This window comes from Mytilus galloprovincialis, chromosome 13, assembly GCF_965363235.1.
Source record: "Mytilus galloprovincialis chromosome 13, xbMytGall1.hap1.1, whole genome shotgun sequence".
NCBI lineage: Eukaryota > Metazoa > Mollusca > Bivalvia > Mytilida > Mytilidae > Mytilus > Mytilus galloprovincialis.
In genome coordinates, this window is record NC_134850.1 from 17096422 (window position 1) to 17240600 (window position 144179).

A 144179-nucleotide genomic window follows, 5' to 3' on the forward strand; every position below is an offset into this window, starting at 1 on the left:
TGTTGGTTATCTTTGCTTCTTGGTTGTTAATCGCTCTTTTGGTATTAACGCGTATTTCGAGATCAAGTCATAATGAAGCTCAGCACGAAAACACTCTAATAGCATTATATCAGGTAAACCTATCAAAATGGAGTAAAACGAATAGTTGGTATTACTCGTAGTATCATTATTTTAACCAACCATAGCCATTATGAAGCTTCGTAAAAAAAGGACCCATTTAAGGTTCAAAAGAACAATTAGAACCATGCTTGCTTTACATCAGAGAATTAGATCTTTTTTTAGTGCTATAAGAAAAATTTCGGTGTAAGGAACTATCTTGTAAAATACATAAAATGATATTTGTAATTCAACAGACCATACCAGAAACAGACTACTCCAAGTAGGGAGACCAACAAATAACAATTCTCAACACATTGCCAAAATAACCTGTATTGTGGTTTTATACTTGTTGTACGTGCTCATTCGCCCTCCCAGCATATATATATATAACTGTCTTATATACAATTAAGACTTAAGTTAAGACTTTAGTATAATTATCTGTTTTCCATTTTTACATGTTTTACGGCCAAATAAAAACATAGAAAAAAATAATTCCAGATCATGAATTACGTACATTTCTCATATGTTCTGGATAGATGGGCTTATATGTACCAATTATCATTTTGTTTAATCTTGTCATTAACTTTTTTAATTTTATTAGAATGTTACGAAACATCGAAGTACTTCTTTATGATTATGAAATAACCTGAACCCTTAATGACATTTTGTTTACTTACCACTTTACACGACATTAGAAGGGCAGAATCTGATAACCCTTTCAGAGGATTTGAGATCATCTGCAATATTTATAAATAAGAAGATGTGTCGTGAGTGTCCAGTCAGAATGTATAAAAGTTAACAATTATAGGTAAAAGCACGAACTTCAGCATGTAGTCTTGGCTCACACCTAACAGCAAGCTATGAAGAGACCCAAAATGACTAGTGTAAAACAATTCTACAGGAAGAACAACAGCTATATCTTTATAATTATAGAAAAGAAGATGTGGTATGATTGCCAATGAGACAACTATCCACAAAAGACCAACATGACACAGACATTAACAACTATAGGTCACCGTACGGCCTTCAACAATAAGCAAAGCCCATACCGCATAGTCAGCAATAAAAGGCCCCGATAAGACAAGGTAAAACAATTCAAACGAGAAAACTAACGGCCTTATTTATGTAAAAAAATTAACGAAAAACAAATATGTAACACATAAACAAACGACAACCACTAAATATACAGGCTCCTGAATTAGTTATCAAAGGTACCAAGGTTAAAATTTAATACGCCAGACGCGCGTTTCGTCTACATAAGACTCATAAGTGCCGCTCAGATCAAAATAATAAAAAAGCCAAACAAGTAAAAAGTTCAAGAGCATTATAGATGATAGTTCAGGCAACGATATTAAAATAACTGTTCAGCCATTACATTTAATATACAAGTACGTATTTCCGCCCAAGGCGAAGTCACTGACAATACGACGTCGACAATAGACATGTACAATAGTTGGAACGTTATGTTCCCGCGATAATCCCAACAAGCATTGAGGACCCAAAATTCCAAAAAGTTGTGCCAAATACAGCTAAGGTAATCTATTCCTTGGATAAGAAAATCATTAGTTTTTCGAAAAATTCAAAGTTTTGTAACAGTTTTATAAAAAAAAAACGAGAAACGAAAAGCACATATCACCTATGAACCACAGCACACTAAGACAGGTACAAAACAATAAATCGGGTTTAAAGGTTTTGAAACGCGCCACAGTTCAACACATATCTTTAGACTTTAGACTTTAGTTATGTATGACATTACAGCCTAAAAAAACTCCAGTTTATCTAAATGGATCACGCCTGTTCGAACATGCTTTCATGTACTGTACTAATGTTAGAAACCCGTGATTCCTAATGTTTTATCCAGTCTTCACCCCATTTCTCTCTTTTGGTACGAGGATAAAAAAGGACATAGGAAATTTCCAATCTATACATGTTAAACTTGATACTTGAAAATCATTAAAATTCTCATTTAGATGATTTTCAAAACAGCATAGTCGAATAGATTTTTATTTAAAATTCGTGTTTCTAGAGTACAAGAGGGTTTTTAGAAATAAAGTGATGAGGTATTGCTTCAAACAATTGTGTCAAAAAGATCTGAATTCTACAAATGCTTAAGATTTTCATCAAAATCTTCAGCTGCAGAAAATATCCATGTCAGTACTTTTAATTTTTCGACATTCTACGCTTATATTTAACAGGTTCTATTTAATACAGCTTCGACTAATTAAACAATGCTTTTTCTACAAAAACTGGAAAGCGTAATTCAAAATACTCAGAAATAAGACTTCATGTTCGTATCTTGTATTATATATATATCTTTATTCTCACATGATCACGTTAATCATTTAAATTTAATTTGTGTAATTTTATTTCCCAAAGGTCTGGGGGCATGAAACCCTCCTGTTTTTTTGTTTTTTTCTTTTATTGGGTGTTCAATTTTTCAAGAAAATTAAAGCTTTAATAATTCAAAATAATTTGTATACCATTTTTTAATGTTTCTTACTCTTATAAATACAATATAAAATTTTAAGTAATCTATATATATATGTTACCAATCTATTAATTTTTCAATTAAAATACCGGGGCAGAATATATGAATTACTTTTAATTTGTGTCTTATCAGAAGTCGCGATGTTTCCTGTATCAAGGTTGATGTTGTTAGATATGACGAATGTAATTAGCAAACCAGATTATTTAATAAGTCATAAAAAAAACTTTGAATTAAAAAAACCAAAAATGAGCAAATGTCATACTGCTTTTAATATTCAAGCACCTGTCAAAGTTACGAAAGATACATGTTTAGGTGTGAAAGGACAATCAATCGCAATAGAGTCGAACCTTTTTAAAACCGATTTCCGTGAAAGTTTTATACATTGATTTTGTGACTTAACTTATATGTTCCTTGTAATATTTGATCCGTAAATCGTTGTATCAAAATTGCCCTTTTTAGGTTTTGTCTAGATATTTGTGTTACACGAAAATATGCGATTGTCTACATATAGCTTGTAGGTTTGCCAATTAGAAACGAAACATTTTTTGAGTGATCGTGTCTGTGTGTTTTGCTGACACACTGTTGTCAATTTTGTGGATTTCAATATGACTGTCATACAATTCAGAGGTTAATCTAGCTATAAAATCAGGTTTCAGCCACCATTTTCTAGATCAGGAAGTGTCTTTACAAAGTTGCCATTAGATAAAGAATTTTCCGTCTTGAATTCCTGCGGAATTTTTTTAATTCAACTTTTCACTCCGTTGCCTTGATGATCACATTTTATTATCGGATTTATTCTTTAAAGTACTATGTGTACACTTATTTGCCTAATATCATCGGACTCTCGGTCTTCATGATATAAATATCCGACAAGGTCGTAATAAAAAACGCCAAATATAAGAAAAACGGACGCAACACTTTCTGCGTAATATTTTGAAAAATACCAAAAGAATGTAACGCAATAACATTTGTAAAGTATTCTTACTATTTGCGATATAATAATCGACTGACAACAATTAGTATAAGTTTGTGTATTTTTCCTAAAAAAAAAATGTAGACGAATAAATTTACTGTTTCACAACATTATCTGAAAAATACTATTTAGCGGTTAATAATTTCAACTTTTGTCCAGATTTTAAAACCCAATTCTCTCCATACAACCGAGAAAGAAAAAAGACTTGAATAATTTTGAAATTTTCAAAAATTGAAAACGAAATTCGATCAACTCATATTTATGTTTATTAACATTATGACACGCTCATGGTAGTTCTAAATACGCGTGAGCCATATGTATGGCAAGCCATTTTGCTATTTATTCTTACTTCAAGATATCTCATGAACTTTATAAGATATCTTATATAGTTTATAAAATATCTCATATAATCTATCAGATATCTTATATAAGTGTCTTTATAAGATATCTCATAAATTATATAAGATATCTTATAAACTATATGAGATATCTTATAAACTATATAAGATATCTTATAAACTATTTTAGACATCTTATGAATTATATAAGATAAAAATTGTTTATAAGATATCTCATATACTTTATAAGATATCTTATAAAGTATATAAGATATCTCATAAATTTTAGGAGATATCGTTTATAACATTAAAGATATCTTATATAATATATAAGATATCTCATATAATATATATGATATCTCATAAAAATGAAATTATAGGAGATATCTTATATATTATAGGAGATATCTTATATATTATAAGAGATATCTTATATATTATAGGAGATATTTTATATATTATAGGAGATATCTTATTTAGTTATAAGATATCTCATTAAGTTTATAAGATATCTCTTAAAGTTTATAAGATATCTTATATAGTTAATAAGATATCTTGTATAGTTTATAAGATATCTTATATAGTTTATCAGATATCTTATATCATTGTCTGTATAAGATATATCATAAACTATAAAATATATCTTATAAACTATATAAGATATAATAAACTTTATAAGATGTCTTATAAATTATATAAGATATCTTATATGAAAATTGTTTATAAGATATCTCATATACTTTATAAGAGATCTTATAAACTTTAGAAGATATCTTATAAAGTATATGAGATATCATATAAACTTTATGAGATATCTTATATAACATTAAAGATATCTCGTACAACATTAAAGATATCTTATATCTTATATACTATATGAGATATCTAATATAATATATGAGATATCTTATATAATATATGAGATATATTATATAATATATGAGATATCTTATATAATATATGAGATATCTTATATAATATATGAGATATCTTATAAAAATGAAATTATATAAGATATCTTATAAAAATGAAATTATATAAGATATCTTATGTATTAAAGGAGATATCTTATATATTATAAGAGATATCTTATATATTATAAGAGATATCTTATATATTATAAGAGATATCTTGAAATTCGAATAAATAGTAAAACGGCTTGCCAAACATAATCGTCAACTTTAACTTCACGTGTTTAAAACATTTATCATGTATTAAGTTTCTTGTCACTTGTGTATATAATGTACTTTTAGGAATTTTGGTCCTCAATGCTCTTCAACTTCATACTTTATTTAGCCTTTTTAACTTTTTTGGATTCGAGCGTCGCTGATGAGTCTTTGGTAGACGAAACGCGCGTTTGGCGTATATACAAAATTTAGTCCTGGTTTCTATGGTGCGTTTATGTACTATGTTTGCATTTTAACCCGCCAGGGTTTCATGTTTTGCAATAAAAATTATTATTATATGTATCATTTCATGCCTCTATCTTCATTACGGATATCAAGGAGTTCGATCAAGTTTACCAGATTCAGTAAGATATTTTCAATATGTAGACGACTTTCCGAAAATGTATAAGTGTGGAAAATCCCCGTTCTTCATATAAACAAATATTTCTACCACGTGATCTTATATTCACCGTGTATAATAGTGTATATGACGATTTAAATGTTTGTTTGAATTCATTGATATGATCTGATTACATCGAACCATGGCACAAGCGGCTTCAAAGACGTGTGAAATTTGTGTAAGTGCACCTGGTTCATGGTATTGTTTAGATTGCGAACAGCATTATTGCGAAAATTGTAAAAAATTACATTCAAGACAGAAACTATCCACGAATCACGAGTTTGAGAAAGCTTCGGACTTCATCCCGGAAGTAAAATCAAAATGCACTGATCACAACCAAGTCTTCTCTTTCGTTTGTGTAGATTGTGATGTTTCAGTGTGTGGGTGTTGTGTAACCGAAAAACACAACGGACATAAACTATCTCAATTCAAAGATATCATTTCGCAGCTTAAAACCAAAATCGAACAAGATATTTCACCAAAAATAAATGAAACGAGTGGAAACGTGTCCAAATTGGAAAAAAGTCTATCATCCTTTAGTGGTCAAGTCGAAACTGTTATAAGGTCAATAACAGAAGAAGGTAACAAAATAAAATCCATGGTTGACAAGTATACTGCTAACACAATTGCGTCAATACAGGAACAAGCACGAAAAGAAACCGAAAGATTAGCAGCGGTACTTTCCAACCATAAAACTGCTCTTGATAAAGCAAACGCTTTAGATGTTATGAGGAAAAATCTCGAGGAAAGTAGACATGACGGAACTTTGATACAAGCGTTGAAAAACCTGAATATTAATATCGATTCACTTGAGGTTTATCCCCTTCCGGAGTTCCCATCAGCTACTTACATTCCAATGCTATTCGATGAAAATAATATTTCACAACTTTTGGGTTCATATGTATTGTGTGAAAGCAAAACAAGAAGAGAGAGAAAATTCGAATTTAAGGCAAATGCGTTAGTAGATGGAAACATTTTGACATGTCAAAAATGCGGGAAACAAAAGATAAAGGACATTACAGTAAAGTACCCCAAAGGACATTTCAATTGTTGCAAAACATTAATGGACTAACAATGAAAATTATTGGAATGGTATGCACAATCGAAGAATTATTGATGTAGTCTTTTTTTCTTTTTGTTTTGTATTTCCCTTGAAATAAGTCGCTTGGAATGTATACAGTAAAGTACATGTTATAAACTAATTCTGTATTGTTGTAATATAATTATACATATTTTATTTTTATTAACATATATATATGATTTTTTTTAATTTGTGTCATTTTTTATGAATATATATTTTCAATATTATTATATTTTCTTTTAATGAACATATAAATGTTTTTGTGAAAATAAGAACGTTTGACACGTCATGCTTGATGATGATTTTTTAAAAACTTATCTACGAATTTTGATCTATTCAATCATGATTTGAAAAACGGTCATAATGTATAAAGGACATTTGCCTTCTATACCATTCTGTATTCTAATTTAACTTTAAGTGTGTACCTTGAAATAAAAAAAAAATAATATAATATTGGACCTATCGGTGGTTTCTTTTTAATGCCTATTCGCTTGACTATCTACCGGCACACATATATATATTTTTTTGAAATTTATTATAACTCTGTGCACAGAATGTTACGATTGATAAATGCATGCACAGATACCAGTCAGATTTTGTTTGCAATTAACTCAACATTCAGAAATACTTCATCTTTAATAATCTCTTTAGGGTTTTTCAAATTAAGTAACTCAAAAAAAACTTTAGTTATGTTCTTGTATGATGCATAATAAAGATATTATACATCCGAATGAAATTAGATTCTAATGACCACTGCATCAAGTGTGTTACGATATTTCTCCCCTCGGACAGTTCCGTTTTGATATCAAAATACAGCGCGAGTCAAGTAAATAGAACCTTATTTGGTGGGGTTTGTGTTGCTTAATTTTTAGTTTTCTATGTTGTATCTTGTGTACTTTTGTGTTTTCCTGTCTGTTTTTTTTTAGTCATAGCATTGTAAGTTTAATTTTGATCTATGAGTTTGACTGTTTCTCTGGTATCTTTCGCCCCCTCTTTTTAAAATTAAGGTGTGGAGAAATATCGTCGTACACGAGTTATAGCGACGGAAACCTTTTCCTAATGAATTTTGAACAATATCTTAACAAAAAAGTTTATCTTCCGTTTCAAATATACCAAAAGGTTGTGTTCTTTATGTTCGCCTTTTTGTATGTAGTCACAATATGGAACGCAGAAGAAAACAAGAAATTTTGCCGTCATAGCTTAATTTTGACCAATCATTTGCCGAGAACAAAGTTTTCTCTATAGTTCGAAAAATGTGAAAAAAGCCTGAAAATTTAAGAAAGGTTTTCTTATATGATAAATTCCATAAAAAAAGAGGAAACAAATACGGTTCAACAACTCAAAATAATCAGTTTTAACAGAAATCGAGGGAAGAAGCTTGTCAACAATGTAAATACAAGGTATTACCGGGAGTCGTTATTTCCCCGTAGCAAAATTTATTTATTGAATGAAATGATCAAACAGATTGTTTTGACGATTGAATCATTATAGGGAAAATAATTATCATGCACATATTAAAATTGCTAGTATGTATCTTGAAGCAAGACCTTTTTCCTTGTGAAAATAAAACTGTATAGATGATAATTATTTATGTACAATAAGTTCTTGGAATTGCATGATCCTAATTTCCTGTTTTAGTACAAGATCCTTTTTGCCTGTTTTAGTACAAGATCCTTATTTCCTGTTTTCGTATGTTGGGGTTTGTTTTTGTTGCAGTTCTGTGTTTCCCTTTTTCTGTTGTTTTCCTCTTATAGTTGATGTGTTTCTCACGGTTTCAGTTTGTAACCAGTAGTTATTTTCTCTCATTTTATTCTAGGCAGAAAGTCCTATAATATAAGACATCGGAGGTTCATATCATTTGCATTCAACGTTGGTTTTTGGATTTTTTTTCTTACAATCAATGTTGAATCTTGAATTCAACAGTGATAGTAAAAAAATATCCGTTAAAAAACGTTGAATGTAAATGATATGAACCTCCGAAGTCTTATATTATAGGACTATCTAGGCAGGACAAGTATTATAAAATCAGTTATAACTGTTACAACCATTGTTATTCACATTTCGTGTTACGTCTCAGTGGAAAATCTAGTGACAAAATATTACCTCCCCTGTTAACGCTGAAAATATATACTCAATGTGTATTCCATTTTAGCAAGGACGCTATGAATTGTGGATTTACGGGAAAATGTTATGGTAAATAGTAAAAATAGAAACAAGTTGAAATAAAATCAAAAGTTCCATTCAATGTCATCATTTCCCTCCTTCAATAGTATAAAGTAAAATCAAATAAGAATATGTCCAGTACATGGATGCCCCAAACGGGCTATCATTTTCTATGTTCAGTCGACGTGAAATTGGGGTCAAAACTCTAATTTGGCATTAGAAAGATCATATCATAATGAAAATTTGTACTAATTTTCAAGTTGATTGGACTTAAATTTCATCAAAAACTCCCTTGACCAAAAACTTTAACCTGAAGCGGGACGGACGAACGAACGCACAGACCAGAAAACATAATGCCCATACATGGGGCATAAAAAAATAAATAACTTAGAGAAAATTAAAGACGGCAAGTCCCTAATCTAAAAAGCAACACGAGCCCCACCAAAAACAAGGAGTGATGTCGGGTGCTCCGGAAGGATAAGCAGATCCTGCTCCGTATGTGGCACCCGTTGTGTTGCTCATATTATTACAAAGCCGGTAAACAGTCTAATTCGGTAGGTCACATTCGTGAAACAGGAACGGGATTGTAGTTACGACATAAGGAACATATACGATATCATCTGTGAAAAGGATATTCCATAAAGGTCAACCAACATCTGATGGCGTCCATAAAATTTACGAAGTGATGATTTCAACTTCACTATCTGGAACTCTAAGACTTGGTTTAAAAATGTAAAGGTCACAATAGGAAAGCTGAAATCATCTCTTTCGTCGTAAACTTTTGTTTTCAACCGACCCTCATAGTCCATTTCCTGATATAAGACTTAATCAAATGGAAAAATCAAAAGCTCAAATACATCAAACAAAAATATAGAAAATAGTGAATTGAACCCGGTTTTAAAGCTAGCTAAACATATCACTTGTATGACAGTCGCATCAAATTCATTACATTGACAACGATGCATGAACAAACAGACATAGAAGGTAAAAATATAAAACAAAATACAGCAGTCAACATTGTGTTTTAATCTTAATCTCTAAAAAAACAAAAAACAAATAGGTAACAAAGAAGCACAAAATGGCATATAGATCAAGCATATTAGCAAAAATTAAAGACAAAAATACACAAATGTACCATAGTACACAAACACAATGACGGGAAGTATAAGTACAGAGCCACGTCATATATATAACACAGAAACATAAAAAGGCATATAGATAAAGCACAAAGAAAAAATGAAAGATAAGCAACAAATAAGATCATTTACAACAGCACAATAACGGGATGTATAAGTACAGAGCCACGCCATATGTATAGAAGTAACACCAAAAGCATATAGACAAAGCACATTAGCAAAAATGAAAGATAAGAATAACGAGAATATCATAAACAATAATGACAGGATTTACAAGTATCACCAAGTATCTTAATCACAATAAAAACAAACAAATATTTATCAAAGAAGTACAAAAAGGCATCAATTTTAACAACCTCATTCATTGCTTTCTTATTAGGGAATTTTATTGCTGTTTGTTAAATCCACCCATAAGCGATTGAAAGATTTTAATTACCGAGACCGAATGTTTAGATTAACATTGACTCTAACGTAGAATCGCGCGGTTGACATCAGAAATTCAATGTAATCGTTACATATTTAGATTGATGAAATAATTTTGTCGTTCAAAATTAATTTAAAATGACAAATTATTATTTAGAAAAAAAAATCAGTCCCGTTACCGGCATAATTGTTTTATTGTTGACTCTCTCGACTCTATCACCATGACCAAAATAAAAGATTGTCTTACATTGTCGTTTACTGGATATCCTACTGATCTTGACTTTAAATGATAGTATTCCCTAAATGCATCAAGGCAAACAAGCTTTCATTAGTGAACAACCCTAACCCAATCCTAAATGCTTCATTTGTGAGATCTCATAATTTGCGACAAATACATATGGCACTTCTTGATTCTCATTAGAAGTTGTTATTTTTTTTTAAAGATGTGGATTCAAATTAGGTTAACTACAATTTAGCTTTATGTTAAATTGATTTCAGTTATATTAATTTAAAAGCTTTCATATGAAACTTCAAATTAAGAAAAATTAAAACATTTATAACTAAATGGCTAGTAGTTTTTATCATAAAACTTATTTACATATACTTTTTTCTCAAGAAAGTTCTATAATTTGTCAAAAAGTTTACTTTTTTAATTGCTAACTGCCATCAAACAATTCGCCGACATGTTTTCCGTATGCAGCGTGACCTTTCTCGTAAAATTCCGGTGATCGCAATACTCAAGTGCGAATGGAAAACAAACGTAAACATAACTCCGTCATCAAGATAAACTGTATCTTATTGTACATTTTGTACCTGTTATACCGTGACGTGCTTTCCTGAATATCTATGCTTCATTGTTGATTGTTCACGTGTACAAACGGGTAACAATCGTTAAACTTCAGCTTCAAAACACGACCATTAATTAGCTGTCATATTTTTACAAGACTGACCGTTCTAAATGGTTTTTTTACGATTATAAAATACGAAATTTATGCGCAGTAAATGATAAAATCGTGCACAGAAGAATACGTTTATGATATAAGCATGCATTGGTTCAAGAATCTTATTAACATTATTTTTCACCGGTCACTCGTTTCATATATCTATAATTGTGATCCAAATATATTAAAGTGTTACAGTATGTTAAATTTACATTTATGACCCCGATTTCCCGCCATACTTCTATATTAATTGTTTGCATCTCTATTGTGTCTCGCTTTAATACCACGTGTAAATATATATTTACCTTTCTCCTTTACTGTCGATATAGCACAAGCAGCTTCAAAGACGTGTGAAATTTGTGATTACATTCCAGACAAAAACTATCAAGAAATCACGAATTTAAGGAAGCTTTGGGTCTACTCCGGAAGTTAAATCAAAACATTTGCAAAATGTTCAGATCGAAATGAGTTCTGTTCTTTCGTTTACATAATCTGCGATGTTCTAGTTTGTGGAAGTTGTCATGGTTGTGTTCCCGAAAACATAATGGTCGTAAACTTTCCCAAATAAAAGATACAATTTCACAGCTGAAAACAAAAATCGAACTAGATTTTCTGTCAAAGTTTAATAAAACGAGCGGAAATGTGTCTAAGTTGAACAAAGCCTTTCAACATTTGGTGGTCAGGTTAGGGGCTGTTGTAAAGGCCATAACAGAAGAAGGTATCAAAATAAAATCTATGATTGACCAGTATATAGATAAAAGAATCGCGTTCATAGACGAACATGCACAAAAAGAGAAGGAAGAATTAACAAAAATACTTTTGAACAATAAAACTGCTCTTGCCAAAGCATATATACGCTCTTAATAACAGGAAAAGGGTTCTTGACCAAATCAGACATGATGGAACTTAAATACAGATGTTAAAAGAGCCTTAATGAAGATATCGACAAACTTAAGTGTCGCCCCTTTCCAGAGTTACCCTCAGTTGGTCACATCCTAAAGCTAATCCTTGAAAACGACATTTCACAATTGATGGGTACATATAAAATGAGTGAACCCGGAACAAGAGGAGAATGGAAGTTCGAAATAATGGCACCACAAATTCGTGAAGCAATTTTGAAATATAGGAAGTGTGGAAAACAAAAGCCAACCAACTACAACATGTACAAGGGATTGCATTTTGATCATAAAAATTATTTCATATGTTGCGAAATTTTGATGGACCGGCAATCATTCATTAGCGTTTAGTTTTGTGACTTGAACATCTGAATGATAAAGACATATGAATAGTGGTATGCTACTTTTTGTTGCTAATTGTGGGTAATACATATTATAGACATTCTAAAAAATGGTTTAACATTACTCACTTTTATATGTTTAGTCTATGTTAGAAATGTTAGAAGGCGTTCTGTGTGGTTTCTTTATCATTTTTGATATTGTTTATAACACATTTCAGTTATAAAATTATTTGTTTAACAAAGTTTTTCTAAGTAAAAATATTTTTTTTTACTTGTGTAAAACATTATTTGGTACTTATATAACACTAAGTCTACACCATGCTATACTGAAAAGAAAATTGTCTCAACATTGATTTAGTTACAAAACCAGTATAAGAGTAAAAAAAGATGTCGGAGATAACGTCAGCGATACAGTAATTATACAAATTAAATCAATGTTGATTTGAACAGAGGTCCACTCAAGCAGCCAGTCATCAACGGAAGACAACTTTTCAAGTAACGACCGTAACTGGATAAATGAAGGTTAAATAAAGGCAACAGTAGTATTATACTGCATTTCCAAAGTCCCAAATCGATGGAGAGATAACAAATCCGGGTTACAAACTAAAATTGAGGGAAACACATCAAATGTATATAAGAGGAAAACAACGAAACAACAGAAATACTACAGTGCAACACAAAAAAACGACAATTCAACACACACAGAAACGAACTATAAGATAACAATTGCCATTTTCATGACTTGGTACTGTCGCCCGTCCGAAAAACTTTGACAACGAAACTTTCTTCAACGTTTTTGTGTTTGCTTCTTTTGAAGGGAATGTTTTAGTTTAGCAGTTTAGTTCTGCAGCTTGCAAATATTGAGTTACAGTATCTGATCGTATCGAGTACGCAACGTTTACATACATCCACTACGCAGCCACTGCAGGATAGTTTGAAAATTAAAAACACCCAGTGTATGCATATGGCTCTTATATATTTGGTCTGTAGCTTGATATAGTGTTGGGTTGTAGCAAGTAAAGCAGTTTTAACATCCGCCGTTTATCGATCTTTATCCATTTTAGTCTGATTGTCGATAGAGGAAATTTTGAACACTCATCGTACAAGTAACTTTTCGTCAAAGTTTGCATGGCTTCTATAAAGGGGAACGGTTTAATATTTGTGTTGCAGATTGATAATTATGAGTTGTAGCGAGTACGCGATTTTTGTTGAGCCTTCGACTTTAGTCGAAAAAGCGAGACATAGCTATCCTACATTCCGTCGGCGTCGTAGTCGTCGTCGTCCACAAATATTCACTCTGTGTTAAAGGTTTTGAAATTTTAATAACATTCTGAAACTAACCTAGATTTCTACGAAACTTGGACAGAAGCTTGTTTATGTTCATCAGATATTATTCAGAAGTAAATTTTGTAAAAATATTTTTTTCTGTATTTTACTTATATATGGACTTAGTTTTTCTGCCAGGAAATAATACATTCACTCTGTGGTTAAAGTTTTTAAAACTTGTATAACCTTCTTAAAGGAGGGACGAAAGATACCAGAGGGAGAGTCAAACTCATAAATCGAAAATAAACTGACAACGCCATGGCTAAAATGAAAAAGACCAACAGACAAACAATAGTACATATGACACAACATAGAAATTGGAGAATAAGCAACACGAATTTTCTTAAACTATCCTGGATTTGTACCAAAATTGGACAGAAGCTTGTTCTGATCATAAGATAGTCTCAAGAAGTAAATTTTGTTAAAAAAAATTTTTTTTGTGTACTTTACTTATAAATGGACTTAGTTTTTCTTCTGGACAGTTAACATGGTTAACATAACATACAGTCTGCAGTTTTAAAAATATTTATAAGATTCATAAACTATCCTGGATTTTTACCAAACTTGGAAGCTTCTTACAATCAAAAGATAGTATCGAAAGGAAAATCTTAATGTTGTTTTTTCCCTCATTTTTGTGGAGTCTGCGACTAACAAACAGTAGGCGAGACCTGGGTTCTGCGGAACCCTTACGAATTTTTACTACTAACGTGCATCCACTTTCTTATTAGGGATAGACTCAGACGTTACGCACGGTATTGCGTCGCAAGACGTAACATGTATAATTGGCAATTTTGACGTTATGTACGTTGACGTTTTCTTATCAAAAGTGATTTGCGCATCAATTTTTCAGAAACTATTGCGGAGTACCTTCTCGACCGATTTTGACCAAATAAATACCATAAAAAGACGAACTGTTTCAAGTTTTATAATTTTTTGGGGTATTGCTTTCGCAAGTACCGTTCTTATTTTTTTAATGTGGTGAAACAAATGCAAATTTTTACAATCTTATTTTGGTTAAAATGCATATGGCAATCTTTCCAAATAAAAATCTTTGTGTTGATTTCATCTCAAAATGAAAACTTGCCTGAATAATATTTTTACCAAATAAACAAAAATACTTTAAACATTTTTACATCTTATGGTATTTATTTCATAAAAATTGCTCTGATAATAACTTAGACCGTTGCACCTCGGATTCTAATCTATAGCGGTGTTTTTATTTTTGTAACTTCTAGTCTTATCGAAACATCTGTCATCGAGTAACATCTTATATAAATATTATTATCTACTGGTAACAGAAAGAAAAGAAAAACATTTACATGTATTTTATTTTATTGCTCTGTGGAAATGGATTCAATGATGTCTAAATGTAGTTCTTCGGGGATGGATATCATATTGTAATGCCGACATTCCCCCCTTTTTATAGTAAACAAATGTTTGTATAGTTTCTTGAAATTATTGAGGATAAACGATAGATGTTAGTGGGAAGTTTAATGTTACAAGTAGTGTAAGACTTGTCATTGTTATTTTAGCTGTTGTTTTCATGATACGACAGATTTGTGTATGTTAGTTTGTTAAGAAGTTTTAGTTAACGTACTGATTCCGTATTTTCGCGGTAGTTACCTTATTATACTATAAACTCAAATAAAACTGTTCTAATGATCTACGAATAAATTTAAAGTCGAAACCCATCTTTATTGATGAAGATCAATCGTTGTTTACAAACAGTATCAACATTACGGGAGTTTCCCTAATATGATCCATGGTTGCCGATTGGTAAACAATATGTAACAAGCTCTGTCATTGGTCAGTCGAAAGTATAAATACAAAAACAACAACAGAAACGGGGGAGTGTTGGATTGACAAAGAATGGGTAGTGACAAACTTAAATGAAAGCTGGAATGTGTCTGAGAAATACAGACAAGCATTGAACGTTACCTTTGTTTTAATTTAATGTTGACGGTGCGGGTGCTAAGGGTGCCTGTGATGGTGCAAACTTTAGGTGCCAAATCGGGAGCAAATCCTTGGTGCAAATATTTATTGGTGCAAACTTTAGGTGCCAAATCGGGAGCAAATCCTTGGTGCAAATATTTATTGGTGCAAACTTTAGGTGCCAAATGGGAGCAAATCCTTGGTGCAAATATTGCTTGGTGCAATTGATGGTTTAGGTGTAATTCCGTGGTAATTCCTGGGTGTAAATATATTGCTTGGAGCAAATAATGTTTTAGGTGAAAATCCTTGGTGTAAATATTGCTTGGTGCAAATAAATATATAGTTTTGTGCAACTTGTTTTGTTAGGTGAAATTCCTAGGTGACAAACTTTAAGAAAGTCAAGTATTTAATATTTATTACGGAAGCTTTATGGTAGGAACGATTTTGTGATTACCTATAAAGAATTGTTGATTGTTGATTGTATTTATTATGTCTTAAGGAATTGAGACTTATTATAAACTGTGGGTTAGTGAATCTGGTTGATTTACTTTAATGTGATCGAGTTTAGCGCTACACATTGGTAGTTTAATAATATTTAGATAGTGACAGAGTAAAGTTTCTGTTTAGGTTAGTTATAAATAAGACCAACCATACTAGGAACCGGACTAGGCCAGGAACAGAGCTGTACCACTACCAGTCCAGCATTTTTATAAATAATAATAAAGCATCTAAACTGTTCTATTTCATGTATTTTATTTCACGAATATTTAGTAAATATACAGTAATAACAAAACAAATATAAAATCAATATCGGTAGAGTGTTTTGGTCGACGGTAAACCAACTAGACGTCGACCCTAATATTTTATCCTAATATACATACACACAATAAAAAGATCCCTTTACTTTATGTTCATTGTGTTCTCTGGTGTCCGACTCTAGCACCCGAGAGGCAGTGTTACAATATTACCCGCATCAACTTCACTGCATAAGTGTAGAACAGCAACAGTGTGACAAATTGCAATTTTCCTAGGCACTAACTTATATAAAAATGGCTTTGTCCGAACACGATCGTAATATAGTCCTTTGATAACAGTTGCCCCTGATTGAAAAGTGCATCCCCACGAATCTGTAGTTTCTTTTTCTATTTTAAATGGCTCAACTGTAACTTTCATCAAGTAGTACTCATAATTTGGATCATCTGCGAGCACCGCTATAACAGATTTTTTGGAAATGAGGTCAGCACTTAGTCTACATGTATCAGAGTCGGAACTGTTATCTTCCGTACCATCATCGTTAATTGGATTTGAACATATCATTGTCGTTTTTCGGAACTGTCCAATATAAGAAACATTTTCACAGTCTGTGACATCACCAATGATGCATTTTTCACATTCGTAACAAGACAGGTCTCTGGTTGTAAGTTCACCAACACCGTTCTCTGTTAATATTTGATGTATTTGTCTATTTTTTGCTATAGGTTTGAAGTTTTTAGCATTGTCCCTCGGAATAGATTCCACATACCGGAAAACACGACGTTTGTAACAACTTTTTTTACTTTTCGGCTGTTGAAGATTTTTTTCCGCAAATGTAAAAAAATCTTTTGCATTTTGTATATGTGTTTTTCCGCGCAGGACAGCATAATCCGCTTGATGCTTTAGGAATCCCCCGGCTGCATCCTGTGGACCTTTTGCATGAGATGTTTCAAAGAAATTCCTAATTAGTTTTGAATATCCTAATTCGGACTCCGCAACAAAGCTTACGTCCCCCATACAGTTTCTACTTTTGTACTGACTTGAACAGCCATCAGTAAATTCGTGCATGACTGTAATGTCGGCAGAAATTGATTTGAGGTAGTCTGAGATTAATTTTTGACAGTGAAATGTGAAATGTCTGTCGTGTTGATAGTCCGGACTAATGACAAAAAACTGCTCAGACACAATAACTGGAGAGTTAACTGTACTGTCGACACCATCTAGTTCTAAAATTGCATGTCGTGTCAAAATAGTTACATGTATCGATACCTCTGTTTTTTGGAAATATGCCGACTGAAGTTCTGTGCGATCGGAACACCTATAATTTTCAGAGTAATCGTGTAAACATACCGCGTGTCCAAGTGGAAGATTTTGATTTATATTTTTGTATTGGGAGTTTTGCCAATTAGCCCTCATTTGGTGCGCTGGAAAATTTTCCAAGAGTTTGATGAAATATTCAAAAAGTGAGCCGGGCTTTGTGACTTGTTTCACAAGTTGAATTTTACTTATTGTTTTCCCGCCTTTAACATTGCTTTTCAGGTACTCATATTTCTCCCAGTTTACATCTTTAGCATTGGAGGATTTTTCCAATTCTTCATTTAAAAACATTAACTTTGAAACACCACAGTTTGGACAATTACGAGTAAGACAATCATGCGTCACTGTATTGCACAGTGTTTTATTTGAAATCTCATAAATATTTTCAAAAACTGCAAATTTTTCTTTGTCGTACTCTGCATGAAGTTTGAGAACTGTTTTTCGAAGCTCCATACATTTTTTGAACACTATCTTAACCTCTACATGCAGGCGGCAACAGCAAGTATTTCTGTCTTTAGGGCGAACTGGAGATCTATACAAAAAATGGCTTGTAACTTTCGAAAAGTCTTTGACACATCGTAATTTCTGGGTATTTATTCTTAAATGCTAAATAAATCTCTGTTTGTGTTTTTTCTAAAATTTGTATAGAATGGGAAACATATTCTTTAGGAGCTATTTTCGTGCGTCTGATATCACTTTTGTTGCCAGTTGTCCTGGAATTCTCCGGTGAGGTCCAAAATTCATACGCCAACTTTTTTGTATTATCAGATGTAGCATCTGTTCTAGTGCGTCGTTTTGTAAGTTCAAAGCACGATTTTTCGGATTTTAAAACACTTGTACGAATTCTTTCACCTCCTGACAATCTACGAGCTTGCAAACCAAGCTTTCTTGCAGCTTTACTTTTCTTCTTGTTACTTGAAATATTTTCACCACTGACAGAGGCTGATAAAATATTCATAACTGTTAAAGATTCCGTACTTCTTTTATGCTTCTTTTCTTGTATAAAAGTTTTTATGTTACTCACAATTTGTTCTGACACGCAGCTATTTTTCCTCTTTAGAGAAGTGATGTTCTGGGCAGTCGGTGACTTAGAAGACATATAATGGTTTAATACGACTACTCGGTCATCAGGAGTTTTTGGCAGGGCATTTCTTAATTTATGTATTGCTCTTGACTTTTTCATTTTACACATTAGCACCGTACTTTCAGTTTGGCTATGCTCGTCTGAACCGGTATTCAGTAATCTGTTTCGGTACATTTCTTTGTATGTTCGCTGTTTTTCTCTTTTCTGCTTTAGGTTTGCCCTTTGTCTGCGTTTATAGACAGCTTGGATAGAAGAAGAGTTTTGGACTTTGGTATTGCGTTTGGCTGTCTTATTCTTATTATACTTTTCAGAATTCCTATGGTAGCATTTTAATTTGTGTGATTTTCTACGATATTTCTTTTGTTCTCTGTAAAATTTAGCCTTTTCTGGATTTGAAATTTTGCAAACTTTAACCATGACTGAAAAAATAATGAAAATAAATGAGTTACTGAATGTATAAAATTGTATGATGACCGATTCTTCAAGTTAAGGGAACTTTTTTTAAAGACCGGATATTTGACCTGATTTTTTTTTGGGGGGGGGGGGGTGTTATTTGGTATACAGGAAAGCATTTTGACCGCAGTTCATAAGAGGAAGAATATTTTTTTATTTGTATTTAATTATTTGGTGAGACTATAATAATCAGGTGCAAAAATCATTTGCTTTTAGATTTGCGTGAAATAGCTTTTGTCTACATTGAAAATATTCCTATCCGTGTCTGTAAAGAGAGCGTGTGTGTGTTGTTCGTTTGTTTGTTTGTATATTTTTTTTTGTAATTTGAGTGTTAAGTTGGTTATGAAGACCTAATTTTGAATGAATATTCCTTGGCATGATTTTGACTTCCTAGACGGAATAGTGTGTATTCGTATAAAAGACGCCACTGTGCAGAAACGTCGAAATGACGCCCTTGGACATAATGGCTAGACATAGGAAATGCTTTCTAAAAAAAGTTGCAAAGTCATGATGTTTGTGTAAATACCCGATTCATTTGACCATTGTTATGAACTTATAGTCTGTATCTTTTAAATATGATAACATTACATTTTAAGTGCACTTTTTTTAATTTATATCACATATTTCGAATAAGGAATTGAAGCAAATGACGTTTGGACATAGTGGCTAGACATGCGATATATTAAAATTCTGCTTCATAAAATAGGTTTTTTGACATTTGAAACTTTGAAAGTGCTTATTTACTTTCTGAACTTTCTATTGAGTATAGTTTTTATATGACTTTATTATATTATAGTGAAAATATTGGTATTCAAAATTTTGTTAACTTACCTTATAACATAAAAAGACAGGTTTCTCTGCTGAATATTTCGTTAAACGCTTGCTTCAAATTTCAGCCAACGCCAAAAAAAACGGGTATGACGTCAGAAAATAAATCTAGTAGGAGGTTGATGCACCAATTTTCGCGGATTTTATAGGCAAGTTTCAACGAAACATAGAAAAATGCATTTTATTCAATCTAAAAATGTTACGCCGGACAAGTGTTTTTTAACGTCAAAGTGCATTTTGAGTGATCGATATGATAAATTTATGGTACGAAAATTAAAAGAAATAAGTAAAAATAAGTAAAGCAAGACAAGGCCTTTCTGTAGATATATTCATGTTGGTGGATTTTGTTTGTATAGTGGAATGGTTGCTGTTTTAAAATCATAAAATAACGCAATTTCAATCCGAACGCACTATCGTGCGTAACGTCTCAATATATACAATAAATGAACAACTATGAACAATAACATGTACATGACCCATACATGATATAGAAAGCATTGCAATTTATATCGTTTAAACGAGTGCAGGAGATCGAAGGTTCAATTTATGGCTGGTTTCACACCACATATTTCAATATTAGTATTTACTGTGTAGCACGCGGAATTGAGGGATAAAAGACAAGACGGGTAGACTCGGAGTCAGAATACAGCACCCGGGTAGGGCGAAATGAATTTATCTTGTGAAAAAGGACGTTATAAAATTCCGACTCAGTATGTGAGTCTAGTACATGATGTATAAAACAACCATCCACCAATTTAAAGGTTTTCCTTTTCCAGTTCACAAGTATATGTCGTTCGATAGCTACTTACAGTTACTTCAGCTGCAGCGGTTGGGGCATTGTTCGTCTGTACGTACGTCCGTTCGAAATTTTTGAGAACAAAAAAATGAGTTTCTGTTCTCTAACTTTAGTTTGCCTTAGCCAAAGATTCTGAACTTATACACCCGTTTATAGTCACCAAAACACAAATCAAATTCGGTTGGCGTCACTTTCAATGTCCCTTTACTAATGGAAAACATGCTAGATTTACGATTTCCACACTCAAAAATTAATTTTGCCTCACCCATATGTTACAAAACTTATACAGAATGCATATAAGCACCAATTACAAATACATTTCTAATTCCTCTAGCTTCACTTTCATCGTTCTCCGGTAATGTCTCTTAATAGATGGCCAAGTAATTCATTTGCCGTATGTTTGCAAGCGGGGGCAACTGTGTCCCGTGGACATATTCTTGTTTTATGTTTTTATTAGATTGATATAGGAAGATGTGTCTTTTTTTTGTCATATCACGGTTGTTACCTGTCCTTTTATGATTTCTGTTAAAACTTTTGAAAAACCCCGTGGTAGCTGTAAACTAACTTACTTTTGTGATTACCTGATTTCTTAGCTAATTGTTATATAATTTATTAATCAAGTTCCGAACATATTTGTACCAAAATCGTCGTTTGAATTGACTTTGTTGGAAATTAATAGCTTTCATATTGTATCCTAGACAATAACAACATATTAGTTGTTATTTCATTTATTTTCTATGTTTGTTTTAAAACATCTTATGTATTTAAAATTATTTTTTTCCAAATAATCGATTATAGTTTTTTTTTAATAAAACAATAAACAATATCATGAAATTCATATATGACGTCACAAAGTATATATCGGTTTTTAGATAAAATTAACCGTGCAATATGCTTTTATCAGGGGCGGATCTAGCCATTTGAAAAAAAAGGGGGGGGGGGGGTTCCAACCACATGTCCCCATTCAAATGCATTGATCGTACAAAAAAAGGGGGGGGGTTCCAACCCCCGGAACCCGCCGCCCTGGATCCGCCACTGTTTTTGCTATGCAATATTCTTTTTGCTATCCGCCGTTTTCTGTCTACCTTCGAAAATATAGTTTAACATGTGACTATCCCTGAACGAATCAAATAAGTTAAAATATACAATACAATACAATACAATACAATACAATACAATACAATACAATACAATACAATACAATACAATACAATACAATACAATACAATACAATACAATACAATACAATACAATACAATACAATACAATACAATACAATGCAATGCAATGCAAAAAAATACAATACAATACAATGCTACATTACAATACAATACAATACAATATTTTTGGGGTTGGAACCCTGTTTTTACAATTATTGTTTTGAATAAGTAATATAAAAAAATACACAATGTTTTACAGTAACACAAGTTAGGGAGCTACCATTTGATTTTTATGGGGGGGGCTAGGATGAAAAATTTTGTCCTACTTTTTTTTTTAGTTGTAGTCTCTGTCCTGGCTTTTTATTTTTTACTCTATTCGGTCCTGTCTTTTTTTTTACTAGTTTATCCTGACTTTTTTTACACAAATTGTCATCCTGCTTTTTTTTTTTAACAAGTTTCTCATCCTGCCTTTTTTTTTTACTCAAAACTCCTGTCCTGCCTATTTTTTTCAAATTTCATCCTAGCCCCCCCCCCCCCCCATAAAAATCAAATGGTAGCTCCCTTAGTGTAAAATTGTGGAAAGTTTTAAGGCAGTTATATCGCACGACTAGTTACAATAGTGTCGCCGGCACACAGCACTTCCTGGATAAGTTTTACTCAGTATTTTTAGTTCATCTCCAGTATTCTACAGATACAGAACACATGCTTTGCATATCTATAAATCTTTTGATTATTGTACTTCGAAAATATGCCAAGTTTGCCTTAATGGTAGTTTTAAAATTCTTTGACAAAAGTAAATAACCGTTGCTGTTGTTTATCGTTCTAACTTTTAATGTGGTAGTTGGTTGTAGCAGTTTCCGTGTTTTCGCAAGTATCCGAAGTCGGTGAATTTGAAGACTGGAACTTTTGTTGTTCGGTCAAAATAAATTGTTAGTGGAGTTTTTTATGTTATGTTAAGCACACAAAACACTATTACTTACACCAGAGACATATACACACACTACAATTAACATTTTTCTCATTTTCTGATCATGCACTGCGGATGAAGTTCAGGCAGCAAAAGCTGCATAAATTTGTTTATGATGTTTTGGACACTGCATGACAAAAGCCCCCTTCTTTCTTAAGGGGCAGCCCCGATGGCCTGACACCTAATTAGTCCAACAGCCCATTGGTCCGACACCCTATTAATACAATGTCCCATTGTTCTAACACTCCAATACATTTGTAGTTCAACACCAAATAATTGAACAGAATTGAGAATATCTTTTTATATCTGAAAGCCTGATCATGTGTTTATTTAGTCCAAATAATATAGGACGTCTTGAAGGGCTGTTATAATTTTTTCTTTGAGGCCTTAAGTAGACGTCATAATTATTTGGACTAGTGTTTATTTAATATGAAAAGATCATGTGGTGACCAAACGTCTGAGTTATCAGGTAGGTTGGTAGATGTGTATTTGTTAAAATGTTTAAAAATATGCTATATTAATGTAGTGATTGGCATTGTTGGGTAGAAGTTTGTTGTAACTTTTACCCTGGTATTGTAGCTAAACAGATTCATTAAAAGTAAACAGAGTTAATAACTTCAGGGTCATAACTAAATGTTCTCCCAAATTCAGTAAGCAGCCTAATTTTTAACCACAAATATTTTTGTTAGTACAGCTAGTACATTCCGTCAAACTAAAGTATCTTTTGTGAAGTTTTGTCAAATTTATACTTGCAGCAGATTCTTAACTGTTGGTATGTCATACATATTTATAAGAAGCGAGAGAAGACGTTAGTTTAAAAAAATTATAGTACGATATGAAGCATATAAGTAATTTGTACATGTTGTAAGAACATTTTATTTTGGTATGCAAATAAATCATGAAATTTAGGACCGGAGTATCTTCTCACAAAAATAGATTGTAATGTCAAAGAAAAAGACTGTAGAATGGTAGATATATATATATATACATATTTTTTTTTTTTAAATATTATAAAAGAGGGACCAAAGATACCAGAGGAACAGTCAAACTCATAAATCGAAAACAAACTGACAACGCCATGGCTAAAAATGAAAAAAACAAACAGACAAACAATAGTACACATGACACAACATACATGACATAGAAAACTAAAGAATAAGCAACACGAACCCCATTTAAAACTCGGGGTGATCTCAGGTGCTCCAGAAGGGTTAGCAGATCCTGCTCCACATGTGGCACCCGTCGTTATGTTTATGCTTATGTGATAACAAAACAGGTAAATAGTCTAATTCGGTAGGTCAAATTCATAAAAGGGAAGAGGATTGTAGTTTCTACGTATGGAACATATCTGATACCATTTGTGAAACAGTTATTCCATAACGGTCAACCAACTCGTGATGGCGTCCGTAAAATTTACGAAGGGATGATTTCAACTTCACTATTTGGAACTCTTGGTTTAATAGCTTTCTTGTGTGCAGCATCCCTCTATCAAGAAAATCATGATAGGAAATTGAATGCAAGCATAGGAATATATAAAATATATATATAAGATATTCATCATGACAAATATTTGAAAATTCACTAGACATGCTCCTTTCATAACAGCCTGCAACACATGCACATATCAAAGACTTAACAGGACAATAATCTATGATATTATTTTCTTTAAAATTATTTTTAAATCTTGATGTCCATGATCATGATGATTGATGGTTACTGATCATCAGAAGGTGTCAACTTTTAACTTGTACATCATGTACATGTACATAAGCAAATTATGAATATGACAGGGCACCTTTATGGAGCTACATATATGCATTGCATATATTTGGTAAAAGTATGTAGACTTGTCGAACTAATGTTAATAAAATAGAGAATGGAAATGTGGATTGTTTCAAACAAACAACAACTTGACCAAATAGCAGAAAACAGCCACTTATTTTTCCTAGAGTTCATGTAGTTTGGGCCCCCCTTTTTAACATCCTTGATCTGCAGAAACAATTTTTTTCCAAATTCTTATTCTTGACCACGCCACATGCCACTAATTCTTTCTATTCTTTTACAGAATTGTACAGTCAGAAAATGAAGATAAGCTGATGAAGAATCAGGGACTTTTTATGCAGGTAAGACTTGTGTACCGGTACTGTACATTTTGTATAGTTATGTGTATTAACAATACCACAATACCATACATTTATCATGTTTATACCTGCCAGCTTCTAAAAAAATTCTTTGATTTTTAACAGGTAAATATGTCCTTAAATTTATTCAATTTTAGCTGAAAATGAACGCATGTTTTGATCTAGGTATTCAGATTTTCAAATGTCAGAACAATCTTAACCTACATGATCTAAAGCTTTACGACATTCATTCGTTATTGTGAAATATTAAACTTCAAGAGTTATCATTCTTTTCCTGAAAGTTTCCTTTGATTATCCGTCTAAGTTGTGATCAGCAGCTTGGCAAAACAGGTCAAGTGAGCTACTCCGATCATTTGATCATGTTGATGTCCCTTGTTGTTCCTTGTTTGTTGTCAGTTAACTTTTTCAATAATTTCTCTTCTGAAACAACTGGAGCAGTTGGAACAATTAATCTGGCAACATCATCATGATCATGTGGGTATCTAGGTGTAAAATTATGTACAGTAAAACAGGGATAAAATGCAAATTAAGTCTCTTATCTTGAAAACCTCTATAGATAGAGAAAATCTTGAATAGAAAAAGCAAACTACAAGGCAAGATCTACAAACAAGTTGGTATTGCATAAATTGTTTGTAAAGTCTTTTAGGAGTTATTAAATGACAATTTTTTATCATTTATTGCATTTTTCACTATGATAAATATCTTGAAAACAGATAAAAGTTATAAATTGATTAAGCATAAATGATTAGGAAGGCTTCATTTAAATCGACAAATACATGTAGGTCTACATGAATATGGCCCAATTCTTCAGTCAACTCCTTTATCGGACAATTTTAACATTTTTTTGGGTGTTTTTTTGTGTCTTTTATTTTATAAACCTAAATGCTAAATAGATATATACTTTGAACAGTTCATTGACAAAATTAATCAGCAGGACAAGATCCTAAAAATGTGTTAACATTGTCATTGTTTAAACGTAAGTCAACTCTTTTAAAAGAAGTTATTGCCCTAATGATGATTTAAAATTTTAAATGAGTTATTGTCCTTCAATGACTTTTTTTTTCCTTTTTTACAAAAATTACCGAAAACAGAAAAAAATCTGTTAAACGATGAAAAAACAATCAGCAGAACATGGTCAACAAAAAAGAGTCTAGCTGAGGACCACCTCCTGGTGCGGGATTATCTTGGTGCGTTGCAGACCCATTGGTGGCCTTCAGTTGTTGTCTGCTGTTTGGTCGGGTTGTTGTCTCTTTGACATATTCCCCATTTCCATTCTCAATTTTTATTTAGTCATGACTTATACATAGTCTTCAATGTTCGAGTGTTACCATTATTGTTGAAGATGCACATAGATCTAGGTGAGTGAAACAGGCTCTTTAGGGCCTCTGTTTTCTGATTCTTTGAAGTTAAGTTAACATGTTAATGTGTTAGCATGAAAAAGCATGCATTTTATTTTCTTTTATTTGCAGGATTCTTTTTTTGGATTTAATTGGTATAAGTAAACACCAAAAATAGATGTGTTTAACAAAATACAACAAAGATCTTTGTCTAAAGTTTAATTGTCATGATGTATCTTAAAAAAAAATGATTTTGTCTCAACTAACAACTATTTTTTATTGGAACCAACTAAAATAAAAAATCTTCTATTTTGTAATCAAAAGAAAAATAGTAATCCATAAAACCGAATTCATGTTTAATTTTGTTTACGTATATATATCCTCTTGATAAAAAGAATAGCTATAAAAATAATTCAACATAATACTACAATTTTCAACTTCATGCTGAGGATTTCTCAAATTGCCCAATTTCTCTTTAAATTTTGAATCGTGATGCAATTTTGTCTATTTGTCGCAGAAATTTGATCAAAAGCAATTTACAATAATGGTGAAATCAATGCTAAAAACATCTCTCCCACAAAATAGTTATCTTAAACCCAACCTGATATTATATTTCATTGTGATGATAGAAGAATGTCATCGTAAAATTGTCACTTTTAATTGATATGCTTTTCAATGGTAGTTAATCATGAAATGAATTACCAGGAATGCTACGTTTGAAATTGACAACTGGAATAATAAAATCTTGATGATGTGAATATTTAAATAGATGCTGTTAATTATTATTAAAAGGCATCTGTGAGTGACGGCTTTTATTTTCTGAATAAATAATTTGTTATCTTTATTTATTTTAATGGACTGATTGAGATTTTGTGAGCAAATGTTTTTAAGCTTTTGCATCAGAATATTAATAAAAATGTCAGTTGTAGATAGAATAATATCATTTGAAAGAAGAAAAATCAGATTCTGATTAGAGTATTGATAATATCTGTAAAAAAAGATTTTATTCCACGGTTCAGTCAAGATAATTAAAAAACAAAATTATTTATTCAAAATCTACCAGTGATGGATACATATTATCAAAGGACTTCTCAGTCTTCATACTTGGCCATTAAATGCCTGCTAGCCCAGACTTGTAATTTTTTTTGGCCTTATTACAGTAAGAATTGATTCAACAGACAAAATGACAGACCAATATAGTATAGAGAATGGATAGGGGGAATGTGTCAAAGAGACAAAATGACAGACCAATATAGTATAGAGAATGGATAGGGGGAATGTGTCAAAGAGACAAAATGACAGACCAATATAGTATAGAGAATGGATAGGGGGAATGTGTCAAAGAGACAATGTTCAATCAGATCAAAGATCAGAAAACAGGCAAAGTCTTAAGCATGTTAAAAGTCTATGCAAAATTTTCCAGAAAAAGCTTTGGGCTTCATTGTGAAGACTGAATTTTTATAAGGGTTTTTGCCCTTAAATGACAATTTGTTTACCAATTTTCTTGTTTTGTGCCTATAATTGAAAAAGTATATATATATATGATAAGTAGTCAGAAATTATAGGGAACACAATTATCAGTGATACAATATCTATATAAACTGCAAATATGACTGATACATTCAATATTGATATTGGAGTTATTTCCCTTAATTGAGAATTTTTGTTCATACATTTTTATATTTTTGCTGAAATTATAATCAATTAAGTAGGTGAAACATATAAACTCAACATCAATTTTGCAAATTGGAGAAATTTTGAAACATATCTTTGGCATTAAATTATCCCTTAAACTAAAAAGTTTCCTTTTTTAGTGTAAAAAAGTGACTATTAATATAACATTTTGCAAATCTAGGTTTTAGGTTGAATTTTATAACTTAAGGTAAAAAACAAAATTGACCACATCCTGTCTGTAACCAGGAAACAGTAGAACCAATTTTCAAATGAAACAGCTGTTAATTTTCTAAAATAATTGGAAAAATAATGTCTATGACAGTATAAACCCCCTACGTCTGTGTACTTTTCTTATTTAGTAGATAGGCATCCATTGTATGAAATGAGTGAATCTTATTAAACGTACACCGGGGAATAATTCTATTAGCAAGACCAATATTTCCTGTTATATAGTCTGTTTAGCAGCTTTCTATGGCACCTTTGTTAATTTACAAAAGAACACCTAACTTCTATGTAGTTAAAGATTGGCGATATCCCTAAGGGTTTTTGGGAAATAATGAGATTTTCCCATAGTTTGGGGAAAAGGAGGAATCCATAATTTGGTTGTATGTATGTAATTTCAAACAACATTGTTGATTTGAAGGTTTCTTAGCATGCGAAGAAATCGTTTTTGATTTATTAAGAATTCTAAGGAGTCATTTATGAATTAACAATGTAGTTTGAGACAAAATGTCTTCCTTAGACCTTTGAGTAATTGGATGCTAAGAAACTTTGACTTTTGAGTTTGTAAAAGAACAAGTTATCTTAAATTACAGTTTTCATGAAATTTGAGAATAAAAGACTGTTATAATTGAGTTCAAATGATAAAGAAAATGTCAAGTATCATGCAATGCTTGACATGGATTTTTACTATTTGTCAAGATTCAATTTTTGTTTCTCCATTTAGAATTTACACATAAATGGAAGTGACAGCTAGGATGCATTGCTTGTTGTGTTATTTTCATGCTATTTACCAAGGATTTGATAAATTTTTTTGAAAACTGAAAATTTAGAAATAGAATACTTTAAGCTTTCAAGTTTCGATGTGAAATATCATGGTTGCTGCACCATAGTTGAAAAGAATTGACTAATAAACAGAAAGTGACAGGATACGTTTGCTTGTTGTGTTATTTTCATGTTTATTTACCAAGGATTTGATAAATTTCTTTCAAAACTCAGATTTGAATTTTATTGACTGCTGCATCCTAGTCGAAAGTTTTAAAAGAGATAAATGAGAAAATCTTCTCGGTTTAACAAGAAAACAAAGATTTTAATGAAAAACGACAGGACCGAATTCTTTAAGCTTGTTGTGTTATTTTCATGCTTATTTAGTGAGGATTTGATAATTTTTTTTCAAAAGTCAAGATTTATAAAGAGCTAGACTGCTTAGTTTGAATGTGAAATATCACGGTTGCTGAAGCTTAGTCGAAAGTCTGAGAAAGAGATAAATGAGGAAATCTTCTGGCTGGAATAAGAAAACATAGATATTTATGAGATACGACAGGATCATTTGTTCTTGCATTGTTTTAGAGGCGAATTATCACTAAGGATTAGATATAAATTGGACATCTAAGTCTGTGTGGAATTGTCCTGTCATTCAAGCTTTACTTTCTATGGACTGGACATTCTCTGACTGTCGTATTTGGTAAATTGGTACCAAATTTAAGCTATTTAGTAATTGGATTGCACTGAAACTTTTTAGTTATACATTGAAAAAATTTTGTCAGAGTATTTTATATCTTATGGTAAAAAAGCAATATCACTATTTTATTATAACGATATTTGACCTGATTAGTGGATTTTACCTAATGCTGCAAAAACAAATGTTAAAAGTCATTATTAAGGTTTTCATGTAAAAATCCAGGTATAGTGAGGATGAAGGACAATGCTTGAAGGACTATAGAATTGTGAGAAAATAGTTGATATACATAGATATAGGAAGATGTGGTGTGAGTGCATCTAATTGCATTATAATCATGACTATTTGCAGCTTGAAAACAACTTTAGTTTTGTTAAGACAACTGACTTCATTATAATTAACTATAAATGTAACAATTTTGAGGACTCAATTTACAAATCTGAAATTGTGAAAAAGCATATTTTCAAGTAGAACAGAGCCGAACTTATAGTTAACTGGGAAGCTTATATCTTTTTTCGGAAAAAAGATTGATTGGTATAGAAAAAAAGAAATCATATTAATGAATGACTATATAGATTACTAGTTTGGTAAATGGTTTAAAGAGAATAATGACAGCAATTTCAATATTGTCTGAAAAAGTCATGGACAGTTTACTTGATAAGTAAGTATGTTTGATATCAAGTCTTACAGTTGTGAGTTACTGTGCAAAATAGCACCTAAATAAGAATCATTAAATGTTGTAGTGCATTAATTGTTGTAGTGCATTAAAAGTTCAAGTTCCAATTTGATACATGTACAAGGCACATTTCTTTTTTGAAAGTTATGCCCTTAAAAATTTGGGAATTGACACTTTTGTTTACCCTTAATAGTATCAATGAACATGATAATTTCTGTGTCATTTGGTCTCTTGTTGGGAGTTGTCTGTCTCATTGGCAATCATATCTGAACATATTCTTTTTTATATGATGAAGCACAAAGATTGAAGTTTCCATTATTTTGAGCTAAATGCTTCAACATGTTCAACTGTATTACATGATAGTTAGATTTCATGCTAGGAAACACTAAACATTATTATGGTTGACATCTAATTTGAAACTCTCTCTTTAAGATTAATTATATATATTTTAATTAAATGGTCTTGATTATTATTTTGTTTTAACTGATGACTATTTTTGTTCGTTGTCTGAGTAACAATATTTTAAAAATATATTTTATCTTTGGGCTTTTCCAGACTTTTAGTAATATTAAATAACAGCCAAAGATATTGATGTGAAATAAGTATCCCATTCATTATTGAAAAAGACCCTATAAGTAATATAATGAGTAACTAATAATATTGCCAAATTTGAGGTTTTTATAATTTGAAAGTAATATAACTATGACATGTATGAGATGTCATGATCATATGATAATGTTATATGTTGTGTATACATACCTGCCATTTTAAATGTTTCTGGTTTGTATTGTTAATTGGTTGCATCAAACTGCATTTTGAGACATACTGAGTTTATACTTTAACTTAAAAGAGAGTTGTTCATGTTGTCTCAAGTTTTTTTCCACCTGTTTAACTTAGACATATATGTTAGAGAATACCTAAACATTTGTAGGAAAACCAACAATCCTAGTCAAATTACACCAAGTCCAGTAGATAAACCCTTTATTATAAATATTTCAGTTTAATTATTCATTTTTATACGACCGCAAAATTTGAAAAAATTTTCGTCGTATATTGCTATCACGTTGGCGTCTTCGTCTGCGTCGATGTCTGCATCGTCGTCTGCATCGTCGTCGTCGTCCGAATACTTTTAGTTTTCGCAATCTAACTTTAGTAAAAGTGAATAGAAATCTATGAAATTTTGACACAAGGTTTATGACCACAAAAGAACGGTTGGGATTGATTTTGGGAGTTTTGGTTTCAACAGTTTAGGAATTAGGGGCCAAAAAAGGGCCCAAATAAGCATTATTCTTGGTTTTCGCACAATAACTTTAGTTTAAGTAAATAGAAATCAATGAAATTTAAACACAATGTTAATGACTACAAAAGAAAGGTTGGTATTGATTTTGGGAGTTTAGGTCCCAACAGTTTAGGAATAAGGGGCCAAAAAGGGACCCAAATAAGCATTTTTCTTGGTTTTCGCACCATAACGTTCGTATAAGTAAATAGTAATCTATGAAATTTAAACACAAGGTTTATGACCATAAAAGGAAGGTTGGTATTGATTTTGGGAGTTTTAGTCCCAACAGAATAAGGGGCCCAAAGGGTCCAAAATTAAACTTTGTTTGATTTCATCAAAATTGAATAATTGGGGTTCTTTGATATGCCGAATCTAACTGTCATGACTGTGTTTGTAGATTCTTAACTTTTGGTCCCGTTTTCAAATTGGTCTACATTAAGGTCCAAAGGGTCCAAAATTAAACTTAGTTTGATTTTGACAAAAAATGAATCAGTTAGGTTCTTTGATATGCTGAATCTAAAAATGTACTTAGATTCTTGATTATTGGCCCAGTTTTCAAGTTGGTCCAAATCGGGGTCCAAAATTAAACTTTGTTTGATTTCATCAAAAATTGAATATATGGGGTTCTTTGATATACCAAATCTAACTGTGATTCTTCATTTTTGGTCCTATTTTCAAATTGGTCTATACTAAAGTCCAAAGGGTCCAAAATTAAACTTTTAATAAAAATTGAAATCTTGGGGTTCTTAAATTTGATATGCTGAATCCAAAAATGTACTTAGATTTTTTATTATGGGCCCAGTTTTCAAGTTGGTCCAAATCAGGATCTAAAATTATTATATTAAGTATTGTGCAATAGCAAGTCTTTTCAATTGCACAGTATTGCGCAATGGCAAGAAATATCTAATTGCACAATATTGTGAAATAGCAATTTTTTTTTTAATTAGAGTTATCTTTCTTTGTCCAGAATAGTAAGCAAGAAATATCTAATTGCAAAATATTGTGCAATAGCAAGATTTTTTTTAATTGGAGTTATCTTTCTTTGTCCAGAATCAACTTAAATCTTTGTTATATACAATATACAATGTATATTCACTCACTTTTTACTACCAACTGATAAATTAAAATAATCTTTACCATTCAGTGATAACAAGCAGTTTTTTTACATCTTATTTCCTTATCTTATCTAAAATGTTTTTAGATAATGTATGTTGGACATTTGCCAGACATGACTATGATGTCATTTTCTATTTTTATTTGCCAATAACTTTATGTAAATAACTTCATTGGAAATTTGCCAATATAAAATGTTGCTGATGAAGTTTTTTTTATTGTTTTATACAATAAACAATGTATATTCACTTTTACTACCAACCAATCTTTACCATTCAGTGATAACAAGCACTTTATTTTACATTTTAATATTTTATGATGTATTTAAAAGAGTAGTTATTGTTGCAAACTCCATTAGAAATTTGAATTGATATCAGTTTTGGAAAAAGGGAAACGGGGATGTGAAAAAAAAGGGGGGGGGTTAAATTTTTCTCATTTCAGATTTCATAAATAAAAAGAAAATTTCTTCAAACATTTTTTTGAGAGGATTAATATTCAACAGCATAGTGAATTGCTAAAAGGCAAAAACAAACTTTTAAGTTCATTAGACCACATTCATTCTGTGTCAGAAACCTATGCTGTGTCAACTATTTAATTTTAGATTTAAAAAGTTTGAAGAAGAAATCTTTAATTGTAAAATTTGTAAAATCTTGACATTTGTTTTGTGTAAAAAAAAACCATGTAATGTCAAAAATTTGATCACAATCCAAATTCAGAGCTGTATCACGCTAGAATGTTTTGTCCATACTTGCCCCAACTGTTCAGGGTTCGACCTCTGCGGTCGTATAAAGCTGCGCCCTGCGGAGCACCTGGTTAATACATGCTATAATCTAGATGAATTTTGCCATTTTCCTGAATGGGAATATAGCACTTTGGGGCAACTTAAAGTTGTCCATCCTTCTCAACCTGTAAAGTGGACCATGAAGCTGTTGGCTCTTGTTTGATCATGAGACTTATAAATATTATACATTTACACAATCAAAGAGCCAATTTTTTTTCAAAATTGATATGTGAAAAAGGGATAAAAATTGGAGCGAACAGTTTTGTTGGTTCCTTCTAAATTAGGCAGGTTGACACTAAGGGTTTTACGTGTGGAGCATGATATGCTTACCTTTCTGCAGCACAAAAGATTATCCCCATTTTTTGTGGGGTTCTTCTTTTTCAGTCTTTAGTTTTGTTTGTTGTGTTTTGTCTACTCTGTTGTTTGTTGTGTTTTGTCTACTCTTTTGTTTGTTGTGTTTTGTCTACTCTTTTGTTTGTTGTGTTTTGTCTACTCTGTTGTTTGTTGTGTTTTGTCTACTCTTTTGTTTGTTGTGTTTTGTCTACTCTGAGTGTTTGTTGTGTTTTAATTGTCTACTCTGTTGTTTGTTGTGTTTTGTCTACTCTGTTATTTGTTGTGTTTTGTCTACTCTGTTGTTTGTTGTGTTTTGTCTACTCTGTTGTTTGTTGTGTTTTGTCTACTCTGAGTGTTTGTTGTGTTTTAATTGTCTACTCTGTTGTTTGTTGTGTTTTGTCTACTCTGTTATTTGTTGTGTTTTGTCTACTCTGTTGTTTGTTGTGTTTTGTCTACTCTGAGTGTTTGTTGTGTTTTAATTGTCTACTCTGTTATTTGTTGTGTTTTGTCTACTCTGTTGTTTGTTGTGTTTTGTCTACTCTGTTGTTTGTTGTGTTTTGTCTACTCTGAGTGTTTGTTGTGTTTTAATTGTCTACTCTGTTGTTTGTTGTGTTTTGTCTACTCTGTTGTTTGTTGTGTTTTGTCTACTCTGTTGTTTGTTGATCTTTTTTTTATTTGACTTTTGATAAATGTTGATTAGAATGTCCTTTTAGTATCATTTTTCAATTCTCTTTGACTATAGGCAAAATTGAATTAAAGCATTGTAAAGTGTTCGTTGTGTGTAGTGAGCTAAAAATAAGTGCCTTAATTCTATTGACTAGACGTTGTGTTAACCGATGCTTGTTTTTGTCTAATCTTTGTTTGATCTAGGTATTACATCCCAAAAATTTGTAGACTTGACATTATCTTTTGCAGAAGTTATATGACTACACATTGATTTTTTCCGGCAAAAATAACAGTAGAAATGGAAAACTAATAGAAAACGGTTAATAAAAGATTTATCTTTTTTTTAACCACAGAATGTATGAATGTATACGAAAGAGCATGAAGAGTAATTATATCTCTTCAGTTGATATTCTGGTTGTTTAACCAAATATGTTTACGAGGCTTTACGTGTTATTTGTCATTTGTTAAGTGAGTATTAGTTTTATTTATTAAATGCAGACTTTTATTTATATGGTTTATAAAGAAAATGACCATTTCTACTTGAAAAACCAAATTTAAATTCTCTTATTTGATATTTTATTTAAATTTAAAAATTTCAATATGATATCTGATAATATATTGTAATGTGAATTCTAAGAAGATCTGTGTTAATTATAATAAACTGATAATATTATGATATGATTAAGGTAGATTCATGGTATACCGCCTTCTTGGATTGCACAATCGCATTACAAAATTGGTCTAATTATTTGCCTAAATCTGCAAATTTGGAGACAGATTTGCAATTCAATAGTTAGACTGTTTTTTGTCGAGCCTGCAACTTTCGTTGCAGAAAGCTCGACATAGGGATAGTGATCCGGCGGCGGCAACGGCGGCGGCTATGGCGGCGGCTACGGCGGCAGCGTTAGCTAACTTCTTAAAAGGTTTATATTTTAGAAGGTGAAAGACCTGGATGCTTCATACTTTGTATATAGATGCCTCATGTTACGAAGTTTCCGTCAGTCACATGTCCAATGTCCTTGACCTCATTTTCATGGTTCAGTGACCACTTGAAAAAAAAGTTCAGAATTTTTGTAATGTTGAATTCTCTCTTATTATAAGTAATAGGGTAACTTTATTTGGTATGTGCGTACCTTGCAAGGTCCTCATGCCCGTCAGACAGTTTTCACTTGACCTCGACCTCATTTCATGGATCAGTGAACAAGGTTAAGTTTTGGTGGTCAAGTCCATATCTCAGATACTATAAGCAATAAGGCTAGTATATTTGGTGTATGGAAGGACTGGAAGGTGTACATGTCCAACTGGCAGGTGTCATCTGACCTTGACCTCATTTTCATGGTTCAGTGGTTATAGTTAAGTTTTTGTGTTTTGGTCGGTTTTTCTCATACTTTATGCAATAGGTCTACTATATTTGTTGTATGGAATGATTGTAAGGTGTACATGTCTAGCGGGTAGATGTCATCTGAACTTGACCTCATTTTCATGGTTCAGTGGTCAAAGTTAAGTTTTTAAGTTTTGGTCTTTTTATCTAATATTATATGCCAAAGGTCAACTATATTTGGTGTATGGAAATATATAATGATCTATATGTCAGTCCCGCAGGTTTATTTGACCATGACCTCAATTGCACGGTTCATTGCACAGTGTTAAGTTTTTGTGTTTTGGTCTATTTTTCTTACTAAAACTATAAGTAATAGGTCAACTATATTTGTTGTATGGAAGCTTTGTTAGCTGTACATGTCTGCCTGGCATGGTTCATCTGACCTTGACCTTATTTTCATGGTTCATTGGTCTTTGTTTAGCTATCTTGGTTTATGTTAAGTTTATGTGACAGTTGTAATAAAGCTTTATACTTAGGACTATCAACATAATTTCAATGATTAGTAAAGAAGGCGAGACATTTCAGTGTGTGCACTCTTGTTTCTATTTGAAGACAAATTGTTAATTAATCGTATTATTCAAAATATTTTAACAAATATCAATTTTTTTGGTATAAAAATATTTTTTTTTAAATGAGCCAATTAAGGGGAAATAACTCTTTTAGTACAAAATTTATACTGCGCTAATAGGGAAATTTTTTATTTTTACTTGTAGCAAGAAAACAAGTTCGGTGACACCATGTTTTCTTTTTATTTTCTTAAAACATATTATGAAACCTTTCTTCTCACAATTTATTTCAAAATTCTATCTCATAGAATTTTTTTTATGCACACTAATGTGTTTTTTTATGAACAAACTAACCAAATTTTGGCAATTTTCAACGACCCATAGCTTTAAATAGCAGGGTGACCCATACTTTTTATTAAATTTTTGAAAAGAGCATAATAAAATCTTCATTTTGGCAAATTATGAAAAAATTCTGTCTCAAAAAATATATACTTGTGATGTACCTTAAGTGTAAGGTTTATTTAAACAATTACCAAATCTTAACTAGGCAGTAGTGTAAAATGAGGCCTGATTTGACCATGCACACATCAGTTTTATTTTTAAAGGATGATTTCTAAGATAAGATTACAGTGAGTTGACTATGGGTGTTACCGTTTACCTGTAGCTATTGTTCAACCAGATTGAAACATTGACAATACAATAGGGACATTTAAAGTGACCAGTTGGTTTGGTTGTAATATCTTTTATTATACTTAGGTTGATTTACACTCATATAATTATAAAATTTTTATTATGAGTAATTTAAGTACTTTATATAGATTAGACCGTTTGTTTTATATAGATTAGACCGTTGGTTTTTATATAGATTAGACCGTTGGTTTTATATAGATTAGACAGTTGTTTTTTTCCATTTGAATGGTTTTACACTAATAATTGTTTGTGCCCTTTATAGCTTGCTATTCTGTGTGAACCAAGGCTCTGTGTTGAAGGCAGTTCTTTGACCGATAATGATTTGCTTTTATAAATTGATACTTGGATGGAGAGTTGTCTCATTGGCACTTATAAATACCACATCTTCCTATATCTATATCATTTATATGATGATAAACAATCAATGACAAGATCATGAATTCTTAATTCATTTTATAAAATTCATGTATACAGCTTAATTTTGACAGTTTCATATTTTGTAAAAGATTAATAATCTGCAATAAAATCCATATCTGTTTGAAAACACTTTGTGGGATTAAAAAATCAAACAAATCTTGACAGTATTAATATTTATGAAACTGTTGATTTATAATAAAGATTATAATTGATATATACATTTATTGCATGGAATTAATGGATTTTTTAAGTACCTGCACAATATTGAATCATTTTGGGAATTTCTTCAATAAAATCATTTTTATCTAGCTATTTAAAAATACTATGTGCATGAGCTTAGAAATTAAAAAATTAAGCCTGACTTTAATAACATAAGATTGATATAAATGCCATGTACAATTTTTGAAGTACATGTAATATTGAATCATTTGGGGAATATGTTCACATGTTTTTTTTTTAAGGTGTAATCATCTGCAATTAAATCCATTTCTGTTTCAAAACACTTTGTGAGCTAAAAAGGTTTAAAATATCTTGACAGTATAAAAAATATGGATTTAAAAGTTTTAAATTGATAAAAATGGCAGTGATATCAAATTTAGTTCATGGAATTAATCCATTTTCTAAGAAAATCAAATCATTTGGGGAATTGTTCACATGTTCGACACACATGCAGCATGTAAATGTTTTTGTATTCATGCAATATTGAGCTATAAAGTTACTAGCAATACAATTAAATATAATTGAATAACAGAAATTGGATAAGAATTCCATAACTGAGGATAATTCATGGTGAATTGAGATCTTTATTTAATTTGTTTTCTCTTATATTATTCATTGTAATGTTGTTGATCTTGACCTCCTGTGACACTCATCCTTTTTTCTCGAGGCGACTAGATAGAAAGGAGTTGTTTTGTGCAAGTTTCATAATTATCAGTCCTTAATGTAGGCGTTTAATATGTTTCTGAGATATTATGTCAAAAAGGACTGGAGGCCAGAAAAATATTGTATTGCTATAAAAGTTATAATTGATAAACTAGAAAATAGAAAATATCTGTTACTAGAAATTTATACAAAACTTCAAAGGTGTTTGTATTCTGCTATCTCATATTGTAGTTTCTTGTAATGTTCTATTGTATTTTCTTGTAGACTCTTATTATATATTTCTTGTAGTCTCATAGTGGGAATATTATTTCTGTAGTTTCAGTAGGAGGTCGTGTATTCTTTTGTTTGTGTAACTGTTGAGGGATCCTGATATAGCAAATCTCAATTAAAGTCAGCATGGCAATTTGATAGCTAGCCCACATAAATGAGCAAAAAAGACCAAATAACTGCTCCAAAACAAAAAACAAGGCAAATATAAGGGGTTTCTGTGTGTAAACCAAAACATAGTCTCAGCAAATCATACTGGCTTAAAGCAGGAAGACAGTTAGAATAAATAATAATATTTATAAAAAATCATTTAATTTTGCCCCTTGAGAAACACTCGCAGCATACAAACGGAATTTTGAGTTCCTGCCTGAGCAAGTCAGCTTGCAACCTTCAGTGTAAGGAAGAACTTGCCTGCCCGACAATGCGGCAGCCGTGGAATGTGAAGCGAGGGTTCTCCACTTAGGTGATGAGACTAGGCGTCTCATCGGCAGCCCGGTAGTGCAAGGGTCTGCCTGGGGGATAGCCCATGTACTAGTGAAGTAGCAGGGGTCTATCAAACTGGCACTGGAATAAATTTGATAAAATTTGTCCCCGAAATGCTTGGGGATGAATGAAATTTTAGAAATGACCAGTGATAAAATCCATTAAGGAAAAACTGAAATAAAGAAAAATATATATCACTAGTTTAAGCTGAGTTGTTTCTCTAGTCATGAAACAATACTGAAGGTGTTAGGAAGGGGAAGGTGGGAGGTAAATGAATAATAGCACTGTAAAACTCCATCAACTAGTCAGACTGCTATGAACCAAGAAACTGATTATGCAAAGACCATGCAATTGGCTTTACACACAGATTGGGTACATCTAACATCCAGGGGGAGGAGACTGACCTACTGACCCTCAAATAATATACTATTTATTGTGTAATCAGTATTAAAGAGATCTGGTATCATATTCTGCTTTCCTCTCCTACAGTGATTGTTTGTGACATGTATCTGATTAAGAAAAGATTAGTGTGCCTCCTAGTGAGATTCCAATTGTAACTTCAAAGTGTCAAATGTTAGACTAATCAACCTCAAGATATAACAAGTGGTTTGTGTATGTTAATTAATTGGATCCATGATGTCAGCATCTTTATCATAAAATAATTACTTGTAAACTGAAATGGCTTTTCTGTTTGTATAAACAATACTTATATTACATATAAGTAAATAAATAATTCTTGAATTCATATTGAATTTTACAACAATTTAAATTTGAACATTGCACTGGTAGCTTAAATGTTTCCCAGTTCCAACCTTTACACATTTATGCTGTAATTAGAATCATTATTTTGCAATGAAACGGCATAAGATAAAAGTGTATTTGCATGAGCATCTTAAAAGTAGAAACCTTTTAATGTTTTGGCTGTGAATTACTAGAAATGTTTTCATTGCATTGTGTAACAATTGTATACTAAATTTTCTCTGTATCAGCCTCCTTTCTAGGGAACACCAAGAATAGAGTCAATTATAACTGAATGTTGTCAGAAATGGCATTTCTCTCCTCTGGACAATTGAATTTCAGATACTTTTAAAACAGTCTGGGGATGAAAACGTAAATGTGGTTATTTAAACAGGATTTAGTGATGGAATCTTAGTGTAATTCCTATTATAAAATATCAAATTATTTTCGTACAAATGGCCATTTAAAGGCTAATAGTTAGGATGTTTATCTTAGTGATTGAATTAATTTCCAGACCTAAAGTAATAAAAAACAACAAATAATCAAATAAAATATAAATGTTGGGCCTCTTGAGAGGCAAAGTGTAAAATATTGACAGGAATGGACTGGACTACTGGACTTGACAGCATTTAAACAATTTTTGTTGTACAATTAGTGTCTTAATTTATTTAATGCAGAATTTTATTATCTTCTCTCAATTATGAAATAATAATCACACGACATGTATAATAAATTATAATACTTTATTTTTTGATTGGCTGACATCAATCTGGTGTCATTCAGCATTTCTGAAGTTGACATTTATTTCAAAATTAAATGAATTGTTCATGATGACACCAGCTTCCACAATAAAGTGCACAGGCCAATCATGCCAATCAAAGAAAAAGAATTTTGTTTTCAGGATCCAAGCAAAAAATGTAATTATAAGTATTGAATGCTTCTTTTAGTAATTTTATAGGGTTGTAAAAGCATAGACTGTGTGCAAATTTTTAAGAATGAAGCGCTTCCCTGCTTCATACAACTTGTACTTTGGTCAATGCTAATATACACCCCAATAAATTTACAAAAAGGAGCTTTAAATTCTTAAATAAAGAAAAGATGTGATAATGTCATCTCATTCTGATTAATCGACAGGAAAGTGCTTTTCAGCCAAGATCTGAAGTCATATTCAGTCCTATTCATGGATCAGTTCAAAGAGTCCAGTCCAAAGCAGTCCACCCAAGTTTTATACTTTGCTGTCTTGGGAAGATGTTATATGGTATTACACGATTAATCCAGTTCACCTTATATTTGACTTAATATTGATTATACAGTAAATAACTACTGTTATTACCCTATAAAACCTTTTTATGGTCATGTTAGCATCTACTTTGGTCAATCAATAGAAACTAAATAGATACAAAGTAAAAACAGAAAGTCTTTACGACAGATTTGGGAATTTTGGGTTAAGTTAATGTATATTCTGATTAAATGGTCATAGTCATGATAGTATTGTATACATTATAGCTAAAGTCTTGAGTTATCTATCTTAAGATTAAGCATTTTTTTTGGCTTTGTGTTTTAGTATCTTTATGTACCAGAAAATGTAAAACTTAATTGTGGACTATAATTGACTCATTTTATCAAAGATCAAATTAAATTTAAAATTGAACCAACAAATTTTAAGTTTTATTATGCATATATATATGTACAAAGAAGAAAGCTAAAACGTTTCAAAGGATTCAAATGTTTTCAGCTTTTATTTTACAGGATTATGGGACTTTGACTATATTTTTAAGTATTACAAAAATGTACTACCGGTATGTATGACTGTGACAACTGGTGAACCCAACTCTGGGATCATTTGAATTGACAATAAGCTCTCATACATGATTCTATTTGTTGTACAACCATCTTAAATAGACCATCTTCACAGGAGTTATGGCACTTTGATTATTTTTTTTCTAGAAATGTAACAATAACACCTTGTCAATGCAACTCCTCTGAGACCATTTTACAGTTATCTCTTATACTTGGTACTGTTGTTTGCCATCAATTTAAGTTGTACATATTGTTAACTGTCCTTAATGGGAGTTATAGGACTTTGACCAGTTGTACCACAATGACACATTTAACCCACAATTTTATTACTCATTTAAACTGTGCAAGTGGAACATTTTGCAACAGTGTGGGGATCTTTACATGGCAGTTAGTACGTAGACAGAAAAAGTAATTTCTAAAATGTCTAACTTTAATGTAAATAAAAGTTTCTTTTAAATGGATTTGTGTAGGAAGAAAAAAATATCAAATAACTACGGTAATATGTTTTTTTTTAGCTATATAGCTATAGTGATAATAGGGAAGCAAGAAGTTAATTTACCGAAGTCTCCATAGTAATTGGATTAGGAAAGGAAACTTAAGTTTATAGGAGTAATTATTGTATAGTCTGATATTTGACGAAATCTGGCGGCAACTTTGTGTTTCCGTAATGTAGATGTCTTCTAAAAAGGCACTTCATTGTAAATTTGATGATTAAGTTTGCAATTAGTTTTAGAAAATTCTTTAATGAATCTATCCAACTGATTTATTTCAAGAAATCCATGTCTTGAATTCTAAGTAATTGCTTTCTCCCAGAAGAAAAATTACTCTATATTAAGCTCTCGACATTTATAATACATCTCTATATAGAATATTTTGGAGAAAACTCGAGATTGACAGTCCTCATTAAACCTCTATTCCCCCGTAATCCTGTTGAGCTGTTTCAATTTAAACAGAACATGACAATAGTTGTTGTTTTCAATCAATAGTAAAAATGATTACTGCATGCAAGTTGTTAATTCTGTGTTTATTCAAAAAGTTGATTTTTAGGATTAAGAATTTAAAAAGTATTTAAGAAATTTTTATAGATAAATGCTGCTGCATGCAATAGTGAAATTAATTACTGCATGCAAGTTGTTAATCCTGTGTTTAATCGAAAAGCTGATCGATTTTCTAGATAAACAATTTAAAAAGTATTTTCGAATTTTATGTTTTTGAAATATTTTTAAATAGCAACATTCCAGCAGCACCTGCATAGGGGGTATATATCTCCCAATTGATACGATATTCCCATGCTTGCATTTCCTATCATGATTTTCTTGATAGAGGGTTACTGCTCACAAGGAAGCTATTAAACCAAGAGTTCCAAATGGTGAAGTTGAAATCATCCCTTCGTAAATTTTACGGACGCCATCACGAGTTGGTTGACCATTATGGATTAACCGTTTCACAAATGATATCGGATATGTTCCTTACGTCGTAACTACAGTCCCCTTCCCTTTCATGAATGTGACCTACCGAATTAGACTATTTACCGGATTTGTAATCACATAAGCAACACGACGGGTACCACATGTGGAGCAGGATCTGCTTACCCTTCCGGAGCACCTGAGATCACCCCTAGTTTTTGGTGGGGTTCGTGTTGTTTATTCTTTAGTTTTCTATGTTGTGTCATGTGTACTATTGTTTTTCTGTTTGTCTTTTTCATTTTTAGCCATGGCGTTGTCAGTTTGTTTTAGATTTATGAGTTTGACTGTCCCTTTGGTATCTTTCGTCCCTCTTTTATGGTTTACAGTAATTTCGACATCAATGTCAATGATTGTACAATGCATTTATCAGTATCATTCCCTCAGTTGGATTCAAAACCAAAATATCCATGAAAATACAATCTAAGAATTCTTCAATTCACGGAAATTTGTATCCACGAAAATAAATCAAATGAATTCACAGTATCTGTTAAACGTAGAAAACTGGCTCTTACAGAGAATTTTATAGTCATCTGATGAATCTTGACAAAATCTTAATTAAAATCTTTGTGTATGATACTTCCCGTTCAATGGTTTGGATTCCTATCTGGCTGTTATTGACACGTACTATCAAATCAATATGAAAATTGATTAAGACAGATAGAGGCGACTTTGTGCGATATATCAGATTTTCTAAATCATTGGTCGACTAAGTGACCAGTTAAGTGTAACAGTATCTTGTAACATTCTGGTTGTTGACTATTTGATTAATTACATTTGCATAGCTTATGTCAGGATTAATGTGATGAAATATTGCAAATATAAAGACAGTGCGGCTTCTGTTTTTTGTACATCAAAAATTGTTGAACATTTATTGCTTAAATTTACAATGTTTGCCACTTTCTTAGCTCAGGTGCAGATCATTAGGATTTGATATTAAAGGGTGTGGGTGACGCTCAGGAGACTTAAAGGACCGTACCTTGACAAAAGATAGCAGTAGTTTTAAATATAAATTACATGCTTTATTATTTTTTAGAGGGGGCATATAAGCGGGGGTACCCCCTATCTGAATTACAGGGTGTTCAAAATGGTTTCAGCTGCTCACCTTTAATTTTGTAAAGAAAGGAAATTTTTAAGATAATGTTTAAAAAGTTTTTCAATTTGTAGTTTTTATGTACATTCTATACAAATTTATAGCTTGCTGTTCGGTGTGCCCTTTATTATAGCTTGCTGTTCGTTGTGTGTTCTTTATAGCTTGCTGTTTGGTGTGCCCTTTAAAGATTGCTTTTTTGTGTACCCTTTATAGCTTGCTGTTTTGTGGACGTGCGTTTTATAGCTTGCTGTTTGGTGTGTCCTTAATAGCTTGCTGTTCGGTGTGCCCATTATAGCTTGCTGTTCAGTGTGCCCTTTATAGCTTAATGTTCTGTGTGCCCTTTATAGCTTGCTGTTCAGTGAGCCAAGGCTCTGTGTTAAAGACCATACTTTGACCTATAGCGGTTTACTTTTTCAAATTATGACATTGATGAAGAGTTGTCTCATTGGCACTCATACCAAATCTTCTTATATCTGTATAGTTCCAGCTGTTGTAAAACTATTTGCTGTGAATTACGCTGTTGAATGAATTCAATCTGCATTGATAAAAGCAATTAACTTTATGAAGATTAAATGAACTATGTAATTTCAGAAGTAAATTAAAACTCTTATCAGATTCTTATTTAATATCAGCAAATATGACAGAAAATAATTGAATTTATCCGGGGAATGTTTCAACATTAAAGCTGTACTGAATTTTCCTAGAAATATTAAGTAAAATGTCATGGGAAACATGAGGAGAAATGTTATCACAATTAATACTGCATAATTTCAAATATCAGCATAAAACGAATTAAATTCTACAGTGAATTATTATTATATAACATTCATTAATTTATAAAGAAAGTCAATATTTACTAAACCAGGGAATTTTTTGTTGTTGAAAATTTTGAAATTTGAATTTTTTCTACATTGCATATTGTTAAATAATAGAAATTCAAATTAATTCAACAATTTCATCTTACTCAAGACTTGATTGTATATAGTGTTAGAACAAAGTTAAATTTGCTAGCAAAAAATGCTTTTATATTGATTGGAAATATTGTTAGTCATGAAAGACATGTTTAAGTGTTTTAAACCAAAATGTTAATGCTTTGCATGCATATATATATAAATAACATGTATTAGAATTGATCATGATTTTTTGTCTTTAATTGTAATTACATTACCATGATGACAGGAATTAATCAAGTGATAATGAAAATAGTGTAAAAAGACATTCTTACTCATGAGTAAGTCAAAAGGCATATTCCTTATCATAAGAAGAGCACATGTATGCAGCAGTAATCATGAGAATAGTATGAAATTGTGTTAAAGGACATTCTTTCTTGCTGTGTTGCAGACCTATTGGTGGCCTTCAGCTGTATTCTTTTCTATGGTCAAGGTGTTGTCTCTTTGACACATTCCCAATTTCCATTCTCAATTTTATTATGAGTTTGAATATCCTTATGGCATCTTTAACCTCTCTTTTATTGCAAAAAGCATAGAAAAAAAGTAGGAACATTTTAAATAGTTTGTAGGTGTAGATATACAAAATGCAGGTTATAAGTTTTATAGAATTTTTTTTTAATTTAATTACTGTTCAGTTGACCTTATTTTAACCAGAAACTAAAGTTACATGGGTTAAATAGGGACATTAAGTCTAAGATCCTGGTGCTTTTTTGAAACACAAATAGCATAGACACTGCATTGCACTGTAAGTGTTCTCAGCTGTGTTAAATCAGGCCAAAAAGTGCAGTATTGAATTATTTATTCACTGTTTTCGTTGCCAAGCAATATATTATAAATAATAAAGTGACTTTTATGTCTTGTTTAGAATAGCATTTGAATGACACAGCATTACATTGAGCAAATGTCTGGGTTGAGGATATTGTACAAATTCCCAAGTGAATCCCTTTTCTGACACATAAAAGCTTATATGTTATGCAAATATATCATTTCATCGTTTCAGCATGAATAAGCTGTCAATTTCTTCCAAATATATTACTCTACGACAAATATCAAAGTTGGCGTTGGTAGAAATTTCATCAGGAAAGGATGTTGGCTCACAGACGAAATATTAAGATCTATGTTATTTTGTTTTCGGTTTAGAGATTAAGTTAATGGATGACCGAACATCAATGACACTAATTTGATAGGATAGGTTATTACGGCTATCATAGATTTTCCAAGATGTTAGAATCGTCACTCTGCTGTAGTTGGTTAGAGTGTTAAAAAAGCATTATCTATAAGGACTAAATTAGCCTCCATAATTAGAGAGCTCATTCACCATATTATTGGAAATTTCTTTGATTACTGGTTGTTAGGTTCACTTGATAGTTTTGGCAAGCCGATACTACATTTTGATAAAGTGGTCTTTATTTTTTGTCTGTTTGAGGAATTATATAACGTTGATTGATTTGTATGGTGTTTTATATGTCCCAAGTCAGCACAAAAGTATTTAACGAGGGTTTGGATGGGAGTTTTCATTAAAAATTAAGTTACTTCAAATTTTTTTTATCACTTTCCCAATTCTTTACTAATTATTTGACCATCTCAATAGTTAAATTCTCTTTTCTTTTTTCTTGTGTTTTTTTCAATTTTCCTCTTAGTTCTATATTTTGTATGTTAATTTTTCACTTAGTTTGTTATTTTGTATGTTAATTTTTCACTTAGTTTGTTATTTTGTATGTTAATTTTTCTCTGTTTTGTAAAACTACCTGACTGGTATTGTGGCGCTGTTACGATGTCAGGGTCAAATCAAGTACATGTATGTGCTCTTCTTCTCTAAGCATGAATAAATTAAACAGGTTGTCAACTCTAAGCATGAGTCAAACAGGTTGTCAACTCTAAGCATGAGTCAAACAGGTTGTCAACTCTAAGCATGAGTCAAACAGGTTGTCAACTCTAAGCATGAGTCAAACAGGTTGTCAACTCTAAGCATGAATAAATTAAACAGGTTGTCAACTCTAAGCATGAGTCAAACAGGTTGTCAACTCTAAGCATGAATGAATTAAACAGGTTGTCAACTCTAAGCATGAATAAATTAAACAGATTGTCAACTCTAAGCATGAGTCAAACAGGTTGTCAACTCTAAGCATGAGTCAAATAGGTTGTCTTGAAGGCAGATTGTTAATAAAGCCTGATAATTTTAAGTGTGTATGTCTTCCTGAGCCGACTGTTTCTTTGTATACTATTAAACTTCTAAAATAAGGCTTTGCTTGTCAGTTTGTACAAAGCAGAGTTTATATTGAATTCACATCATGTTTTCATGTTCTCATCTCGAAGATGCATTTAATTTTCCAATGGACATTAAACAGCACAACATCATCATCATCTATGTTCATTGTAATATTAAGCATATTGTATTGCATGCAGTTAAGCCATGTGCTTTTATTTCAAAGTTATTTGCAGCTTGCATAAAAGAATGGCAGATTTGATGAATAGGTCATAGTTTAGTATGCAGGAAATGCATTTGTGTTAATTGGTCGATTTGGACATTTGTTATTGATAAATTGATCAGCTAGAATATAGCTGTATACTACAACAGAGAAGATAATTGAAAGTTAATGAAGCAAGCTCTATTACTTGGCCGTCATTGATATTTCTACAAATATCATAAAAAAAAACTGAGAAGTTTGCATTAGTTTGCTGTTCAATTTCAATTACTCGATCATAAATGTGAGTTGCTTGGATTTTAAATAATGGAGAACCATGTGTTATAGTGTCGACTCAGTTGTTGTAAATTCAATAACTCATAAACTTGAGTAATACTTGCATGGATTTTAAATTCCATTTACATGTAGAAAATAATGGATTGAAAAGGTGTTTTATGACTTTATGATAGCATCTCTATCGTGTAAGTTCTCAATATCATGTTTTTGATATTGGAACATTAAATGTGGTATTGTTGTGGAAAGTGTTGAACATTTGTAAATATCTGTTGTGAAAGTGACAGAATTTAATTGGTATTGTATTTGAAAATCTATGGTAGTGATGTAACACTAGTATTATTGCAAAAGTATATTTGGAACCAATGAATTGGAAATTTTTATGATGCTATATCGAGATGATTTCTAATAATTGAGACTGTTAGTGTCCTGGTACTATCAACTGGAAAATTTTCTGTTTGTGTATGAATACGTACAGCTCTCGTAGCTATTTAAACAGCGTAAATATTTTAAAGAACGTCAAAAATCATCAATCAAAAAATTTGCAGACTTGCATTGTGGAATTAGAATAATGGATTACCGACTCTTTAAAACAGAATACTTAAGAACTGTAATGAAATTAAAACCATCAAGAATTACATCATGAACTTTCGCTTTTTGTCGTAGAATATACTAACTGAATTATTTCCAGTTAGAAATGAAGTCAGTGAATCAATACTTTGTATCTTTAACTTAATTGTAAAGTACACTGTCGAGTAGATGCCATTTAAATTAAATTTGAGGACACAATTACAATGTAATTGGGGAGTATTATTGCAGATTTCATTTATTTTCTTTGTATTCTGCGTAATGTCTTTTCTGTGATTTTAAACGGAACTATTTAAAACAGATATAAAGTGACGGCAGAAGAAGTGGTATTAAGAAGGATTACTGCAACTTTTTCATACACAAAGCGGCTTATTCGTTTTAAAAGCCATAAAAGCGATGGAACTGAATATTCTGTGATGATTTGATTTTCTTAAATTTAATTGCTGCATTCGTTTTTAAGGATTGCTTGGTTACCTTGTTGACATTTAGAATTATTCTTTTAAAGTGTAAAATGTAAATGAGATGCAGGTATAGCTATTGTTGCGTTATTTGCTGACTGTGGAATTAGTTTCGCATCCAACGTTTTGAAGAGGAAATGACAAGTATTCTAGTTTCTGTTTTTGGTAACAGCAGGTTTGTGGAATTTTTTAGTTATTTTTCATGTTTTCACTTGAACCAATAGGGGTTGATTGATTGTTGATATGCAATGCGACTTTAAGCATTTTTGGCTACACAGTAACAGCCAGGTTTTATTTGGAGGAGGGAAGCCAGAGTATCTGGTGTTTAAGACCAACAAACGGCAGGCAAACTAGCAATCATATATAGTGGAATTGTCAAACTTATGAAAGTGACAAGCAAAAAAAAGAAAACAACTTTAGTTTAAAGTTTAATAATTACATTAATCTGTTATCATTTCTATGTGACTGGAGATTATTTATATATAGAAGAGAGCATATTTCATTGATTAAATTTTTTATACCTGTATTTTTTTTGGAATGAAAAGTGCATTTTTAACCTTACTGATTTTTAAACTTGAAAATATGTTGCAAAGAAAAAGGCAAATGTGTTTCTGGAAAATATTTGTGTCCATGCAGTGTCGCAATGCAAACAGTGTATGAAATTTTTTAATCTTAGTTTTTTGTTTGCTTTAATTGCTAACAGATTGGGAAATAATGATACAATCATTACATTATTGATCTTCTGAGTTTGAATTAAAAATAATTAATACAACCATAAATTTTAATTTATATATGTAACATATGCACACAGCTGTTAATCACTGCAGCTGGGACTATTTTTCATTCTTTCTTACATGATGACATTTAGGCTCTGTATCTCCTTGAACATCCATGAAATATTTGCCACTGGACACATTAAGTTAATCTAAATGTTATGGCATACAGAATTTAAATTTGCATGCCATTTTCAGGAAATGGAAAATTATTTAAGGATTTGAGTCACAACAGCAAGACTTCCATTTTACCTTCACCCCTTTTACCCTTAGTATTTTGCCTATAATATAATTCTGTAAATTAGGGGAGTTTAGATGGAAGACTTTTCATATCACATTTTTTCCAAAATATGAAGATCTGTGACCTGACTGATGCTCATTACAATTGAGTTATTCCCAATAAAAAATGTGTTATTTATTTTTTAGGAGTTGTCTTTTTTTAAATGTTAAATTTCAGATGTTGATCAGGATTTTAAAATTAAGGAGGGTGGGGAAAGCAAACCATGGCAAAGTTTAAGGAGTGGGATTTGTTACAGTGCTTCACACTTTTGGAGTTGCCATATATAGCTCCTCAAGTGGACCTGCTGTGCATGGTGCTGTATCTTTATAATAAGTCCATGTGATATTTTTCGACTTGCACTGGGACCATAGATCTTTGGTCCACCAAACAAACAAGAAAATATCGTCAGCACCTTCAGAGTTACAGATCAGCAGGTGATTTAAGGCGGCAATAAGGCCTGATAATTCTGAAATAATGCTATTCAAAATATCATTCATACATGGTTAGTCATGAACAGAAAATTAGTGGGAGATTATGAAAAAGTAATATACTTTTTATCCCATTAAAAGTTATTCTTGTTATCAAGCTAATTAATTGAATAGCTATCAGTCCCCTGTGAGGGCATTGTGTAAAACAAGGTATCGATTAATGACCCATTTTTATATGTGTTTTTATACTGTTAATTGTATTTCAAAAGATGTATGCTATCAATCTTTACATTTCATAAAACAAAACAGCACTTTAGTGGAAACACAATTATATTCTTGACAATGATCAATGGATTTTTGTAATGTTAAGTTTTCATACTTGAAGTCGTTGCACTATTGTTATGAATTATAAATATTGATATAATGCGATATATGATCAAGGATTACAAGTACATATCGTCGCTGTTATGCAAAAACCTCGTATCTAAGGTTTTGATAATTTTACACCAGGCAGTAAAAACTGAAATCTTTTTATCGATTATTTAGAATTAAATATGTATGTTCCACTGTATGCAAAAATATCTGACCTTCTAACCAATCAATTACCAAGACGAGCAAAAATTTCTGCACCTATATATTGTAATTTCAAAGCTTTTCATTATTTCTAAGCTATATTAGAACCTAAAATTGATAAAACTGTACCTGTTATAATGTCAGCTGCTGTGACATGTGTTTTTCTTTTGAGATACGATATTTTCGCACAACAAAATGTGTCATCAATCCGACTACACTTTTTCGTCACATGTCAGAATTCGGGTTAATGATTGGTTAGAAGATCAGATATTTTCGCATACAGTGGAAGATACATATTTAAATTCTAATTAATCGATAAAAAGATTTCCGCAAAAAATTGAGATACGAGATTTTTGCATAACAGCGACGATATATAAATATAAAGTTGTCAACAAGGTTTTATCGTGTTTAATATTCGTAACTTACAATGCTTAGTAGAATTTTAAGTTTACCTTGTTTAATAATACCTTCAACATGTTTAAAGCTCTTTAGTTGAAATTTCAAGTGAGGATTTGTATGTGCTATTTTTAACATCATATTTGTTTACACTTTGTGTTCTAAATTTATAACGAAAATATAGACAGGATGGGTTGTGTGTGGTTGGTTTTTTCAATTGGATAAAAACTTGAAAGGATTCCTAGGAGATCATGATGTAGTAATATATATCTACAGTGTAAGTCTGTTTAATATAAAGGTATGTGTATGTAATAAACTTAACTTACATTTACTATTGATTTTTTAAATGAAATTTATCTTTAACATGTTTGATATATATATATATATACCTTGATGCACACCTGTGTAAAATGATGTTATGCAAGTGTGCTCAAAAAAGGAGAATGGGGATACATAATAAATAAACTACAGAAGTAGTATTATATCCTGTAATGCAAGGTCAGTCAATATATGTGTAGAAATGAATGAATTGTTTGTAAAAAAGGGGGGGTGAAAATTCATATATTTTTTTACTACAGTGAAATTTGTGACAATTGTCAAGTAAGTGGACTATAAAAGGGAATGGGATTATATTGGTATGCTTCAGAGGTGTTAAACATCATGGACTACATTGGGTTGTCAGACGCATGGTCAGACAATATAGTTGTAGACACATGAGCGAATTGATTGTGAAAAAAGGGGGGTGGAAAATTCATATATTTGACTATAGTGAAATTTATGCAAGCCATGACATATATATAACCTGTCTTAGTGGGAGAGTTTCACTGTATTAAGTCTGTATACATTGAGAAGGTAACAAGTGTGAATGCATGGAGGTGCATGGATATATCACGCCTTTATTTGCAAAATATGAAAACTTGCTAAAAATTATAGAAATATGCTTATGTCTTTAATTAAAGTTGGAAAAAAATAATTTATATTCTTTAAAGCAATGTTATATATATATTACACTCTTCACTTAAAGGCATTTTGCTATGAAAGACTTAATATCCCACACTTTTTGAAGTCTGTGAAAATATCTTATGTCTGCCATAATGGTGATAACTTATAATTTTAAGGGACTGATTAAAGTCATTTATCATTTTCATTAGGACAAGGATTATCAAAATTACATAATAAATATGTGAAGTTTTTTCTGTTGTCTAGACTAAACCAGTCTGTAAATACCATCAAATTAAAGTAATATTAGGTCAATAAATATTTACTCAAAATACTTAATTCTATATTGCCAAGCCAATATAATTAAATGTGAATAATTAACTTATGGTAGGACTGTAAGTAAACATAGTATACAATTTGTGTACAATTTGGAAATTAGTATGGCGTTCATGATCACTGAACTAGTATATATTTGTTTAGGGGCCAGCTGAAGGTCGCCTCCGGTTGCGGGAATTTCTAGCTACATTGAAGACCTGTTGGTGACCTTCTGCTGTTGTTTTTTTTCTATGGTCCGGTTGTTGTCTCTTTGGCACATTCCCCATTTCCATTCTCAATTTTATAGTATATGATGATTTAATCAAAGAAAGTAAAAATTTAGATACCAAGGAGACCTGAAATAAATAAAAGTAAAGATAATCTGACATATTATATGCATGCAATTGCAATTGAAACATTCAATCCACAAAACACCACAAAATAACCTATTGATTGAACTTAAAACAACCAGGACACTAAAACTATGTCTGGAGACTTGCAAGACATGAATTAAAACCTATTTAATAAGCTGCCTCCTGTTTTGGGGCATACTGCACAGCAAAATATTGATTGCTTTAGTTTCTACATGTATCTGCAACCCTGCAGCCATGCAAAGCCTAATATCTCACCAAGGAATGACCGTTCCACTTTTTATTTAGCTGGTCAAATAAGTGCATATCATTGTGAACAGTTATATTATATTTTAAAGTCTATTAAAAGAGACAGAATATTGAGCTTTTGATATTTACAATACTGATAACAAAATAATCCATAAGTTATTTATACAAATTTGGTCAAAGTTTCTCAGTGCAAATCAACAGATAGATTTTTTTTTTTTTATAAACTTAACTTACTCATAATGTTAGTTTTCATTCATTTTATAAGCAACAGTGAGTGAGTGAGTGTTCGGACACAGATGTTCTGCCACGGTTTCTGAGTCCTTGAACTGATATTAATAATTGGGTTATAGACACATCTGTCGATTAATACATGTAACACATGCAAATACAATGTAGCCATTGTTAGCCGATTATTGTATTAGTGGCTGTAATTTCCCTAAACGAATTAACTATTAAGTGCTGTCTTGTACAAGATTCTTCAGTTATTTACATGGGAATTGATCGTTAGGATATGCATGATATATGTAAAGATGAAATAAATGAGAAATTATTTAATTTAGTTGATATTCATGTCACATGACATTTATTTGTCAAAGATGTTCTTCTCTGTCAATCATCATTACAAAAACACTTTTGGATAAGTCATGCACAAATTATATTTTTGTTGTGTTTTTTTGACATTTTTGAAATAAGTATAATTCTTGTAAATATTACCCTTATGTATTAAGATGACGTTCTTTGATTGTGTACAGGTAAATTTAGTAATCTTATTTCAACATAAGATTTTATTTACTCCCATTTCATCATTATATACACTTAATCCTTTGGGTATGTACTAATTGATATATGTTTCATATATTGTTATTGACAGCATTTGAACTTAAGCGTCAATATCAGTGCATTCTCAGATCTGTAAAGTGTAATTGTTAGTTCATTGTTCTTGTGCTTTGTATTGATCTGATGAGTGATCGAGTTATGTCCTAATTTCAAATGTATTATAAGTTTATTGTTATCCTGTGCTGTAACGCCACTGTCCTGGCTTAGGGGTAGGGTTTGGCGCCTGCAAACATGTTTAGCCCCCAAAGGGAGCATGTAATTTTTCTGAGATTGTCGATTGTTGCTGTATATTAAATCGGTTTATTGTTTTGTTCATAAATCAGGCTTTTAGTTTTAATGTTCGAAATTGTTAAACATTAATTTCATGTCAGGTAACTAATAACTTTGCGGTATTGGTTTTACTCATTGTTGAAGGCCTTACATGTTATGACCTTCAGTTTCAAACTTCTTCATCATTTGGTCTCTGATGGATAGTAGTTTTATCAGCAATCATGCTACATCTTATTATTGTATAGCTTCTGGCTTCCTGTTTTTATTTTTTCATTTATAAACTCCATAGCACTATAACATATGGTGAGATCTTCCTTTGGGGATTTTTTTCATTAGAGAAAAAATGTTTTTGTCATGCAATCCTTTTTTTTATGGTGTTTCATCCTGTATTATCTTAATTGATGAATAACCATTATGAATATTGCACTATTAAATACTCAATTTAATGAATCCAATTGAAAAATCATTAAGAATTAATCTGCTAAACAATATATCAGATTACTTTGGCATTCTCTATCTTGTTTAAACAAACAATGATGAATCAAGCCATTTCTAAGTAATTTTACAGTTTGTTCGATCTTATTTGAGCTTTTACAGCAATGTCTCAGGCATGCGGAAGATCACAATAACACTCACAACCATGTTTATTCCCCGTCCCCAAAAATTCTTGATGTGCCTGTCCTAATTTAGGAGTTTGTACTGGTTAATGCATGTTGGTGTGTGTCTTATTTTTTTTCCATTATTGTCTCAATTAGGGCAGTTATATTGATTTTCTAGTTTGAAATTTTTTTTCTCACTTTTTGTCATTTAATAATCAGACAATAAAGTTCTTAAATTATTGATTGCATTTTTTATGATTGTTGATATTAAACAGAAAAATAATCACAGAATGTTAAGGGCAATTAAAATTTACAAACAGATATTAAATTTTTAGCAATTATAGAAAAAAACATCATAATGCCATTTTCTATCTGCATGCATGGTTAATGTGAATAATGAAGACTATAAAAAATTATGTGAAAGTTGATATTTATACAGTAAAATATTTTTAATTTTCCAATCTCATATCAACCTTAGTAATGATCTTCAAGTAAATAAAATTTTAAATAATGATGGATGTAAATACATCACCCGAAAGTCAGACAAAAATTAGCTTCCACATTGTCTGTTTTTCGTAATATCCAATATCTAAGCTTTCGAGTCTCGTTGTGTCTTTACGGCGGTATCCAATATATAGCATACAAACAATGCAATGAATTGACTGCTTAGGGCTTAAATACTTAATGAAACACTTTTTAGATAAATTGGATTTGTTTTCACTGTGTAACACGCCAATCTTGTCTAGAGATCTCTCACGGAAAAAGGATCTGTAAATTTTCGTAATTGTATGGATATTTAAAAAAAGAATATATGAAAGTTCATGGTGAGGTAACTATAATTTAATTAATTATCAATTATTTCGTTAAACATGCTTCTTTTTGTAATACCAAAATTACTAACAATTATAGCAGATTTCAATTAAGGCATATAATATGACTCATTTACTGAGCTTTGAGAAATTCATTTGATTAGTATAGCTTTCATAGTGATATTATGGACTGTTTTCCTTGCGATATTGGAAAATGAATGAATCTTGATAACATGTCTTTTGCTGAAATAACAGGGAATTGTGATGAATGCTATTGTAAAGTATGTTCGATAAGGTCCTCAAATGGCCCCCTTTTTTAGCGTAAATTTCAAATTCGGATTTATTGACCAATATCACGATAAATTATAGCTAATACATTGAATAGATAGAATATAAGCCATTTTGTTGTAAATCTTACGTTCTGCGCTTCATTATGACGTCACAAATTGTACTTGTATTGCTTTTTTTACGAAATAATCAATGAAAATGGGTAAATTTCCATAGATTATTGGACAGGAAATAGAGAGCGCATACGTCGACAACAAAGATCTTTAAAAATAATGTTTATAAAGATATTTCACATGTCTTATTTGAATATTAAGCTTGTCGACGCCTGCGCTCTATGTTTCCTTGTCCTTTATTTGGTTGAAATCCAGCTGATTTTGTCAAATTTCACCAAAATCCCTTATTTTGTCCTTTCTGGGATGTAAAAATCAACGTGTAAGAATAAAACTTTGACAAAAACAGTTCTGTTTAACTTTCTCACATGTCTTTAAGGCAACTAAAAACATTTATTGTCTTGTTACTATGAACTTTATAATTGGGGCCAAATATGGCCCTTACCGAACTTACTCCTTTGGTATGTTGAAGTCGAAGGTCAAAAAAGGATCAAGGTATTGTGATTTCATTGCTATTCAAATAGATGGTTTTGTTATTTGTATTTTACAGTTTTGAAATTTTTAAGCTTACGAAACAAATTATCATGTCAACAAATAATAGCATTAGATATAGCAATAACCTTCAAGGTTAAATCATCAAGGGAAATAATTCCGGTTCAACTCACCCTTTTGGCGGAATATGCATAGATATATATACCGGTATATATATACACGAAGATTTCAAAAGGACTAGTCTGTCTTGATGAAATATGTTCTTTAATTGTTTGAAAAAAGTAAATTTTGTTCCACATAAACAATGCATCTAAGAATTTTTATTCACTTCAGTTATAGGGAGTGTTAATATTCAAGATTTTTTAATTTGGCATTTTTTAGGAATTTAAGTTCATTCTTGGTAAAATTTTCACAACTGCTCACCAAAACATTGTAATTTCATTCTCAATTTTAATTGCTAATGACATCTTCTGGAATTAATAAAAATGGTCAATTGTGTAACATTATTTTTAATTTGATGTACCATGCAACATTTATGAAGCTGTAACTCTGTCAAATCCTAAAGATTTTGAAATGAAAAAGTATATAAATAAGAAGATGTGAAATGAATTATAATTAATGGCTCAAACTCCAAGAAAAATTTTGAAAATTCTAAATTGTGGTACTATATATATATAGTATATATAATAATATGGAGGTCAACTTGCTGTCCTATGTAAATGTATGTTTTGTCCAAGAATCAATCAGACTGATCAGACTTAAGTACCAATTTAGAGATAATAAATCAATAGTCGAAGAAATATGTCAAAGAAATGTGTAATCACAACCTTTATGGTCTTGACCAAATATCTAACATTTTATTTTATGTCTACTATATTCCCGACTGGATTATTGGTGTGTTAAACTCTAGTTATTATAGAGCTCAAAGGTAGCGTTTAGATGAAAGCATCATCAGGCTAGAGATGCACTCTTAGTTATTATTGCATTCAGAGGTAGTGTTTAGATGAATGCATGGCTCTGAGATGTCGATTAAATTCAGTAAAACTTGTATTTAAGTAATAACTAGCTGTATTTGGATTCATTTATTTTAATGGATTTAGGAATAATTGGATATTGTATATGGTTACAGGAAAATTAAAACCTACTTTTTTTTACAATTTTTAAGCTATTGTTTTTTCTGAATTTATGAATTTTCAAGACATTTTTTTAATAATGCAAGTATTGACACATATAAGTGTGTTTGGACTTCTTTTAAACTGAGTTCTACTGTGCAAATTGTTGTGCATTTGTTTTTTCTACATTGGCTAGAGGTAAAGGGGGAGGGTTGAGATTTAAATAAAAACATGTTTAACCACGCTGCATTTTTGAAGTCAGGAGCCTTTAGCTTTTGTTAGTTTGGTATTATTTTTAACAACACCAGACACAATAACTATAATAAATACCAATTTATATTTGTTCACATTTAATTAAAGGAAATAAAACATGGTCTGCTTTTTATTTAAGTATAAATGGGCATTAAACAGATCAAAAACGATTGTTTTACATACGTCATCAGTTAAAATTGCTTGATTTACTTCAAGTTGGTAAAATACAGGAATTTGAAATTGTAATATGAAAATGCCATTCCATAATCAGTCAAACTGACCACAACTTAATTCTTATCTAATACAAGATTCCGAGATGATAAATCAATAGTCTATCTACTTGAAGAAATGTGTAATCAGAACATTAATGTTCTTGACCAAATATCTAACATTATATTTCTTGTCTACGTTATTCCCGACTGGATATTATTGGTGTGTTAAACTCTAGTTATTATTGCATTGGAAGGTAGTGTTTAGATGAATTAAAGCATGGCTGGAGATGTCAATTATCTTCAGCAAAACTTGTACTTACATAATAAATGTTACTGTATAGGTTACAGGAAAAGAAGCAATTTTGTAATTCTGTTTGTATCGTTAAACAGGAAGTTTCTTCGAAAGCTTGAGAAGTTAAGTGAAATTTTATTGATGTTTCTTTAAGGCACGAAGAATTGAAAGTAGATTTTTAACTATAAGACTTGCATGTGAGAAGATGGATTGAGAAATCGTTGAATTTGTCAGATCCGAAGTTTATCGCTAAATTGCCTTTAAACTTTTGTTCGTGTGCATGAGATTAATAGATAAATCAATGGCGGAAGTTGTGGAATCTTAATGGTTAATTGTTTTTAATGTAAGAGATATTATGTAAAATGATTGAAAATAGACATTGTTGAAAGAACTGTCAATTTCACATAAAGGTTTGATTTATTTAAAGGTTGATTGATAACCTCTTACTGTTTTGTAATAGATTTTTATTTACTTCATTTTCATTAGTAATACTTGAATGCTGTAGATTCATTTAAGTTTTTGTTTGCCAGTAGTATTTGAATAACAGTTTTCAGGATATGAGGAGCCTGTAAATCAGTGGTTTACAGTTATTGAGGGCTTTCTGCTATATTTGTTTTTCAATTTTATTGAATGATTGGTTTTCAGCGCCACTGTCAGTACTATGAGCAAGTTTGGTAGTGGTTAGTTTTTATTAGCAGAAGGTGCCAGGAGAAACCACCAACCTTCTGAAGGAATACTGACAATCCTTAAATTAATTAAATTATTCGGAAGATTGGTGTGGAATGCACCTGCCAAGTGCAGGATTTGAATTTTCTACAGTGTTCACTGACAGGTTGATACTGTAGTTGGACTACTAAGCCCACTCTATCTCCTACACAGGTCCCCTCGGGGAACCCCCCTCCTCATTGTTTTTCAAACTTCTTGTTTTACAAAATACCAATTAAGGGAATGTCATTCTATTAAGGTGATCAACAGAATTTTAGGCTAATTTTGCTGCTGTATTTCAACTTGTTTAATCCTGTTAGATTGTAATATTAATAAATTTTTCCAAATCATTTATCCTGTTTTTGTCTTACAGAATGCCAGCAAAGGGGAAGTATATAGCAGGCAAACAGGTCTCCAGGTGGGAAGCAGACACGGATAATGTTGACATCGAATATAAAAACTTGGACACACAGTCAATAGCCCCTGTGCCTTTCTTTAGTGGGCGGAAAGGATGCCTACTCAAGATCTTGTTCCTGCTGGTGTTTTTTTCTGCTGGGATGATACTGGGTTATATGATCAGAAGAAACATTCATGAGACACTGATCAAACAGAAGCCAGCAGTAGAACATCTAGGAATCAAACAGGTTTGTTAGAAATTCATAAAAGTAGAGATGAGATTTTTTGAACGCATGGTTAAATTAGGCTACTTAGTACGGTAGGGAGATGTAGTATTATTGCTAATGAGACAACTCACCACAAGAAACAAAAGACTTGAAGGTTATAAACCATAGGTCACACACAGTTAGTGACAGCTTACAAAAATGAGCAAAACATTTGGTTTTAATTCATCAGATCTTTACAAAGCACAAAAACTACTAACAAAAACACAAAAGACTTAACTACAATTATGGTAGTACTACTGATGTAGTAACTGAAAGCCAATAGCAACTAATAAAAAATCATCTCTCTTAGACTAACATATCCATAGGTACACACCCAACTTCCAATAGATTTAAAAAAAGAGGTCATTATCAGTCAGAGATAAATATGACCTTGAATAATGCAAAAATGTGGGTATAGACAAAGGAAGGAATTTGAATGTTCATTTGTGTATAACTAAAAATATCAAGTTGGGTTTTAAATTATTGATATAAAATTAAATCAATGGTAATACTATACATAAAAAAAAAATATTTTGATATTTTGGATTTTTTATTCAAAATATTTGGGATTTTAGAAAAACTTTTTTTTATTGACTTAATTTTGCACAATTTTGGAAATATAATAAATACGATCGATATACAGTAACAAACAATATGCTGAAATCACACAACTTTTTTCATGAAGTCCTACATGGAAATTCCAAGTCATCATGCAGTAAATTAAAAAAAAAGAAGGAATAATAATTCATCAAAAAACACTTAAAATGTCATTTTTCTGATAATTGATTATGTTTTGCAATTATTGGATCACAAATGCCACTATCATTTCATGTATATCTCAAAAAGTGATGTTCTTGGCACCAATTATTGTTCAAGTAATCTCGAGAAAATAATTTCTTTGGATTGCCATTAATTTTTATTGAACATGACAATTCTAGAGTGGAATGACATTTAATCTAAATGTCTCATTTTCAAGGACTAGGACATTATTTAAAACTTATCTCAGAAACGTTTATCTAAGTAGAATATAGTGCTATGATCTAATAATGTTTTATGACCAAGAAGTAATGTAGTCAACTGAATGTTTTATTGTTTTGGTGCATGTTGGCTTAGAAGCAGAGGTCTTGTAAACGCAATTTCAACAAATTATTTTCCCTTTCTTAAAATCCCAGATCAATTATATTTACTCCCTGATCTCATTTGAATTGCAGAAACTGTCTGAAAGAATTTACCAAGATTTTCTTTTCCCGTGGAATTAGACTGGTCTTAAAAGTAGCTATGAAACGTAAACATTTATTTCTTTAGAATGCTGTACATGCTGTACGTCTTATTTTGTGAAAAAAAGTGTTTAATATCATATAATTTCGAGACACATAATAAAAACCTATGTCCAAAGCTTGTCATTATGAGCAACAAATTTGGCAAAGGATAAGTAATATTGAGACAAGATTTTTTGAATATATGTGCATTGATATTGTATCTGTCGAGTGAGTTCAAGTGCTTGAGTCATGATATAAATTTTGCATTAAGTTGAGACATATGAGATGATTTTTACACTTTTTCAACTCAACAGGTACTACTGTCAATCCAAGAAATTGGTACCCACAAAAATAAATGATTCCACGATATTATTAAAATGTGATTTATTTTTTTGTAGAATTATGATGATTCCCTGCGACAGAAGATTCAGGCAGATTTGAATGATACTGCTAACTACAAGGACCATCTCAAGTAATTATTGTTACTGTAAATTCAAAAATTATATTGCAACATTTTTATTAATGCGAATAATGCTACCGTGTGTTTATCGCAATAATAGGACCTCACTTTAAGTTATATGGTTCACTACTGACCCCCTACGGATCCATAGAGGGTTAGTAAAATCCATAGGGGGTGAGGCTGGAGGCTGAGTCCCCTATAGCATTGTATAGATTTTATTCACTATATGCATCAGTAGGGGGTCAATAGTTAACCGTATAACGAATTTATCGCACGCTGCACTTTTTCTGATGCGTTTTGTTGAAAAATAAATAAGAAAAACACAACAACATTAATAGATGATGTCACCATTAACGCGTCATGAACCCTATGAAATTTACTAACCCCATACGGTCTCATAGGGGGTCACCACGTGACGGAGTTAAACCAATCACAACGTGATATTTTACCAGTGGTGCGATAAAATTTGATATCTTATACATAATACTGTATGCAGATTTTCCTGAAATCAAAATGATTAACATCTTATTTGTAACTGTCAATTTAAAAAAACAATTTTGAATTTACAAACTAGAACTTTACTACGACTACAATAAAAACTAGAGGCTCTAAAGAGCCTGTGTCGCTCACCTTGGTCTTTGTGAATATTAAACAAAGGAAGAGGACGGATTCATGACAAAATTGCGTTTTGGTGATGGTGATGTGTTTGTACATCTTACTTTACTGAACATTCTTGCTGCTTAAAATTGTCTCTATCTATAATGAACTTGGCACAGTAGTTTCAGTGGAAAATGGTAGTAAAAATTTACAAAAATTGTTAAAAATTGACTATAAAGGACAATAACTCCTTAGGGGGTCAATTGACCATTTCAGTCATGTTGACTTATTTGTAAATCTTACTTTGCTGAACATTATTGCTGTTTACAGTTTATCTCTATCTATAATAATATTCAAAATAATAACCAAAAACAGCAAAATTTCCTTAAAATTACTAATTCTGGGGCAGCAACCCAACAACTGGTTATCCGATTTATCTGAAAATTTCAGGGCAGATAGATGTTGACCAGTGAGTGTTAAACAATTTAACCCCATGTCAGATTTGCTCTAAATGCTTTGGTTTTTGAGTTATAAGCCAAAAACTGCATTTTACCCCCATGTTCTATTTTTAGCCATGGCAGCCATCTTGGATGGTTGGCCGGGTCACCGGACACATTTTTAAACTAGATACCTCAATGATGATTGTGACCAAGTTTGGTTTAATTTGGCCCAGTAGTTTCAGAGGAGAAGATTTTTGTAAAAGTTAACGCCGGACGATGACGGACACCGGACACCAAGTGATGAGAAAAGCTCACTTGGCCCTTTGGGCCAGGTGAGCTAAAAATACAATTGTTAGAATCTTTTCTACAACAATTGACTACTTTAAACTGGAAACTTGGCATCAGGAGATAGAAAAGTTTCTTAGATAACACCATGGCAAGAAAACAGGAAAGAACAAATAGACAATCAACAGTCAACAAAACACTATAGCTATAAAAATGAATGAACATTTATGTGACATGCTATGGCAACACATAGTATATACACACACAATATGACAAAAGACTGGTAGAAGAGAACAAAAGAATAATAATATAACTTACCAATAATATTAGACATTTCAGACCTAGTTTTCCATTCATTCTTCAAATAGTTGCAGACCTTAATTGTAAGCAATCTAGAAACTCTGGCATTATGGGTAGCAAAGAAATCTATAAGACAAGGGAGACAACTTTATAAAATAAAAAATATGTAGTATGATTGCTTATAAGCCAAATATTCACCAAAAATCTCAGGTGGCTGGTGCTCCAGACAGGTGGGCACATCCTGTTTTGTAAGCTGATCTTTCTGTTCATATTTTTTGAGTTTTGCTGATTTGTTTAAATCTTTAATTGTTTTTATTTGTAGTGAGATCTCCAAACAAGTGATGCTATCAGGCATTGGTACAACTAATAAGTTTATAGAATATCTGATATCGTTCTGGTCTACTTTCCCTCTTGATTCAGTCAAAATGAAACAATACAGTGTCTTATTATCATATCGTAATTAGTAAGTATTTGTTAGATATTTGTACTTTGTTAGATTATGTTCATAATGGGCTCAAAAATGTGTATTTGTTTTTTTGTCTCCTTGTAGAACAAAGGTTACTGTATATTAAGAAATTATTGCGTGCAATTATGGTTGCAGTTTTGTCATTTTAGACTAAAACCCAATTTGAGCTTTTACACTTTTTAATCATGTAAATTCATCTAAAAACTTTCAAAATGCGAGTTTAAATTATTGCAATTATAAACCTGCCACAATAATTTCCGAATTAACAGTTGTCATGGTTGTTGGACGGTAAAATAATTTTTTTTTATATAAAAAAAGATCTACAAATAAAATAAAACAGGCCTTCAACAATGAACAAAGCCAATACTTCATAGTTAGCTATAAAGGGCCCTAAATGACAAATGTAAAACAATTCAAAGGACAAAACTACCATCCAAATTATGTACAACAAAATGAACTAAAAAATCAAATATGTAACACAACAACAAACAAAAACCACTGAATTACAGGCTCCTGACTTGGGACAGACACATACATACAGAATGTGGCGTGTTAAACATGTGAGTGTGATCCCAACCCTCCCCTAACCTGGGACAGTGGTGTAACAGTACAACAAATTTACAAAGGCTACTTGGAAAGGTCTGTAATTTAATGCATGCTGCATTACCAAAAATAACATAAAATTTGCTCATGTAGACTTAAAATTAAGTTACAAAAATTGTAACCAACTTTAAAACATATATATGTACAACATTTGTTTAACTCTAAACCATAGACTCCACATATTGTAAAATTTCTATGTGAAAAAATGGGGGGAAGGGGCTAAGACAGAGTTTTTTTTCATTGGAATATTTAGGAGTAGATTTCAGATATTTCATCATGAATTTTTAAAGCTAATATAACTCAAATCTACAGACATGTAGATTACTTTACTTTCTTTTTTCAGCACATCAAAATCTAGCAGCATTTCAGTATTATCAACGATGCCAAATACCAGTGTAGTATTCCAAGCACATTATAACCATGATAACATGTCTGGTATACACCCAGATTATATACCGTTCAATGCCTACTCTCCTTCTGGTTTTGTCAGGGTAAGTGTTGATCACATGACAGACATGTGGATACACCCAGATTATATACCATTCAATGCCTACTCTCCTTCTGGTTTTGTCAGGGTAAGTTTCAATTCATGGCAAGAGTATATTTAGTGTTGACAGCTTCTTATAAAGTAGATGTCAGCTGTTTATGCTTGATGACTACCGGTATACTGTTGCTTGTGGACTACTAGCATCCAATGGTATCATTATTTTAGTAGTCTGTCCTTTGGTACTGACATGATTTTCAATATTATCAGTTGATTTTTAAATTTTTTAACATTGTAAGAGCAGACAGAATACCCATTTAGTATTGCAGACTCAAAAGATTGAAAGCAAAATATGATTTAACACAAATGAAAAGGCCAGTTAATCCATGCATACCTACCAACCGTCACTATTTGCGGGGGATTTCCCCCATGGAGTCTCCCAAATTAGAATTTTGAAAGAGCAATTTTGTCCACAATTTTAAACAAAACAGTTAATTTTACAATGACTTAAGGCTTATGAAAGCATGAAGAAGCCAAAAAAACATCATTAACATGTATTTGAAGGCCCCCTTGATGGTTTTTTAGGACTATGACAGCCATCTTGCATGCAAAACCCCCATGGGCATTTTGAAAAGTTGGCAGGTATGTCCATGGTTTCAGACATTTTAAATAACTGATGATTGTTTATAGTATACATTACTTACAATTTATTATATTACCATTATTTGTTGAATTTAAATTGATTTTTTTTAATTGCAGAGCAAACTCATCTATGCAAATTATGGATGCAAAAAAGATTTTTCAAGATTAAAAAAGTTAAATGTTACTATCAAGAAGAATGTTGTTTTAGTCAAGTATGGAAAAATACACCCAGCTAATAAGGTAAGAGATTCAATATGGTCAGTTTATCTGGTTAAGTTATACACTTGTAATCATACATGTCAACCTCTGACAATGGGAAATCATGTCATGACATGACATGATATATCAAAAAGCGTGTGAAAACGCGTGACGTAGATGCGGACTTGTTAATATGAATGTGGTAATGTTCATAATTTCATACAATTTTGTGAATATCAAAAACCAATTTTTTTTTACTGTGAACTTTTATTGTATTAAACAGTGGTCTGTTATGTTGCTTTTAAAGCACCACCACTAGGCACAAAACAACTGCCAGTTTCAAGTTTAGTTACATTTATTTGATAACAGCACACAATACAAATGTAACATAGTCAAGTTCTGATCAGAAATAAGTGTCAATTTCTTTATAATTGAAAAGGCTCTCCCACAGTAGGTATTGATATTTGACTGAATTAGCTTCATCAAGATTTGAAAGAATGTCATAATGTTTTTTGTTTTTTTTTTGGCAATGTAAAATGTCATCTATTATCTCTGCCATTGATCCCATTGCTATTGCCTGGTTAAAACTGGGTAGTTCATCAAAAGAAAGCTGGTACTATGAGAGCTGATCCAACAGTTCTGTGAAATTTTTATCCCCATGGCCTGTAGAAATCTTTTGTCGTGTTGGCTAGATTTGAAACTGAAATTGAAAAAGAAAAATGTTTTATTAATTTGATTTCCATTAGATAAACATGTTAAATGCTAATTCAAATAGCTACATTGTATTTCTCCTCTCACATGTATTAGTTTTTTTTTATCATTGCAACATAGAATGCACAAATTATGCGTTACTTGTCACTCGATCATTTAAACTCGAATTCCAAAATATAATTTATAAATCTTGAATCTTGACATCGTTTTGGCTTAATAATCGGCACTTTAGACGACGGTACAGGCCCTGAAAGTGACCTCTTTCTGTGCACATTTCCCCTAATAAGTGAATTTGAAAGAAAGTCACAAAATCGTTAAAACTAATCACAAACTACTTACCTTTTACTGTTTGTCCATATATAAAAATAAACAAACAATTACTTCGAATTTTTCGGTATTTATCGCCGAATAATGAAAAACCCCGAGAATAACTAATGACCCAAAAATGAAAAGAACGAAAAAGCGTGTAATTGCGTGTAAAGTGTTGAAAAGCGTGTACACGCCATGTGACAAAATCCTCGCGTGTAAACCGTTGAAAAAGTGTGTATTACACGCGAATATCATGTCACTTGACATGTATGCTTGTAATTACAATCAAAAATCTAAATTTCTTATCAAAGCAATTTTTTTTAGTTCACCAGGGCCCTGGCCCCATGTGGGCTTATGCCATAACTTGGCATCTGTCGTCGTCTGTTGTCTGTCTGTTGTTGTAAACAATTTTAAAAATCTTCTCCTCTGAAACAACTGGGCCAAATACCTTCAAACTTGAACTAAATGTTCCTCAGGGTATCTAGTTTATGTATCCAAAGTTTGGATCCATCGACAAACATGGCCTCCATGGCTGAAAATAGAACATAGGGGTCAAATGCAGTTTTTGGCTGAAGCTTTTAGAGAAAATCTGACATGGGGTAAAATTGTTCAATTGGTCAAGATCTATCAGCCCTGAAATTTTCAGACGAACCGAACAACCCATTCATTGTTGCCCTTAAATGCCCTTTCACATTGCAGAATATTTATAAATACTTTGCAGTTTCTGAGATTTATAAACAGACTTCCTAGAACCTTTAGTTCTATCTTTGCAATAAAAAAATAATATCCAATAAAATAAAATTATTGTATATTATGTATATGCTCATTTACATTTCCAGGTATTACATGCACAAACTGAAGGAGCAGCAGGAGTCATCCTATATCCTGACCCTGCAGATTATGCTAACGGACAATCAATAGTATATCCTAAAACATGGTGGTTACCAGGGTGGGCAGTGCCTTTATCTCATGTTAGATATAATTTGGTTGGTGACCCCCAGACACCTGGATATCCAGCTATTAGTAAGTATAGTGTCAGTGCTTATGCTTATTCATCGTTTATGAATAGGTTATATGGTTGCATGTTTGGGAGGTTGGGGATGAAAACACTGGCTGAGTTAAACCAGAGTGTAAAATTGGTAATTGATGTTTCTCTGCTAACCACACGAGTAAAAGCTAATGTAAAAAAGAAGATGTGGTATGATTGCCACTGAGACAACTCTTCACAAGAGACCAAATGACAGAGAAATTAACAACTATAGGTCACCTAATGGCCTTCAACAATGAGCTCAGGCTGGTTAACTCATAGTCATAGAATTGTGTCCAAGGAGGGTGCCATGCCTTCCTGGGTACAGTCAAATTTTGAACTTTTATGTTAAAAATCTTGCTTAGCTTGTTCCTGTCCTGATTATGCAATTAATTTGCCGTTGAATTTAAAAAGCCATCCATCCTTTTCTGCACTGGCATAATGTTAATAATATATTTGTTATAAAAAATGCTCAGTTTTGAAATTGGTAGCTGAGGAAGTATCATGCATTTATTTTTCTTTACTGATAAATATGCATCTTAAAACTGCAATAATTATTTTTTGCTTTCAGATGGTGCACCACACACTTTAGCAGAGAATGCAGACTATCCTAAAATCCCAGTCCAACCAATCAGTTATGATGATGCTAGATATCTTATGAGGTAATTATACTGAAATACAACCCAGCAGTAAAAATAACTTGATGAGGTGATGTAAAAATTTGGATGAATTTCAATTTTCATCAAACTCCAAGAAAAGTGGCCTAAATCAATTGGTGTTTAGGACAGGAAAAGTATGGCACATGACTCATGTAATTAATCATCATGTCACTTTTATGACCGGAAATGTGTAGATGTTAAAGGCAAAAGGTTGGGTCAAAAAGATCGTGACTTATGTTAAAATGACCGAAAAAGCCTTGAAAACTAAAATATATATGACCGTTTTATGCTTTGCCCAGCCGGACTTTTACCGGACATTAATCAAATGTCCGGAATATATGACCGTTTTGGAAGCCCTGCACATGAGTGCACAAAAAGATTTTTATCAGAAAAGCTAATTAAAATTCTTTATAATTTCACTATCTTATACTGGACGTTAATAAGCAACCAACAATCAATCAATCAATCAATCACTATATAATCTCATATGTTTATTTACCCTCTTAAAACATTTTCCATCGAAATCGAATCTGAGAAAAATAATACAAGTTGTAAAAATACATTTAAAGAAGACCTGAAAGGAAAAATGCACCCACCACAAATATAAATGTGTCAGATAACAGAATTTGACTACTTATTATTGTGATACTCACTCAGTCAGATTATTCGCATTGATATTAGCCAAGCAAGGATTTCTTAATTTTCCGCAATTAAAAGGCAATAAAAACGAGCCTATTCAAAGTCATCTAAAATATATAATAATTTGTCTTTTAGTCAGTTAGGTGGACAAACAGCACCAGACGCATGGAGGGGTAGCTTGAATGTGTCATACAAAACAGGACCTGGTTTTAGTGATGAAAGGTATTTATTTCATGAATAAGAACTATACAATTCAGTGCTACTTTTAAGATGAAAGTTGGAGAAGACAACTTTGTTTTTTATAGCATTGTGAATAATAAACCATATTTTACTATGTTTAGAATGCATTTGTGTATTTGCTTTATTAAAAGAATTTAGAAATGAGCTCCCTTTCACTGGACATAATTCGAGAATCAAGATACAAAAAACAAAGACTTTGTTTTATTTCACACGAATTAAGGCAACAGTAGTATACCGCTGTTTAAAAATGATAAAACGATTGATATTTTTTTTTAAATGATAACAAACTAAAACCAAGGGATACAGATCTACTATTAAGGGAAAACAAAGTAACACCAGGAACACTGAAGGGCAACAAAAACAAAGTAACACCAGGAACACTGAAGGGCAACAAAAACAAAGTAACACCAGGAACACTGAAGGGCAACAAAAACAAAGTAACACCAGGAACACTGAAGGGCAACAAAAACAAACTCCAGTATACAAAGAAGCCAACTATTTGATAACAACAGCCATTTTCCTGCCTTGGAACAGGACATTTTAAGAAAAACAGTGTGTTGAACCTGGTTTAATGAAAATGATCACCTTGAATTTCATTGAGCAGAAATCTATGTTAGATGTTGATTACACTACGACTGTTTCTGGGCTAACTTATAACCTTTAATGATTTTATATTGACAGTTTACAGTTAGAGTTAGATGTAAATAATGTGATAGAAAGAAGAAATATTTCCAATGTTATTGCTGTTATTGATGGAAAATATGAAAAAGGTAATCATTCTGACAGTGTGGAGGATATGTAGGCATTTCAAACAGTATTCAAAAATTCAAAAGGGAACAGCACAATGGTGTTAACAAATATCTACCTGCACCAGAAAGACAGTTCAAACCATTTAATTTTCTTTATGAAGATTTTAAAACATTCATTTAAAAAGATATAATTTTTAATGGTTAAAATTAAGAATGGAAATGGGGAATGTGTCAAAGAGATAACAACCCGACCAAAGAGCAAACAACAACTGGTTACCTGTTTAAAAAAAGAGAACAAAAAGTCAACAAACATTGTAGCAAAACATACATTTCTTTTTCTTTTTATACCCCACTACATTATGTTTTTTTGTCTGTGTGTCCAATCTTTATTTTGTTTGTTCATTCGTCTTTCCATTCATCCGTCTGTCCACTCAAGGTTAAAGTTTGGGTAATTTTTTTTGGTCAATGCAGTTTTTGGTGAAGTTCAAGTCCAATCAACTTGAAACTAAGTACACATATTGCCTATGATATGATCTTTCCAATTAAAGTTTTGACCCCAATTTCACTGTTACTGAACATTGAAAATAATAGTGTGAGTAGGGCATTTGTTTACTATGGACACATTCTTGTTAATAAGTTATGTTGCTTTGACAAACATCAATGAAAAATGAAAAAAAATAGCAAAAGTACACAATTTAAAAAAAATTGCTTGCCTCAGCTTGCCTCTGTATAAGTTTGCAAAACTTGAATTTATTAATTTTAGTATGAATTGAATTTCAAATCAATACTTGAACGAATAAATATATTCCAGGGTTCATGGTCATAAAACTTTACTCAGTACTCAAAGAGCACAGAATTTGTGCTAGAAACACCAAACTCAACATTTTGATTGGTTGAATTCTTAGTCTGAAAAGGATAAATTTTCTCCAAAGTTTTTTCATCGCAAGGCTGGATATAATAAACTTTTGTTCAGTAAAAAAGATTGTATTCCATTTTAACAACTACTCTTAAAAGTAGGATATTGAAAATTTATGACAATGTGACATATTATACATATGTGTTATTTACTTATCAGTTAGTTTAAACATATTTATTTATAGTGGATTGGGAAACAAGTTTAGCAACTTATATTAATCCCTTTCCACTTTGCGGGTGCGAGTGCTGCCTTGTAATGGCATTAGCCTGCTCTTTTTCGAAATCTACAAGGATGTCTTTAACGTGCAAGAGATATGTCTCTCTCTTAATACGGGTCAGCCATTTATCGTCCCCTTCAGACAGACTATCATCGTTTCCTCTAGACCATACTGGCAAATGGTGTCAAGGGAGAGCCAAAAATTCAGTTCCTGAAATTTTCATCCCAGTCGGGAATTGAACCAGGAACCTTTGTGTTAGTAGTCCGATGCACTATCAGTTCAGTTTATATGGCACATCAATCTCTAAATTGATTCTTTCAGAAGAAAAAAATTTGTTAATATTGCTTATTTCTAATTATGAATTATTAGAAGTATATTTTACATTGCAGATAAATTTGTAATAATTGGTGCTCATACAGACTCCTGGACCAAAGGTGGTGTAGATCATGCCACAGGGTATAGTGTGATCTGGGAACTAGCCAGAGGATTCAGTGCTCTTGTTAGAGATGGTAATGCAGTCATTTCATATATTAACATAGTTGAGAGCAATACTATATACTCTTTTCAATGTATATGCAGCAGAAAGATTTCTTAGCATTTCAATAACTTTAAAATTACTATTACTCAATTTATTTCACTTGACTGGGCAGAGATTAACCAGTTCGCTCATAATAAACCAGTCCATCTATAGATAGGTGTTTTAGAATAAACTCATCAATAAAGTGTCCAGTCATTCTTTTGTAAATTCCTTTGATGACACTGATAGGTGATTAGAGATCAGTTATAATTATTACGGCAATCATTCTTATCACACACATCTACAAATAGATTGTCGTTATGCAAACTAAAACGTAAGCTCCGCCCAATCAGTTGAAATAACATTGGTAATACCACTTACAAAGTCCTGTTTTAATGATGTCAAAGATTTGTTGCAGATTGCAAAAAAAATAAATGATTTTGTCTCTTGTTATGTTCAAACTATATAGCCATCGATTTTGAAATTTAGAAAAAGACTAGAATTCCATGAAGAGCTTTCTTATGATTTTATTACTGCTTAACTATCAACTTATTTTAAAAATTTCATCATGAGAGAAAGGACGTAAATATAAAATGTCACAAATTTTCTAAACTTGAATCTTTCTTATTAGAAATTAGAAAGTAGCAAAAATGATACACTGTTAAGATGGCTATAAAAGACTCAACTGGAAATAAAGTATCTGTAAAAATCAGTTGTTTACAGTATTTCATGGATGCAAAATTTCATAGACATAGCATTTTCTTAATACTTTTGTTCTGAAAATGAATGTAATATTCACCACTGGATATAAAGAAAACATTAATGAATCAATCTTGGAAACATTACGTTGTTTTGATGAATTTTATGTTCATGCCTATAGGTAATTTGTACTTTGTTGATAATAGATGTTAAGTACTTTGTTTGAAAGAGAATTAGTTAGATATTTTATCTCTTTTAAAAGGTTGGAGACCAAGAAGAACTATAATGTTAGCCTTATGGGATGCATCTAAATATGGACATATAGGCTCCTTTGAATGGGTCCAGGTAAGGAAGACTAAATATGGACATATAGGCTCCTTTGAATGGGTCCAGGTAAGGAAGACTAAATATGGACATATAGTCTCCTTTGAATGGGTCCAGGTAAGGAAGACTAAATATGGACATATAGGCTCCTTTGAATGGGTCCAGGTAAGGAAGACTAAATATGGACATATAGGCTCCTTTGAATGGGTCCAGGTAAGGAAGACTAAATATGGACATATAGTCTCCTTTGAATGGGTCCAGGTAAGGGAGACTAAATATGGACATATAGGCTCCTTTGAATTGATCCAGGTAAGGAAAACTAAATATGGACATATAGGCTCCTTTGAATGGGTCCAGGTAAGGAAGACTATACTTATAAGGGCTTTATCAAAGATCTGCTGTAATCAATTTAAATATCATATAATACTTGTCTGAATTTTTCAAAGGAACTTATTCTTGATATTTTCTCTCAAGTAAATTTGATCACAAAGGAAAATCAAAATCAGGCAAAAGGTTAAAAATTAGACATCGGAAACAGACTTACTTCACTTATTTGCTAGTTTTTGGTGGAAGAAGACGTCAAGTCTTCTGAAGACCTATGGGACTGACTTTAAACTCATTGAGCCTCCGTATGCCGCATTCGTTTCTGTGTATTACAATTTCATAACAACTTAAGATTCCTGACACCGATTTTTACACATGATTAAGCATCTGAATCATTTAATTTGTAAATTAGGATTGAAAAACAATCACTATCGTAAATATGACCTTTTAATTTATGTAAATTAATAGATTTCATCTCATCCACATGAAATCCATGAACGTTATTTGTTTACTTGTAACCGGATGTTTTTACTGTAGATATTTGTAGTACGCATGCGTGGATTTGGTATCGGGACAACTCGCCCTGTTTACAAGTTCGCCCTTGAAGTTACGAATTTGCAATTTTGCAGACAAGAAGATTTTGTTTTTAATAAATAAAAAGGATCTATTTCTTATTAAATTGGTGTCTTTATTCATTGTTTTCCTTGTCATGTGAATAAGATGCCTTTCTACTTCAAATGGTTTGAATCTATTTATAAAATTATTCAAGACTCAATTGACAAGAGCAGTACGTTACTACTGTTGGGAGAATTTGATTAAACTCTAAATGCTCATAGAATAAGAAATATATATGAAACTGAATGTACCTCCTTCTGAATAATTTATTGCAATATAAATATAAATCCCTTTTGACAAGAGAAATCTGACTTTTGTCAGAAATATTTTTTTCACATGTGCAAAGGTAATCACGTGTGGCGGCCATATTGGTTTGTTTACAAATATGTGAAGAAGCCTGTAGAACCATGACCTAAACATAAATAGTCTCTGAAAACGTAAACTTTATGCAATACTATTTTATCAATCATGATTATTTTCATAAATTTTTCTGGACATTTGATTGATTTTAATAAATATAGGATTTAAAAACTGCAAGTCTGGAAACAAATTTAATCATTAGCTACATAACCAGCTGATAATTTTTCTCGCAAACATCGTGGTGATGTAACTGATAAAAATTACTCTATCAATCCTCCAGCCCTTTCACATATTAAGCAATAGATCTACTTATTATTGTAGAATATTCATTGAATATACATTCTTCATCTAATTGAATATATCGGGTAATCGGATATTGTTAGCTGAAATGTTGGGTATCCGATTGTCCGGAGTCTACTGTGCTACCATAAACATGATAAAGATAGTAAATAGTATTTTTTTCACTAATTTATTGACATAATACTGGTTGTAACATATTATATTTTTGTATTCAGGTTGGGACCCCCCCCCCCCAATTATGAGTGGTGTCCCTTAAATAAGGGACTGTTCCTAAAACAAGCGGTCATTTTACTGTTGAAAAAAAAGAAAGAACATTTTAAAGATTTTTATTAAACTCAAAAGTGGGAAAATTCTTATATTTGGAACAACTTTTCTAAATGAGGGGTCAAGTTAATAAAGAAGATATAAGTTTAGAAACAACAGAAAATTCTTTTGACATATTTTGACCATTTAGTACTTAATAGATGCAAAGTTCTTGGGGGAAAGTTTCATCAAATAATATGAATAAAAATGTGCTCATTTTTTACAGTGGGTTGTAATGTTCTTCCAATAAGGTTACCCCTCATTTGGAGTGTTGATCCCAACCTGTTAAAGGTCCATCTTTGTGTGCATAATTCAAAATTGGAAATTTCAACAAGCATCTAATATTCTTACGCAAGTAAATAAACACTGATCTGCTAGCTTCATCTCTTCTACCGATTTAATAACTAGAATCATGCAAACAGACTTAAGAAAAAGGCATGTAAGTTCATCATACAAATATGACACTTTTTCTAGACAATCCAGATCGTGCAAAATACTTCGCTTAAAATTGTAACCTTAAAATTGTTGTTGTGCACTAAAAACCCCTATGGGAACTTTCAAAAGTTGGCGGGTATGTAACAAGCCTTACTATTTTTATGCTCCATTTATGGGCATTATGTTTTCTGGTCTGTCCGTTCGTCCTGCTTCTGGTAATAAAGTTTATGGTTGAGATAGTTTTTGATGAAGTTGAAATCCAATCAACTTGAAACTTAGTGCACATGTGTTCCTTATGATATGATCTTCTTAATTTTACTGCCAATTTAAAGATTTTACCTAATTTTCACAGTCCACTGAACATAGAAAATGATTGTACGGATGGGAAATCCATGTACTTGTGACCTTTTCTTGTTTGAAGAAAAAAAAATACATCATAACGATAATGGATCAAAGCAGCCTTGGTAAGTGGGGCTGCTTTTGTGGTAATTCAGGTTACCTTTTATTCACCTTCTTCCACCTCAGAGCTATCAGCTCTTTGATTTCTTAAATGATTTATTGGAGTTTAGAATTAATAAATTCCCCTTAAATTTGGATGATTTTCATTATGTTGTATCTATTTTTTGTGTTCTAATTCATGAACTTTTAAAAAAGTAAGTTGGAGATAAATATTTATTTTGTGGGGTTTGTGTTCATTGATGTATACTGTAAACCAACTTATTTTCGCAGATACTTTATTTCGCGTTTTACCCTTTCTTGACCACTTTGCAACGATTTATTTTTCGGGATTTTCTTATACACTTGATAAAGTGTAATATAAGGAAAGATCCAAGTTTTACATATTCCCGACAATTAATATTCACGTTATTTTTCTAATCGCAAAAGTCACGAAAATAAATCGATCACGAAAATAAGTTGGTTTACAGTATTCCACATTTTATTTCAATATGTTACTGTATTTGATACTTTTTTAATAGGAATATGAGAAGATGCTAGGAAGAGGTGCTGTAGCCTATATAAATCTAGATTCTGTGATAAGAGGTATGAATATATATAGAAGGAAGTATACTATTTATTATACATGTAAGAACTTATTTATGGCATGCAATGGCTTATTGAAGACTTTACAAGGAGTATGCCATATTTCTTTTGTTGTTGCTGTAATGTCCAGCTCTGGCAACACATAGGGATTGCTTTTGGTGTTATCCTAATCATTGGTACAGATGAACCACGAAATTATGTGTTCAAATAATGACAAATTTTTAATAACTTAAGGGGGTAGACCTTGGTTCAGGGAGATAACTTTTTAAATCAGTTATGCGTTTGTAAAAGCCAAGTTTCGTCAATGAATTTTAAGCATTTACCTGAAACCGATTGGAAATAATCTATGTATCCAAGAAGCTAAGAACATATTTATGAAAATGGCTGACACAAACGTACTGATGATTTTAAGAGTTATTTCCCTTAACCTAGGTCTACCTCCTTAAGGTGATATGCAGACTATCAAGAAATCAAATATCCACAAAAATTCAAATTTTGTTCAATCCACCAAAACTGGTACCAGGAAAATAACTGAATCCACAGTATTTAATTTTTTGGGGTTTGCCTTACCGACACAGGGATTGCTTGTAAATAATCTGTGGAGAAATCACCATTACTTTTAGTTAGTTTTTGTTGGAAAGAAAGTTTAGCACTGATGAGAAGAACCTTTTTTATTAACTCAAAGATATATATCAATAAAATCTTTGACTTTGACTTTGACTTTATAAACCTTAAAATCTACAAACATTTTCCATTTTTTATAATTGATTGAAAATGGCTCATGAATCTCTTTCACTGTATTACAGGGAACTATTCCTTTCATGCTGAAGCTAACCCATTACTATACAGTATTATAAAGAACTCCACACAAAAAGTGCCTTGTACAGACCCTGATTATTATGATAAATCAGTGTATGATATGTGGTTAGAGAGATTCATGGATCCAGGGAAACCTTCCCAGCCAAAGTATGTATACATAGCTTAGTATGTCACTGTCCCTGATTACTATGATAAATCAGTGTATGATATGTGCTTAGAGATCGATACTAGCTAAAGAATCATGGATCCAGGGAAACCTTCCCAGCCAAAGTAGGTATTAATAGTTTAATTTGTCTCTGATCCTGATTATTACTTTAATCAGTGTATGATATGTGGTTAGAGAGATTCATGGATCCAGGGAAACCTTTCCAGCCAAAGTATGTATACATAGCTTAGGTCACTGTCCCTGATTATTATGATAAATCAGTGTATGATATGTGGTTAGAGAGATTCATGGATCCAGGGATACCTTCCCAGCCAAAGTAGGTATACATGGCTTAGAAGTTCACAGTTTTGAAAAGAATAAGTACTCATCTTCAACTATTTATAATTAATTATTAAGAAATTGAATTAGATTCAAAAGGTTATGCAAAAGCTACACCCATGTAGCCAGGTGTATAGTGAGGCTGATAGAAAGTGACATATTTGATGATAAGATCTTTATTGTTTTACTAGTTAACAAAGGTGGCAGGTAGTCCTGCAAATACACAAAAAGAAGGTTTTTATAATACAATTGTCTACAGGTAGAACACAACTTCAGTTATAATGTACACTATAATGTAAATGATATCAGCAAAATACATAGTTACAATAATTTGCTTGCCTTAGCCAATATTACTCAGTATTAATACCAATAACTCTTGTATACATTTAAATAGACAAAGTATGGTTTATATGCAGTAAATAGTACTTAAATCATTTCATTAACTCTCTTTCATATTCAAAATGAAGTTTACTTAATCAAAACACTCATTTAAATAGAATTACAAAATATTGTTAAACCTGCGTTCCATAACAAGACACATTAATGTTAAACAGGCTTTCCATAGTTTTTATAGCAAATAGCTCTCGTTTGTGTACAAAATAAATGTTAATTAAACTTTTCAGAAGTGAACACGGATGGTTATTGTTCCATCATTATAGATGCATGTGATTAATATACCAAAACAATTATTTAACAATGAAAAATACAATGTTTATGCAACAAAAACAACTAACCTAAATTATAGTATTCTACGTGACATAAATTATGTGTCACATAATTACAGAAGATATAATATGATATGTTTGTCAGTATTATTAATTCATAGTGCTGCTGTATACACCGATAATGATACAAAAATATGGAAATACGTCGGCAATGGTTTGCCGTATGAATATTGTTTGTTTTGATGTGTTTATCATGTTTATATATGTGTTGAAGACTTTACACAAACAATAAAAGCAATTTATAATAATATAAAGGCCAGGAAATAATTAATACAATAATAATTTACCTGTAGATGGTATAAAAAGGCTTATTTTAAGATGTTTCTTTCATTCATTCCAGCGTTATCATAAGTGCATATTAATACGTCATCAAAACGGTGGTTCCGGTTACAATAAAAATAGAAAATTACCGGTTACACATGAATAAATTCCGGAATCATAAGTGACTTGCTCACATACTCCCCTGCTTATAAAAGTAACGTCCTCGTTACTGCAACCATAACACAAAAAGTACAATTTTACAGAATAGGACTCAATTTCAAAATATGATACAACTCATAATCATAATAAAACACACACACAAAAATAATTTCTTACTAGCAAGGTGTGATTATCTTTAACTTCAAATGCAATTACAAGTTATCTTTGACTAGAACTTGACTTCAAAACCTTCAATGCAATAACAGATTTACACAAAAAGGAAAAAATCAGCAAAAAGTCCAATTTTAAAGTGTCAAGAAAATAAAAAAATTCAAACAGGCACCTTTTAAAAATGAATTAAACAATTAATCAAATAGCATTAGCAAACAACCTTGACTAGAAATGGTAACGTACATCCCTTTAAAAGTCATTAAACATTTTACATTGGTACAATATAAAAAAAAATATTTGATTGTCAAAAATTGTCAAAGGCATGAATATACAATTTTAAACAGTTGATCTTGGTTCATTATAAACATTTGAGTGTTCACCAAAGTTAGTTCTGTTTGATCGTCTCAGCTGTCGGTATCCGTTGTATCCAACTGCAATAGGGTCTTCGTCTGAACTACTGTCACTGTCTGTTTGTGACTTGAATTTGCACACTTGTAAATTAGTTCTATTTTCGACGCGAGGTTGTCCAGATTTATCAATTGGTTCAATGAGATAAACATGACGGTCAGCGTCTAAGCACTTTATCACTTGATATTGTAAAGAATTCCACTTGTCCTGAATTTTATTTCGGCCTTGTACTCTATTACGAATAAGTACTCGAGTACCAACTTCAAGTTTATGTTCGGACGCTTTTGTGTTATGAGCTTTCTCTCGTAAAACAGCTTCTTTCCTTAAGTGCTCCCCTGCTTTTTCATACGCAATCTTCATTTTACTAAGATGTTCAGAAATATATTCATGTCTATTGTCACTAATATTTCCATCTTCTTCAAAGTCAAAAAGAGAGTCAACAGGTAATCTAGGCTGTCTACCCATCATTAGATAAAACGGAGAAAAGCCTGTAGACGCATGAACTGTTGAGTTGTATGTAAAGATTAATTCTGGAAGAAAATTTGGCCATTGCTGTTTCTGTTTTGGTGTTAGTGTTCGAAGTAGGTCATGTAAAGTCCGATTAAACCTTTCACATTGACCATTACCTTGTGGGTGATAAGGAGTAGTTCTGCTCTTTTTGATGTTGTAAATATTACAAAGCTCACTAATAAGTTCAGATTCGAAGTTCCTCCCCTGATCCGAATGGATACGTTCAGGTATTCCATAACGCATGAACCATGATGAAACTAGTACTTTGGCGGTAGTTGCTGCAGTTTGATTTCGTGTCGGAATCGCTGCTGTAAATTTCGAAAATACATCTGTTATAACTAAAACATTTTCTCTACCATCACTTGATGGTTCTAGAATAGTAAAATCTATAGCTAGGATTTCATTTGGTTTGCTTGCTAAAAAATGACACATTGGAACTGATATGCGGGGACATGGCATCTTTGCAACATTACAACGTTCGCATGCCTTACAGTAATTGTCAATATCTTTGAACATTCCTGTCCAGTAACACCTTGAACGAATCAAGCTTGTTGTTCTTTCTATACCTTGATGACCTGCTTGTTCATGTAACATTTCTAACACTTGCTTTTGTAAAGCCTCTGGTACAACGAATTGATGTGTTTCCCCTTGTTGTGGGTCAGTTACCTTTCTATATAGAATCCCGTTTTTGTGAAACATTCTGTCCTTTTGACGTAACATAGATATTACTTTAGGAGACTCTTTCATACGCTCACTTGATGACGGTTTTCTTTGTTCATTAAAGTATATCAAAAACTGTTTAATTGTATTGTCACTATTTTGAATTAGTTTCATGTCACTGTTACTATATCTAGGTAATGCACTTACTTCATTACATAACGCTTGTAATATTCCATCCTTGTCAGACTGTTCATGTTTTTTCTCAACTTCATATTCGATTGATTCTACGGTTCTCTGGTATGCTATAACACGTAAATCGGTCGGTACATCTGTTGTGTAACTGGGTAATCGTGATAAAGCATCAGCAGCGCCATTTAATTTTCCAGAACGGTATGAAATTGTAAAGTTGAACTGAGCTAACTGAGCTGCCCATCGTTGTTCCACTGCTGCTAGTTTCCCGCTAGTTTGTAAATGTGACAGAGGATTGTTGTCTGTTATAATTTCAAACTTAGAACCAAGTAAGTAGTCTTTCAATTTTTCAGTTACTGCCCATTTGACGGCTAATAGTTCAAGTTTAGCAGAACTATAATTGGCATCATTTCGTTCACTAGGCCTAAGTGTGCGGCTAGCATAGGCTATTACACGGAGATCTTTTCCTTGTTTTTGCATTAAAACTGCTCCAAGTCCTCTGAAACTAGCATCAGTTTCTAAAATAAATTCAGATTTATAATCTGCAAACCCTAATATAGGTGAAGTTGTCAGCTTCTCTTTTAGATGTGTAAATGCGTAGGAGCATTCCTCTGTCCATGAAAGTTGCATTTGTTTGTTTGACTTCTGTTTTGTCTTTTCCTTGTTACAAACACTGATAAGATGATATAAAGGTCTAGCTACGTGTGCAAACTTCGGAACGAATCTACGATAATAACTCGCAAATCCAAGAAAAGAGCGCAAGTCCTTTACAGTCTCTGGTTGCGGCCATTTCTTTACAACATCCACTTTGTCTTGATCGGTTGCGATGCCATCTGAAGATATAATGTAACCTAGATATTTTACTTGTTCTTTGAAAAAATGACATTTCTTTCCTTTTAGTTTCAAGTTATGTTCTTTTAGCTTCGTTAGCACTTTATCCAATCTTGTCAAATGTTCTTCTATTGTTGAAGAGTAAATAATCAGATCATCTAAGTATATAAGCAAAATTTGGAAGACGGAATCATTAAAAATGTGCTGCATCAACCGTTGAAATGTGGCTGGACTGTTGCACAATCCGAATGGCATTCTAGTATATTCAAATAACCCAAATGGTGTACTGAAAGCAGTTTTCTGTTGGTCATCGGGGTGCATTGCAATCTGGTGAAAACCACTTGCAAGGTCCAAAGTACTAAAATATTTTGCTCCATGAAGTGCATCCAAAGTTTCATCTATCCGTGGGAGCGGAAATGCGTCCCGGACTGTCTTAAGGTTCAACTTCCGGTAATCAACGCATAGGCGTATAGACTGGTCTTTTTTCCTTGCGACAACAATTGGGGCTGCATACGGACTTATACTTTCTTTTATGATATTTTTTGCCAAAAGGTCTTTGATATGCGTTTTAACTTCTTCGTACTGACTTGGTGGTATACGTCTATAAGGTTGAGCTACTGGTTTATCATCAGACAGTTTAATTTGATGTTGCATGGTAGTGGTGTATCCTAGATCTAGTTCTTCAGATATGAAAACATCTTGATGCTTCTCGATCAAATCCACTATTTTCTGTTTTTCAGTTTCGCTACAGTTTAATTCTTTTAAAAAGTCCCGAGAAATGTCTTGTTTAGAATTGATTTCATTAATTTCAGCTTTTAAAACTATTGTTTCTTCATTATCATTGGTTTTAAAAAATTCAACTTCTGATTCCTCTTGGTTTACCAAACAAGTTACTTCTCTTATAACACCAATCCTAGTATTTGGTTTTAGCCATAGATCAGATGATTTCAAATTTGCTATCCTCACGGGATATCGGTTTCTTTCTGTAGTTGACACAGAGTCAATTACCATAACTTCTGTATTTCTAGATAATGGTTCAATGTTTATAATTTTGTCCTTTGACCTTGTCTGTGTTGGTCCTACAACTGTTACAATACTAACAGAATTAGCTGGTACACAAATTTCAGAACTTCCGGCTACTCTTGCAAATCCCTTAATTTCAGAATGTTCTGGTTTAATTGAGTTGTTTATAGTTTTGAAAAGATCCATACATTGAGATATTATGTTCATACCAATAAGGCCAGACGAGTCCTTCCTGTTTACTCCAGGAGAATCCTTTAAAATCAAAATTCCTCTGTCCTTAATAGTTTCACCAAATAAAGGTAAGTATACATCTGTTTCTATATATCCAACGTACGGAATGTCTAATCCATTGGCTGCCCTAAGCCGAAGCCAACTCTTATCTTGATGCAATTCAAAATTTGACTTTAACATCTTATTGAAAAACGATTCGGAAATAGTACTAACCATTGATCCAGTATCTAAAATACATGATACAACTACATCTCCAATTTTCATGTCAACAATAGGACTACTTCCAACGGATTTCTTAACAAGGGACGAGCCATTTGTACCAGCGCCTACGGACCGGCTCCCTGCCGTAGACTGTTTTCGTTTAAATCATTTGTTTCATTCTTTTGGTTATGTGTAGCATTACCTTGATCTCTGATAAAGCTGCGACAATTCCTTTTTATGTGCCCAGTCTTACCACAATAGTAACAATCTCTTGGTTTTCTATATGCTCCTTGTTTTTCTTCTTTTAACGTTTTTACTTCTGATTTAATGCTTTGGAGTTCAGATTTGAGATCTTCAAGTACTTTTGCTATGTCGGAAGTTCCAGATGGTTTGGCCTGAGTAGCAAAAATGGGGACTTCAAAGTCGTCTATCCTGTTGTCTTGTTGTTGGCAAGTTTCTTGAACATCACCGTCCTCCATGAGCAAAGTTGCTTCCTCTCGAATGTCATTAAATGAAATTATGTGCGTACCTCTTATGCGTTTCTTTAATTCTCTTTTGAGCCATGTTGGTCTTACATTCTCAGCAAACTGGTTGCGCAAGACAATGTCTCGATCTGTTATGCATTTGTGGTCTCGCTTGCATATCTTGTCTAGCTTACACATGAGGATATGTGAAAATTCTTGTAGTGTCTGGGTTTCTGTCTGTTTGCAAACATAGAAATCTGACAATAGTTCTGATATTGTTCCCCTTTCACCAAATACTTCCCTGAGTATACTTAACACACTTTTTGTTGTTTTCTTTTCAGAGAGTGGTCGGTACCTTATCTCTTCTTTAGCTGGACCCTCTAACAGACTAATTATAAAGTTAACCTTTTCTTCCTCTGGTGTGGGCCTACTCTTTATTGTCAATTCAACATCTTCGATAAACTCCTCTAATGTTTGCGAGTCCTCTTTCCTACCTGAGAATTTCTCTATTTTCCTTTCTCTTGGTGTAAAAACAACCTTCGGTTCTACTGTTTCTTTACATGCTATTACCTTAGCTAATCTCAGCTTAACATCATCTAGTTCCTTTTTCAAAGCATTGACATCTCCGTCGGCCATCTTGAATGTTGTTCTCCGTCTACCACCTTCAGTAAAAAGTTGTCACATTAATCCTGTCGACGACGCCAAATGTAGCCAGGTGTATAGTGAGGCTGATAGAAAGTGACATATTTGATGATAAGATCTTTATTGTTTTACTAGTTAACAAAGGTGGCAGGTAGTCCTGCAAATACACAAAAAGAAGGTTTTTATAATACAATTGTCTACAGGTAGAACACAACTTCAGTTATAATGTACACTATAATGTAAATGATATCAGCAAAATACATAGTTACAATAATTTGCTTGCCTTAGCCAATATTACTCAGTATTAATACCAATAACTCTTGTATACATTTAAATAGACAAAGTATGGTTTATATGCAGTAAATAGTACTTAAATCATTTCATTAACTCTCTTTCATATTCAAAATGAAGTTTACTTAATCAAAACACTCATTTAAATAGAATTACAAAATATTGTTAAACCTGCGTTCCATAACAAGACACATTAATGTTAAACAGGCTTTCCATAGTTTTTATAGCAAATAGCTCTCGTTTGTGTACAAAATAAATGTTAATTAAACTTTTCAGAAGTGAACACGGATGGTTATTGTTCCATCATTATAGATGCATGTGATTAATATACCAAAACAATTATTTAACAATGAAAAATACAATGTTTATGCAACAAAAACAACTAACCTAAATTATAGTATTCTACGTGACATAAATTATGTGTCACATAATTACAGAAGATATAATATGATATGTTTGTCAGTATTATTAATTCATAGTGCTGCTGTATACACCGATAATGATACAAAAATATGGAAATACGTCGGCAATGGTTTGCCGTATGAATATTGTTTGTTTTGATGTGTTTATCATGTTTATATATGTGTTGAAGACTTTACACAAACAATAAAAGCAATTTATAATAATATAAAGGCCAGGAAATAATTAATACAATAATAATTTACCTGTAGATGGTATAAAAAGGCTTATTTTAAGATGTTTCTTTCATTCATTCCAGCGTTATCATAAGTGCATATTAATACGTCATCAAAACGGTGGTTCCGGTTACAATAAAAATAGAAAATTACCGGTTACACATGAATAAATTCCGGAATCATAAGTGACTTGCTCACACCCATTTTATAGATTCTGGAAAATAATTGGTTGCAATCTTCGTGTCATAAATTTTAAGATATGGATAGGTGAAATTATTAACTTCTTGTGAACAGTGTCAAAACCCTGTAGTTTTTCAGTGGGACATTTTGAATTTTAGGTAAAAAAAGATTTAAGGAGCTAATATATGAGTATAAAGGGGTGATATACTTAATAAATCACTTGTTTAATGATTGAGAAATCATGGATGAGGAAGCAAGTTCCTGGTAGATACCTGTAAAAATCAGCCTTTCAGGTCAATTGGCATTTAATATACATTGATTTATTTTGCAGTATAGATTGTTGTGTTGGTAGTTGTTAAAACCATTTTAATCAGAATGTTTCGTTTTTCAGAATAAATCCATTGAATGGAGACAGTGACCACACACCATTTGAGTATTATCTGGGAGTTCCTTCAGTATCACCAATGTATACATTTAATTCAAAGGTAGATTAATCTAGCACTTTCACAACAATTGTGTGAAGCTTTTAAGAAATTTTATTTTATGTAATGACAAAAAAAAACTATGATAAATAAATTGAAGTGCTTTATTTTGAAATATGTTGATTAATAATGTTTATAGCAATATGCCACTGATTCATGATAAATAGAATGATTTACACTATACTGAGAACCATAACCATAGATAGAATTCCAATTTAGGTTGGGAGTTATTTGCCGTACTAAAGTTATGCCCCTTTTAACTTGGAATTAGTAAAGCTTGTGCCAGAACATTCATTTCCTCAGACACATTCTTGTTTAGTTTTTATGCCCCACCTACGACAGTAGAGGGGCATTATGTTTTCTGGTCTGTGCCTCCGTTCGTCCGTCCGTCCGTCTGTGCCTCCGTTCGTCTGTCTGGTTAAAGTTTTTTGTCGAGGTAGTTCTTGATGAATCTGAAGTCCAATCAACTTGAAACTTAATATACATGTTCCCCATGATATGATCTTTCTAATTTTAATGCCAAATTATAGTTTTGACCCCAATTTCATGGTCCACTGAACATAGCAAATGATAGTGCAAAGTTCAGGTTAAAGTTTTTGGTCAAGGTAGTTTTTGATGAAGTTATCGTTACATCAACTTGAAACTTAGTACACATGTTCCCTATGATATTATCTTTCTAATTTTAATTCCAAATTAAAGTTTTGACCCCAATTTCACGGTCCACTGAACATAAAAAATGATAGTGGGAGTGGGGCATCCGTGTACTATGGACACATTCTTGTTTATAATATATCCAAACCTTTAATGACATTTTTTTATTGCAGATTTATCCGCACTTGCCAACTTATCCAGCATTTAGTACGTTAGAAGATGATAAAGAATATGTAGAAACATTCCTGGACAAAGATACCAAACTAGAGCAGACGGTCACTAAGATTGTGGCAGACATGGTCTTACTGTTAGCTGATTCAGCAGTGCTTCCATTTGATGTTCAAAATTATGCACAAGTTTTTGACAGAGGAAAGAAATATTTGAGAGAGAATGAAGCTGTTATTTCTTCTGCTAATGTAGATATTAGTATGTATGATATTACAATATGTATGCATTCATTATCTTTTTGTTGATTGGCTGGAAGGGTGAGGGCTTGTTATTACTATTGCTTCATCTCCTTATACATTACTGTTTATTGGTAATCAGTTTTTTTACTAAAAAAACCCTTGAAATTTTGTGACAATCGTTTTTATTCAAAGCACTTAACTCTTTCTTTTTTTTTTTTTGATTTTAATTAGACGCATAAGTCTGTATAAAGTAAAGTGATCAGTAACAGGCCCTTTCTGACACGAATTTTATGAATAAGTTTTTAAAATTTATTACATAAGTATAAGTTTCTAATAAACCATCAGCATGATTACCATAGGAAAAATGGAAATACATTTAGATTTTCATATAGATAAAAAACAAGGTTAAATTCATCTGAAATTAGTCAATTGCACGACAAAAAAAAAATACAAACTAAAGTTAAGAAAACACTACATAAAAAATTTGAAATAGAGGATCTTATTCCCTAGCAGAGTCTTGATGATGAAAGTAAAGATAATTTTAGTCCTTTTCGATTACATATATAAAAAAGATATTCAAAGATATAATTACGAATTCAAATCACAGACACACTACTGGACTTTAAGGGGAAACTTAAATTTTAAGAATCTATAAGTCTGACATTTAAATGATTGTTTTTTCTTATTTTCCAGATGTATTATATTCAAAGATTGATCTATTTATAGAAGCTACAAAAACATTTGCATTTAATGTAACAAGTATTAACCTTGATTCTTTAAAGTAAGTTTAATTTATTAATAGAGTTTCTCTTGACTTGGCTTGAGTATATAGAGTTATTTCTCTTTGACATTATGTTGAAGGAGATACACCATTGAACATGTTCCTTCATGAATCAACCAAATTCAACTGGTTATACAAACAGCCAGAACAGTTTTTCATGGTCCCACAACAGTGAAGGGGGCATTAAGTTTTACCCTTGTCCCTCTGTATACGTCTGTCTGTTCTTCTGTCTAAACATCCCTATATTAAGTAAACATTGCTAAATTTGCTTTTTCAGCATGCTAAAATTAGTTTGCCTCAACTATATGTTATGAAACATAATATACACAATGCTTATATTTATTACCACCAAACGTAGATGAAGTTCACATTTGGGTGATGTCTCTTTTGTAGTTCTTATGTTATGTCCCTTTGAAAACTAAAAAAATGCATTATTTGTCATATATTTACAAGCAGGGACATATGTCCCGTTGACACATTCTTCATTTTATTTAATTTTATTTTTATGCCCCACCTACGATAGTAGAGGGGCATTATGTTTTCTGGTCTGTGCGTCCGTCCGTTCGTCCGTTTGTCCGTTCGTCCGTCTGTCCCGCTTCAGGTTAAAGTTTTTGGTCGAGGTAGTTTTTGATGAAGTTGAAGTCCAATCGACTTCAAACTTGGTACACATGTTCCCTATGATATGATCTTTCTAATTTTAATGCCAAATTAGAGATTTTACCCCAATTTCACGGTCCACTGAACATAGAAAATGATAGTGCGAGTGGGGCATTTGTGTACTGAGGACACATTCTTGTTTAATTTAATTTGTTTAAGACTAAGATAATTCATCACTTTGAAAGTATGTGTCTACTGTGTGACTTGTTTGTACTGAATCAACAAGTTTGGTCTTTTTAAAACATGGTGGCCAAGGGGAAATAACTCATCTCAAATAACGTTAAATGAAAACTATCTATTATTATACTGAGGATCATAAATGGGACAATGAGATTTTTCATGCAACTGAAATATGTGAGACTGTAATTGATATTCATTTAAAAGAGAACAATATATATTACAATTTACTTGTAATTACTGATAAGTGAAATACATCTACTGTATATAAGAATATATTAAATTATATATATATAAGATGATGGAAAACTAGTAATATATCAATGTTAGTAGCTGGAGAAGTTTCTATAAAATAGACATTATCCCCACCAGATTTCTCATTCAGGATACATATTTAGTGTTTTACCAATTTTTCCTGCTATTAGATCATTCAAAAAGTTTTTAAAAAGATGGCGTTTACCTTTTTTCTGTGAAGCATGTAACATTTAGGAGTACCAGCAATGGAATAATTAGCTAGTAGACAGAATAATTTGTCCTAGTTTCGAATTTAAAATTCTGACAGCAATATTTATATGAAGCTTTAAAGTTCCAGTGAACAGCAATTGCTATGATAATTGTATGCAAAAATTTATAAAATCTAAAGTAAATAAGATATCAACACATTTAATCATTGATATATATATTACTGTTTGTATTTGCAGAGAATCGGATTTGTATTTAATTAATGATAAGTTACTGGAACTTCCCAGGATATTTATAAACTACCAGGGTATTCCGGGATATCCTCAGTATAGGTAAGTACTATAATTAACCTGCCCAGGTACTCTGGGGATTCCTTAGTAGATGTAAATACAAGATTTATCCTGGATATTGATAAACTACCAAGCTATTCTGATTGTATAATTAAGAACTAGAATTTCCCAGGAAATGTATATAGCCTTAAAAATAATCAGCATTTGAATTATCCATAATATATATATTTTTTCAACTTAATTAAAACTCATAGTTTTGCTGTGGCTGTGGGCCAAAGTGAATATCAGTTTTTCAAAAGTCAATTAAACCACATATTTACCGAAACAAAAGACAGTAATTGTTTTATTCCATATCTAAAGAGAAAACAATGTATTTAATGATACATATTTATCTAAACCAATTGCACATCAAACATTTTACCATAACTTTACATGTAAAAGCGTGTGACGTAGCGCGGTGAATAACTCTTTTCTCCAGGTGAATATGCTTTTTTATTCAAAATCTAATTCATATAGAGAAACCTACTAAAATAATACTAAATATTGAATAATATGTTTATATTTTCTTTCAAATAAATGTTTTGTGTTTATTCTTTAATTTGACAATGAACACTAAGTGAAAATATTTTCACGGTCCAGCTGGTCTGTGTAATTATCACCTCAATCTTGTTTAGATTGGTTGCAAAAAGTTGTTCTGTCAACATTGACTATTGGAAAAAAAACCAAGTCAAGATCCACTTCCCGAATCCCTCTCGACCAATCATATTAACTATTTCCCTAATATGCAAATCATATTAGATTTATTAGTGAATAAAGATTGAAAATATTAAAGCGCATCAAATCAAAATAGGCCAAAGTAAAAGACCAGAGAATTTGAAGGTGGTACCCAACACCTTAACTAAAATTAATTTGGCTCGTTTAATTTTCATAAAATTTTGACAAAGTATTAACTTTGACCCTTTAACAAAAATATAAAAATTTCAAAAAATTTTAACCAACCGTTTTATCAGAAAAATTACACTGGTTATATAGCAGTTTGACAAACACTGATTTTGATCACCGAGAAGCTTAATATTCCCTAAACAACACAACGTAATTAAAACGTTTAGCTGATTTTACAGAGTTATCTCCCTGTAGTGTTAAGTACCACTTTAAGTCTCCAAAACACTTGATATTCCCCTCTTTTAAAAAAAACAAGAATAAAAAAAACAGTGATAAGTACAGGTGATCAGTACGGATATTTAAGCTAAGAAAGTTTTTGGCAAGTTCTTAGTGATCATTTTAAATGACATATAATTGTTGTTTTTCAGGCATTTATTGTTAGCACCACATGCTGAGAACCTATGGGATGATCAAATCTTTCCAGGGATTGCTGTCACAATAGAACAATGTCAGACTAACAAAGAATGTGATCCTCTCAGACAACAAATAGCTTTATTAATAGTCTCTGTACATCAGGCTGTAGAAATTCTACAGGATGAAATATTTATTAGATATTCATGAAAGTAGAAATTTTGTCAGTAATTGTGATTCTGCTACAGTTGTCTTAGTGATATCAAACAGATAGAGTGATGCACTCACAGACATCAAATAGCTTTACTAATAGTCTCTGTACACTAGGCTATAGAAATTAGACAGGATGAAATATTTATAAAATATTTATGAAGAGTATAAAGTTTGTTGCTATTTGGGATTCTGAAACAAATCAAGATCCCCTTTGCTCTATCGTGTCACACATTGTTTTCTTGTGATTTATTTTAAAAAAAATAACCACAAATTCAAAGTTACTGATATTCAGTAATGGTGGACAAATATTGATAAGTAATTGTTATTTTGGATTCTGTTACACTTGTTGCATTTATTTCAAACAAAAGTAACTTTTGCACAGTAGTCAAAATTTTCTCTGATGAAATGAAGGTGTCTTGGAAATGCAGATGTACAAAAATTGATAAAGTGAATTTTAATTAGTTATATATGCCAAAAGTAGGAATATTGTTTATAATTTGAATGGGAGAAATGTACTGTGGATTTGTTTTTGTGGGTAACATTTTTTGCAGATTGAGATAAAATTGTATCTTCTTGGGTATTTAATTTTGTGGTTTTTACTTTTTCATACAAGCCTATAGAAAATTTGTTCTTCGTTTGAACTTGTTAGGTTAACATTTACCTATGAAACCAATGTATATTTGAATAATAATGAATCCACTTATGCCAAAAGAAGGAAGATTGTTTATAATTTTAATGAAAGATAGTTCAAATATACAGAATTATGATGTGTGTCCTAGATGATAAGTGCTCTTTTAAGGAAGCTGGCTTGTCATGTTTTAGATTTTTTTGTCAGATTTTTGGAATCCTCTGGTTTTATCAATTTGAATGCCTTGAAAAAATTTGCCCGGTAACCCCCATTATTCTTTTTGTAAATCTTTTACAAGTATGATGATAAGCCTTCTGTAAAAGTCTTATTAAATTTTAATTACTTTTTAACAGTTTTTGAGAACTTCAACTTGTCAATGATAAAGCTATGAAAAGTCAAGAGAGAATATTTTCCCGTCAAAATTTCAATGGCTAATATCTCGAAAAGAAGCATGGTGACCTATATATTTTTTTGCTCTTTGGATTCCTTTATTTATCCCCTATCTATATAAACTAGTGTGTTGAAAAGTTAATTACTTTGAAACTGAGAAGCGAAATCCCTTAATGAAAATTTGTGAAAAGAATAGAGAGATTCTGAGAAGGTCTATAATTCCACGTTTTCCATGTATTCAGATAGTACAGGATGTAGTTAGATGGATTTAAATGTGATCTCTGCTGAAACTAGATCTATTTAGATGTTATGATTTTATGCTGAAATGTATATACAAACAATTTTTAATGTAAAATATAGATGTAAATTTTACTATATAACATATTTAATTTGTCAAAATCATGTAGATATATACAATTGTAAATATGGAGAATTTTATTAATGTATTCATATTTGATCATTAGAACTCATTATCACCAACAGTAGTTTTTTTTTAACAATATGAAACACTGTAAATTCAGAAATTATTGTGTGCATTTATTATTGCCATTGTTGAAGAAGGTACACGGATGTAATGAATTATTGTGATTTCAGGAAAATCTGCATCTTGCAATACTAACCCATTCGCATTATTCACGTTGATATATATCTCACAATAATTTCTGACTTTACATTAAGGAGATATGGTATGGTTACCAATGAGATAACTATCCACAAGAGTTCTGACAATTGAGATGTTTGTAAACAGGCTTAAACGATGAACATATCAAAAAATCTAGTCGGCTATAAAAGGCGTTCATATGGCTAAATGTGAAACAGTTTAAAAGAAAAAAGAAAAAAGCAGCCTTTTGAACAAATATAACACATGCATGTATTAGAGGCTCTTGAAAGAACAAGCAATTATAGAATGTGGTGGCATTAAACTTTTTAGCAGCTGCTCAACCCTACCTTACCTCAAACAGTTCTGTAACAGTACAAAGTGTAAGCAAACTGTTTTATAGATTTGCATGAAGGGTGTGTCAAAACTTTGGAAATCAAATACATATATAATTGATGAAAATTAAATTTAGCTCAATCCTGATAACTTGGATTAGAATCAACTTAAATAATTGAATCAACAGTGGTTGTTCTGTTAATCTTGTTTCAATTTTGATGGTAAAAAAACTGTTTGGTATTTAGCTATAGAACCGTTATGTCATGCCTAATTAAGACTATAAAAAGATGGTGCTATGCACATTGAAATTGTTATCTTACATTTAGATCACCTCAAAATGAATAATTTTTTTATACATGTTCTAGTTGATTTTGTGCTTTGCTCATATCTGATGAGTCAATCCTAAACTAAGCAACAGTCACAATAGATTTCATTATATTTTGCAACAGGTAATCTGAATAGTCGATAGGTCATAATGATTTTTAAGATTAATTTATGTGTAAATAGAACCTGTAAGTTATCAGTTTTTTCGTACTTTCATATTTCAAAACATTCACTGTACTTTCATTATGTTGAAAAATGAAAATTGTATTGAACTCATTAGGCAACATTGTTTTTTGGTAATCCTATCTTAAATAGTACAAAGTTAAAATAGTATTTATAGTTAATTGATTGGAAAAGGAAAGAATATAATACATGTTCATTAAAAGAGGGGCGAAAGATACCAAAGGGACAGTCAAACTCATTGATCGAAAATAAACTGACAACGCCATGGCTAAACATGAAAAAGACAATCAGACAAATAATAGTACACAAGACACAACATAGAAAAGTAAGGACTAAGCAACACTAACTTGATCAATAAATGGTGGTGATATCAGGTGCTTTAGAAGGGTAAGCAGATAACAATAATTTGCGATTTTATTATTAATTTATTAATTTCTCTATAATGTTGAGCATCCTTAGAAACACATACTACAGTGTTCGAATCCCGATCAATAACATACACATTCCCCTCATCATCTAGTGTCACATGACGTAAACTTTTATATTTTTCATTTTCAAACTTCCACATTAGATTTCCATCTAGGGAACAGAAATATATTGCTGTGAGGTCGATAAAGACCAATCTATTTCGTAGAATTGAAATGTTGAAAGGATAGTGTATTACATTACCAGTCATTTCAATCACACGTATTGATCGGTCACCACATACAGTGTATACGTTATAAGCATGATACGATATTCCGTGGCAGTCGCCACCGATTTTGAATACACTGCTGATCTCTCCCACAGATATATTTATTATCAGTATGGTACCTATATCTATACAGGATACTGCCACAGTATTGATATCAACCTCTGTTATATAATCTGGTTTGTGAGACAGAGGAATCGTACGGATATCAGTTTCATCTATGTTACAAATTATAAGTCTATTGTTATAAGAGGCGTCGATCAACAATAATTTATTCTGCATTTTGATGCAGCCGCAAATAAACAGACTATGATTCAGCAACAACTCAATATTTAAATGTTTTTGCAAAGTGACCAAAACCGGAAGGTTGTATTTGACAACTGATTGAGCCTGGGCAAATGCTGCTTCTGTAGTTTCTGAAATAGATAATGGACTATTAGGCATTGCTACCTCGATAATAGATTAACTTTGCTGTATTTAACAAAATGTTTATGAACTTATGTTCCAATGCTCTTCAACTTCGTACTTCATTTGGCCTTTTTAACATTTTTTTATTCGAGCGTCACTGATGATTCTTTTGTTGGTTCAATCATGGTATCTATGAGTTTATTCGTAACCCCAGTAAGAATTAATTTTCCACCATCTTAGCTGACATATATATAGCATAATGTATTACCAAATTAAATAAAGACATTAATGTGTATCCGGTTTGTTTCATAAGATTTAAGCAACCATGACTCTTTTGCAATATACATTTCTCATGTGTATATATTGAGGTTATACAATTTAAGCATAGGAGAAGAAATGCATCGTGTTCCGTTCGTCTAAGTTGAACTTCATACCATACAAATGTTGCAGTCAAACAGTACTTCGTCAAATTTATATATGAGCCTGTTATTGAATGGAATCAAATGCGTTATATGCATGTTAAGTGAATTCAGAATATCAATAGTTCTTTCTACATCAGCCTCAGTCTGGAAGATAATCTGTACGCGGTCATTTTCTCCCTAGAAAGTATACACTAGTTTATCATGTTATGTTGTATTTTATTATATTTCTAAAGATACAAACAGATAAAAAGAAAACAAATATACAATGTATACATAACCTGTCTAACATACTACCAAAATAACTATCTTTTCGCAGTAGAATTTTTTTTTTTAATAAGTACTTGTTAAAATATCACGTAATGTTTATAATTTGTAAAGAATATTTAGACATATAATGCTTGTATATATATCGTGTACATGTTACAAGTTACAACATTTAGACAATTACCTCGTTCATGTTATAACATGTACAAAATATTGCTTAAAAATGGGTTTAACGTGTACAAAATTTATAAAATAAATTTAAATAAAATAAATTATACATTTGGAATTTATTGAATACTAGAAATAAAAATAAAGAACAATAATCAAAAGCCCAAAACCTTTTTTTTTCTATTTAAAAAGGACAGTGATCACAAAGTTTCAGTTTTTAATGGTTCATGACTTATGTTGCCATAATGTGTTTTGGTGTAATTGTATGCATTATGCAGGACAGCAGTATATATTTCCACAATGAAAATTAAATAGATAACTGGTTCAACTGATACTTTTAAGAAGAATGCCTTAAAATTTTGAGTAAAAGAGGGACGAAAGATACTAGAGGGACAGTCAATATCATAAATCGAAAATAAACTGACAACGCCATGGCTAAAAATGAAAAAGACAAACAGACAAACAATAGTACACATGACACAACATAGAAAACTAAAGAATAAGCAACACGAAACCCACCAAAAAATAGAGGTTATCTCAGGTGCTCCGGAAGGGTAAGCAGATCCTGCTCCACATGTGGCACCCAGCGTGTTGCTTATGTGAAAACAAATCTGGCAAATAGTCTAATTCGGTAGGTCACATTCATGAAAGGGAAGGGGATTGTAGTTACGACGTAAGGAACATATCCAATATCATTTGTGAAACGGTTATTCTAGATAACGGTCAACCAACTTGTGATGGCGTCCGTAAAATTTACAAAGGGATGATTTCAACATCACCATTTGGAACTCTTAGTTTAATAGCTTCCTTCAAAGATACCAGGATTATTTTTTGTATTTACACCAGACGCACTTTCGTCTGCAAAAGACTCATCAGTGACGCACTAATCCACAATAGTTAAAAAGGCCAATTAAAGTACGAAGTTGAAGAGCATGGAGGACCAAAATTCCTAAAAGTTTAGCCAAATACTATTCCTGATGTGAAAAGCTTTAGTATTTCAAAAGCTTTGTAAACCGTTTTATTTTATAAATATGACCATATCAATGATAATTCATGTCAGCATAGAAGTGAATAAATCAAATATGTAAAATGTATCATTTTTCCCACCTCGCCTTTATCCTAAAAACAATAATAGATAAAAAGTACCTTTAAATCTAAATCGCCAGTTTATTCTTAATAAGAGTAGTCGCACTTCATTGACAATTTTTGCCAATGTAGTGCAGTTTTGTATATTATTTTAAAAACTTAAGTCGATAGATAGAAATTTGATTAAGCAAACAATGATCACAACACATGGCTTGCAAATACGCTGCATTGCTGAAATCGTCAGATGACTCATAAAAAGAGTATTTGTCTTTAGATTGATTGACGAAGTTTACTAATTTGTTATTTTATCGTGTATCTTATAACTATAATAGAAAGCTAGAAAGCAAAAAAGCATTAAGACAAACAGCAAGATAGGGTCTACAAACAATTAATGGTTATTGCAGTTTTATAAAATAACACGTCATTTGGAATGGTTTTCTGAAAATTCAAAATTAAACAAAGATTTGTATTATTTAAATAAAATCTAAATAATAATACTAATGATAACATTAGTACATTCAATGCAAGACTCTCTTTGTGAATAACCATTTCGCGCTTAAAGTTATTGATATGGATCAACCATTCTGAAAATTACGGTGTGATATATTAATAGTTTAACTCCTTATAAAGTTATAAAATGAATTTCATAAGGATTCATTTAATATTAGTTCCATACCAATGTATAATTATCCATAAAACAACATAACATCTTAAAGGGCTGCCAAATTCATGTTCACTGATTTGACTCAAATTCTCATATTTTATTTATAACAATGTAAAATATTTTTCCAAACTATCAAAAGTATAGAATAAACAATTTATAGGATATGGTCTCAATAAGATGTAGCTTCGTTTCGTGTGAATTTCTGCCAAGACACCATTTAATTAACTATCGAGTTGACCTTCTATGACCATATAAGCGATGTAGACATAAACATAGATATAAATAGATTTAGCAACTCGTGCAAATTGATTTTTATAGGTCTGTTAAATTTTGTATTGTAGATTAAAAAGTTTTGTTTATCGTCGTTTTCCCCTTTGTAATAATGATTGTGTTTGGATCGAATAAGTTAATCAAATTATTTACCTGGTTTCACTTTCAATGTTGACATTCTTTTCATACGATACAGTTTTGATCCTGTATTTACAAGTTGATGAAAATTTGCATATAGACTATTTTTAACCTGATTTATCTTTTTTCTACGGGGTTAAATCGGAGTTCACATGAATACGGATTTAATGAGGTCGAATTATTCATTTGCAAGTGAATAATTCATTATCAACGTTTACTAGCTTAATTTGACAACATTGAACCATTTTAGATGATAAAAACAAATTATTATTTCACTATATCACTTTCATTAATGATTGAACAAAAAAAATCATACTTTTGATTTTTTATATATCTCGTAGCTAGTGCCCCTTTAAATGAAATGTACATATGTATGTAAACTTAAGATATGCAATGTGCATTCACAATAAGTTAGGTGTATAAAACGTTCTTATAAGCAACACATGATGCGTCTTTTTACTCCATGTATGCGACCAAATTACTGTGGCTAAATGTTCACTTTACTGTTTACATGCATGTTCTGAAGGAATCACATGCAGAAACAAGTTATTTTAATTTTTATATATAAATGAAATAACTGCACTAATGTTTTAATTGCAAATTATAAAAGTTTCTTTTTAATAAGAAGTAATAACAACCAACATTAAAAGGAAATAACAAGGATAATAAGCGATCATATACAGTGTGATTTTGCGATGCAGTTCCTTGCGGGTGTAATTCTTACAATACATTGCCAATATAAAACTATTTTACAGTGTTTAACGTTTACCGTATACAATAGCGTAAACCCAAACATGCTATATGCTTTAATTATAGGTGTTTCCATATTTGAAGCGGTTTTAATTTATCTTGGTTTTTTTAAATAAAGAATAAATAAGTTGTTTATATTATAAATCATGAAAAAACTTTCATATCAAGGAGAAATAAGTCACGCTATCAAATAGGTCATTAAATAAATTTAAATATCTTCTGATACACAATATACAATGTTTGTCAATAAATAAAACATAAATGTTGTGTATGGGTTACCTTTAATAAGTAGATAAGTATCGTGTCCTATTTCATTTCATAAAAACACATACCTTTGTTGCTAAGGAAGATACACAAAATTAAAGCATTTCAGTAGAAATGTTTGGTAAAAGAGATGTTAAGTTAGACATATTAGTCTACGGTTACGGTTACAAAGAGAGGGAAAAGAAATACAGGTACTTTCATCGTTGAATAAATATAAGGTTAGTGATGGTATGTTCTACTTCACTAGTTTCATACGAAAACTTTAATAAAATACTGACATTTTGAAAAAGGGTAAATAAAATCAATTAAAGGGAACGATAAGTAAAAATTCGCATTGGTATATATGTACGCAACTGGTCTCCATATCTAAACAACAGTAAAAAAAGTAGATTAAAAACACATTCGATTCTAAATATAAATTCAATGTTCCAATCTGAACACAACGAAAGAGTAGTTGATATTTTAAGTTATTGTCCTGAATATTGATGCAACAGTACTTAACCTTTATCAACTTCAATCTGATTATTCCATTAAGAAGATACAAATCAAATTAGCTAACAAAAATTTGGAAATTGCAAGAAGTCATATAAAACAGTGTGTTTTCGGTAGCAAAACATTATAATTCAAAACGCTGTTAAAACAGAACAGTTGAAACACAATTGCCATATCATATCCAGGACTTAACTTAGACATTTCCGAAGCTAACACTATATATACAGTAGATATAACTTCAATATAACGTCAATAGTATATATATTATATATGTATACTATTGAAGTTATATTTTTTATATAGCCGATGTGGTCGAGTGGTCTAGAGCACTGGACATGAGGCTAAGCGATTGGTGCTGTAGGGTTCAAAGGTGTGAGTTCGAATCCCGCTGAGGGACGGACAAACATTTGTCAGTAGAAAATCTAACACTGTTGAGTGTAATTTTCAGACTTATATATATATATATATAAATATATATACAACTCTCAACATCAACCCAACAATTTTAGATCTGTAAATTTGCTTTCGCAAATTGTTTGTTCTTTCCTCGCCGGTATTCGAACCCATGCTACTGAGATATCGTGATACCAAATCACCTGCACTGTAGCCATCCGCTAGACCACACGACCACCTGGGCTTCATAAAAAAATGAAGCTTTCGGTGGCCGAGTGTTACCTTTCCACGTGAGTTTTAATCTAGCGTCGTACTACAGTACATGATATATAAGGCATGAAGATGTTATTTTGACAGATCAGCTAAATTATCTAAAGTAAAGGATCCAACAAATTGATGTAAGATACAGTCACAGAAATAATTATATTTATAAGTACGTCTGAACCAGTGACAACTCTACAACAGATTTATCCATCGGATCACTAGAGGTGATGGTGATACATGGCTGTGTACATTCTGTATATACAACTCGTCTGAACATCAACCCAACAATGTTAGATCTGTAAATGTGCTTTCGCAAGTTTTTTGTTCTTCCCTCGCCGGGATTCGAACCCATTCTACTGAGATATCGTGACACCAAATCGCCTGCACTGTAGCCATCCCGGTAGACAACACGACCACCTGGGCTTCTTAAAAATGAAGCTTTAGGTGGCCGAGTGTTGCCTTTCCACGTCAGTTTTAATCTAGCGTCGTACTACAGTACATGATATATAAGGCATAAAGATGTTATTTTTACAGATCAGCTAAATTATCTATAGTGAAGGATCCTACAAATTAATATGAGATTTTGTAAGATATTATATATTACAGACATACAACGCAACAAGTACCCGCCCACGTCCACTTGTTATTTTTATCCATTTGATGATTTAAGCCCTGTCCAACTGTTTTTTATAGGTCGTTCTTATGTTGTACTGTTATACCACTGTCCAAGGTTAGGGGGAGGGTTGGGATCCCGCTCACATGTTTAACCCCGCCACATTCTGTATGCATGCGCCTGTCCAAAGTCAGGAGCATGTATTTCAGTGGTTGTCTTTTATTTAGATGTTGCATATTTATTTTACTTTCATTTATTGACCATAATTAGGCCAGAAGTTTTCTCGTTTGAATTGTTTTACATTGTCATTTAGGAGCCTTTTATAGCTGATTATGCGGTATGGGCTATACTTATTGTTTAAGGCCGTACGGTGACCTATAGCTGTTAATGTCTGTGACATTTTGGTCTCTTGTGGAGAGTTGTCTCATTGGCAATCATACCACATCTTCTTTTTTATATGAATAAAACAATTAAATCAACATACAAAATGATCTAACAAAGACAAAAACAAAATAATTCTAGTGAAGTCTGTATAGTGTATAATGTAAAGATATACAAGCATAACTTTTTAACTGAGGTATCCAAACGTCATACGCTGCTGGAAATGGTTTCTACCACTACAGAAAAAGAGTTGACAAATGTTAAATTGAAAAAATCCCATGTATCTTAGGTTTTGTTGAAGTCGGTCATCTGTGCCATGGCTTTGTTTGGACTTATTTGTTTGTTTTTTGGCCTTGAATGTTTATCTCTAATATTTTATTAACTGTGCATTTACATTCAGATATCGCAGATCAAATTTATTCGTTCATAGTGTATTAATTTACGTTTTTTGATTGAGTTAAGCCTGCCAATTGATATTTTATCGTATGTTTTTCTATGTTGTGATGTTATGCTATTGTTTCAGAAAAAGAGAGAAAGTTTGGCACCATTAAAACGTTTAATCCCGCTGCAAATGTTTGCACCTGTCCTAAGACAGGAATCTGATGTACAGTAGTTGTCGTTTGTTTATGTTATTTATACGTGTTTCTCGATTCTCGTTTTTTCATATAGATTAGACCATTGGTTTTTCCGTTTGAATGGTTTTACACTAGTAATTTTGGGGCCCTTTATAGCTTGTTGTTTGGTGTGAGCCAAGGCTCCGTGTTAAAGGCCGTACATAGACCTATAATGCCCGCGTCACACTGTCCCGATTTTTTTTATATACGATGGACACCCGAGTGCGAAAATTGTAAGTTCATACGAAGTTGGTCCCGATCTCGTTAAAATACCAAAAAGTGACCGAAGCAAGAACGATGAATATCGAAGTCTATACGATGGTGCCACAATTATATATGATAGCAAAAGATGAACATACGAAGGTTAACCGAAGACGGGTATTTAAGCTTCATATCTCAGCCGAAGCCTACACGATGGATCACGAAGGCTACACGATGGATTACGATGATGGCGCGAGGGACATACGATGTATAAAAGACGTCGTGTACAGCTTACGATGCAAAGTTGATTTCCCTATATACGTGTACCTGCAGTGTTGGTGCACGAGGCGCGTTTATGATTTTCATTATGTTAATTGATATGAAAAATTGACAAAAAATAATATTTTACTTGTAAAAGTGAATCCTGAGCCTGTAATAGCTGCTCTTTTTTTTCCATTTGAAATAATAGAAACAACGCTGTCGCCTTTCTTTTTCTCATAGAATCATATGATATGAGCTCCATGTTTTGTGAACGTCTTTCTTAACTATCGTATTAGACTGACCAGTGCATATCGCGCATGGCATTTAAATGTACTTTAGCGCGAAAATTTATTTTCATTTAGCTGGATTTATTGCCGTCGTAGTTCCTTCTTGTCGCCTTCGTACTTTTATTCGATGGCAACACGACGGGATTACGAGGTCTTCACGAAGTCGTGTTGCCATCGTAAGACCTTCGGGTAGCTTCGTGATTCATTCGTGTAGACATCGTAATGTCAAAACTGCCCGATGGATGCGATGGAAACACGAATGCAATACGATGTTCAGAGATGCATTCCTGGTGACATTACGATGGTGAGGATGGTGATACAAACTCAATACGAACCCTCAACATCGGACGCACCTTCGGGGATTTTTTAACATGTTAAAAAATTTAGAACCCTTCCCGAAGTTGTACCCGAAGGCTAGAAAAGTGGCCGATGGTTCTACGATGGTTAAAGATGGCACTACAAATAGCCCGATCTTGATACGACCAGTCCCGATTTTGAAAATTTCCATAATCGTGTTGCCATCGGCGTAAAAATAGGGACAGTGTGACGCGAGCATAATGGTTTACTTTTTTCAAATTGTTATTTGGATGGAGGGTTGTCTCATTAGCACTAACACCACATCTTCCTATATCTATATGATATGAAAGATATATTTTTCAAAGTGAGATGACAAATTAAAATTGACTTTGCTTGGGGAATATTCATAACTTTGATAATTTTGGTAGTTTTCTTAATTTACTTTTTTCCTCTAGCTATCTATAATACTAAAATAACGAGGACCTCTTTGTCAGCCGTCATGGGGTAAAAACGACAAATCAAATAATTCAACTTTATATATAGCTTATATAGGACAATGGTGTAGATAAAATATGACACCACTCCAGACCCTTTTGTTTTCCACATAATTAATACTGCCAATAATTAACAAGTTCCGGGTGGAATCCGATACCGATAACAATAGTATATTCACCTGTTACCTATTACCTTATCTGTACGTTCCGCATCTGACAGGTATACCACCAAACGGTGTATTTAGGATTTTGCTATATACACGGGTCATAATCAAAGGGTTGACACTACTAAATTCAATCATTGTCAAATTGTTCCCTATTGTAGTATTTTAATCAGCAAGACTTTCTAAAATAATAATACGAATACTTAAAATCTGGACTTAAAATAAGTCGTGTAGGTACAGTTTTTAATTTTTTAGCGGGCATGACGTAAAACAGCGAATCAAAGAATTCAACTTTATTTATAACGAATAAAGGACAATGATGTTGATTAAAAAATACTCCATTTCAGGACCTCTTGTTTTCCAAGTAATTAATATTACCAATAATTGATAAGTTCCAGGTCGACGGGTTCAAACATAAAGAGTTTGAAAGCAGAGTAAACTGTGTATCTTATAATCGGCATGACTTTATCAGATGACAAAACCAATACTAAAATTAGGCTTACACATAGTTATATACTTTAATTCAGTCACGGACCCGCGATATCACGGGTGTGTTCTTGTTGTATATAAGAATATCAACATTCAAGTCAGAGAAATGAGAATTGATAGAATTAATAAAACAATATGTTTCAATTGGTTTAAATAAAAGTATATGTTTGAATTTATTTTTAAATTAAGTGAAAAACATCAAAGATACAAATTTTGTTGCACCAAATATGCATTTTGATTAGTTTATCTCGTCAATGAGATAAGAAGCCAACAAATCCAATAACTTATACAAACATTGAAGTGATATAGCAGAGCAGCCAAACATGGACATGGAATTAGACAACATTTCTTCATTTAAACAATTTTCAAAATTGCAATATTCAATACATCATTATAAGTATCTGATTGCTGTTACTGAAGAACTGACTCCTTCCTCGTAACAAACGCATTCTCTTACGTCTCTTTTCAAATTATATTCAGTTCCTTATTGTACAGAAATGCACATCTATATTCTGTTTGATGAGGTACTACATATACCATATATGCAGCAATAATTCGAGCTTTCTGCAATGCAACCATATCGAATAAATAACGCCTTGGACACTTTATATAGTACTTCAGCAATATAGAAGTAAACCTATTTTTAGTTTATACTGTATGACTTGGAACATTTAACCATGAAAAGAATACTGTGTTTTGACAAAATTAGGTTGTGACAAAAATTATTGATATCACAGATTTTTTCAACATATTCTAAAAGTTGGCACATTAATAATAAATAATTCAACCATGCATATCTTAATATTTATCAATATCATGTTTATATTTTTATTACAGAAGAAGTGATTAATATGGAGGCGGCTTCAAGAATGACTTTATGTGGTATATGCAAACAGAAGCGTGTGTGTTGTTCTGCAGTTGTATGGTGTACCGAATGTCATAATGGCCTGTGTTCTGAATGCCAAAACAACCATGATGTTTCCATGACAAATCATTCAACTATCACTGTAGATGCTTATTTGAATTTACCTCCCTTTATTAAATCTTTACCACTGGTTTGCAAGGAACATAATAAGAAGCTGGAGAAGTATTGTTTTGATCATAATACTCCGTTTTGCTTACTTTGCAATGAGAAGTACCATAGATGTTGCGCCGCCGCAGTTGTAGATCTTGATACTATGATTCCAAATATAAAATCGTCACCAGCAATAGAAAATATTGGAATAAAACTGAAAGAAATAGTAGGAATCTTACAAAAACTTAGGCTTGATCGCTCCGAAAATCTTCTTAAATTAGAAGAGAACAGAATAAAAATTAAAAATAAGATTGAATTATTCAGAAAAAATATCAATGAAGAAATTGATAACTATATGCAAGATGTTGATTTGGCTGTAGAAAAGACCAAAACAGAAATTGATCAATTACTTGGAAACATTGTAAAAAGAGAGGGTCAAATGTTAGAATTAAGTGAAGGTATAATTGAAATAAAATCTAATGCAACGAATCTACAAATATTTTTAGGCACAAAACAATTAGAGAAAACTTTAGACAGTGCGGACAACTTTGTTCATTCCATTATCAACAGTAATAGCCTAGATACAATTAGCATACACTCAGATACCGAATTAAGTCTGACAAACCCTATATTTGACCTCAATAAATATCTTACAGTATCGACAACTAGACAACCAACGATAAAAGAATTCATGCCACCTAATCTAAAACAGGTTCAGGCACCCATTTTGAAGGACACAAAAGTGACATTAAATCACCAATTCAATATTAAAAGAGAATCTAAAAACCTAGCTATAAGTGGATTATGTGTAATGCACAACAACGATATTGTGTTTGCGGACTCAAATAGTGACCGGATCATAATACATGATAAAATGGGATTGTTCAAGTTTGACTTTTGTACAGAACAAGAAAATTCTTTCGATATCACACCATTAGACAACGTCACTGTAGCTGTAACATCAGGAGACGACGAAATTTACATTATTGATTTGTCTGACAAAAAAGTCTCTAAGACATTGCAGTCAAAAGACACTTGCTATGGAGTTCAGTATTCTGACGGTGCTTTGATATTTACTGTTAAAGAAAAAGGGATAAGAAAAATAAATATGTGTGACTTCAAATCAAAATACATATATAAAAACAGCATATCATGGGGATCCTACATCACAAATTTTGGGGGAAATATTTGCTTTACAAATCGTGAATTGCATACAGTAACCCTTGTCGATTCAGGGCAGAATATCATCTGGACTTTTTCCGACAAAAATGTTCTACAAGAACCGTACGGTGTTACCAGTGATAATCATGGTAACATTTATGTGGCAGGTTATCAATCAAAAAATGTAGTTAAAATATCTCACGATGGGAAAGGTGGAGTTGAAGTAATAAACCATGGCTCCAAGATATATTGTCATCTAAGGGCAATATCATATGTTGAACAAACAAAACAGTTATTGGTGACCAGCGAGGAAGGCACAGTTTTTGTATACGATATTAAGTAGCAATATGAAATTATATATGTATCACATATGTCTCCAAGAGAAGTTGTAGAAATCACTTGATTTATTTTGAATCATTTCAGTGTTTTATAGCCTTCAAATTATACTAGATATAAGTAGCTGACATTTCGTTCACTGGGCTGATAATCATAAAACCACTTAAGTTAAGAATTTAATTTATCATAGGACATGTAGAAAAATCGGTCCTTTCGGAACACAACTGAACTAAAGTACCTTTATGCATACGGGCCCTGGTTTTTAAAGATTGCTTAGTACAGCTATAATATATGTATGATTTCTCCCAAAAAGTTGTAGAAATGTATTAAAATCTTTGGGTTTTTGTTTTTGTTTCGTTTCTTTTACTTGAACCTCTTTTGTCTAAGTCTTCTAATGACTATAATTTATATAAGTAGCAGACATTTCTTCTATGGTTTTTAAAAATTGCTTAGTATAATCATTACATAAATACTATTGTAACAAAGTGATGACTGCTGTACTCATATTTTGACTATTTATTTAGTATGTCTGTTTTGTTCACGCATCGTTGTAAATATAACGGAATTTGACGAGACTGTCGCACAAATGAGAGGTTAAGCGCTATAAAACCAGGTTCAATCCACCATTTTCTACATTTGAAAATGCCTGTACCAAGTCAGGAATATGACAGTTGTTGTCCATTCGTTTGATGTGTTATGTCATTTGATTTTGCTATGTGATTAGGGACTTTCTGGTTGAATTTTCCTCTGAGTTCAGTATTTCTGTGATTTTACTTTTTATGTCACGAAAAGGAGATGTAAAAATATATTTTATTATATTTATGTTTCATTTCTACTAATTTTTCATCTTTTACTTAGTATAAAGTATAAAGTATAAATAGCAAAAATTGTATTGTATTGTTTAAAGTTAGCCTAGTATTGATACATAGACTACATCACTGCAACAAGTGTATAACGATATTTTCCCACTCGCGAAAGTTAAATTTTAATATTTAAAAAGCGCGATATTTTACTGTTAAAATTGGGGAAAAACATTCATATATATCTTTTATTTGTTATAGTGGTGGAATCTGTTTCTCTAGTGATTTTTATCCTTTATTTTCAAAGATTTACAGAAAGTTGTGTTCTTTGAATGCGACGTCATTCGGAATGGTCTTCTTTTTTCAGGACGTCACAATAGGAAATCAATAAGAAATCATAAACATTTAACGTTATTATTAAAATTCAACCAATGATTTGCTGGGAACAGATATGTAACTACTATAGCTAGAAATGTAATAATGACGTTTAATTTTCTTGATTTCGTTTGAATTTGTTTGAATTATGTCAGACAATGTAATTTTTATTTTTGAATCAAGATTTATTTGATCATTTGCAAAAACCTGGAACTTTTTTCTGTCAAAACCCCAAGAAATTCTATGTTGCCAACAGTTATGTTCTATATCTTTACTATTCATGCTTAGCATCTAATGCATATAAAAGAGGGACGAAAGATACCAAAGGGACAGTCAAACTCATAAATCTAAAACAAACTGACAACGCCATGGCTAAAAATGAAAAAGACAAACAGAAAAACAATAGTACACATGACACAACATAGAAAACTAAAGAATAAACAACACGAACCCCACCAAAAACTAGGGGTCATCTCAGGGGGATAATTGTCGTTTAAGTTGTTATCGATGCTCGTAAATCTGTACAAATTAGCTTATATATCATGTATATATCATGTATCTTTTATAATTGTATTGTATGATTGTATGCATAAAGTAAATAAACTATCTATATTAGCTTGAGTTGAGTTGAATTCATGTGCATATCAATCTGAACGTTACCGTGAAGTCACTTGGTATTTGGTACATAACAACTTCATGTCATTACAGGTAGATATGTTCTCACTCATTTTTAGGCGCGATTGAAAATGTGTCAACAGTTTACGTGCCAGTTAATTTACTAATAGCTGATCGATTAATGAAGGACGTTCATATGCCACGTGTTCTGCACTTACAAAAAACATTTGTGTTTTTAAACTTAATTACATTTTTTCATTGTCATTATCCAAATAAATGGTTCATTCAATCGTTACCGTGGAACCTTGATCTCTCATATTAAATATTTTGAGATTTGTATGCTCGAAAGGAGGTGAGCAAAAGATGCTTCTACAATAGGTGTATCGATCATTTCAAGTTTTCTTTTTGTGTTAGCTGACTTCGGAAGAAGATTTTAGTTGCTCTCGATGTATTGCGCACCAGGGTCATTAAAAAAAATCGACAATCTTTTCTTCAATAACCAAAACTACAGCTTTATATGTACACTTTCAGATCTTGCAACCTGCTCATAGTTGCATATAGACTGACATTTTGAATGGTTTTTAAAATTTCTAGTCTATATTTATAAAAAGACTGATAGTTTACATTTTAAAGGTATTTTCTTAACATAGACAATTTGTTAAATGCCTAACATTTCAGTCTTTTTAATGACTCGTCAAAGATTCCAGGCTCTGAAAGCTCTGTGGTTATCTATAAAGGAAACAATAGTTAACCACTGTTCAAAAGTCATACATCGATTGTGAGAAAACAAATTCGGGTTACAAACAAATACCGAGGGAAACACATCAACTAAAAGAGGAAAACAACGAAACAACTGAACACTGAAGTCCAACAAACAACAAACAGCGATGAAACAAGCTATTAGATAACAAATGCCGTATTCCTGACTTGGTACTGGACATATATGGTGTTTATTTTTTTCTTTTTTCCTTTCTATTTCCTTTTTTGTAATATTTATCATATGCATGAATAATTTGATTAAACTGGACCTATGTTATCGGACTACCATGTGATTTGTTAACACATTTATGGTCTTTTTAGATTTTGCCGCATGCATGGTACAATGCACTAATTTGTGTGGAGCAAAATATAATTTTTATTCTGTTGGGGATTATAAATTATCAAACGACAAAACCATTTTTTTTTAAATGTGTGTATTTCATGTGAGGCAATCATGTATCTTTATGAAATTTGCTTAATTTGTATTTCAATGTAGAAATGCCTTTGTAATTCATAGTTTGTGTTAATAGATGGCATATTTGGAACTTTTCTTCCTTTTTAATGGATAAATGCACGGTCCTGTCCATGTAACAAGTAACTAGCCTAGCTGCTATCAATATATATGTAGCAGCTAGGCTAGCTACACGTTCAATAGTCATAAATCTACGTACCACTATGTAGCCACTACGACATTGAACGCAACCCTGATAAAGATCATGACATTGTCTGTTTTTTTGTCTGATTGTACAGACACAATATTATTCATTATTTTTTAAGTATTTGTGGTTTCGGTATGGCTTGATCAACAACCGTTCCACTATATTTAGTATTATGTCATAGTTGTACATACCCAAAACTATTTATTGACTTTTCATCATTTTGGTTTGGATAATTAACTTTTCACAGTATCCTGTCATGATTGTACAGTCACACAACTATATAACAACAACCCCCGTCACTTTCATGAATGTGACCTACCGAATTAGACTATTTATCGGATTTGTTATCGCATAAGCAACACGACGGGTGCAACATGTGGAGCAGGATCTGCTTACCCTTCCGGAGCACATGAGATCACCCCTAGTTTTTGATGGGGTTCGTGTTGCTTTTTCTTTAGTTTTCTATGTTGTGTCTTGTGTACTATTGTTTGTCAGTTTGTCTTTTTCATTTTAGGCCATGTCGTTGTCAGTTTATTTTCGATTAATGAGTTTGACTGTCCCTCTGGTATCTTTCGTCCCTCTTTTTAAATGATTTTTTTAACATTTTGGTTTACATTATCTGAGACACAGTTACTCGCATAACATGAACATCTTATCTAACATAATTGGAATCTAAATAACTGACTTAAGATATCTAGCATCAACAACTGTTGTTTAAAATGTAAAATTTACAAAAGTCACTAATTGGGACAGGCAGATTTACAAACATACTCTTTTTTTGAAGTTTGTAAATTCATTTCAATGGTTTTAGTAATTGATCTAAACGTCAATGATTTCCTTATACATAAATGTACAATGTAACAAATACCCCAAAAAAAAACTGATATTAATATTCATAATAGATTTCTGCAATAATAATAGCTGCACGGTATAAAAAACAAAGTAACCATGAATAATAAAGTCTAGAAACGTACAATTAACAGATAAATTTTTATATTCCATCGCTATCTTAATTGCAATAAAATTATCTTAACTATGTATTTTATAAATGATATTTATTGTAGTAATGGCATTAGGTCTTGGTGTTAATACGACTACAGCTAGTGTAACTGGTACCACTACTTTAGACGCAGCCACAACAAGTATGTTATTAACTTTGCACGCTGATTAGTCTTCTGTTAGCATTTGTAATCACGTCATTCTACTCACAAACAAAGAATGGCTAAGTGTTCTCTGTATTTGTTGGACTTACATTTTGAATTTTCTTAAGTCGTCAAATCTTCTAAATAACTGAATACAAGATTCTATATTATATACGTGAAAATTTACATACTTCCTTTTAATCAGAAAACTATTAACGACACTTTTCTTTTGATAGCAGTTTATTTAAAATTTGCAATAGATTTCTCAAAAGTGCTTTTTTTTTTAGAAATGTCGTTATAATTATATATAACTTGGTTAAGAAAAATGACTTTGGTTGAAACCTTGAAATACACATGTTTGGCTTTGCAACTTTGAAATTAAATAAATATTTTAAATAAACCTTGTTTAAAATAAATTGAAATAAACTCTTCTAAATATATTTTCTTAAAATCCGCTGAAAACTATATCTAATTTTAACTACCACAATAACTTACGTTAACCAACCTCAAAAAGAGGGAAACTTACAAATGCTTGGTAAGCTGAAATTGCATAATTGTAAGTTTTATAATTGACCATGAAATGGTATGTGACCAGTTTTATGCTAATATAAAACAAAAAATAATGTTGTAAATAAGTAAAAATATAAATAAAGGAAATGAAACAATAATAATTATCATATTAAATAAATAAAACTATAATAAATAAGTAATAATAAATATAAAAACAACAAAAGTGAATTAATTAGTAAAAAGCCAGCAAGTATTATGTGATGACCTTAATAGCATTCAATTATCTCGTCCAGTGAACTTAGCGTTGCAAATAGGCAAGCCATTTTACCACACAACTTAACATATATTCAACATGAAATCTGATAGCTTCAACATGAAATCTTGATATCAAATACAATTGTAAAGGTGCAAATGTACAATATGACAAAATGCAACCTATGACATGGAAAACATAGTGACCTACATTTAAATGGAGCTGTGACCCATGACCTTAAAAAGGTACAGACCTTGCAACCTACTTGTAATGGTGTAAATTTACTAGAGCCCCATCCCCATCATCTCAATTATGTTACAATAAATTTAAGGACCATCTGTGACCAATATTTATAAATATTTTTAAATGTTTTAGAACCCATTCTAATCAATTTCTATCAAGAGAAAGTATTACAAAAAAAAATCCAGTTTATGTGACACTCATTTTACATATGAACATTCATATTTCTTGGCAAAATAAGAACACCCCCTTTTTTTGGTTGATCAATGCATTTGAATGGGGACATATAGTTTGACCCCCACCCCCCTTTTGTCCTGGTTTGGAAACCTCCCCTTTTTGAAATGGCTGGATCTGCTCCTGTGTGCAGTTGCTTAAAATTTATTACCAGTAAGAACTTGATTGGAATTGATATACTTTATGGTATTGGACAGTATAAGTCAGTCAGTGAACTCTATCTAATGCCATATGTGTGGTAGGACCTAGGACGAGATCAATTGTTGCTTTACACAGTTTTCATTATATTTCATAGCTACAATAAGTAAAATATACAAATGAATGACCTCATAGAACATCAGTTTACTCCATGCATGTTATCAACTAAACTCATCTGTATCATTAGCAGTTAATGAACAATAGTCTTACCAAAAAGTATGATTTTTATATACAAATTTATTAAACCAATGGCTGACATCACCATAAACGTCAGTGTCCAACCCTATGGACAACGCTTTATGATGCCTTTTTGGTTAAATATCATCAGACGTATCAAATTCATCTAAAGAATAAAAGTTAAGTTTTGAAATAAAAATTTATTAAATCCTTTATGTACTATCACATAGTATTATGAAACTTTTGCATACTTTTTTATTACTTATTGGTTTAACTTATATTCAACTGCATACCAATAATAAATTTGTAAAGTTGAATAAACAAACATGGAAGTATGTTATATATATATAATTATTAAAAATCTTAGTTGTAAAATGGATAGTAGTTCCATCTGAATTGTGTGTGTGAAGGGGACTAAGTATTTAATAAACTGTTTTACACCGAGATACATGTATGTCTTAAATTTGTAACGTTGTATGATGCACACAACCATATAAGCTATGCAAAACTTCCAAAATCAATGAACCATGACTAAAGATACGACTTCAAAATCCTCCATGTAAATGACATACAAAATATCATAGACTTCTTATAAAATCAAAAGAAAAAATGCTTATACAACTTCATAACAAAATTTAAAACAAATGACAATTACTGGTTCCCTTAAAACTGACATATATACCGGTATGGCATTTCCCTACCTTACTAATTAAGGTCTTGGATGGATAGTTGTCTCACTAGTAATCACATCTTATTTCAATACTAATGACATAAAAAACTTAACCACCAATAAGAGGCCCAAAATTATAACTCTTGGAAATGAGACTTATAAATGACTATACAACTGCATACCAAATACCCTAAATTTATTCACAATGGTTCCCTTTTAACTGATTAAGAAATAAATTAATTTCATATAGGTTTATAAGTTCTCTGTTGCAAGTTTGGTTAAAAAAATATGCACATGATCAGATACAATAGAATAATCTTTGTACTAACATTCACAGTAAATGAATGAATAAATCAATACATACAAGTATAAAATTGCTTTCCAGCCCCAAAGAAATTGTGTTGTTTTATATCTTTATCATATTTATATTTTTCAAGATGGTGAAACTTTCAGAACACATGTATATAACACTCTTGTCTTATTCATTGGGTTTTCAAATATTTTTTTCCACCCAGTTTTTTAATAATAATGCAACAATGTTCTAACTGTTAGGACTGTAATTTGACCTATATAAATTGCTAACTATACATTGTGACTTGGATGGGGAGTCGTCTCATTTTCACCCATACCACATCTCCTTATTTATTTTATTAAGCAATGAGCAAAATGCAGAAAAAGTATAACAGAACCATCATATTGTATTGACCTTAACACTTGGGGAATTAGAAATAGTTATAGTCCTTTAGGAACTATGTGGTTTTATCTCATTACACCAGTCATGCTATATTGGCTTAAAACCTTCAGGAATAAGAGAAAGAAATATAGACAAATTTGAATACCACTTATTTCGAGGAAACAGAAAATCATTGCTTTGTAGTTAAGTTATATACCAAATTCTATTGACCAACACCATTGTACAATTATGCAGCAATTCAATAAACAACTGAAAGCCTCATTTTTAAAATGGGTTTGCTATTGGTTTGTTATCTCATTAATTTATACCACCAAATTGCATTTATATGAACCATTAAATCTTACCATTGGCAATTTACCCAATTTCCATTCCATTTCGAAACTTTTTGAAAAAAAAAATGTTCACATAGGATCCACAAAATATTTTTTTAGATTCAAATCCTCCAACTCCATGAACTCCTTACATCTTACTTAATTTACTGGGTAAAACAATATTAACAGCAACTGCCCACCAATGAGCACCTAATTCATCCTTGAGATATATAAGGTACAAAATGTACATGTCAATACCAGAGCAATTATATTACAGAAAAAAGTGAAATAGTTTTAAGCAATGAAAACAAATAACAACATGGACGTACAATATACCTAAACCTCTCAGAGGGTAATTACACCATAGAAATAAGCGTATGCAATTGTAACACTACTGCTTAAGTTTCACACTTAAATAATTTGAAAAAGACAAACAGGCTAACTGGGTTTACTTTTTGTCCATGTTTTTTCATCAGCTTGTGAATGTGATAACAATACAAATAAAATTGAACTATTAAGAATGTAAATAGTGTCTCTATTTATACCAATATTAACCTAACTTATAGACTGTTCATGAAGAGACTGCAAGAAAGTATGTATATATACCAACATGAGCCAAACGTATAGACTACTGTCCAAGAAGAGAATGCAAAAAGGATATCTATATACCAAAATTTATGTATTTGGAGGATTAGATTCTATAAAATAATGCTATGTTTCCTATTTGATAGATGGCAATGACCTAGGCTTGCAAAAACAAAACAGAAAATAAAAATATATTTGTATATGACTCAGACACCTTTTTTTCATGTTATTTAGTTGATTTTTTTAATATTTTAAAACCATTGACTGACAATTTTTGGTATTTCTGGTACCATATTTGTTTGATTAAATTTTTGATTCATATCTGATTGGATCATTGTTGAAGACCGTCAGTATTATATTTATTGTAAATGCTGTACTGAAAATGTGTGTGTCTTATTCTAAATTTTCAACATTTACTTCATAGCATTCAGTACAGCACCTCGAAGACTTCTATAAAATCTTCGTGTTCCTTCTAAATTAAGGTGCGTTCCATCCCACAAGAACAACTTGTCCTGAGCTACAAGGCGGGATCCATGGAATTAAAAGTTGACTGTAGGGTTGTCTTTAAATTCCAAATATAAATACTGGTCTATGTATTGTTTGCCATAGTGGTAAACACGGGTTGGCAGTGCCAACATCCTCCTACCAAAAATTTCACAAACAACTACCTTTTTAACTCCATATGTCTGCTGCAAAATATTTATAAAGGAAACCACTTTCCTTACATAAACATGCATATCAAACGGCTTGTTGTCTAGGTCATTGCCACCTATTTACAACACTACAATATCTGGAGGAAATTCCAGGCATTCGTCACGAATGCTACCCTTTTTATCTTTCAGTAGAGTATCAATGTTACCACCCCCAAAACCTAAAAAATGAGTTCTCACACCTGCCTCCCTCAAATTGAGGTTCTGGACAAGTATCCTATCCCATGTGTTTGTAATTTTATAAGACAAACGATGAATAAAACTATGCCCTAAAATCAACACCATTGTACGATTAGACATATTACTCACTGGGACTTGGTTTTTTTGGTAAATCTGCAAGAAATAACAAATTTCAATTCATTTCAGCTTTCTTGTAATTGATTTAATAATTCAAAAATCAGTTGTACACTCCTCTCTAATCATCAAAGATAAATATGAATCTGTTTCAATATTCCTCCTGTTAAAATATATTTGGGGAAATGTGACAGATGAATTCAGTACATTGATAATTCCTGGTAAATTTAGTTTGGTAAGCCATTGACTATTTCAGTTGGGGACTGATATAGGAAATAAAAGGGGGTTAACAACCTGCTACTTGATAACATGATTAAAAATACCACAATTAGGATGATTTTGTCATGTCACGTATCAAATTAGCCTTGACCTGTTTAAGAAAAACAACCAAACTCGTACTAAATTTCCCGAATTTTAGAATTTGAAAAAATGAAATTGCAATAAGAAGAATAAATAGAACAGAATATTTAACTTTTTGAAAACATGAAATTGCAATTAGAAGAATAAATAGAACTGAATATTTAAATATAAGTTATCTTAAATTGAATGGATACATACTGTTTAAAATCTTTCAATTAGCTATTTCTATAAATTGCCCCAAAAAATTGGGTTCAAACTAAGTCTTAAAAAAATGTAAGAGTTGTCTTTCTTAGTGCACTTATAATCTGATTTTACAACTTCTCATTTAAGGCAACCAGAGTAACCTCCCATATAAGTAATGAAAATTTAATTAAACAATCCCTATTGGCGAAGTTCACAAAACATATCATGAAATATACTTTTGAGTGGCTATATTATGTAGGTCTCAGCTTCTTATTTGTGTTTTGAAGAACCTGAAGTGTAAATTAAAAAAGCAACAAAGTTAGTGATCTGTTTCCTTACTGCTTCTGGACAAAAAGTGTTCTTTTTCTGTCTAGTTTAATATAGCTTTGACCTGTTTAAGAAAACATTGAAAGCTAATACAAAATTGCAAAGGTTTTGGAATCTGAAATTCAATTAAAAGAAAACTGACAAATTAAGTAACAGTTTTCCTTACTGCTTCTGGTTGAAAAGTGTGTTTTTATTTATTGTCTGTCCAGCTGAAATTTGACCTGTTCAAGCAGTAAAAGCTCATAATAAATTTCCATTCTTTTTAGAAACCTGAAGTGCAATTAAAAGAAAAGCAACAAATTGAAGTGATCTGTTTCTTTACTTCTGGTAAAAAAAATATCTTATTAATTAAATTTGGGGAACAAATGCAAAGCCATAGATTTTGTATGACTGATATGGAAAAGGGGTGTGTGGGTTTGGTGGTGGTGGTGGTGGTGGGGGGGGGGGGTGAATTTTCTTTAAAGAAGATAACAATCCTAGTCCTAGTACTTGATAGCACAGTTAGTTAGAAATACACATTTTCTCCTGTCCAGCAGCAGGAGCTTAGTTTTAACCTGTTTAAGAAAACATAAAAATGTCATACTTAATTTCCCCATTTCTTAATTTAAAATTTAAAACTTACAGTGCTGTTACAAAAGAAAAGATTTAAATATTTATATTCAAATTTAATTAAAATTGATTCAAATCCCCAGAAAACTGTTAAAAAAATGAAACTTAAAAAAATGTAAGAGTTGTCTTCCTTAGTGCACTTATTTACTTAAATTTCAGCTCTTTATTTAAGGCAACCAGAGTAACCTCCCATATTATGAATGAAAATTTTAGTAAATTTTGGACACTCCTTGTTGACAGAAATCACAGAAAATTTCACAATGAAATTAACATTTCAGTGGCCATATTATGAATCTGTAAACTTTTTATACATGTTTTAACTAACTGGAAATTCATAATGAAATACAGACTATTACAGAATATTATACATTGTATACATGTATTGAACATCTTCAAATTCAAATGTACATACAAATAGAATAAAAGTTGAAAGCGAGAAACAGCATATATAGTACAATGTATTAATAATTAGAATGGTTAACAAGTGTGGACACAGACCAGCATGGATAGTAACCAACATTCTAAGAATATTGTCATCCCCTACCAGTTGAAATTCATTGTTCCTGATCAAAAACAAATTTGAACTTGATATGTAAATTGTCATGTTAAAGCTGTATACCAAATATCAAATCATTATAATGGTAGTCTGGCATGACTAAAAGTAGAAATGCAGAAAATTGATTTGTTGTGTGATTTTTCTATTTCTTGATCTAGCAAGATGTGGTATGAGTGCCAATGAGACAACTCTCCATCCAAATATCAATTTATAAAAGTAAACCATTATAGGTCAAGGTACGGCCTTCAACACAGAGCATTGGCTCTCACCGAACAGCAAGCTATAAAGGGCCCAAATAATAACAATTTTAAAATCATTCAAAAGGGAAAACCAACAGTGTAATCTAAATGAAAACGAGAAAAACATATGAACTACATTAACAGACAACAACTATTGAACATCATATTCCTGACTTGGGACAGGTGCAAACATGTGCAGCGGGATTAAACGTTTTAATGGTACCAAACCTTCTCCCTTTTATGAAACAAGTAGTATAACATCAAGGGCTGAGGATCATATACATGTAGCTCTGCAAAATATCATCAATCAGAAGAAAATTGAAACTTGATCTGTAACTTTTAAATGTAAAGTTATATGACAAATATGAAGCCAATATCTTCAAACATAATGGAAAAAAGGGCAGAAAATGGATTACTTATAATTAAATGTGATTTTTCTAAGACAAGGGCCATAATTGTTATTGAAGCCAATACTATAAGTGATTCCCATAAATATTTTTTTTTCAGCATGTTCAGCAAAAAGTGAAAATTTTATCAAAATTTAAGAGCCAAATGTATTTATAGTCGAACAGTGGGTGCCCCGGTAATTTAAAGGCAAATTCAAATTATTGCCTTTTTAATTGCTACTAGAGGTTCCCCCTTTATTTTTTTAAACTGATTCAATAATTTTTAGGGTAAAAAAAACCCCACTTTTCATGAATTTAAAAATTATTACAATTCTATTGATTCAAATCAGGAAAAATATATAACAGGTTATATGGCAGTCAAGTTTCTTGATAATATGAAAAATTAATACAGTAAATGTGTGAAATATTAAAAAATACATCAGTCTGTAGGTAAGGCAAAAATGTAATTCTCAAAAGTGTCCCAGTAGTTAGTGTAGTTAGTGGCTGTATTTCCAGATGTATCCATTGGAATTTCATTATGGTCGGTTTCAGAATCAGAATCATAGGAAATGTTCTCTTCAGTTTCACTATCCTCGAAATCTGAATCTGGATCATCTGCAATATTCTGATGCACATTATTTGGCAGATTAACACAATTGACACACTTGCAACCCGGTGAGCAGAATTTGTTGGCTGATTTCTTACAACTGCACCTTAATGTTGTACACCCACTTTTACAAGAGCAACCTTTGGTATACCACTGTATGGTATCATTCACTTTTTGCACATTCACTTCAGAGTCCCAAACAACTGTAACATCTCCATTTATCATATTCCATCCGAAACATTTAATATCTGGAAGTGACATAAAATTAGTGCTGCTCTGTTTCAAATACTGCATAACCCAGCAGCATCTTAACCAATGCAATTTCAATGCCTCTGCATTTGGAATCATTTCGACTTCTGATACAACACGTTCCCACATATTCTCATGGAATTTCTTAATAGGTGTTTAACTAAGTCACTTTCACATAATGTGTTGTCGTACATTTCCTTCACTGAATTGGCAGGCTGGAATGCTGCACGGTGTTTTGAAAAATACACACAGAGAATGAGGCGGAAAAAAGCACATAATCCTTTGATGTTATCCTTATTGCAAATTGAAAGATCACTCGATATGAAGTTCGCATTTAGACGAAATATGTCGAAAAAGGTTTTTTTGCCATATCCATGAAAAAAGGACACAAAATCACATCCACTTGCTATGTACACCATCTGTAAACAATTTCTCTGAATTTTCTAGCTCTTTTAAACACGCATCATTTGACATTTGCGTTGAAAACCTGTGCATATCTACAAATTGTTGATCAAATGTGGAATCTTTCAGCTGTAAGTATATGGTCTTGTCAGCTAAACAATTAATGAAAGGTAGCCCAACAAAGAATGTGTCCGTATCGGGACTGTAAATGATGATTCTTTGTGCTTTAGAGTGTATCGCATGCAACCAAACTCTTGTATCACCCTCCTCATGATTACTATTAAAATCAGAGAATTCACTAATCTCTCCATCACCAGCAACTAAAGCCTTATCCACATACAGATCCTCATAACCTCCAGCTGTTACGACAGTGCACTCGTGGTCTTGAAATCTCTGTAATGCGAAATGTATTAACTGAGAACTGAGGTAGTTCACAAACTTTCTTTTATGGTCACGGACATTTAGGAAATTTCTCCAGTTGTTTGGCAGAAGCAAATCTGATGACACAGTATTGTATGTAATATTCTCTTGGTTGAATTCTTTTGTACGCCTTGATCTTTCAATATCCTTGGGACTTTCACCATTTCTATTTGGGTGATCGAATACTACATGTATCTCCTGGGCTTTAAACTGAATACGTGTTTTTACTATCCATCTGGTAAACAGAAATTCTGCATAATCAATGAATGTTCTATGTGATGATAACGGAATGGTGTTGATAAGAAACATTCCTTCAAGAATAACAGTACTCTGAATGGCATCCTCAACGACCGGTAGTGAAGTCAGAAAGGCATCCCTATATGTAGATTTCAGCACTTTCAATGCATTTGACTTTGTTCCCTTCACTGGTAGGCTGGACGCATCTGATATTGCTCTAGGCAGTGAAATAAACTGATCCACCTAATGGTGAGTTCCTCAGTTTCAATATATGGCTTGTTGGTCTCCCTGTGTTGTGAATCAGTTTTTTCTATACACAACTGATTTTTGAAGTTATGCAATGTTTCAGCTCTGTATGGTAAGTAGTGTGTCAATGAAGCAAGGGCAGCGGAGCTAAATGAATTGATTGCCTGCTTGGTTTTCAGATTAATTTCCATTTCATGAGCCTCATCCAAAGCAACACAGTAATAATTATTTCCGGTGATAGAAACGGAAAAACAACCTGCCTCCAAATGGTCCAGAACTGACTGTGGAAATGTTTTTAGATCTGCTAAATGGTATGGGATCATACGAAGGTAGTTATGTCGGTCAAATGCATAAAATAAGCATGCCAGTTTTTTAAGGGAAATATTCCTTAAATTCCAGTTTCTACTTCTTATTCCAATATATAATCCTAAATAAGCCATGAAATCAGTATGGATAAATGTATCCCATAACTTGAATGTAGCACTTGCAGCTGAGTTTTGAAATCGCCACTGAGAGAAATTATAGCGCACACTTTCTAACAAGGCTTCAAGGTTAGATTTCTGTAATTAAATACTATTCCATAATTCAACATCAAGAACATCTCCTGCACACTTTTCACTACATTCCGGCGTATGATCGCAAGAGCTCAACACATTTTGCAGAACACTATCTACTTCTTGTCTCCAATCGGTCACAACCTCTTGCCTTTTATAAGCTTCTATTTGGCATCTAATCATGGCTTCCCATACATGACACAAGAATCTATGAGTGACACTAAACTTTGTACATTCAGTTAATACCTTCAGTGTAGCACCATGGTGATAAATTCCGGCTAGTTCTTTGATTCCTGCTTCATAAAAGATCTTGATAAATATTGGGAGAATGTTTTTCAAAATATGCCAGTCTCCGGGATATGGCAGAACCCAGTCCAATGCGCTGCCATATTCAGTTTTCAATTTTATGAGATGATCGTATGATTTTCCATCACCAACGACAACTAAGTGCTGTAGATGTTGTCCAATTTGAAACCTGTCATGCAGGATGTTGAGTGTTTTCACAACTGTCTCTTTGGAATCAGCAGGATCATTCAGTACTGCAACTGATCGAAATGTAGAAGGTTCAGTCGTCTTATGTGAATGTGATAAGTAGGTTTTTAGACCCGGAATGACAATATGCTTTTCCTGTACACAATCCTTCATAAATCCATAGCTTATCAACGTAGTTTCAAATGTATTCCAGTGCTCTTTTTCTAAATCAGTTTCATGAAAATCATCCAGTTTTAATTCCTGAAATTTATTAGACTTGCTCTCAGATGGTTCACCGATGAAGTTGTTTGGTTCTGTCAAAGATTTAATTATAACTGATGGCAAGGTTCTACAGCTAGACGTTTCAACTGGTTTACTACTGTCCATAGATTCAATGTAATCATCAGTTGCAGTATTCAACTTTTCATTCTTTTCGCTTGGCCTAGGTATCACAGCCTGAATAGTCGTACCATGAAAACCTGATTTGTCTTTTCCGGAACCAACTAATGCGTAGCTCTGATTTTTGTCCAGGTTATCAAACGAAGCTAAGGCGAAACTTTCAGAACTGATGGAATTATCTCTGTTTAGTTGCATAACTCTGTTGGTAATAAATCTCTTTAATGTGTCCTTAGATATACCTGCACCAAGTCTCGAATTAATCATCATAAGATCAGATGAAGAACTGCTGTACTTGTCTGCTATGTCAGATGCAAGTAAATGAAGCGGCTGAACGCAATGCGGACTACTAGCATGAAAGATACAACTGGCAATGTAAAGTCTAGGGAAAAGCCGAATGTTTTGCTGTCTTTCCTCGGTCATATAATGCCTTTTCCAAGAGAAGTAATTATTCCTTCTTATTTTCTCTTCCTCCTCGTTAGATGTTAATACATAGATGAAGTTCCATAATGTAGGATGTACTTTCCTAATTTCTTCATATAAGTTAAAGCAATGAATATCTGGTAGTTGTGTTTTCATTGAGTCTTGAACATATAGCTTTACATGGTTTTTCATCAGTCTGACAGTCTTATCCAGGCATTCCATTGAATTCAAGAAAGAGCTTTCTGCTATGTTTGTGATGTTACTGTTCAATTTATTTTCCAAAGAACTTATCTTTTCATTAAACTCATCGATTTCTCTGCTATGGTCAGAAATAGCGGTGTGTAAACACTGAAGAAGGTCAGTTCCACGCCTGTAAATCATTCTTCCTTGTTGTTTTTTTTTTTGGTGGAGTATACACACACAGAGCTGGTCCAAGACTAGATTTCAACATTGTAAACAACCATTCTCTACGATGCTGTATTGCTCTAAGACGCTCTTCATTCACAACTAGTCTGAACTCATCGATTGCTTTGTCTACCTCTAATACATAATTACAATGTAGTTTGTACAGTAATAGTGGCTTATATGATCGGAAACTGCTTATTACATCTTGCAAGACTTTTTGGTAACAGTATGTATCTATGTTGATTTCATCACACTCAGTAACATCAATAACAGAAAGGCAGTCTGTTAAATACTCATCTGTGTTAGATCTAGACTTTTCCATTTCATCAGACTTTGTGTAATTATTGAAGGCTTTGTAGCATGAAAGACAGAGCACATGATTTTCCTCTGAAATAAGTGTTTCATTCTGTAACTCTTGTGTTATATACAACTGTAATAATCCCAGTCGGTCCTCTACATTTACAGTTTTCATCTTAGTAGTGCTTCTTTCACATATACAGCAGTTCGATCTTGCAGCAAAATTTTTGAATTGCATGTAATGAGCATGACAAAGGTCAATTGCTACTTGTTCATTTCCTGGTTGAATAAATGTTTTGTCAAATTTTATGTGAAAACATTTTTCGAAAGATCCAATATCGACAGATGATGTCTTTAGTTTTTCATCTTTATTGCACAGGATGTCTTTAGCAAGATAGCACAAGTGCTTGTTTATGATAGCAGAGCCTTCGCGTTGAACATACTGTTTTTTAACCGGAGTAGCTGCATCTTCAATATCTTGACCTTCATGCATGTTTTGGTCACATTTTCTGCTGAATAGTAATTCACATTTCCTGCAAATGCATCTTTCATCTTCAATTTTATATGCTTTTTTAACAAAGGCATACAAATCAGGAAAACTTTCTTTTTTCTGTATAAGATGGGTATACCTGTCTGATCTTTCATGCTCTCCACAATGAATACATGGTCTAGGCGGTCTACCTTCATGAACAATATCACAATTTTTTTGCGTGGCATTTTTACATTTATAAATAGGCATCACAAATAATATTCTTTATAATAAAAAAATAAACTAATTGTATTTAATAGAAGAAAAATTAAAATTATTAAATCAAAACAGATAAATTAACCTAGGAAACCTTTTTACACTACCAGAAAATAAATAAAACAGAAACAAAAAAAAAATTGTGGTAAATTCGGGTCAGAATACAAGTCGCGATAACCGTTCTGCTGTCACGACGTCCGTTTGCAGTGAAATAACTTATGCACAAAAATAAATATATATATATAAATCTGAAAAGTAAGACCTACTACATTACTGTAATATCAGACTGAAAAATTAAGAGGTCATGACTGTAACTTGCAGGACTAATAAATAGAGATTTAATTTTAATGATTTTATCTAAGGTTGTAATATGTTATCTAGAATTTTATTCTTGTTGTAGGTTATTTTCTTTAGAGTAAAATCAAAAGGAATTGAAAGGGGGGATGGGCAATTATTTCAGAAATCTTCTGGAGTATCAGTCAATGAATGCAGACTGTTACATGATGTATAATGTGTATCAATTTAATTTAAAATATTTCAAGTGTATTAAAAGTTTTCAACGAGTCAGAAATACGATTTACAGATAAAAACGTGGAAGTATTTGTTTGTAAACAATATTTTTCAACTGTGACCTCTAATGTATTGGGGCAAAAAAAGGGTTAAAATAGGTAAAAAATAGTTGGAAAGATTAAATATTTGAGAAAATATCAAAATCACATAATTTCTTTATGATTTAACCAGTATTAAGTTTCACTTGGTTCGAAATAAGGACGTATTTCCAAAATAAGGAGAGGAAATTTTTTTCCCGCTACCTACAAATATTCTATGGGGCTGAAAGGCCGCTTAATTATTTTAAATCGCCTGGTAACGTCATGTGACCCTACTGTAGCTCTTCTCCTTGCCTCAATGTATCAGTAGATACCAGTCATATTTATTTTCACTAGGTAAACCGGCGGTGTGACGATTCGTTTTGAGCTGAAAAATTGACCAGGGCAGTCGATGTGAAAAAAATGTCCGTTTCACAAAATGGAAAGAATCGCCTGAATTTATTTAAATGGCTTATGTCATCTCGCTTTTTTTTTATAGATTTAATACTTTAGATGAAATAATTTCAAGATCGGTCTATAATTCCGTTTATTTTAAATGAAATTTGCGATATTTCGATGTGTCATTCACGGCCAATTTTCTTTTAATCGCGGAGCGACATCTGTTGACAGCTTTTCCTTAAATTATCTCCACTTGATTCTCTTGCCGCATATCCGGGGTTTTAACGGACAATCAGATGGAAGCAAATCTCATAATGGCGTCGAAAATGCGACAAAGGTCATGTGATTTTCCATTCAAAAAATGGCATTTTTTAGAAACGGCATTGACGTCACGAAAAAGGCTGCGTAAATACATTTAACCTCTCTCCCATTCATAACCAAGTATAAGCTTAGATGCGGCAGGATCCAAACTTTCACTTCGTTATTATTAAACGGCTAAAAACACAATAATTCATTGCAAATTAGGTGGTGAAAGATGAAAATACGGGCCGCGGAAGTGACACTGGAAAAAAAAATTGAAATTGAAATGACACACGAAATAGTAACGTATATTCCTATAGATGAGATGATAACTATTGATATTTTGTTGAAGAAAAGCTCACTGATAGAAAAACTCGATAGGTAAACCGGCAGTGTGACGATTCAACAAGTCGAAAAATGGGACGTTCAAAGGCACGGTGGGTATGGTTGTCCTGCGAGAGAACGTTCTGTGCTGGTGATTCGGTCCTGACGGGTGCTGGTGGGTCCTGATTCTGTGCTGGTGGGTTTGTTTACATTGTATCAGAACGACAATAAAACGACTGTTTTGTTGCTTAATTTTTCTCTGATACGTCATAAGTACCATGCAAAGTATATTACAACAATATTTAATTGCAAAAGTCGTGCAAGTTCGTTAAATGAAATTGTCCTGACGCTGTGCTGGTGATAAGAAAAACGGTCCTGGTTCTGTGCTCCTATGTCCTGGTTCTGTGCCTTTATATTTTAGTCAAAAGTGGCAATTATTCAAGATCATTGATGCTTAACTGTAATTGACTAATTAGCTGTTATCTGTGTTCTTAAAATTGACATTATTGTGAATCTGTTTACTGCAATTATGAAAAAAGAACCCATAATTTTTGAATTGACAGTTTTCTGTTTTTCTCTTTTAAAATGTTTTAAACAGCTGTTATCGGTTATCAACAGTTACATTTTAATGTACTGAAATTATAGACAAAACAGACATACAAGACTCACAAATCCAAGAGTCGCCTGACTTGGACCGGGCGCTGAAATGCTTGGGGATTTAACATGTTTTGTACGAATCAAAAATAAACAAAGTTGAGCAATGCAAACAATCAGACTCAGGTGAGCCTGAACACTTCTTAGATGAGTTTGGATAATGAATTCAGTGTAATCTAAACATCATGAATATTGTTTCTCTGACAAATTTGTATGATACTGTAGATACTTTTCTTTTTATTCAACCAAATGAAACTCAGCCTTGTTTCTGTGCGTTAGAATCATGTGTCTTCAGCAGCTACAATCAGATTTCTTTGTAATCAAGTTAGTGCTGACTAAAGGATGACTAGTCTATTATAGTATTGCGTTTTTTTTAATGTTTTTTAAGGTTGTTTTTTGAGGGGGGGGGGGGGGGGGTAAGAGGGACGTCTGAATTTGTCAGAGAATGAAGACGATATAACCTAGATAACACTAACAGAAATAAGATTTTTTAAGTTTTGCATTTTATAATCCCAAAAGAAAGTCTGTTGTCAAAGATTTTTTATAATTTTAATTAAAATTGAGTGAAAAACGAGTGAACGGAAAAAAATACCAGTCTAGAAATACATATTTAAATATTGGTAATACACGAGGCTTTTAAGTTTTGTGTTCCAAACACACCTTCTCTGTAGTAATGACTCGTTACTGAGGTATTTCACTTCACGCATTTATTTCATTTTTTGATACAGTGAATTCTTAGAGCTTTTGCTGGATGGTGAAGAAGGATCAGATATGCAAATTAAAATCAATATTTCATCTTTTCGTGTAAGTTTTTTTTTTCAGTTGAATTTATACTTGTTTGCACCTACAGAAATCGGTTTTGTTAAATGTGCTTTTAATTTCAAAAACACAGTGTGTTAAAGTAGTCTCAGTGTTATAGTTGTCTGAGTTGTAAGGTAGTGAGTGATTATGTCGTATGCTACGGTTAAATACGAAACTAGGTTAAAATAACGTAGCTAACTATAAGGAGACTCACATTATCCGATGAATTGATAGTGATCAATCTCTGTGTTATAGTTGTCTCAGTTTATATATGTATATGAATATAATTATGAAAGATAGCATGGTCACCAGTATGTGAAGTCCCTAGCTGTCATCTGAAGTTAATACTAAGCATAGCTCTAGAAATCGACAGATAATCATGACATTTAAAAAAAAATCTCTCTTGTTTTCTAAGTTTTTGTAGTATTGTTTTACCTAAACAAATTGACACACACATAAGTATAGTATTGTTTATTTTTTTAACTTAATATATACATGGGTAACACCGGTTACTAGGATAAAAAATCCTGTGACGTGGAAAAATTTATCAGAAAAAAAGATGGAAATATGAAAATGTACGTGCGATGGGTGCAACAGCATATCGACAATTAACATGGCTCACCAGGGTTGAATCTTAAAAGTAAATCAAACTCCATCAAAATTTTATTTAAATATAAAAAAAGATGTGCTTATGATTGAGATAACTGTCTGCCAAGAGACCAAAATGACACAGAAATTAACAACTACATGTATAGGTCACCTTTGTTCTGTTCGTTCCAACAAAGTTATTGATATTTTGTTGAGAATTTAACAATTTACGACAATAAGAAGCTGTTTAGAGTTTAATGAAAAGAATTTTTAAAGTCTTTAGCCAGAACATACTATATTTTTTTTTCTTATCTTAGTTTAACTTCCATGCAATCTCTACCCCTTCATGATCATTAACTGTGAAATACTTCTCGGTATCTTCTCAATTAAGATGTCTGATTTATACATAGTTATGAAATAACTGTTATGAGCACAAGATTCACTGCACACTTTAAAAGTTCTGCTTCATCAAACATTAAAACATGAACTTTTTGATCGGTACGAGTGAGATTTTTATCTAAGATAACTTGGTTTATCTACCGGTGTTAGTTGAAAATGCGGCTTTGAAATAGCTTTGAAATTCACAGTAGCTGCGAGTATGCGTTGTTCAATAATTTGTCTCTTAATGTTATTGTTTTATGTGATATTTTTTTTTGTGTTGTTACACCACTGTACCAATGAATGAGGAAAGGAGGAGGGGTTGGTTTGATGGAGTTGCGAGCGGTGTGTGGAACGCATATTTAACTGAATAAACCAGTCAAACCTTAATGTCAATATAAGACCCCCTCTTATAAATGTCGCTTTACGTTAAGCACCTTTTAAAACCGTTTAAGTTAACATATTATGTAAAGAATCATCAATTGAAGGGCATTTAATATCTTGAATAAAACTATTCTAATTAGATATATTTTCATCTGATATTGGACGAAAGATGTTGCTCATTTATGTGATATGAGTTACTATTATTTAAAAACACTTATAAAACAGCCAAATGAATGCACTAAAGTAAAAATAGGAGTCACAGATTCGATTGAATACAATTATCAGCCAAATTTTATTGATTTTGTAACATTTGTTTCAAATATGACAAACTTTTTACCCAAAATCACCAGCACCGTATCAGGACCCACCAGCACAATGACAGGACCCACCAGCACAGTATCAGGACATAAATAAACTGAGAAAGTGCAAAATTTTCTTAAATTGCACGGGTTTTTCACAAAATAATTTTGTCTTTTGGATTTGAGTATACAAAGCGGACTTCATGAGCATTTTTGTTTTATTTTTCCAGTTCTAGATTTTCTGAAAATGTGCCCTTTTGTGCTACGCTTACTGAAACAGTTTAGAGGGTCAATTTTTTAATGGTTTGCTTATAAACCCATAAAAAACAAAATTGAAAAATCTCAACTGTTTCCTTCCATTTTTTATTAGAGAAAATGTCAAAAATCATCATTTTCGTCTTTGTTTACATTTTTTCAATGATCACCAGCACCCGTCAGGACCGAATCACCAGCACAGAACGTTCTCTCGCAGGACAACCATACCCACCGTGAAAGGGGAATAACTCGATCCCTAAACAACAACAATACGACGGTGATCATATTATGACTGAACAAATGTTTGCTACTTATTATTGATTTGTAAAGCAGTGTTACTAAGCACAAATTTGAGAGTATATAAAAAATGTGAGTTTCAGTTTCTAAAATTAGCATTGAAAAAAACGGTCATTTGTTAAATACCATGTCTGCCTGTCAGTGTCCTGTAACTGTAAGGAGATTAATAGTCCCATCAGGATATAAACAATGATGCCCCTCCTCTGTTATTTTTTAAAAGTAAATAGTGGTCTGCACAGACTGACTGTTTGAATATATATAACACGTCCACCGGTTTTATTGGTGGATACACTCCTGATAATTGTAAGAATGTATTGAAAAATATTTCATGGTTTCATTTCAGTTATTCTTGCCATAAAAAATGTCATCCTTAATTTCTGAAGAAATGAATAGCTCATAGTTGTTAATTGAATTAATCAGAGACATATTAAACCACATATCTCAGGTTAAATAATTGTTTGTGAATATTGACAATGACAGAAACAAAATGTTTTAATATTTATTTCTTTAAACTAAAAATGAGACTACAGAAATATATGTTTGTCCATACTGTTCTCACAATATCTAGAGGCCCTCTAGCAATCCAGTTCAAAGAACAATTAAACAAGCCCAAAATAATTAAAAAAAGTATATTAATCTTCATCTTCCTTAAAAAAATTCCAGATGAAATAAATTGAAGTTACTAGATTATATCTGGTAGGCTATCTACAGAAGGGCATTTTGTAAATTTTATGTTAAATTTTTCAATTTAAAATAATCATTACCTTTGAACTGAATTATGAGCAGAACTCGTGTTCTTTACCCCTTTATTAATAATTCAAAAACCCTTATTCAATTATCAAAAGGAAAAAAAAAATACATTTGAAAAATGCAGTTTTGTTTTTGATTATTGGTTTCACAGCTGAATCAAATTTTAACTATAAAATCAAAAAAAGGAAAAAACAATACATTTCAATAGTTAAAAACCTTTACTAAAATTCAAATGAATAGAAATTAATTCATTAATAAAGTACTTATAGGAATAAATTTATAAATGCCAAAACAATATGAATAGTATTAAAATCTATATATTTTTGAATGCAAACTTTTATATATCAAATTATTTATCATTTATTTCTGAGCCTTTTAACTGAAATAATTAATTTGTGGACATAAAGTCTTTTATTTTATACTTTGAAACAAGACAAATAAAAATGGAAAAAATACCTACTATTCAAAAGTTTGGTTCCTTACAGTTTAAAAAATTTATATAACCGATATGTATAAAAACATTATTTTAAAACCAAATCAAGTCATTAATAAGGATTTCAAGATTTTGATTGGGAAAAAAAATACAATTTAAAAAAAATAATTTATCATCAAATATATTCTGAATTTAATGTTCAAAATTTATATCCCATTTTTAGAATATAAACATGATTGCTGTGTTTAACAGTACACAGAGTTCTACTCCTGGCTTTAACATATTTAAAACATAACAACCAGCAAAGCCAGAAAGGGGTATTTGCAAACTATTTATAAACAATAAACAAACAATAAACAAAACAACCTACAAACAATGTAAACATACTTACATTCAACCTGACAGTATTTTTACACTTTATCCACCAATTATTGAAATTAGGTTAACCTTATGTTAAAAAATTATTTTAAAGAAAAGTCTGAGCTAATGTATCTATAAAAAGGTTACCTGTTAAAGTTAACCAGTTCCTTGAAAAAAGTTGGTCTGCTATTTTGGTTCTTTTCTAATAGGATTCTATAGGTAAATTGCGTCTTTTTAAAATTATACTTTTCATTCTTTTTTAAAAGAGATAAATTAGAATTAAACTTTGAAATTTCACATTTTTTTTTAAAGAAAGCATTATAATGAACTGTAAGGCTACATAACATTAAAAAAAAAGAGAAATATTAGTATCACCTCCACCTACTATTAAATCAGCATAATATAACTTACGTTACTGACTGCGCCAGCTACCACTGCTACACCTACCAATATAGCTCAGGTGGTGGTGGTTGTGGTGGTGAATAAATGGCTAACGGTGATGTGAAAAGAATAAATTATTGTGTGTCAAAACTTTTTTTCTTTTAAACTATAAAGAAGTATGAATTTGTTTAATATTTGACTTGTTTTCTCTGCAAGACTAAAACGAGATGTGGGTACACTCAAGAAAGAGCAATACATACATAAATTATATGATAGTAAATACAAAAAGTTTCTTAACGTACAAATCTAGACAAACATGTGTTAAGATCCGGCCTTCCAACCATATGTAACATAAAATAACAAATAAATATTGATAGACAAGTACAGTGACACGTCTTATCGCAATGTCAATTTACACTCAAAAATAAGAGAAAACAAACGACGCAACGTTAAATTGTAACACACATAGAAACGAACTATAATATAACAATGGCCATATTCCTGACTTGGTACAGGACATTTTTAAAGGAAAAAAAACGTCAATGATTTCCTTATACATAAGTGTACAATGTAACACATACCCCAAAAAACTAATATTAATAATCATAATAGATTTCTGCAAAAATAATAGCTGCACGGTATAAAAAAACAAAGAAACCATGAATAATAAAGTCTAGAAACGTACAATTTACAGATAAATTTTTATATTCCATCGCCATTTTAATTGCAATATAATTATCTTAACTATGTATTTTATAAAAGATATTTATTGTAGTAATGGTCTTGGTGTTAATACGACTACAGCTAGTGTAACTGGTACCACTACTTTGGACGCAGCCACAACAAGTATGTTATTAACTTTGCACGCTGATTAGTCTTCTGTTAGCATTTGTAATCACGTCATTCTACTCACAAAAAAAGAATGGCTAAGTGTTCTCTGTATTTGTTGGACTTACATTTTGAATGTTCTAAAGTAGTCAAATCTTCTAAATAACTGAATACAAGATTCTATATTGTATACGTGAAAATTTTAATACTTCCTTTTAATTAGAAAACTAATAACGACACGTTTCTTTTGATAGCAGTTTATTTAAAATTTGCAATTGATTTCTCAAAAGTGCTTTTTTTTAGAAATTTCATTATGCGTTTTTAATTATATAACTTGATTAAGAAAAATGACTTTGGTTGAAACCTTGAAATACACATGTTTGGCTTTGTAACTGAAATTAAAATATTTTAAATAAACCTTGTTTGAAATTAATCGGAATAAACTCTTCTAAATATATTTTCTTAAAATCCGCTGAAAACTATATCTAAATTTAACTACCACAATGACATAAACATTTAAACATTGTTATAATCAGTCACCAGTGTACACATAGGCATCTAATGCAGGATGGTAATTCGATAAAAAAAATCCTCTCCAAAATCCACCGTTATGTAAGTCATCATCTTGTACCAGTCATTAGGACCACCGAATGTGCCTTTTTGGCCAAAATGTAATTCAGCGGCGCTCAGTAGTCCTACTTACAAAATTGGACTATTTTACATCCTCTTTTTAAAAAATGCTTGTATTGATGTGAGATGGATTCACATGTTTCTTTTTTTTTTATTTCAGCTCCTGCTGCTGGGATAGTTAACCATGCTGCTACAGTAGTAACAACTGTTGCAGCTGTTACCACTGCGCCAGCTACCACTGCTACACCTACCACTATAGCTCATAGTGGTGGTGGTGGTGGTGGTGGTGGTGAATAAGTGGCTAACGTGGATGTGAAAAAAATTAATTATTGTGTGTCAAAATTTTTTTTGTTTAATATTTGACTTGTTTTATCTGTAAGACTAAAACGAGATGTGGGTACACTCTAGAAAGAGCAATACATACATAAATTATATGATAGTACATTACGACATGCTAACCACAGAATAACAACGAATACCTAAAATATTTTTTTTCATACAAAATGTTTCTGAACGTACAAATCTGGACAAGCATGTGTTAAGATCCTGCCTTCCAACCACATGTAACATAAAATAACAATCATTTGAATTCATGTAATCGCAGTTCTGTACCTATAGTGTCTTTTTGTTGTTAGGATGTACTAGTACCCAGCCATGTCCACTTGTATTTTGTCCATCTGATGAGTTAAGCGTTTTTCAACTGATTTGTATAGTTCGTTCTTATGTTGTACTGCTATACCACTGTCCCAGGTTAGGGGAGGCTTGGGATCCCGATAACATGTTCAACCCCGCCACATAATGTATGTTTGTATGTGCCTGTCCCAAATCAGGAGCCTGTAATGCAGTGGTTGTAGTTTGTTTATATGATACATATTTGTTTTTCGTAAATTTTTGTATCATTTTAGTCTCTTGTTTAGAATGTCTCATTGGCAATCATACTATAACTCCTTTTTTATATTTGATATAAAAAAAACTTAAATGTCAGATATTATTAACTCTTTAATTTCAGAATTTATCATAGACGTAACTGCATTGTTAATGAATACTTTCATGTCCACAGTTTTTGTGAACATTTTATTTGTGCTATAATGTCAGTCATTTTGTAAAATGTAATTTATTCTATTTTTCTAAATGCCATAAAACAATGGTCACTACTTGGAATACACGCAAGTCTTAAACCATCAGTCCAGTAGTAAGCATTTATTTTTAGTAACTAAATTTTAACAAACTTTTATATTAACCGTTCGGGAAATTAAAGATTCGCCAATTAAGATAACAATTTGCTTCGCTACATTATGCAAAACGTTTCGGCAGTTTTGATCCTCGATGCTCTTTAACTTTTTTGTCCTTTGTTTGTCTTTAACTTTATTGACTGGGCCCTTTTTAGATTTTTTTTTGGGGAAACGATTACAATGAGACAACTATCAACCACAGTTAAAATAAAGTGGATATCAGCAATTATATACAATCGTAATACGTTCAATATTGAGAAAAATCCACACCTTACAGTCGGCTTTAATATGCCCCGACATGAAAAATACGAGACGAGTCCATAGAGAAAACTAACGACCTAAAGGTTAACAACACAATTTACGAAAAACAAATTTGATCGACAACCACTGAACTAAAGTTCCCTGACTTGGGACAGTAACATAAAGAATGTAGCGGTGTTAAACATGTTTGTGAGTGCCCAATCCACCCCTAAACTTGGACATTGATGTAACAACACAACATAAAAACAATGTATTAAAATTACCAAACAAACAATACAGACAGGTCATGTCAGGGTATATATCTATCCCTAATCCCTAATAAAACAGCCTACAAAGTACACATCTAAGAGTATTCGCACTAACTGACAGCTACATGAAGTTCATAGCCAATAACATCAGATTAAAACAGTAATGGATCTAAGACTAAAACAGCAATTAGTACATACAGTGTCCAACATCCAATGACTTGAGTGTAAAGACGTCATTAACAGTCAGAGAAAAACACGACCTTGTGCAATGCCATAATATAGATATCAACTGATTGTAGAAATCAAAATAACAAAAATACCTAATTCCGAGGAAAACTGTATACGGAAAGTTTATAAGCAAGTGGCGAAAATAAAATGTCAAACACATCAGACAAATGGATAAAAGCTGTCATATTCCTGACTTGTTAGAGGCATTTTCTTATGTAGAAGATAGTGGATACAAACCGGTTTTAAAGATCGCTTAATCACCTCTCACTTGTATGAAAGTCGCATAAGTTTACAACGTTGGGTACATATCTCCCAACTGATACGATATTCCCGTGCTTGTATTTCCAATCATGATTTTCTTGATAGAGGGTTGCTGCTCACAAAGAAGCTATTAAACCAAGAGTTCAAAATGGTGAAGTTGAAATCATCCCTTCGTAAATTTTACGGACGCCATTACGAGTTGGTTAACCAGTTCACAAATGATATAGGATATGTTCCTTACGTCGTTACTACTATCCCCTTCCCTTTCATGAATGTGACCTACCGAATTAGAATATTTACCGGATTTGTTATAACATGAGCAAAATTGTCTCCAAATAATCAAGTATATTTGGTGTACATGGTGTACGTTTTCTTATTAAAAGAAACTTTTTTATAAGATGAGAATTATGAAAAACCTGTTCTTATTGGTATTTTTTACTAACATGTACTCTAAATGAACTAAAAAGTGGAAAACAGGGCAATTTGTTCGGCTTGTTTAACTTTGTTATTATTATTAAATTCACAGACACTACTTTTACAGGTCAATGAATCATTTTTTTTTGTACGTTGGTAACTATGAGATGCTTCCCTATAAAGTATCATTTATAATGAAAATATTATCAGAATTGAGGCTGAAAATATTTACGTCTGGCGTATTAAATTACAATCCTGGTACATTTGATAACTATTGTAGAAAAGCTATGATTAGTACTGCTAGTGTAAACCAGAAATTAAGGCCGACAATCTTATTCTATTCATGTATATTATTTTTTTTCATGAGTCTTCAAAATTATTACTAGGGTTTAAATTCATAAACATTGTATTCAAAATTAAACCGCGAACATAACAATGAAGACATATAGATTATATATACGAATAGCATCATTAAATAATCGCGTCATCATGCGACTTCCTTTATAATCAAATATATGTGTGAGGGTTAACGGATAGACGAGGTAAGTATTTATAAACATATTTGATATATAGGGGACGACACCAAAATATCAATGAAGGATAAACAATTCAAATCAAAAAGTTTCGGGTGTGGTTTAAATTGTTGTAAGTTGAGAATGGGGGGTTGTCAGTGAAAACACTTTGTTAATTAAGTTTTTTTTATCCTGCATTGAACTTTTGATGTCGTCCCTAAGTGCCTATAAATAGAAAAACATGACATACAATAAAATTAGGAATGGAAATGGGGAATGTGTCAAAGAGACAACAACCTGACCATAAGCAGACAAATCTATTTGAGTGTCGATACATATTTTAGATCGAAATTTAGGATCAATTATAGGTTAACACAATCAAATTATAGTTAAAAAACACTCATGTATTATAGCTTTTGTCCATAATATTCCAATTTAAACTATAAAATTGAGAATGGAAATTGTGAATGTATCAAAGAGACAACAACGCGACCATAGAGCAGACAACAGCCGAAGGCCACCAATTTGTCTTCAATGCAGTAAGAAATACCCACACCCGGAGGCCTCTTTCAGCTGGCCTCTAAACAAATATATATACTAGTTCAGTGACAATGGACGTAATACTAAACTCCGAATTATACACAAAACACTAATATTAAAAATTATACAAGACTAACAAAGGCCACAGGTTCCTGACCTTGGACAATCGCAAAACATGCATGTTTGTTAGAATAAGAAGAGGGATAAATTGATACTATTTATTCCTTCTTAAACAAGAAAATGTAAACCTTGAAAAAACTGTTGCTATACAATTACAAAAACACGAGTTTTGAATAAAAGAATAAAAAAATTATTAAGTTAAAAGTTTTGAACGTAAAAATGCTGTGCGTAAACATGTATTCAAAATTAAGTATTCAATTGTAAAAGAAATACATTTTGCAAGACAGAAGCTATTTGGATACAGATCAAGATGTAAAGGGAGAATATATTAAATACTAAATAGTTAACTGCTCACAGTATTAGACACTGGATAATATGTTGTCTGAAACATATTCAGTTATTTCAAAAGAAATGCAAGCAAACATAAACAATCCAATCATTAGTAACATACTGATTTAAAGTATATGTATGATCTGGTCAAGGTTATTGTAACTCAAATTCACAAATATATGCAAGCGGGTGGTCACAAAAATGATCACCCCAAAGAAAATTAAACTTTCTCCATATCATCATACATAGCTGGGTCACAGGTTCATTTGGCTGTGTTGATTCCAAGTCACTAAATGGCATAACCTGGTTAGGTTTACTTATCCATTCCATGTCTTGATCCTGGTTGAAATTATAACCTCCGATCCAGTATCCGCCGACTGAAAAGAAAGCATATCTGCTTTATCGTCCTTACACTATACGCGTAATTATTTTCAGATTTACTGTTATGATGTATTCTAGTGACGAAACATAAGTGTAAATATTGATAAAAAAAATCACAAACGACAAAATATATTCATGCCTTATTTATTCAACCAATTTAGCATAATTGTCAGGGAAATAAATTATGATCAGATTGATATTATAAAAAAGGTACTTGAAGTTTTGGGTTTTGTCTTTTAATTGTTTATTACATGTAACGTGTTCTTTGACATGTGAATGTTCGAAAGCCTGAATATTGTTAGCTGCTTTGTTATGTTTAATAAATTGTTATTTGTTTTTTTTTTATTGCACTTTGATTTGTATTTTGCTATTTGCTATTTGTAAAATGTACTGCTGATTGCATCTATGTTATAGTCGAGTTTGAATTATTTTACAATTGTCATTTTACTGGAGCAGATTTATAGCTTTGCACGTAAATCAAACTGTCAATTTGAAGACCGTTTTGATATGTTCGAACATTGTATCATGGGGACGCTGCCATGCTTATGTATACAGCACTTCAGGTAAATTTAGACCAGCTAAGAAAAAGAAATTTGAAATATTTATATTCTTTGAAAATGGTATATTCGTGGTCATGTGTTATCTCTTAAACATGAGCTTTCTCGGCGATTGCATTTAGGTTTATAATTTGTTAATGCCCTTACAATTTTGGAAACTGATTACAGATTGTTCATGTTGTTTATGTCCCATGTAGATTTAAACTCGCACATGCATACGGTGTTGACTTAGTGTACCAAACTAACAAATTGTGTTGTTTTTTTTTGTTGTTGTGAAAAATACAGCACATGTCTTTAGATTCATATCTTTTTTTCTTTCGATTATAATGTCGCTATAGAAGACAATGCCGTAAATAGTATAGTTTGAGACTGGTATTTAATACAGACTATAAATAATGTTCTTCTTCTTTTATATGTTAAACAGGTTAGTCTTACAAACCATATTTATGATAAAGACAATGGGTGGGTGTCTACAGTTTTAAATTTATGCTTTTACCTTACGAATATTTTGCGTTATATTTTTTTTTTGTATATGGTATACATATGTGTCTGTTGATGAATACTGTTTACGGAGCGTTACATTCTTCTATGTTTATGTGCTTTCTTATAGACATATACCTTATAAGTTTCTGTATTTGTAAAAAAAAATACCTCCAGTATCCAGGGTCCTCACTTCATCCTTTATAAACTCATTCTCCACTGATGTTTCCAATTCCAACAGCTTACCTCCGAGGCATTTACAGTTTTCCTTAATCAACAGAAAGATATTTGCAAAATTGCAATTTTTCAAACTGTATTACTTAACATATAGTACATGTTTCGCATTTGTCGCATTTAGTTTTCATGCAGTAATGTATCCTTTATTTAACATGCATTCCTTTCCTTTTTTTAATACAACCATTTTTGTCAGATAAAACGAACTCTCTGTCTCTCCCTGTCAATCTCGATCTCGATCTTGAAACGAAACATGACCCTTTATAGTTATTCCTTTTTCAATTGAAACTAAATAAATCATATCATAAAGATTCTAAAAATGGTAATGACCTATCTCATTACTATCTTAAAATACAAAGATGTTTACTTACTTTTGCCATGTCCCATTCTGTCAAATCTTCAATGATAGAATACACAGAATTGCCAAAAGTAATGCATCCTGTACAAGCCAGTGGATCTTAAAACACAAATATGTAGATTCACAATTTAGATTACAAAAAAGTTTAATATTTTTTATCCAGAAATATCTATAATACTAAAATTACGAGGTCCAATTTGTCAGCCGTCATCACGTAAAAACGCCGAATCAAAGAATTCAGCTTTATATATAACTAATATAGTACAAAGGTGTAGATTAAAAATTACACCACTCCAGGCCCTTTTGTTTTCCACGTAATTAATATTGTCAATAATTCAGAAGTTCCGGGTCGAGTCCGATACCGAGGCCAATAGTATATTCACCTGTTACCTATTACCTTATCTGTACGTTCCGATTCTAACAGGTGCACCACAAAACGGTGTATTTAGGATTATGCTATATACACGGATCATAACCACAGGGTTGACACTACTAAATTCAATCATTGTCAAATTGTAACCTATTATAGTATTTTATCAGTAAAACTTTCTGAGATAACAATACGAATACTAAAAATCTAGACTAAAAATAAGGTGTATATAGCAACCGTTTTCAATTTGTTAGCGGGCATGACATAAAACAGTGAATCAAAGTATTCAACTTTATTTATAACTAACATAGGACAATGCTGTTGATTAAAATATACTCTATTCCAGGACCTTTTGTTATCCAAATAATTAATATTACCAATAATTGATAAGTTCCAGTTCGACGGGTTCAAACAGAAAGATTTGAAAGCAGAGAAAACTGTGTAATCTTATAATCGGCATGACTTTATCAGATAAAAAATAATACTAAAATAAGGCTTGCGCATAGTTATATACTTTAATTCAGTCACGGACCCGCGATATCACGGGTGTGTTCTAGTTAAGTTTATAATGGCACTAGGTCATTTCATTAATCATGTTTCACTACGTTATTTACCATGTGTTCACTTGGTAGTGGCTCGGTATTTATACATCAATGGTTTTGTAATTGTGTTATGGTCAGTTTTCATATTCTTGTCGTTTATCTTTACTTGCGTGCTTTGTCCAGCAATATTTTGTTGACATATTGTTTTGGTTTTATGTAATTAGGATTATAAGATCACAATGTTGACTGTTATATACCAATTTTGGACATTTTCTTTATAATGTCTGTTTGTTTAGCTCACTAGTTGTTGTCAATATGAAGTTATTAAACGCGATTGTCATGCAAGTGAGCGGTTTAGCTGACTATAAAACCAGGTATAATCCAACATATTCATGAAAGTTTACATCAGAAAATACCTGTACCACATCCGGGATATGACAGATGTTTTCTAATCGTTTGATGCGCTTGGGCTTTTGATTTCTTTGGTTGAAGAGGAGCTCTCTGTATGAATTTTTGAAATATTTGTTATTTTACTTTTCAAATTGTACTTGTAAATGAGTCATGCTTGCTGATCAACAAGACATCATCAATTTCAAATAAAAATACAGTTTAAAATTATATACGACTTACCTGTACAGGCTAAAGTTATCAACAGAAAAAAGGAAAATCACAAAATATTGATCTCCTAGGAAAATTCAAAAAGAAAAGTGTTTCATCAAAAGGCAACATATAAAGCTCAAACACATCCAGCGAATGGAAAACAACTGACATATTCCTGACTTGCAATTGGTACAGACGTTTTCGTATAAAGAAAATGGTGAATTGAACCTGGTTTTATAGCTAGCTAAACTTTTCAATTGTATGACAGTCGCATTAAATAAACTCATCATAGATACCAGAACTTAATTTTGTACATACGCCAGACGCGCGTTTCGTCTATAAAAGACTCATCAGTGACGCTCGAATCTAAAAAGGTTAAAAAGGCCAAAAAAAGTACGAAGTTGAAGAGCATTGAGGACCAAAATTCCTAAAAGTTTTGCCAAATTCAGCTAATGTAATCTATTCCTGAGGTAGAAAAGCCTTAGTATTTCAAAACTTTAAAATTTTGTAAACAGTTAATTTATAAATATAACCATATCAATAATAACTCATGTCAGCACACAAGTGCTGACTACTGGGCTGGTGATACCCTCGGGGAAATAAATCTCCACCAGCAGTGGCATCGACCCAGTGGTTGTAAATAAACTCATCAGAGATACCAGGACTAAATTTTGTGCATACGCCAGACGCGCGTTTCGTCTACAAAAGAATCATCAGTGACGCTCGAATCCAAACAAGATAAAAAGGCCAAATAAAGTACGAAGTTGAAGAGCATTGAGGACCAAAATTCCTAAAAGTTTTGCCAAATTCAGCTAAGGTAATCTACTCCTGAGGTAATCTATTCCTAAATTTCTTGATACTGAAAACAATGCGTGAACAAAACAAACAGACTAATAGATAAAAATGTCAAAAATAGTGATACAGTAGTCAACATTGTGGTTTCATATTAATCCCTAAAAAACAACATGAACAAACAATTGTACAAAAGAAGCACAAAATGGCATAAAACAAATTTAACAACCTCATTTTGCTTCTATATTATCCGATTGTATTTATCTAAGTGAAATCAACCAAAAAAGGATTGAAAGATTGTACAGTGACCGTATTATTACCTTGACAGACACATGGTTAGATAAACAGTACAGCTTTGAAGTTGAATCGCGCCTTTAACTTCACATTAATATTTTGACATTCAATAATTCTGCGTTCAAAGTATGACGGAATGCAACAAAGAGAGGAATATCGTATACAAGTGTTGCAGAGGTAGGATCATTTTATATCAACCTTTAACATGTTTTAGTCAAGTAATCGTACCAGTGAACAGAAAATAAATATTTTAATTCAGTCTTTTAAGATCTTTTAGATGCAACTATTTGTTTAGAAATTTTGTGCTTTTCCGGTATAAAATAAAAGTAAACTTTTACTGCCTTTGAAATAAACTCATCATAGATACCATGACTAAATATAGTACATTCGCCAGACGCGCGTTTCGTCTACAAAAGACTCACCAGAGACGCTCGAATCCAAAAAAGTTAAAAAGGTCAAATAAAGTACGAAGTTGAAGAGCATTGAGGACCAAAATTCCTAAAAGTTTTGCCAAAAACAGCTAAGGTAATCTATGCCTAAAGGTAGAAAAGCCTTAGTATTTCAAAAGATTCAATAATTTGTAAACAGTAAATTTATAAATATAACCATATCAATGACAATTCATGTCAGCACAAAAAGTGCTGACTTCTGGGCTTGTGAAATTTAGAGTTTTGACGATATCGAAGATGCATACTAGCTTCAAGTCTCTGACGAGTTTTACTTTATAATTCAGGGGAATTCGGGTTTTTTCCCCCTTGAAATTTGTACAACTTCAAATTCGTCAACTGCATTTTAGGCGAGTGACTTATTTCAAAAAGACGATTAGTTAACGGCTTTAATGCACATACCTAACAGACGGATGTATTATATATCATTCGAATGCTAATAATCTGTACTTTCTGTTTTGCCGGTCGTAAACACAATCGTACGGTGCATTTTCTGTTAAATCAAGGTCAAAGGTCATGAAAAAACATTCCAATTTTTGCGATTACTAAACAAAAAGCCATTTTCTAATTCTTTTACCTTAAAATTTTCCAAAAGATGATATGAACTATATATAACATGATACATTATTTCCAAATCAAACAAAAAATATGAGGTTAGATCGCAATATTTCCCGAAAACTGAAATTCATTACAAATCCTAAAAAAAAATGAAAAAATTGTTCCAAAGCAAAATATACCTTGGGGGATCGATATTTGTATGCTAAAAATATAGGTGAATGTATATGTTTTAGGTCAAGGAATATTTGTTTTGTAATTTTAAGATGCAATTATTAATCATTGTTCATAGAACAGCCTTTTATTGAAGTGTTTGCAGCTGGCCAAAAATCTGCTATCTGCAAATAGCAATCATTTTATTTTTCTATGTTAAGACAGCACATTGCTAATTGTCAATATCAGGGAGGAGAATGATTTTCCATAATAAAAGAAGGAGTATTTAAAGTTCGAAAAGAATATATACGAGCTAATTGAGGTAAAAATATGTTTTTTACGAAGTCAAACTTATTTATTTTTTGTAATCATGTTTAAATGCAAACATGACTTTGCGACTATATCGTAGGCAACATTGAAATAAGTCACCTTGTTTAGAAACACTTGGTAGTCTAAAGCGGGATGTAAACGAACTAAATATAATCCTGTTGCTTCTTATTAGTTTAAAACCGTGTTAGACATATCAAATGTGTTTAGAAGTTTAATCTCTTTAATTATATTAATAAAAGATGCTTTGTGTATTTTCAACATAAGCTTATAAAATACAAATGCAGGGCATTGTGTATGTAAAACACTATAAGCAGTTGTGAAATAAACAAATGAAAAATTTGAATAACCTCCCTGACCTCATAAGATCATTTAAGAAATAATTCATGGAAGCCATAGATTTGTTGGAAATTTACACATTGCTAGGGCCGTGATATTCGAATTTCATCCTGAGCGTTAGCATGTTTTCTTTTCTCGCCAGCTACCGCCAAATCCAAAAATTGATATTTCGTAACGAAAGACTCGCTGAAATCATGAAATCAAATGCAATAGAATAGAAAATAAAACAAAACCTACCTCAGAATTCCATTTTAATACAATAATATACGAACTTCGATCGTTACAAAAAAGTTTATATTTTTGTGACATTGACCTAACAATTATTTATATACATGTACTGCAACTTAAATTAGTATATTGATAGTTTTTTAAATCGCAACATAAATATCAAGCTTATTTTCATCCCTTAATGAACCCCTGATTGTAGAGAAAGTGTTCCATGATGAAATTGACATTGCACAAAATATAGCTGTGTTACAATATTTAGGAAATAAACAAAACTAGTTGCAATATATTAATTCTTTTTATTTTGCATCCAAATAAGAATAAAAGTTCTTTTGTTTTTTGTTTTATAACAATTTCTAATACAATAAAATTGGCAAAGCGTTTGCAAAGTAGGTTCAAATACATGTGGATTCACATGGGAGGTATATTGTAACATTCATCATTATGTATATCTCTGAGTCTGCGCTAAGTATAGATATATCGTGAATTTTCACAAAGTTTTGTTTACAAAGCGAAAGAAGCACGTTATATTAGAACCGCTGTTTTAGGCAGTGGTCGTTTACATGCTTTGCTGTGTTCTGTGGACTGTTGTTCGTCTCTTGGACTTTAATTTTATTTTGTTCATGGTTTTAATTAAATTTATTTTATTCATGGTTTGAGATGTTGATTGGTATTCTTTTACTCTTTAAAAAGACATTTTAAAACTTGCAGTAATAAAAATCGGCAAAAGATCGCCTCAAAGGAAAATGAAGAAAATTAACGCAATAAGACAAATATCCGCGAAAATGACTTAATTTGCTCACAGAAATATATATATAGAACCAAATCGTTATCATTATACATTTAACTACAATGATCTACAATTTTTAAAACTTTTACTACTTGAAGAGTGACGGAGTATATCAAAGGGACATCAAACTCATAATTGAAAACGAACTGACAAAGCCGGGCAAAAAACGAACAAGACAAGCAACAGTTTACAAAACACAACATATAAAACTACAGATTGAGTGACCCCCCCCCCCAAAAAAAAAAAATTAAAATATTTTGGGTGAACTCAGGGGCTCCCAAAGGGTAAGCAGATCATGTTCCACATGTGAAACCCGTCTTGTGGATCATGTAATTTCTACCTCGGTGTCAAGCCTTATTCGGTAGGTGACATTCAAGGCAGATATGACGGTATTTTGGTTACGTCGATTGGAACTTATCAGTCGTCATCTGGCTAAACAGATATTTCATAATTGTCAACCAACTCGTAGTGGCATCCATAACATTTTCAAAGGGATGATTTTAACTTTGCATTTGAACTCTAGTTTTCTTCAAATGTCCTGTACTAAGTCAGGCATATGGCAGTTGGTGTCGAATAATCTGTTTCTTTGTCATGTTTGTATGTTGGCGTTTGTGTTTGAGCAGTTCAGAGATTCTGTTATTCCGTTGTGTTATTTTATAGTTTTTGACCCCGATTTGTTTAATAGTAAGTCGATTGATGAATATTGAATAGCGGTATACTATAGTTTCCTTTATTTAATATCTTCATTGTGAACGGCTACGCACTATCACGAAAATCGTAAGAGTAAATGCAAGCTCTGGAATATTGTATCAACTTGGAGATATATGCTCAACAAGAAGATGCCTCGAAATTGCGTTACAACTCGGTAAGTGTTTAAAAAAAGAGTTTTATTACTTTTGCGGGCAATACGTCGACTGAGCATGTACAGACAAATTAATGAAATAAAAAACCCTACATTTATACGTCATATTAAAAATATTTCCGACATGTTATTGTTTCAGAGGTATTGAGGCTCAATGAAATG

General features: G+C 31.8%; 2 protein-coding genes across 3 annotated transcripts; one reads left to right on the forward strand and one right to left on the reverse strand.

Moving 5' to 3' along the window:
* The first annotated feature begins 25126 nt into the window (after positions 1-25126).
* LOC143057317 (putative N-acetylated-alpha-linked acidic dipeptidase) lies at positions 25127-92032 on the forward strand. 2 transcript variants are annotated; one of them, XM_076230611.1, is made up of 19 exons: positions 25127-25184; positions 59830-60100; positions 61776-61849; positions 63782-63922; positions 64872-65019; positions 65772-65894; positions 67712-67895; positions 68471-68561; positions 69333-69419; positions 70119-70207; positions 71709-71828; positions 72798-72880; positions 76174-76237; positions 77044-77203; positions 85513-85606; positions 86428-86680; positions 87355-87442; positions 88978-89070; positions 90339-92032. In XM_076230611.1, exons 2-19 carry the CDS (start codon positions 59831-59833, stop codon positions 90529-90531), a joined length of 2355 nt encoding a protein of 784 aa, XP_076086726.1. In that variant the 5' UTR covers positions 25127-25184; position 59830; the 3' UTR covers positions 90532-92032. The 2 variants fall into 2 exon arrangements, with proteins under 2 accessions (XP_076086726.1, XP_076086725.1); XM_076230610.1 differs by lacking the exon at positions 25127-25184 and adding an exon at positions 30469-30552.
* Positions 77951-85131, reverse strand: LOC143056439 (uncharacterized). The gene is made up of 2 exons (XM_076229524.1): positions 84972-85131; positions 77951-84172 (listed from the first exon to the last, which is right to left on the reverse strand). Exon 2 carries the CDS (start codon positions 84007-84009, stop codon positions 83035-83037), a length of 975 nt encoding a protein of 324 aa, XP_076085639.1. The 5' UTR covers positions 84010-84172; positions 84972-85131; the 3' UTR covers positions 77951-83034.
* Positions 92033-144179: the final 52147 nt, after the last annotated feature.

Excerpts from the sequence above, each read along its gene's own strand:
- LOC143057317 (XM_076230610.1), top strand. The coding sequence starts at position 30,500 with ATGACAGCAATTTCAATATTGTCTGAAAAAGTCATGGACAGTTTACTT. Across the intron at positions 63,923-64,871 it reads TTATTATCATATCGTAATTA|CACATCAAAATCTAGCAGCA; the intron begins GTAAGTATTTGT and ends TTCTTTTTTCAG. Across the intron at positions 65,020-65,771 it reads CTCCTTCTGGTTTTGTCAGG|AGCAAACTCATCTATGCAAA; the intron begins GTAAGTGTTGAT and ends TTTTAATTGCAG.
- LOC143056439 (XM_076229524.1), bottom strand. The coding sequence starts at position 84,009 with ATGGCCGACGGAGATGTCAATGCTTTGAAAAAGGAACTAGATGATGTT.